The 144,179-nt window shown below is 37.0% G+C and overlaps 1 protein-coding gene across 2 annotated transcripts; it reads right to left on the minus strand.

Annotated features, from left to right (window-relative positions):
* Nucleotides 1–639: 639 nt before the first annotated feature.
* Nucleotides 640–116,738, minus strand: CDH7 (cadherin 7). Of its 2 annotated transcripts, XM_045886307.3 has the most exons (11): nt 116,529–116,738; nt 73,730–74,024; nt 70,147–70,266; nt 63,115–63,282; nt 60,497–60,684; nt 44,895–45,148; nt 33,225–33,361; nt 32,274–32,395; nt 31,497–31,614; nt 27,805–28,056; nt 640–1,341 (listed from the first exon to the last, which is right to left on the minus strand). In XM_045886307.3, the coding sequence occupies exons 1-11, from the start codon at nt 116,736–116,738 to the stop codon at nt 848–850; spliced, it is 2,358 nt and encodes a 785-aa protein (XP_045742263.1). In that variant the 3' UTR covers nt 640–847. The 2 variants fall into 2 exon arrangements, with proteins under 2 accessions (XP_045742263.1, XP_045742264.1); XM_045886308.3 differs by lacking the exon at nt 70,147–70,266 and having other exon boundaries at nt 116,529–116,597.
* Between the last annotated feature and the right edge of the window lie 27,441 nt (nt 116,739–144,179).

Raw genomic sequence — 144,179 nt, forward strand, 5'->3', positions numbered from 1 at the left:
TGTAGCTCAGACTGGAGAAAAATCAGCATGTTCTGACGAGCTTAATGCTATGAGGCAGTCAGATGGACCTGAATTCAGTGGAGATTGGAGCTCCAAGATAAATAGACCAGGTGTCAAATAAAAAAAGCAAAGATAGTCTCCTGTATAAATCAGAAGAGATAATAAAAATCAATGAATAGACAGCAACTTTTTTCATACCTACACAAGCATCTCAAAAGGACTGCAAACTTTAAGAATGATTTACGTTTTTTCTTATTTGGAACACTTCATAATTTATTTGCTAAACAACGGTTTATGTCGCCTTAAACCAAATTTTATTGGCTTGTATTGGAGGATTGGGGAGGATTTTCTAAGAATTTATATATTGCTAAATGAAATATATTTGCTACCCAACAGCAATGAAATTCTGCTGGATTCTATAATCTGGCAAGCTAACCGCATCACTGTAAATTAAATTTGTCCCAAGTTTTGATATGCAAGAAGTTCCAGGACTTTTCAATGACTCATCGTGTTCTGTTCTTCTCACTACAGTGCACACTTGGTTCACGGACAACACAGGGCACTACTTACTCATTGAGGTTAGGTGCTTTGCAGGTATCTGAGAGTTGCTATCTATTCACAAACCACTGAGCATTTCATTTTATCAAAAAGCCTTCAAATGCTCAGAGTCTGTGGTTAGATAAGTCTAATGAAGATATGCTTCACCAAGGTGAAAACCTAAACAGTTAAAAATGGAGAGATATTTACAACCATTTTCTCTAGTTAAGTTGAGTTCTCGTTTTCTGTATGGAGTGGGGTTTTTTGCTTTGACTTTTTCTTCAGTACGTTTCAAATTAAGGTTCCGGGGCTATGAGTACAAACTCTCCTGGCCAGTTCCATACATATCTGCAAGTCGTTTAAAGCGAGGCCCCCAGTCACTTAGGTAGTCATAATTCTGATCAGAGTTTGAGCTGATGGAATCTAAGGAGCTGAGTGATTCAGCCACTGAGCCATTTCCTTCAAATGCATATGTCTGCAAGGAATCATAGGGGGGGGCACAGGGATCCACATCAGCTTCTTTCAGTCTTTCCCAAATAAATTCCCGAAAAATGACATTATCTGGGATGCTTTTAAAAGTTGGTCGACTCAAGAACTGAATTTCTGGAGTCACATCCCTCCGAGTCTTGGTATCTCTGATGACGTTGAGATTTCTTAGTGCGGCCATGTCGAAAGCTTCTGTGTCTTCCTCTCCCCCACCTTCGTCATCATATCTCACGATATTTTCTCTGATATCTCTCTCCTCATCAAAAATGAGAGGTTCTTTTTTCCTTCTTCTCATGGTGATGATCAGGAGGATCAACACTAAAACAATGAGACAGGAAAGGGAAAGTTTCAGTAAATCACCAACTGCCCCTCATCATGGTGAAATTAGGCCAATGATCTTGACTTCTTTAAAGGGAAATGAATTGGCCACCCACTTGCATGGGAATTCACAGCAGTAGATGTGCTAAAATTGCTAAAATGCCTTTGAAATAGGACACTTTTATACATCAAGAAACCCTTTTCCACACCTGTTCAGAACTGATGTCTCCCTCTTTAAGGCAACCTCCAAAGTATTTGCTAGAGCATATTGAAGGGCCAGTTCAGGATAAATATAATAATTTCAAAGCTATGCAACACAAAGGTTTTTTTTTTAACTCCTTAATTGCTGGAAAGGCAAAGTGACATTTATAAATGTTTTAGGTCTAATTTAACAACTGCAATTTTAGAAGGAAATGGATTTTAGCATTTGGTCAGGTTCTTTGAAGAAATGCCTTGTACTTGTCTAAGAAACTCTGCTGTTAAAGAAAACCCAGTATGTCAGGCCATATATAAAGATTAAAAGCTTTTCTATAGTAAATTGAATCTCACTTTCAGGATGAAATACTGAACGTGGTCTTTACACATTCTATCTGGAGAGAGAGGTGGTGAGATTTTCAGCTTAGCCAAAGAGAGATTTATCAAAAATAATAAAGCACATGGTAGCACTAGAAAGCTAAAGGACACCAGATTCACTGGCTATTATTTGGGTTTAAACCACCTGAATACACTCTTTGTATTTTTAATAAGTATACATTACTAAGAAAGATTCTGCTTCACTCAGGCTATGGATGACTGTGATGCTAGCTGAATTGGGAACACATCAGATTTCATGGGTGCTTGAATTAAGTTTAAAAAAAAGTATTCTTGAATTTTGGAGTTCAAAATATATAAAGAATTATCTTTACTTACCTTTTTATTACATAAGCCAACTTTTTTTTCTTGAAGATCTAACAGGCCCAAAGGGACCATTACTCTCAGCCTGTTTTTTAAAAGACACTTGAAATATTTATATTTAAAATATAAGGTTTTAGTTTGGCATTAAACATACATTTGAAAATGAAGTATAAAGCCAAGAAGGACATCACTGTAATTCAGAAAAATTAAAAGCAATGACTAGATGAGACATCCTCTACCTCAAACTAAAAAAAAAAAATCTAAGCACTTGATTAAATAATGCCTTTTCTATTGTAATGTTCTGGCATGGGCCTTGAAAACAAATATATAGCTTTGCTGTCAAAATGGCCTTGGATAAAAGTCCAACCTTTTCACATATTAGCTGTGTGATTTTGTGCAAGTAACTCAAACTAACAGAGCCTAGCCACATATGATAATTATAGACAAATGTTATGAGGGTAAATTAGAGAGATTGGGGAATAATGTAAGTAGAATTAGTAGAGTGGCAGGCACTTGTTTGTGTGCCAGAGAGAAATTATCATTGTTATCCTCTGGCTAACCAAGAATGTGAACTCAAAATTTCTCCTCAGACCCAAGCAAAACAATGAAATTAGGTAACAAAGTAGAAGGTGTAGCAAATATATGGCAAGGCATGTGCACTAAAGATTAAATGAGAGAAAAGGCAGTAAGGTGAAAAATGGAGATCTGCAAATAGGACTTATCATTTGGCCCTCAGGATAATTCTCTGGGGGTATGTGTCGTCTTGTTTGATGATGTTTTAAGCATGTGAAACAACCTGCCTATGGTCAATGAAATAAAATGCAATAGGTGGGAATGAAGAGTCCTCTACTTCCATCTGCCCCAGAGCCTTTGCACTTTCTAGAACACTATGAGCCTAGTGCTCCATAGAAGGTAACTGAGATACAAGCTAAGAGCTCAAGTGACAATTTGCTAGTTCAGAGAAAGACACACCAGTAAATTATAAGATATATGGATGAATAACATTTTAGATTAATGTATAAATAGAGCTTCTGAAACTTTTTATACGGTTCCCCCCAAAATAAAAGTAATTGCAACAGAAAGATAAAATACTATTTCCTGAGAAGTCAGGTAGAGAGAATGGAAAGGTGAGTATCAGAATCATGATGGTGGGGGCAGGAATATGAGAAATCTCTCACCCACATTGGAAGCAGAATTGAGGGGGAACAAATATCCAAACGAGTGCAAGAGGATACAAGAAATGAATGGGCATAAAAGTGAATGAGGCTATGAAGAGAGTAAGATATTATGTAATAATTAGATGGGTTTTTTTTTTTTTTTTTTGACACACAGAGACAGCGAGAGAGAGAACACAAGCGGGGGGAGTAGGAGAGGGAGAAGCAGGCTTCCCGCTGAGCAGGGAGCCCGATGTGGGGCTCGATCCCAGGACCCTGAGATCATGACCTGAGCCAAAGGCAGATGCTTAACCAACTGAGCCACCCAGGTGCCCCTAATTGGATGCTCTTTTAATTTAAATCTGTATTTAGGCAAAATATTTCAAAATTCCCAATTCTCTTTCCTTCATATAATCACAATGAATCTTGTCATATATATATATATATATATAAAATATATAATGATTTTTATAGGTTATATTTGTTTTATATGCTATTTTATTTTAACATATAAAACAAGTATTTCTTACATTCTATTGTAAACATATTTTCATGCTACTGATAAACTTACTTTTTAACACTCAAGTACAGTGCTCAGTAAAACTGAAACATGAAAGAACCCATAGGTGTGTCAGCCCTCAGGTTCAGTACCTATTAAGGATATTAATATCTTATAGAGTTTATTTCTCAATCTTGCCTGAAGCTGAGAAAAATGAAGTGTTTTTAACATTTCAATGACTTAGAATATTAATTTCTAACTACATGAGCACATATAAAAAATAAAATTTAACCTTTACATAGAACAAGTATTAAGTGCTCTACAGGGTCTATGGAGATAATCCCTGTATTAAAAAGAATATTTTCTGCTTAAGTAAGCACAAGATTATATAGTTTAAGAGGTTTTTCTCGTATGTCTTTTCTGTCATATGGACGATACTTCTGAGTGCAGACAGAAAAGATTTAGTCTAGACACATGGCACTTATAATGTGTTGGTTGTTCATGAATTTAGATACAGTTAACAAATGTGTGTTAACCATTTATTACAGGCATTCGGTATGATGATGTAATGTTGCACACAGAAGCAGGCACACTTCTCATGGAACTTATAATGAAATGGGCAGACTATTAAATAATGAGAACTAAATGTAAAGGTAGAACTGTGATAATTATTCCCAATCTTTTAAAGGTCTACAGTAGAACAAACAGATCCACACAAGGCAGATTCACTCATCCCTGAAGGCTGATGCTAGGATGGGGGTGGAGAAGTGATATGGAAGATTATACTTGGCACAAGCAAGCGGTTAGCAAGGGTTGGAGCTGACAAGGCTGGGGAGTAAAGAAAGCGGTGGGAGATAACCAATGTGGTTTAAGGACTGCATGATATATGATCATTCTGATTGGACTCAGGATGGGAAGAGAAGATGTTAAGAAAGCAATTAGAATACTACAGCAGCAAAAGCATACTGGGTTAACTTAAATTTCTATTTTAGAATTCAGTTCTTTAACCCAGTATCCCAGTTATGTAAGCAATAGGGCTGGTTATTGGCAAAATCATGAGAGAGGATCCCTGCAGCCAAGCAGCTCAAACGTGGTAGCTATATATTTACAAAGATAAATATAGTATAAATCATAATGCTTTCACTGAGAAAGTACAGACATACACAGGTACAAAGAAGCATGCAGACCAGAAGAGCATCATTCCCCCAAATTAAAAGAAAGAAAAGGGAAGATGAAGAAAAATAGTGTAAAACACGTAGCATACTATAAAGTAGTGGTCCCCTATATTCTCATCACTGTAGTCTGTGACAGATACATATCCATTTTTACTTAATCATCTTGAAAGTATTTCAGTCCCACCTAACACACTTCCTGGAGGTTAACCACAGTATTGGCCCATACAATGAAGAAGCCCCCTCTCCAATAAACTCCCATCATCAAGTGTCTTATTTTCTTAAAGACAGCAGACACTAAAAGTCATCCAGGTTTGCTCTAGAAGCTTCAACATCTCCTTGTCATCCTGGATCCCTTGCACTGGATTTTCTAAACTTGCAAATGTCTGAATTCTCAATATTCAGTTTTGGTCCCCAGAACATTTGTACAGACGTGGTACAAACTGGTACCACTGCTAGATAAGCCTACTTATATTAAAGAAAAACTATTTCCCTTATTTCAGTCAATTCATTTAAAACCACTCAGTCATGTGAACTACCATCAAGCCAGTTCTTTTCCATCCTAAAACTCTATAAAATGTTCTTGCTTTAAATCAATTTGCAAGACTATTTACAAATTCATCACCTGTTAAATATCATTTTGTTAAGTTTAACCTATTGTTTTGAGACTCACCAAAAGTTAAAACCTAAATTTCTTTTAATTCAACATTTTTTTTTTTTTACTGGGCATTGATTTTCTACAACTGTAATCCCTATAAGGTCAGTGATTTTATTCTCCACAGGTATATCTTGAGCACAAAAAGCAATACTTGATAATAAATATGCAGTCAAAAAATATTTGTTAAATAAACTATGGGTTGGAGATATGCAGATAACTCTTGCCATTGTGAAGGTCAATATTTTATATAAGGAAAAAGTATTACATAATGCAACAGATTATATAGCAATATAACACATGCTAGGTAAATATGTATGGGAAGGTATGTTTTGACCAGGATGCTCAGAGACAGTCTCACAAAAGAGATGACATAGAGGTAAGACTTGAAGGATAAGCTATTGTCACCTAGAAACACTATTTTCTCTATGGTCTCTATGAATAATCAGAATTTCTTATTAGTCAATAAAATGGTTTCTAAATCTTCACTATCCAACATGGTAGCTACTAACCACATGTGGCTATTGAGCATCTGAAATGTGGATATCCCTATTTGAAACATGAATCGAGATGTGCTTTTAGGGTAAAATAGACATGTGATGTTCAAGACAATTGTTAAACTATATTGATTACATGTTAAAATTATAAGTTTGTTAGTATTGCAATAAATGTTATTAGCATTTACTTGTTTCTTTTTAGTTTTGCTAATGAGACTACCTGAAATTTTAAAATTACATATGTAGTTCACACTTGTGAATCCTAATACATTTCTTTGGGCAAAATACTAGAAAAATCTTAATTGTGTATGATCTTAAGGTATACTACTCTAAAATTTTATTGCCAAATGACATATTGAACAGTGAAACAACTTACACTACAATTATTACTGTGTCTATTAGGTGTAACTGAAAATCTGTTAGTACAATCTGTATCCAAGTTCAGCAATTATAAATGATTATCCACATCCATGTGCAAGTAGAACTTAGCCCTTCAATAAATTTGTTTTTTAAAATCTTCACTGTCTTTTGATCCTGTTGATTTGCATAAATATTACTAAAAACCTGTTACATTTTCTGCATTTGGCTGGTTTCTCTTCAGATGGCACTAATTTTCACAAATTTTCTTTAATTTTGAACTTTGGTGGCTTCAGATCAGAAACAACCATGACAGAGAAACATCTCAACACCTTTCAGTGTCACTTCCAAATTCCCACCACTTTCTCCATGCCTGGAGCTACACCAGAGTTCCATACTCTCATCAAAAAACAGGTCACTAAGTGAGAATTTTCCAATCATTGATTTATCTTCAACTACACTCAATTTTACTGACGTTTCTTTTATAAAAGTAGCCTATTTCCACATTCTTATATCCTGATTGCCCTGAAGCCAGAGTTTTTCTGGATTATTCCCCCTGAGACTAAGGTTACCAATGGTCTTGTTGACATCTACCCAATCCAATGGGCACTAGTCAGCCCTTAGTTTACATGGCATGTCTATCATATTTGACACACAACTTCAATCAGAAAACATGGGTGAGTTTTCTTGAATTAATAGAATATTATAGTAATTCTTACAATTAAAAAAAGTTTCACTCTCTCCTTTCAAGTATGGTTTGGTGGCTGCTCTTCTCTAGGTAATACCTTGGGTAAATCTTCCTCAAATTCTGTACTTGGCTTCTTCCTTTTTCACCCAACACTCTTTCTACATGAGCTCAATGAAATCCAATAATTCAACTATTTTCTATATATGGCAATTGGTAAGGGCTCTGACATATAAATCTATCTATCTCTTTGAATAAATCAGAGCATATTCATAAATGACTAGTCATAATCTTTATTGATAATAAAAACATATGGACTGCTCAGAATATAGTAAATACTTAATATATGGCAATTATAATTTTTAATTGCTACTATCACTTATTTTGCTATAACAACTTTCTGCTCAAATATCTCTTTCCAGATTTCAACCCATTAACTTCAATCTGTTTCATATCTTGTGTTCTTTTGTCAAAAGAATACCCAAACCAGAAACTTCCGGGTCATCATGGACTCGAACTTCACTTCCTCCTCGTATTTACCTCTTGCTCATCTCACTACCTTAATAAACCAATTATATAGTGTAACCCCTGGAGTATACCTCAAATCCCTTGCTTAAACCCACATTTACACTGACTCCCTGCCTCTATTTATGTGGGCTTAGGATATTTTACTTTGCCCTGCCTCAGTTTCCTCCTCTCCAAAATGGAAATAATAGAACTTAACTCATAAAAACTATCTTATGGTAGCTTTATAAGGATTGAGTTTATAAAGTTTAAAAATATATAGTAAGCACAATAATAGGTTATATATGATTAGCTTCTAAAATAAAATGTTAAGCAATATAGTTCCTATTCCTCTGGATCTTGCTAAAATTTGACTTATATAATAGGTACACAAAAAGAAAATATTTTACTTGATATGTGTGATTTTTGATAACTCCCTATTTAGTTATTTGATATCTATGCTATTCTATTTATTGGATGGTAAAATAATAGAATTATTCTGGAGAAGCTTAAAATATGTGGCAAAGACAGGAAAATGAACAGAATGTGATAAACACTATTTACAAATCCATCCCAAAATATTTTTTTCCTCCTGCATTCCCTATATTAGGCCGCAAGAATACACTGGTTTAAAAAGAAAGATTAAGATCAGTACTCTCAAGGTGTTCTTAAATTTGAGCAAAGCGAATAAATATTTTTACAAATTGTGATAACTGACACAAAAGAAATAACGTTTCATGATAAAGAATTGTAGGTGTTGATGCAGCATGCCCTGGCATCCCTGGCCCATGCCTACTCCAGCTTCAACTCTCTGGCCAAGGTGTCCCAAGCATGGCATGCCCAGGGACCCCCCTCCCCGGGTCACACCCGGTCTAGATCTAGCTCCAGGCATCCCACTAAGGCAGCCCCAGCACAGTGTGCCCCAGGATCCCTAGTTTCCCAGACAAGCAAAACCTAAAGGAGTTCATCATAACTAAACCAGACTTCCAAGAAAAGTTAAAATGTCTTCTTTAAGTGGAAAAGGTCATAACTAAAAATAAAATACATGAAAGAAAAAAATCTCAATAATAAAGGCAAATATATAATAAAGGCAATGGATCAGCCACTTAAAAATCTCATATGAAAATTAAACCAAAAGATGTAAAATATGACATCAGCAACATAAAATGTGTGTGGGGGTGGGGGAGTACAAATGTAGTGCTTTTAGAATGCACTGGAAATTAAGTGACTATCACCTTAAAACAGACTGCTGTATTTATAATGTTGGTATATGTGAACCTCACAGTAACCAAAACCAAACCTACAAAAGAACCCCAAAATCCCAAAACCTACAAAAAAATAAAGAAAACCATCAAACCACAAGAGATCAAGAGAAGAAAGAAACAGAGAAGAACTACAAAAACAATCAGAAAACAATAAAATAGCAATAAGCATATACCTATCAGTACATTTTTTTTTTTTTTTTGAGAAAGAGCGAGCGAGCATGAGGGGTTAGGGTCAGAGGGAGAAGCAGACTTCCCGCAGAGCAGGGAGCCTGATGTGGGACTCGATTTCAGGACTCCAGGATCATGACCTGAGCTGAAGGCAGTTGCTTAACCAACTGAGCCACCCAGGCGCCCCCTATCAGTACATTTTAAATGTAACTAGACTAAATGATCCAATCAAAAGGCATAGGGTGGCTGAATGGATAAAAACAAGATCTATTTATATGCTGCTTATAAAAGACTTACTTTAGATCTAAAAACACATGCAGATTGAAAGTGAAGGAATAGAGAAAGATATTTCATGCAAATGGAAATAAAGCTGGAGGAGCACTTAAAACAAAGACTGTGACTCCAAGAAGACAATATAACATTTGTAAATATCTATGCGCCCAACATACGAGCATGTAAATATGTAAAGCAAATTTTAGCAGACATAAAGGCAAAAATTGACAGTAATACAAAATAGTAAGGGGACTTTAACACCCTACCTGCATCAATGAATAGATCATCCAGACTGAAAATCAATAAGAAAAAATGGGCCTTAAACAACATATTAGACCAAATGGGCTTAACAGATATATAGAGAACATTTCATCTAAAAACTTCAGACTACACTTTTTTTTTTGAAGTGCACATTGAACATTCTCCAGGATAGATCACATGTTAAACTGCAAAACAAGTTACAATAAATTCTAGAAGATTAAAATTATATCCAGCATCTTTTCTGACCACAATAGTGTGAAGCTAGAAATCAATCACAAGAAGATAACTAGAAAAAAACAAAACATGTGGAGACCTAAAACACATGCTACTAAACAATGTGTCAATAAAGAAATCAAAGTTGGAAATAAATGCCTTGAGACAAATGAAAATAAAAATGAAAACACAGCTTTTCAAAATCTATAGGATACAGCAAAAGCAGTTCTAAGAGGAAAGTTTAGAGTGATACGGGCCTACCTCAAGTAAAATCCCAAATAAACCATCTAACTTTATACCTAAGAGTAGAAAATGAACAAATTCCAAATTTGGAAGAAGAAGGAAATAATCTGAGTGGAAATACATTAAATAGAGACTTTAAAAATAGAAAAGATCAATGCAGGGCGCCTGGGTGGCTCAGTTGGTTAAGCGACTGCCTTCGGCTCAGGTCATGATCCTGGAGTCCCGGGATGGAGTCCCACATTGGGCTCCCTGCTCAGCGGGGGGGGGCTGCTTCTCCCTCTGACCCTCTTCCCTCTCTTGCTATCTGTCTCTCATTCTCTCTCTCTCAAATAAATAAATAAAATCTTAAAAAAAAAAAGATCAATGCACAACTAAGAGCTTTTTTTTTTTTGAAAATATATTAAAAAAAAAAAACCAATAAGCCTCTAGGCAGAGTTTTCAAGAGAAAAACAGGACCCATATATAAAATCAGAAATAGAAGTTAAACTGATACCACAGAACTATAAAGGATCATAGCAGACTACTATAATTATATACCAACAAATAGGATAACCTAGAAGAAAATGATAAATTCCCAGAAACACAACCTTTCAAGATTGAATTATGAAGAAACAGAAAATCTGAATAGGCCAATTACAAATAATGATACTGAAGTAGTAATTAAAAAGACTCTCCAAAAAATGAAGAGGAAGGACTGCTTCCAAACTCCTTTTACAAGGCCAGCATTACCCTGATACCAAAACCAAAGACACTGAAAAAAAAAAAAATTACTGGCCAATATCCTTGATGAAAATAGATGCAAAAATCCTCAACAAACTATTAGAAAACCAAATTCAGCATTACATTAAAAGAACTATACACCATGGGGCACCTGGGTGGCTTAGTCGGTTAAGCGTCTAACTCTTGATTTTGGCTTAGGTCATGATCTTGGTGTCCTGGGATCAAGTCCTGCAATGGACTCCCTGCTCAGTGGGAGATCTGCTTATCTCCCTCTCCCTCTGCCCCTCCCCTGCTCACTCTCACTCTGACATAAATCTTAAAAAATATATAAAAGAATTATACCCCATGATTATGTGGAATTTATGCCAAGGATGTTTCAACATCTGCAAATCAATCAACCTTATATACTACATTAACAAAAATGAAGGCTAAAAATCATATGATCATCTCAACAGATGCAGAAAAAGCATCTGACATAATTCAACATCTGACATTTATCAACATGATAAAAATTCAACAATGTGAGTATAGAAGAACCACACCTCAACATAAGAAAGGTCATATATGACAAACCCTCAGCTAACATCATACTCAAGGGTAAAAACTAAAAGCTTTTCCTCTATGATCAGGAAAAAGGCAAGAATGCCCACTCTTGTCACTTTTATTCAACATGGTACAGGAAGCCCTAGTTACAGCAATTAGGCAAGGAAAAAAAGGCATCTAAATTGGAAAAGAATTAAACTGTCACTATTTGCAAATGACATGATACTGTATACAGAAAACCCGAGTCCACCAAAACTACCAGAACTAATAAATGAATTCAGTAAAAGTCACAAAAATTAATATACAGAAATAGGTTGCATTTCTCTACACTATAACAAGCTATCAAGAAAGAGAAATTAAGAAAATCACATTTACAACTTCATCAAAAAAATTACTTAAGGGGGTGCCTGGGTGCCTCAGTTAGTTAAGTGTCTGCCTTTAGCTTGGGTCATGATCCAGGGTCCTGGGATCGAGCCCCACATCGGGCTCCCAGCTCAGCAGGGAGTCTGCTTCTTCCTCTCCCTCTACCCCTCCCTCTAGCTCGTTCTTGTTCTCTCTCTCTCAAAATAAATGGATAAAATCTTTGAAAAAAAATTACCTAGGAGTAAATTTAACCAAGGAAGTGAAAAACTTGTATTCTGAAAACTATGACACTGATGAAAGAAATTGAGGATGACTCAAATAAATGGACAGATAAACCATGCTCACGGATTGGAAGAAAATTATTTTAAAATGTCCATACTATCCAAAGCGAACTACAGATTCAATGTAATCTCTTCAAATTACCAATGTCATTTTCCAAAGAATCACAACAAAGAATCCTGAAATGTATCTGGAACCTCAAAAGACCCCAAATAGCCAAACCAATCCTGAGAGAGATCAAAGTTAGAGGTGTTATGATCCCTGATTTCAACCTACACTGCAGAGCTATAGTAATTGAAACAGTATGGTACCAGCACAAAAACAGACACATAAATCAATGGAATAGAAGAGAGAGGCCAGAAATAAATGCACACAATTATGGTCAATTAAACTATGACAAAGGAGGCATGCATATACAACAGGGAAAAGACTGTCTTTTCAGAAAATGGTGTTGGGAAAACCTGACCACTTTCTTACGCCATAAACAAAAATAAATTCAAAATGGATTAAAAGACTTGAATGTAAGACCTGAAACCACAAATCTCCTAGAAGGAAACATAGTAAGCTCTTTGACGTTGGTCTTAGCAGCATGTTTTTGGACCCACCTCCTTAGGCAAGGGCAACAAAAGCTAAAAAAACTTTTGTTGATGTATTGGGAATACATCAAAGTTTTTGCACAGTGAAGGACAACATCGATAAATGAAAGGGTAACCTATTGAATGGGAGAAGATATTTGCAAATCATATATTCGATAAGGGGTTAATATCCAAAATATACAAAGAACTTACACACCTTAATATCAAAAACAACCAAGTAAACAACCCAATTAAAAATGGGTACAGAGCTTGAATAGTAATTTTTCTAAAGAAGACCTACAGATAGCCAACAGGAACACCAAAAGATGTTTAACATCACTAATCACCAGGGAAATGCCATTCAAAACCGTAAGATTACCTCACACCTGTCAGATTGACAACTGTCAAAAAGACAAAAAATAAGAAGTGTTGGCATAGATGTAGAGAAAACAAAACACTTGCACACTGTTGGTGGGAATGTAAATTGGTGTAGCCACTATGGAAAACAGTATGGAGTTCCCTCAAAGGTTAAAACTACCATAAGATCGAGTAATTACACTTCTGGGTATTTAGCCGAAGAAAACAAAAGCACCAACTCAAAGAGATATGTTTTGAAGAATTTCCATACTGTGTTCGCTCTCTCTCTCTCTCTCTCGCTCTCCATATATATACATGACTGTATTATGCTAAGTGAAATATCTGAGAGAAAGACAAATACTGAATGATTTCATTTATATGTGGAATCTAAAAAACAAATTGAAACAGAATCATAGGAAACAAACTGTGGGTTACCAGAGTAGGGAGTGACTGGGAGGTGGGCAAAATAGGTGAAGGAGACTAAGTTGTCCAATCCTCCAGTTATAAAATAAGACATGGGAATGTAATGTATAAGGAATAGATTCAATAATTTTGTAACAATTTTGTATGGTGACATATGGTACCTAGATTTATCATGGAAATCATTTCATATAAAAATATCAAATCACTATAATGTACACCTGAAATTAATAGGATGTTGTATGTCAAATATACTTCAATTAAAAAGACAAAGAATCATGGTTGTGAACAGTGCTTAATTTAATCAGTAGGTAAGACTCCCCCCTGAGAAGGTAACACTGAAGCTGGTCATAAAGGATAGTGTGAGCCCAACAGGTGAAGGGATTCAGGAAAAATCTTTCAGTAACAGGGTGGCATGTTTGAAACTAATGGAGAGGCAGCTGTGTGGTTCTTCCTACAGGGTGAGTGTAGGATTGGACAGCCTGATACCTTCACAAGGTGAGCAGGTGTCAGAACATGTCTTGCTTTGTGGGCCATGAGAACCATTTGGATTTTATGTAAGTACATTTGCTGCTTCTGAAATGTCTCAAGCAAAGAAATAATTTATGCTTTAAAAACTGAAATGATAGGAAAAATACAGGGGTACTAGTGCAGTCTGGTGATCAAAGACAGATGTCATTGGAAGTGACATCTAAGCTGAGATCTAAAGGATGAGAGAATTCAACTTGTCATTTTTGTCTGGATCTATGTGCTGAAGAGTAAGAGATATATGCAGATCCTCAGTCACAGAAGGCCAGAATTTGAACTTGTACTTATGAACCTACTCTATTACTTATGGTCACAAAGAATAAATGAAGATTTATATTTGATAAAATCCAAACATGTGAATGAGGTAAACCAGATATCAACTATAGTATTTTTAACTAAAATTTAAGCTGACTTTTAACAACAAATGCAGTATCCCTGAAATATCTACTGCAGTATTTTCTTTATCTTTGGATAGATTAGGAAAATCACATATTCAGATTTATTTTTTCTTGACCCCTTATAGATCTCCAAGGCCATTAACCCAAAAACATAATTTAAGTATTTTAAGTGTGTGCCATATCCACCTTATAGAGAAAAAATTAAGAGACAGGATGGATTTCAGACAAAATGCCCTAAAATCATATAATCTTAGGAAAGTCTGGGTCCAATGGAGATAGTACTTATGGGTAAGGACAAGAATAAAATCAGACCTTCTTTTCCACTAATGAATACATTCAAATCATTCATGGTCTTGTTCAGCATGCAGGTATGGCATGCCCTCTACATGTCATATCAGCATTTTATGGCTACATACATAATGATAAAATTATACTCAGCCCCTGACTCTAAAAACAGGAGACTACTGGAGCGGACAGACAGACAAACTAATGAAACAGGTGAGTCAGTCATGAAGGATGCTATGGTATACACAAGGTGCTATGGGGCACGCAGGAACAACACCCAACCTGGACTCTGAAGCAAAACAGGGGGAAAGGTGTTCGAGGCAGAAGGAGAAGTCATGTGAGAGCAGGTAAGACAAAGCTGGATGAGTCTGAGAAAGAGTAGCTCCACAATTTGGCTGAAGGTTGAAATGGTAGAGAGCAGTTAGGTCATAGTCTGTGATTTTCATCTGTAGACCATTGGAGCCATGGAAATCTTATTTTAAGCTGGTGTGTGTCACAGTCACGCTTGGTTTGCAAAAGCTTGGTCTGCCTGTGATGCTGGTGGATTGGATCTGGTAGAGATAGGAAATTGCCTAATTCAGAAAGGCGGTGACAGACCTGGGGCAAAATCAGGTGCAACATGAAGGGAGAGCATGGCATAGATTCAAGAATCAACAAAGTAAAATTTCATATTTTGGGGGGACTGATTGGCTGTGGGAGATGGAAGAAAAGAGTAAAGTCTGATTGATTCCCTTCCAGAAACATGGAAATAGGGACTAAGTTAGGAGGAGAGGTAGGGATGTAGGAAAACTGTTCAGGATTTAATAATTCTATTTGAATTTCTAATGCCAGCAATCTGTTAGAATGATGAATATGCCCATCCCAGAGTTCTGCAAATCATCTGCACAAGAGAGATGCTGCTAGGGGCGCCTGGGTGGCTCAGTTGGTTAAGCACCTGCCTTTGGCTCAGGTCATGATCCTGGAGTTCCGGGATCGAGTCCCACATCAGGCTCCCTGCTTAGCAGGGATCTGCTTCTCCCTCTCCCGCTCCCCCCTCTTGTGCTCTCTCTCTCTCAAATAAATAAATAAAATCTTAAAAAAAAAAAAAAGAGAGAGATGCTGCTTTCTATGTCTCATCTCGAGACAAGGAAACATTTCATTACAACCAAAACTCAGCTTCCCCTTGCCCCGCAAAAAGTATCACAGAGTTCCTCACCATTAAATGTGCCAGTTAGAATTATTTGAGTATCAAGACAGACATAAAACTGACCTAAGTACAATGAATATTGTGTGTACAAAGACAACTGGTATACTATATATTTTGGTTGTAATGAAGTGTAATCTCAATTTTATCATATACAATTCTTGATGTATTCTCTCAAGGTTGGAAGTAATTGGAGGATACTGTAAATTAGACAGTCAGAGTTAACCAAAGAAGTGATGAAGCTGCTCTGTAAAGCAGATCAAAGATTCTGCTGGTTCTAATTTGGCAGTACCTGGGCTGCGATACCCACAGATTGACAGGCATTCCCCAGAGACGCAGAAGCCTCTCCTATTGGAAAACACTTAGGGAAAAATACCTTAAAAAGGACATCCAGAAGGCAGTCCCACCTGTGTTTGGGTCCTGGCTGTGACACCTTATAACTTTGTGCATGTCTCCTCTAATTTACAGTTTTCTCATATAAAAAGTGGACATAATACTATTTACTAATACCTGCCTAGGAAATGTGTGGTGAGAATTAAATTAGACCATGCTCATAAAGCACTTAGCTAATGTCTAGCACTTAGTATGAGCTTATTAAATGTAATTAATTTTTCCTATGCTTACACTTGTTTGAAAGACAAACACATGTGCCACCATAAACTGGCCACTTCTGTCCTTTATTATCACTAGGACTATCATTATAGATTATGATGGGGATCAATCTTTTGCATAGTGCTATCATACTGTTCTCCACTATCTAATATATATATATTTTACTTAGGTAATACTATCACTTACAAAACTAGGAACATATTTTCCTGTTGAACAAAATCATGAGTGGTCACAGTGAGAGGAGCAAATATGATACAGCACTCTGTAGACCAGGAAAGAAAAGTGAAAAGATGCATGACAGCTGGATGTCAAGCTGGCAATCCTGGACACACTGAAAGAACTTGAATTCTATGTAGTAAATAGTGGTTTCCACAACTGATTTATTAAACCTGGAGCTGGGCCAGTCTAACTAATCCCAGTTGTGGTTAAAGATCAAGGAGCTAGAGGGAATATTATAAGACTTCAATTACTTGGATCTAAAGGTCCAAATATGGAAAAACAAAACTTAATATAGTAAATGCAGTGACAATTTTAGTGTGCAGGAAAACGCAGCAGTCTAACGAAGAAACTAACTGTGCAGACTAACCAAGAAAATAGCTATAATATTCTCAGGATAAATGTGCAATATTTAATATTGAAACATATTTTAAAACAACTGAAATTCTTTCTGCTCATTTCTCAAAATCCACTGAAGTAATAATTTAGTGTCAGTCATTCATAATTTTTTAAAGACTTTATTTATTTGAGAGAGTGAGAGCAAACAACTGGGGGGAAGGACAAAAGGAGAGGGAGAAACAGACTCCCTGCTGAGCGGGGAGCCGGCTACAATGGGACTTGGTCCAGGACCCAGATATCATGACCTGAGCTGAAGGCAGGTACTTACCCAACTGAGCCACTCAGGTGCCCCAAATTTGTTTTTTTCTGAAATGCGTTCAGCTTGGTTGAAAAATAACCATATAGGTCTAGTCTGAGGAACTCAGCTAGATAACTATCAAACCATTCTGAACACCTACGAACGAACTCAACAGGAGAGCAAAGAAAAGAATAGCAGCAACTCTCTGAACAGAAAAGCGACCACTTTCTGGAAGGTAGGACGTGCGGAGAAGTGAATCCGAGTCGATATTCTGGAGGATAGATGGTGGGGGAGGGAGCCTCCATCAGCCACTACCGGCAAGTGACAGAGCAGCGGAGCACAAAATCGGAACTTTTAGAAATCGCTTCTGCTGAGGGATGTCACTCCAGTGGCTAAGCAGGGGGTGGAACCCTCGCGGGACAGTGTGGTCTCAGGACCCTCGGGGTCACAGAAAGACCGGGGGTGCCTGAGGGCGGCAGAGCTCCCAGGTATCGGAGCGGGGAAGCTGGCTGCAGAGACAGAGCGGAGGAGCGGGCTCTCAGCTCGGGGTGGCCATTGACCGTGATCCGCGGCCCAGTCGGGCCCCTGCTCCTCCAGCAGGGACCCAACAAGCGGCAGATCCGGGGAGACTCACCTTCCTCCCCCGGGAGGAGCCGCGCGGGAGTGCACCGCGGGGATCTGCTGGGTTTGGAGACTCCACCCGGGGTCGGGGGCCAGAGATAGAAACGCTCGGTCACAGGCCGGGTGCGCACAGAGTACGGCCGGAGACTGAGGAGACAGGAGTGATTTACTGCGTTTCTGTGGGGGCGCACTGAGGGGAGGGCCCAAGTTCTCGGCTCCTCGGGGGCGGAGATGGGGAGGCCGCCATTTTCACTCTCATCCTCCAAAGCCGAAGGGAAAGCTCGCAGGGAACAAAAGCTCCCGAGAGCAAACCCGAGCAGATTACTTAGCGCGGCCCCCAGCAAGGGCGGTACAATTCTGCCTCAGTGAAGACTTTTGAGAATCACGGCAGCAGGCCCCTCCCCCAGAAGATCAGCAAGAACAGCCAGCCAAGACCAAGTTTACCGATCAATGAGAACGGCAGAACGCTAGCACTAGGGGAATACTGCACATAGAATCCATGGCTTTTTTACCATGATTCTTTAGTCTTTCAAAGTTAATTTTTTTAATTTTCTTTTTTTTCTTTTTCTGTTTTTTTGAATTTTTACTTTTTCCTTTTTCAACCAACATCTTATCAATCCCTTTTTTTAAAATCTTTTTTATTTTTAAATTTTAGAGTCATATTCTATCCCTTCATTGTAGTTAATCTTATTTTTTGTATATATATAAGTTGTTCTCTCTTTAAAATTTTGGTATATGTTTCTTCTAGCAGACCAAAATATACCCTAAGTCTCTAGTGTATGGCTTTGTTCTAGTCTCCTGCCTGCTCACATTTTCTCCCTTTTTTTAAAATTTCTCTTCTTTATTTTTTCAACCAACTTCTTATCAATTCCTTTTATAAAATCTTATATAATTTTTGTCTTTAAGTCATTTTCCATCCCTTCATCATATTTACCCTTATTTTGTACATATATGTTTTTCTTTCTTTAAAATTTTGGGAGGCAATTTCTTCTAACAGACCAAAATATGCCCAAAATCAGTGTGGCACTGATCTATTCACCAGCCTGATCATATTTGAACATATTCTTTTTTTTCCCTTTTTTTTTTTTCTTTCTTTCCCTTTCTTTTCCCCTGGTTTCAGGTCTCTTCTGATTTGTTTAGTGTATATTTTTCTGGGGTCATTGTTACCTTGTTAGCATTTTGTTCTCTCATTCATCTATTCTCTTCTGGACAAAATGACAAGATGGAAAAAATCACCTCAAAAAAAAGAACAAGAGGCAGTACTGACTGCCAGGGACCTACTCAATACGGACATTAGTAACATGTCAGAACGAGAGAGTTCAGAGTGACGATTATAAAGATACTAGCTGGGCTTGAAAAAAGCATGGAAGATACTACAGAAACACTTTGAGAAAAAAAAAGAACTAAAATCTAACCAAGTCAAAATCAAAAAGGCTATTAATGAGGTGCAATAAAAAATGGAGGCTCTAACTGCTAGGATAAATGAGGCAGAAGAGAGAAGTAGTGATATAGAAGACCAAATGATGGAGAATAAAGAAGCTGAGAAAAAGAGAGAGAAAGAACCACTGCATCACAAGGGCAGAATTCGAGAGCTAAGTGATACCATAAGATGAAACAATATTAGAATAATTGAGATCCCAGAAGAAGAAAGAGAGAGGCAGAAGGTATATTGGAGCAAATTATAGCAGAGAACTTGCCTAATTTGGGGAAGGAAACAGGCATTAAAATCCAGGAGGCACAGAGAACCTCTCTCAAAATCAATAAAAATAAGTCAACACCCCGATATCTAATAGTAAAACTTAAAAGTCTCAGAGACAAAGAGAAAATCCTGAAAGCAGCTCAGGACAAGAGGTCTGTAACCCACAATGTTAGAAACATTAGATTGGCAGCAGCCCTATCCACAGAGACCTGGCAGGCCAGAAAGGACTGGTATGATATATTCAGAGTACTGAACGAGAAAAATATGCAGCCAAGAATACTATATCCAGCTAGACTGTCATTGAAAATAGAAGGCGAAATAAAAAGCTTCCAGGACAAACAAAAACTAAAGAAATTTGCAAACATGAAACCAGCCCTACAAGAAATATTGAAAGGGGTCCTCTAAGCAAAGAGAGAGCCTAAAAGTAACATAGACCAGAAAGGAACAGAGACAATATACAGTAACAGTCACCTTACAGGCAATACAGTGGCACTAAATTCATATCTTTCAATAGTTATCCTGAATGTAAATGGGCTAAATGCCCCAATCAAAAGACACAAGGTATCAGATTGGATAAAAAAACAAGACCCATCAATATGCTGTCTGCAAGAGACTCATTTTAGACCCAAAGACACCTCCAGATTGTCAGTGAGGGGATGGAAAACCATTTACCATGCTAATGGACACCAAAAGAAAGCTGGGGTAGCAATCCTTATATCAGACAAATTAGATTTTAAACCAAAGACTATACTAAGAGATGAGGAAGGGCACTATATCATACTTAAAGGGTCTATCCAACAAGAAGATCTAACAGTTGTAAATATCTATGCCCCTAACATGGGAGCAGCCAATTATATAAGCCAGTTAATAACAAAATCAAAGAAATACATTGACAAAAATACAATAATAGTAGGGGACTTTTTAATACCCCGTTCATTGAAATGGACAGATCATCTAAGCAAAAGATCAACAAGGAAATAAAGACTTTATTTTTTTTTATTATGTTAGGTTAATCACCATACATTACATCATTAGTTTTTGATGTAGTGTGGAAAAAAAGACTTTAAATGACACACTATACCAAATGGACTTCACAGATATATTCAGAACATTCCATCCCAAAGCAACAGAATACACATTCTTCTCTAGTGCCCATGGAACATTCTCCAGAATAGATCACATCCTAGGTCACAAATCAGGTCTCAACTGGTACCAAATGATTGGGATCATTCCCTGCATATTTTTGGACCGATATGCTTTGAAACTAGAACTCAATCCTAAGAGGAAAGTCGGAAAGAACTCAAATACATGGAGGCTAAAGAGCATCCTACTAAAGAATGAATGGGTCAACCAGGAAATTAAAGAAGAATTAAAAAAATTCATGGAAACAAATGAAAATGAAAACACAACTGTTCAAAATCTTTGGGATGCAAAAAACACAGTCCTAAGAGGAAAGTATATAGCAATACAAGCCTTTCTCAAGAAACGAGAATGGTCTCAAATACACAACCTAAACCTATACCTAAAGGAGCTGGAGAAAGAACAACAAATAAAGCCTAAACCCAGCAGGAGAAGAGAAATAGTAAAGATCAGAGGAGAAATCAATGAAATAGAAACCAAAAGAACAGTAGAACAGATCAATGAAACTAGGAGATAGTTCTTTGAAAGAATTAATAAGATTGATATACCCCTGGCCAGACTTATCAAAAAGAAAAGAGAAATGGCCCAAATAAATAAAATCATGAATGAAAGAGGAGAGATCACAACCAATACCAAAGAAATACAAACAATTATAAGAACATATTATGAGCAACTATATGCCAGCAAATTAGATAATCTGGAAGAAATGCATGCATTCCTAGAGATGTATAAACTACCAAAAGTGAACCAGGAAAAAAGAGAAAAACTGAACAGACCTATAACCACTAAGGAAATTGAAGCAGTCATCAAAAATCTCCCAACAAACAAGAGCCCAGGGCCAGATGGTTTCCAAGGGGAATTCTACCAAACATTTAAAGAAGAATTAATTCCTATTCTTCTGAAACTGTTCCAAAAAATAGAAATGGAAGGAAATCTTCCAAACTCATTTTATGAGGCCATCATTACCTTGATCCCAAAACCAGACAAAGACCCCATCAAAAAGAATTACAGACCAATATCCCTGATGAACATGGATGCAAAAAATATCACCAAAATACTAGCCAATAGGATCCAACAGTACATTAGATGGATTATTCACCATGACCCAGTGGGATTTATTCCTGGGCTGCAAGGTTGGTTCAACATGTGCAAATCGATCATAAAAGAAAGAACGAGAATTATATCATCCTGTCAATAGATGCAGAAAAAGCATTTGACAAAGTACAGCATCCTTTCTTGATTAAAACTCTTCAGAGTGTAGGGATAGAGGGTACATACCTCAATATCATAAAAGCCATCTATGCAAAGCCCACAGCGAATATCATTCTCAATGGGGAAAAACTGAGAGCTTTCCCCCTGAGGTCAGGAACACAGCAGGGATATCCACTATCACCACTGCTATTCAGCATAGTACTAGAAGTCTTAGCCACAGCAATCAGACAACAAAAGAAATGAAAGGCATCCTAATAGGCAAAGAAGTCAAACTCTCACTCTTTGCAGATGATATGATACTTTATGTGGAAAACCCAAAAGACTCCACCCCAAAACTGCAAGAACTCATACAGGAATTCAGTAAAGTGGCAGGATATAAAATCAATCCACAGAAATCAGTGGCATTTCTAAACACCAACAAGACAGAAGAAAGAGAAATGAAGGAGTTGATCCCATTTACAATTGCACTCAAAACCATAAGATACCTAGGAATAAATCTAACCAAAGAGGCAAAGAATCTGTACTCAGAAAACTATAAAATACTCATGAAAGAAATTGAGGAAGACACAAAGAAATGGAAAAACGTTCCATGCTCATGGATTGGAAGAACAAATATTGTGAAGATGTCAATGCTACCTAGAGCAATCTACACATTCAATGCAATCCCTATCAAAATACCACCCACTTTTTTCAAAGAAAGGGAACAAATAATCCTAAAATTTGTATGGAACCAGAAAAGAGTCCGAATAGCCAGAGGAATATTGAAAAAGAAAAGCAAAGCTGGTGGCATCACAATTCCGGACTTCAAGCTCTATTACGAAGCTGTCATCATCAAGACAGTATGTACTGGCACAAAAACAGACACATAGATCAATGGAACAGAATAGAGAGCCCAGAAATGGACCCTCAACTCTGTGGTCAACTCATCTTCAACAACGCAGGAAAGAATGTCCAATGGAGAAAAAACAGTCTCTTCAACAAATGGTGTTGGGAAAATTGGACAGCCACATGCAGAAGAATGAAACTGGACCATTTCCTTACACCACACACAAAAATAGACTCAAAATGGTTGAAAGACCTAAATGTGAGACAGGAATCCATCAAAATCCTAGAGAACACAGGCAGCGGCCTCTTTGACCGCAGCTGAAGCAACTTCTTCCTAGAAACATCGCCAAAGGCAAGGGAAGCAAGGGCAAAAATGAACTATTGGGACTTCATCAAGATAAAAAGCTTTTGCACAGCAAGGGAAACAGTCAACAAATCCAAAAGACAACTGACAGAATGGGAGAAGATATTTGCAAATGACATAGCAGATAAAGGGCTAGTATCCAAAATCTATAAAGAACTTATGAAACTCAACACCCAAAGAACAAATGATCCAATCAAGAAATAAGAAGAAGACATGAACAGACATTTTTCCAAAGAAGACATCCAAATGGCCAACAGACACATGAAAAAGTACTCAACATCGCTCAGCATCAGGGAAATCCAAATCAAAACCTCAATGAGATACCACCTCACACCAGTCAGAATGGCTAAAATTAACAAGTCAGGAAAACGACAGATGTTGGCGAGGATGCGGAGAAAGGGGAACCCTCCTACACTGCTGGTGGGAATGCAAGCTGGTGCAACCACTCTGGAAAACAGTATGGAGGTTCCTCAAAAAGTTGAAAATAGTGCTTCTGTATGACCCAGCAATTGCACTATTCAATATTTAGCCCAAAGATACAAATGTAGTGATTTGACGGGGTATGTGTACCCCAGTGTTTATAGCAGCAATGTCCACAATAGCCAAACTATGGAAAGAGCCAAGATGTCCATTAACAGATGAATGGATAAAGAAGATGCCGTATATATATACAATGGAATATTATGCAGCCATCAAAAAAAGAAACAACGAAATCTTGCCATTTTCAATGACATGGATGGAACTAGAGGGTATTATAGCTACGTGAAATAAGTCAATCAGAGAAAGACATGTATCATATGATCTCACTGATATGAGGAATTCTTAATCTCAGGAAACAAACTGAAGTTTGCTGGGGTGGTGGGTGATGGGAGGGATGGGGTGGCTGGGTGATAGACATTGGGGAGGGTATGTGCTATGGTGAGTGCTGTGAGTTGTGTAAGACTGATGAATCACAGACCTGTACCCCTGAAACAATTAATACATTATATGTTTAAAAAAAAAAAGAAGAAGAAGATAGTAGGAAGGGAAAAATGAAGGGGGGAGAAATCGGAGGGGAAGACAAACCATGAGAGACTGTGGACTCTGAGAAACAAACTGAGGGTTCTAGAGGGGAGGGGGTGAGGGGATGGGTTAGCCTGGTGATTGGTATTAAAGAGGGCATGTATTAAAAAAATATATGCCCACAATTATGAACTTAACCATGATAAAAATGCATAAGAAAATTGGTGTTGGGGTAGGGCTCAGTCATGTGGCTCAGTCTGTTAAGCCTCTGACTCTTGATTTTGGCTCAGGTCATGATCTCAGAGTCGTGAGGTGGAGCCCCATGTTGGGCTCCATGCTGAGCATGAGCATCTCCCTCTGCCCTTCCCCTTGCTTGCATGCTCTCTCTCTCTCAATAAATAAATAAAATCTTAAAAATTGGTGTGGCAAAAATATTTAGTCAAACATTAGAATACTAAAGTATTTTGCCATATACTGATGAAATGGTTCTACTTGCAAAATAATCACTTCTGATTGATAACTTTATCATGAACTTTGAATATGACCATAATCATTCCCATTCGAGGTATATTCAATGTAAGTAAAGGAAACTTCAGGCTCTAATTTTTGGGTCTCTTTCATTTAGAAAATTCAGGTACAAATAAATTAGAAAGGGTGAGAACAAAGTTAGGATGGGAGAAAACTCAGAAAATAGTTCACCCGTAAAGGTAGGAGGACACAAACATGAAGTCGACACGACCAACTTCAGACAACATGACTTTTCAACTCTGAGAAAGAAAGGACTATGTGTGAACAATTTTGAAAAAAAAATATTTTCAAGGTGTGTTTTTTTTTTTTGTAGTTTAATCCAAAAGCAGTGATTCATGATAAAGAGACCTAGAATCTTATGGCGTAACTTGTTATATGAACTCCCGAAATCCTTGAACCCAGTTTTACTTCCCTTTTCCCCTCTGCAAAGTGCAGAGGTTTGGGCTAGAATTGATTTCTATGATGCCTTCCAGCATGAATATTCTGGAAACTTCAGGGAATCCCTTTCTCTCATCTTACAAATAGCTTTAATTTGAAACATCACTGGAAAACAAACTTGCCATACAGGGAAGCACCTTTTCTTAGGGATTAAAAGCCCAGGTGCTTCTCTAGTTTCATCCTTATAGATTGAACTAGATTCTCAAGTAGTTCTTCCCTATTTCCATCCCTTTGCTTTTTTTTTTTTAAAACCATTTTTTAAGATTTTTTATTTATTCATTTGAGAGAGAGAGAGACAGAAAGAGAGAGCATGAGCAGGGGGGGGATTCAAAAAGAGGGAGAAGCAGATTCCCTGAGCAGGGAGCCGACATGGGGACTCGATCCCAGAACCCTGAGATCATAACCTGAGCTGAAGGCAGATGCTTAACCAACTGAGACACCCAGGCACCCCTACCCTGATTTTTTCTAGCAATATTTATTTAGAAGCCTAAAAATGTTGAGTTACAAATCCTGTTATCTAGTGTCTAGGAATAACCCACCTCACCTCTTGAGGTGTAAAGGTCACTCGTGCACTAGAAGTCGTGACCCATGCCAGGCTGTGTATCCCATCCACAGCACCCCCACCCAAATACGCGGTCATGTTGGCTTTGTCACATGTTGTGTGAAAACCCAGAGTCTGTAATTGAGGAGACAGAACCAAAAGAATATGCAACGTCCTGATCATCTGTTTCTAAAGACTCAGGAAATAAGGCATAAAAAGACTCAGTATTTTAACACACTGATGACTGAGCCAAGTCCTCACTGAGAAATGAAAGCCACTAGTCCTCAAATGAATTTCAGTACAATAGGCTCTGTTTGGACTTGTTCTGGTAGACTTGGAGAAACTTTAAAAGATGAGTAAAATATAAGACATAAACACCTTATCCTAAGAAGCGGAAGAGGTATTCCTAGTCTGGTATCTGTTAAAGGGAAAGGCTCAAATATAACTAAATTTTGACGAAATCCACAAAAACCTATAATCTTACCCTGAGACAAATGTATACACACACGTACTCTTATATGTCATATGCAAGAATAAAATCTATAAAACTCTATTTCACTTATTTTCAGTGACAGCTAGGTAATGATTCTTAATTAGAACCATCAAGCCACTTAGCCTGCAAGGAATCCTTAGGTCAATGGTAAGAGTATGTTCTAAGCATGAAGAAGGCTTCATTAGATAGACAGCCTTAAAAAAAAGTCAAAGGTAATTAATTGTTGGGTGTGATTAAATTGTGAGGAATACAATTTTATCTTACTTGTTTGAAGTATGACATAATCTAAATTGTCTGTGATAAACTGGCCATTAAGGTTAAGTTCAAAAAGAGTCATCCATACACCATCTGCCTTTGCAATGGTTCCATCTTTTTCAAAATTTACTCTAGTCCTTTGTATTCTATTCTAATCAGGCTTTAACTGAGAATTACTTACCATTTCTAATGAATTTGAGACTTTCCATCACCTGTGTGAAGCTATTTGAAAAAAAGTTTTTTTCCTTTCTAGATTTATTTGGTTAGCTGAGGTTATTGAAGTCAGTAATTTCTATTTGTATGAGATCATTTACAGTGTATTAGTAACTAGGTCTTAGCTTGGTTAATAGGTTGAGAATTCAGTTCATCAATAACACTTAAAAGTTATCGCATGTGCACTATATGGTAGGTACATGATTATCTCATTTAATTTTTACAACAACCTTACAGTCTAATTCTATTATTTTTCCCTTCTAGATTAAGTAGCCCAGCTTTATAATGTTCCCCTGGTGAAAAGCTAGTGTATGTTGGGAACAGTAATAAAAGTTAGGTTTACTGAACTTCATAAATCTTGTTTTTAAACATTACACAATGATGACTCACATTGCCAAATTCAGCTTTTACAAAAATCTATTATAAATGGGTTCACAAATTATATTAGACCCCAAGAAAACACACAGTACGGTCTCAGATGTATTATTAAACGCCTGTTGTCCTTGACGTAGGAAGTTCTACTCTGATAGACAATATAGCTAAGGAATAAACCCATTACCCAATGCCCATGTTGGATGTCTCCCAATTTTTAAAAGGGTACTGCATAATCTCTTATAAAACTAATTCTAAGTTATAAATCTTATTTAACCATGCAATAAAGTAATCATGGAGAGTATAATTAAATATGCTAATTCTTGGGAAATTATAACTTCTGCATTGCTGAAATTGCAATCTTTTCAAATTTGTGAATAATTTAAAAATCTACCTTAAATCTTTTCTGAAAAGAGGTGGGATATAAAACCATAATTTCTGAAGTAATCACATTATCAAAACAACATAGAAAATATTCTGGTCTAAAATATCTCCTCTGTAGGGTATTCTAAAACAAACAGCTGGGACACGGTAAATTTGAAAAAAAAAAAATCAAGTTTAAACAGTCATTTATCTTCAATGTTGTTTTAAAAATGAAATTGATATTTTTTCCGAGTTGTATTTTAAATATACCATTGGAAAGTGTGGCCAACGAACAAGGGTTGCTCATTGAACAAAACACCATCCAATAGAATTCTTGCATATGTTCTCAAAAAGGTACTAAAGGCAAAAGAAAAGAGAAAGGTCATGATATATGGTTGGTGCGATTGCTCTTACAGAGCAAGCACTGGAAACAGTACCTACCCAGTAATGTCAAGACACAGGCGAGTATCGCGATCAGGGCTCCTGTGCTGAGACCCGCGGGTAGGACGTAGGCTTCTGCATTGCAAGTCTGGGCAATCCCATCGGCATCACAGTCGCAGACGCGGATGGTGAGAGTGTTGGTGCTGCTGAGGGAAGGCGATCCACTGTCCACGATGAAGATCGGCAAATAGTAAACAGATTGTTCTTGTCTCCGGAAGCCATTTCTCCTGGTGAGAATGGAAGCTGTGTTGTCTAGGATAGAGAAAACAAATGTGTAACACAAAACTTCTGATGGACTCAGTCCTGCCAAACTTACCTGATTTAAGGGGGTGGGGGGCTGGGCGAAATAGGTGAAGGGGATTAAGAGGTACAAACTTCTAGAGGAAACACACACACACACACACACAAATTTATGTGATTTAAGTCATTCTGTTAAGTGTCTTTTGTCAGAGAGCTCTATTACCCAGTATTGGTTGATTTTAATACCTTTTAATGTATTTACGTCATGCTACACGGTTATGACCAAAGGAAACAGTTATCCAGTAAAACTGAATATGAAAATTTTTGTTCATCCCTTAACTGCAACTTTGTAAAAATTACATAGAATACACCCTTTTCTCCTAAATTTCAAACCATACACTTACAAAGAGGATGATTCAAATTAACAGGATAAATATTTTTGCAGCATCATCAGATAACACAAATAAAAATCCCAATCCATCCTCTCCTTGACAAGTTCCAAACCCAATACAGAAACAAGTAAAATAAGACAATCCAGCTTTATTTGAATTAAGTATACATAGATATTCAGGAAAGGAATTATTGTGTAGTTTTTAAAAATCCATATTGGTATATATCATCACCCAAACCCCATGTATATAAACACTTTGTTAGTGATAAAATAGGTCATTTGTGTTTAATTTATATTCAATATTCTATTTTATCTAACATTTAATTATGAAGCTTTTACCAGTGATCAATAAGTCTGTATCACATAACTGTAATTTCTATATCAGAAATAATTTTTTTATCTACTAACAATTTACCCAGCTACTGTCTTAACTAGAAAATTTATGTGATCCTTTAAATTTATAGCAATTAAAACATAAAGAAGGAAAATAGGATCATAGTTTCATCTAGTGTACTTTAATATGTATCTCCTTTCCAAGCTATCAAAAAGATATTTATCCAATGTTTATCAGAAAAGAATTAACAATGCTCTAATGAAAGAGCAAGCTGAAATCTATTCTATCCAAAGAGCACAAAACAAGAAGCTCATAGGAGCCTGGAGAAAACATATAACCTCCAATCATAGATGTGGCAAGTATAAAACTGTGATTTTTAGGTTCTGTCTGGTAAGTTTTTATGTAAACAAATCTTTTAAGATGTGAATTTCAGGTGTTCATTAAAAATCTATACATGGAGGGGTGCCTGGGTGGCTCAGTTGGTTAAGTGACTGCCTTCGGCTCAGGTCATGATCCTGGAGTCCCAGGATCGAGTCCCGCATCAGGCTCCCTGCTCGGCGGGGGGTCTGCTTCTCCCTCTGACCCTCTTCCCTCTCGGGCTCTCTGTCTCTCATTCTCTCTCTCTCAAATAAATAAAAATCTTTAAAAAAAAAATCTATACATGGAGTTATAGAAGGATATTATTTTCAGTATGTTTCCATACACTTAATAGTAACACACACACGTGTCTGTTTCTTTACCTCCCAATCATTAAGATATAGGTATCGATGATTTGATACACAAAGTTTTTTCAGAGCTGCTGAATTGTAATCTAACATGACTGGCATCAAATAGCATGCGTGTGTGTGTGTGTGTGCATGCACACACACACACAATGGATTGTGAAGCACATGCATAAATGCCCAATATGTGAAAGAAAGCCCTATTCTCAGGAAGGAGATCATAAAATTCATCATGTTCTCTGTGCAGTTCCTATGATGGAAGCTAATATAAGAACGGATCTTCTCCAAGGTACATGCTAGGGAGCTCTGGTCTTGAATTAGGGAAATCTTTCAATTGTGCAGCAGTGGGGATGTCCTATAAATCCATACATTTTAGTGCATGTACTGTTCAACAATTGTGGCGGTAGTGGATGATGACACATGGGGGAAATATTCAGACTCTTCTTGGCAAGGTCATAAAATCCTCTCTCTACACTTGTGCTGGATGAATCCAAGTGCTGAGAATTGTCCCAAATATGATTAAGTCAGAGAGTCTAGGATTACCCACATAGAGAATGCTCTTCCTTTTATATTACTAAAGGGACAAGATAGTGTTCTCATTTAAGCAGAGAGTGGGATCAGGAAAACTATTATTTTCAGATTGAATTTTTGAGGTCAAAGTTGGATTTTCTACACTAAAGAAGATGGTGGCTTCAGGCAAAAAGTACTTATCATGTCTACCTTCTGAGTAAGTCTTTTTAGATGAGCCAGTGTTTGACTAGCAAATCTATTTCTACATGTTTTTTCCCCCTGAAACCTGATTCACACATTCAACCCAAAGGAATTACATTTTCTGTATTGGTGGAGCATACTCCTCTCTCTCTCTCTCTATATCAGTTGAAAATGCCCTTCTGTTAAAATAAATACCTTGGATGAAAACACCTGTGAATATATAAATTCAAAATTAGAGGACAGATAGCAGGTTCTCTTACTTTTAAAGTTCTTATAATTGTCCATGTGTTGTCTATAATGATATATATATATGTTGTTTATATTATAATTGTTTATATATGCCTATGTCAGTCTATATATATTTATAAAATGTAAATATATGTGTGTTTCTGTCTATATATAGATTTTTAAAACAAAAATGTGTGTGTGTATTTTTTTAAGCAAAACCAGAATATACTTACAGGTACTTATAAAAATATTCTATAATGAAACTTAGGGAACTGATAAGAGTGTTTACCTTTGAAGCAGAGAAATGAGATTTAGGATGACAGGAAATTCTTTTGGTTTTTTTTTTATACTTCCTTGCATCAGGAATATATCTGTTAATTATTTGCATGGATTACTTCTATTTTTTTGTTAAATAAAATAACTGATGCTACTATTGAAAATATATTTTTTTAAAGATTTTATTTATTTATTTGACAGAGAGAGACACAGCGAAAGAGGGAACACAAGCAGGGGGAGTGGGAGAGGGAGAAGCAGACTTCCCGCAGAGCAGAGAGCCCGATGCAGGGCTCGATGTGGGGCTCGATGCGAGGCTCAATCCCAGGACCATGACCTGAGCCAAAGGCAGACGATTAATGACTGAGCCACTCAGGCGCCCCAGCTACTACTGAAAATATTAAGTCAAAGTTGATTTAGGTTGATATAAAACTGGGAATACCGATTATTTTCCTAATGTCTCAAGTTATACCTATGTAGTATATAGCCTTGTTAACACATTTAGCTGGCTCTCAAAGGTCTAAAAGAAAAGTCAGAAAGAGATGTATCTGGCTTCTCCCCTATTTGGATTTAGGCCTGAAATGATTTAAGTAGCAGCTGCTTCTTCATGACAGCAAATCCACAGATAAAAATTACTTGAGGTGCTCATTGCCCTTTAATTAATGTCCTTGCTAGTGTGTGTGTGTGTGTGTATGTGTGTGTGTGTCTCCATAATCAGCATTCCTGAGCAAGAAAAAGTATTTGCCTAGAGAGTTTGTACCTGCTGCCTCCACTGGTGACAATAATTCCTTACCTTTGTTATCTTTCAGTGAAAAGTTGTGGTTATTTGCTGCATCGGTTGTTAAGCTGAAATAAAATTGGTGTCCATTGGATGGCTCATCTTTATCAACAGCACTGATCTTCTGGATAACCTAGGGATGGAGAATTAAAAAACATGAAAGCACGTTGCTGTGCTCTTCTGTGTTCTGTGCTACAGGACAGAGCAATTTTATACCTTATAATAAATACCATCCTCCTGGGGGGAAGGACCAGATGTACTAATATGAACCCAATCTAAAAAGGGCTCTGAAAACTCAATCATGTCCCTTTGAAATTTCATGTTTGCATTTACTTCTGTGAACCTGAGAAAGAAGCTGTACCAACTGATGACATTAGCCCAGTACACATCCCAAAACCCCGAACGATAAGGATGAGTAGAACAAACCACACCAAGATTAAACTACACTTAATTCTTAGAAGTTTAAGGTACGTAAGCCCTGCTGTGTAAAACGGGGAACAGCCCAATCAAGCTTCATATGCTAGATTTCTCCTTAAAAGAGTCAAAGCCCTCAACCATTTACCATGGCTTTTACAATGTTCACTCTTCTTCTTGAGAAATTTCATCATCCTAATTAAACCAGAATTTTAAAGTTCCTTCAATATTAGTTTATGCTACACATCAAAGTGTTAGTTTTGCTGAGACGTGCTGATTATGTTTTATCTTAAAGCTGGCAGAATTTCAAAGGCAACTGCGGCTGGCTATTTTTAAAGAAATCACAAGCTAGGAGCCTGGTGTGCTGAGAGCTCTTACCTGCCCTGGCTGGGCATTTTCACACACAGTGGTCTCATAGTCCATAGCAAATTCGGGGGCGTTGTCATTGACGTCGAGTATAGTAATGGCCACATAGCCTCTTCCGACTTGAGATGGATTCTCTAATAAAGAGGAAAATGTCTTACCATTTACTCTGAGAGTAAAGCTATTTTCTATTGCCATTTTACTCAAGCAACTCCTATTAAAAACAATTAGAATTATTCAAAATGGTTTGCCTCTTAAATCATGATTCTAATAAGAAAATGACCAAACCATGAATGAAATCTAGAAACATAACACTATGTTTCTTCAAAGGGAGCAACAGAAAATTTGATCTAAACATCATATATATGTATAGTACATGTGTGTATTTATTTGAGTCCCTGATGAGAAAATCATTGAAAGAAAGAACCAATAAACCATGAATTTCAATATTCTTTGAAGCTAGAGTACAGATTTGTATGACTATACACATATATTATATAAATATTATCTATGCACATATACTATATATGTAGATAATATGCATAACATATAATTATGCATTGTTCTTTCAATATTTTTATTATAAGGGGCTAAAATCAGTTCAATATCAATATGCTTATCTGTGTGTATTGGTTAGAGATCAAGTTACTACTTTTTGTAGGCTCTTGGACCGACTTTATATCAGCATAGATGCAGCTTATGAAATAAGACTATAATACAACAGGAAGCCATTGGAAGGTAACTCGGGCCCATTATTTTATAGTAATCTCTTTTCATTAACTTTGTGAGTATTGGCAAATAAATGATATAAGTATATTTCACATCTTGAAATTAGGGATTTTCAAGATTTTGCTCAATTAAAATAAGCATGTAATGTAACTCAAGCAGAAATTAGCACCTCATGACAACCCATTCTCTACTCTCAATGACCTCCATCCTAATTTAATGTTAAACCTTACAACTTACGGCTCTCCATTGCAAGAACTGTGATATTATGAACAGCATTTGTCTCTCGATCCAAAGATTTGGCAGTTGTAATAACTCCACTGTTGGCATCAATATTGAAGTATCTCTCCAAGTCTGTGTTTCTGTCAATTGAATACCTAATTGAACATTAAAAAAGAAAGAAAAAAAATACTTCAATATTTGTTTGATTACAGTTTGCTAAATTTATTTCATTAATTCCATAGCCAACCACCAAATCCTGCTGACTCCACAATCTGTCATATTAGTAACATAAATACATGCTTAGTTTAAAACTTCACCAATGTTATACTCAGCTCATAACTGCTTGTCAGTAATCTTTTTGCTTTTCTGTGAGTAAAAAATAATTACCCTAGTATAGATATCTTCACAGTGGATTGTTTAACTAATAAACTTCAAATTTATTTTATTATTATTTTGGCTCTCGAAAATCATTTACAAAGGATTTAGTAGCCCTTGTCACGGTTATAGGTCCCTCTAAAAAGAAACAGACAAAGACGTCTTGCCCATTCACATACACTTAGTAACATCTTTTGTCTTGACAACACCAGCCTAATCTTATTCCTCCAACTTTTTTTAATTAATTTATTTTTGATGTAGTGTTCCATGATTGTTTGTGCATTAACACCCAGTGCTCCATTCAGCACGTGCCCTCTTTAATACCCATCACCAGGCTAACCCATCCCCCCACCCCCCTCCCCTCTAGAACCCTCAGTTTGTTTCTCGGTTCATAGTCTCTCATGGTTCGTCTCCCCCTCCAATTCCCCCCCTTCATTTTTCCCTTCCTACTTTTTTTTTTTTTAACATATAATGTATTATTTGTTTCAGAGGTACAGGTCTGTGATTCATCAGTCTTACACAATTCACAGCACTCACCATAGCACATACCCTCCCCAATGTCTATCACCCAGCCACCCCATCCCTCCCATCACCCACCACCCCAGCAAACTTCAGTTTGTTTCCCAAGATTAAGAATTCCTCATATCACTGAGATCATATGATACATATCTTTCTCTGATTGACTTATTTCGCTTAGCATACTTAATCCCCCAACTTTTAAAATATTTTCCACTCAGGATCTTGACCAGGATTCCATAGATATGTTTCAAGGTAGAACCCTTAAAATTACACGAGTATTTTGGTGTGTAGAAGCATTTTCTCAAAATATTCGCTATCCAAATGTCAGTGAAAAATGTTATTATATATATAATAATATATATATTTATATATTCATATATATAAATATACATAATTCCATTATGCTGTTATTTGTTCCATACACAAAATTCACCCACCTCCAATTAATGACTATCTTCAAACACCACAGCCCCACCCCCAGTGGTTCTAGTTGAGTGAAGGAATCTCATTTAAAAGCAAACAATTAAACAAAAGAACAGATAAGCAAACACATACCAATTTAAGAACGTATTTTATGTTTCCATAGTTTTCCAACTACTATTATTAAATAGATCATCTACTTCTAGTCTGCTGTATTATAAAATGCTAGACACATAGCAAACATAGCAAGGAAAGAGGAGGCATTAGAAAATATTAGAAAATTAACCACACACCAACAAATACTGTCTTTGTCCAGCAATAGGTATTTAGGTGTTAAGAATATTAGGAACTTATTTTCTGATGGTTTCTATTTTCTTGATGGCATATGAAAGAAACAAGGTTATCAGCTGAGGGAGCAAAGAGGGGAAGGTAGTTTGAGAAGGAGAGAGAAGTCATTTATTATAAGGGACAGAAATATATATAAATATAAATACACACATGCACACAGAATAAGGAATGTATAATGGAATGGCTACGCATTGTGAATTGGCACTTTGAGATTTATGTTCATCAGTTTAATGTGAGACCAGTCATCCTGCCTATCTGTCTTGCTCTGTTGTCACCCATGTGTTTGAAGGGGCACAAAGAGCATAGGGCTGGATTTAACTAGTCATGGACAATGGAATGAGAGAGGGGAGTAGAGATGATAGGAACATGTACACAGGAGTGATAATAATGAAGACCCATGGTATAGAAGTTCATAAGAAAGCATTAAGGAAATAAGGGAAGATAGATTGATATTGAGAAGATTCTGATAGCATCAGGTTGCAGAATTGCTAGAGTGGGAGGTGGTGGACAAGGAATGAGATCCTTGAAGTAGATTTTCAGTAGTAACATATATATGAGGGCTGACAAGTCAAGAGTATGTTTTTAAAAATCTATGACTAAATCAAGGCAGAAGAACAGATCACTGGAGTCAAGAAGACCAAGAAAATAAAAGGCCAACGTGTTTAATGAGTCATCGGTATAATTTAATCAGTTACCAATCATCATGCCAGGAGTTATTACGGGAAGGAATAAAATGAAACAGGGACTAAAATCTTCAATGAATTAATGTGATTACTGTATATTTGGTGGTTGATAGCAACATGGAAGATTCTAAGTCTAATGATGCATTCCACAGAAGAGTTGAGGGCTTTGAAGGAAAAAGAAAATTAAATTGTTTAAAATGATAATGGCAGTATAAACAAAATGTACTCACACTTCCAAGATCTGTGGTACATGGGACATGAGGAAAACAAATCTTACTTGAGTTTCTCCATACCCTCTTCATTACCATCCTTCTATTATTGCTTAAGTGTTTTTATTCATATAAAAATCAAATTGTTCCACTTATTCTGCACATCCCATCTGCTCTGACCTTCTCAAAAACGTTTTTCCTTGGAATAAGATATTTTCTCTCTGTACTTTATTTGAATTGAAAGCAAGTATGTTTTCTACTTTGCTAGTCTCCTATGTAGATGTGGTATTGGTGTCTTGACATTGAAGTTTTAGCAAATGAGATGAAAGTTGTTGAGTCAAGCATCACTGAAAAACTCTTTAAATGATAGGACAGAGCTGTTAACTCAGCTGGCATTTGATTTCTGCCCCTTCCCCTCCATCACACCTGGGACATGAACACAATGGGAAGTGGTCCAAAAGCCAAGTTGTAAATAGGAGGTGATGAGTGCTTGATATGAGAAGCCAAGGTCCTTGATGACATTATACTGCCAAATTGTCAGTCCTTGGGTGTATAGCTCCAGACTTCTCATTAGTAAGTCATTAGTGTAAAGCTTTGTTGCTATTAGCCAAGCACAATTTCTAACTAGGGCAAGCAGGTAATATTTTATGGTATTTCAGTATTGGATACTAAAGTCTCACAGTTGGTTGTTGATGGAGCCAAGACTCAGAATCATGTCATCTGAGCCATCTTTCCATTATATACCACCACCAGACTTATATATTGAATTACCTGCTTAATTTCACCACATGGATATACAACATGAATTGAAATGTAGCATGTCCCAGCTGATATTGTAACTCCTACCACCTTATTTATTACCTATGAATAAGCTTTTAGTCCCTGCCACTTATAACTCTACAATTCAGCTTCTTTTCACTTTTTCCCAATACTCTTCTATCTAAACTGTAGGTCAAACTGATGTTTTAACTGATAATTAAAAAGATGATGTGTTATCTCCATTTCTTATTCTTATGTGTATCCTCATGTTGGTCCTCCTGTACTCCATTTTTCCTCCTTTCCAATTATTTTAGTTCGGTGTTCCTTGAATAGTCCTCTAGCATTAAGGCAGCAAGCCTCTCCAATTACATTAAGAAAAAAAAGTTGTTTTCTTTCTTTCTTTTTTTTTTTTTTTTAATACTCAGGGAGTCTCCAAGTCCCTCGATATGGAGCAGGCACAGAGGGTTGTCTTGCCTTCTCTAACTCATCCCCATCTTTCCCATCTTTGAATGCCCTTAGAGCCCTCACACCTGAGACTTAATTGCCATCCTGGAGAACTGCACTCCTGCCTAAAAGCAGAGACCCTCAGGCCTCAGAGCTTTGAGGCTTTGCTTGTGGAGAAGAGCAAATGGTTTAGAATGTGGTTGGTTTATTTGTGAGGAAAAGGAAGGCTCATGGGACAGGGTCCTGCCATACATCATTTTGAAGAAAATGGGTAATGGTTGAAAGCCCAAGAATAGTATCAGAAAGCAGAAAGATTTAAACCTAAAAGCTAAGATTTTTAAATTTTTATCAACCCAACAGTTTTCTTCACCCTCAATCCATGCATCTCCCCCCTGCCCCCACAGTATCAAGTTTCTCTTATATCACACTAGTAATAATTTTGGAAATTATCATAAAAATAATGTAGAATGATGTGATGTGACTATGGGACCCCGGGATTCAAAGTCAGGAGACCCTGGGATATTAGCACCAAGCTTGATCTGACTACTTGTGGGAACTACCAGTCATTTAATCCCTCAGCTCAAATTTACTAACCAGTAAAGTGAGTTGAAATAGAGATCTCTAAAATTTTGTATGTGTCTGATCTTAGCAATTGTCCTACATTATCACAGAGAGTCACTGCATATTTTTCTAACTGTAATTTCCCTAGGATCAAACCAAAAATTAGTGCACTTAGTACAGGGAAATCAAGGGTGTACCTATAGTATATTGCCAAGAAAAAAAAAAATTCTTAGTCAAGGCAAAATCTCTGAAGTTTAGTTCACTAAAGCCATTCTGTTTTTAAAAATATAACAAACACATATAATCCATAATTGGCCTTTCTTGGTTTGTATAAAGAATACAGGCTGTCACTAAAATTCTTTAATGTTTAATGCAGTGAACAGTTGGAGGACACATATTTGGATCTCCCTGTTCCTTAGATCTTACAACTTTTTAAAAAAAATTTATTTTATTTTAATTTAAACTAAAAACAAAAACTAAAGCAAAAACAATTTACAAATTATGCCTTTTTAAGAAACTCTGCAGTATGTAGGATCTGTGGACTTTGTGCTCACAACCACAAACCACGTAGTAGGAATGAAAGGACAAAATTTATAGCCACGACCCTGCCACTAACCTACTATATTTATTTGAGCTTTCCATTGACCATTTATACTCTTCTGTTTCTTTAGCTGCAAAATGAGAAGGTTTTGTGAGATGATTTCTCATTTCCAGATTTAACATTAGATGTTTTAAAATAAGTTTTTGTATACAGTATCTTCTATAGCTAGATAACAAGAAGGCTGGGACCACATCTTAAACATCTGTATATGCTTAGTGTTCTGTACATCTGCTATAAAATGAATTCCTTAATAAGCACCTGTTATTATCATTGCTGCTGTTTCATAAGCTATGGAGATCAATCAAAATGCTCTTCCCAAGGAGCATTCTTATTGCCCAGCTATTGATATGCATGTCAATGCTCTAAAATAGGACATGTGAGTGAGTGGGCTAGATTAACACAAATGTATCACTGCTACTCCCCACATGGCCAAAGATAATGTGATAAATATACATGGACAAACCTGAACAACAGAAATAGCTGAATGATTTGAGTTGAAACCTTAATCTCTTAAGATATTTGTGTGTGTGTGTGTGTGTGTGTGTGTGTGTGTGTGTGTATTGCTGCAAGGAGTAGAAAGGTTCTGATACAGACCTTGCTAAAATCCTGGAACCACATGTTCTAACTGTGTGACCGAGGTGGCGGGGGGGCAGATTTATTACAATAAAGAGATGATAATACTTGCCTTATGGGACTTTAACCAGAAATTTCTTTAAAATAAACCACTGAGTTTAGTACTTAGTGATGCCACTGTTTGCATGCTCACCCCCTTCTGATAATGACAACTCAATATTCCTTTGGCGATTTAAACCTTCCCAATCTCATGCAATCTTGACAGTACTCACAATCAAGATGCCCAGAACTTCCTGGGTAAGAGACAGTACACACGTCCTAAGACAGGCCAAAAAACTTTCCAAGAAACTGTGAACCTTAAACAGAGGGCCATGAGAAAAGAAAAGGGTTGGCATGGGTTCATCCCACTGCCGCATCCTCAAAAGACTATTTGCTCATTCTTGCTGCTCATATTTGTAGAAAAATCTTACTCCTCTCTTTTCTGAGGACCGGCTATTCAATTTTTCCTTTAACTCTGTGAGCTATCCCCAATTATTTCAATAAATTCCTTTTCCTTTTTTCTCAGTTACCAACGCCAATTTCTGTTATTGCAACTAAAGAATGGTAACAGTACAGTTCAAGATAAATATAGCTCTTTAATCTTTCCACCTCATGTATAGTTCCCAAAGACTCACACCAAAAACATTATGGATTTTGTATTCTTCTATTCATCACACTTTTCAATAAGCATTTTAAATGTGGAAAATACTATAAGGGACAAATCAAGAGAAATGTAATCTTTAATAAATTCATTTTACCCGGAGTCTTCAAAAAAGCTAACTCAGAAGACCTTTGCTCCAAGCCGAGTTCTAATTCCAGAGCAATATCATAAAAGATGGAAAAATGGATCAAATAGATTAGGAATTTCCTACTTAACACATTTTGAAAATTATCTCTAGATCTTAATTACATTACTATAACAAAAAACACATTTTTAAAAATTTTCACCATACCCGAACAGATATATTTTCATTTTTAGTGCTCATATTAAATTGGGCAGCATTTTGAAATGGATTATAGCTCATGTTTTCCTGATAGAATTGATTTCTGTTACTGTTCACATGAACCACTATTTTTCTGTATGTTACTGGATAATTTCTTAGAAAATCAGATAGTAACAAATAATTTAGATTAAAGTAATATGTATGAATATATGCATGCATATAAGCTCCTTAAAAAACTACACACTGAATTATTCAAACATCCCAAATGCGTTCATACTAGTCACACTACATAATGTAATATCTGATACTATTTTGTTACCTTTGATCTGAGAACATATAATACCAGGAATGCCAAAAGAGCCTGCAGGTAAGTATTATCGTGGTATCCTTAAGCATAAATACAAACGTAGTTCTGTATTTAAATTGTTAGAAATGCTGAAAATAATCCCCATTAATTTTTATGAAACCCTCTTCACATCTGATCTTATTTGTAATAATATCATGTTTCAATCCATTGGCTATTTTTAGTATAGGGACTTTGGGCTTGTGCTGCCTATGGAAGTAAATCTGCTGATTTCATAAAACAGCAGTAGACTCTTAGTATATAACTAAATAAAACATAAACAGACTTTGCATAATGTTTTCTTGTTTTGTTCAAATCCTGCCATCCCTCAAAGCCCTGCTTATGCTATCACTTCTTCAAATGAAGCCTCCTGTCCGGTGAGCTCAGAGTGATTACCATTTATCTCACAATTGGCCATGTTACAGTTCTGACACTGTCTTCCCTCATTGTGTTTAACTTTTATGGGATCTTCTGTCTTCAACCAGATTCTAAGTTCCTTGAGGTCAGAGAAAATGTTTTATTCATCTCTGTTTTTCCTGTCAATATTCTCCCTAGCACTGTGCACAAAGCAGGCTCTTAATAAATGTGTGTTGATGCACTGCTCCATCTCCCAGTGCTGACATGAGGAATGAAGTGTTCTCCAGACTCTAGGCTGCTCTTATAACATCCACCACCTCACTGATGAAGGTGAAGTTCCTACCATTCAGAAAGATGATCAAAATCATCAGCAGAATATGACCTGTCCTTCCAAGTTCAACAGGTAAACCCTGATATTTGGTATTCAGGACCAAAATTTACATGAACTAGTAAACAACTACAAAAACATAAAAACCAGAAGTATGCTAGACCATAATTATCTACTTTTGCTTTTGAAAAAGCCTCTTCTTCTTGTCTTGTCTCCCCCCCCCCCCCCCCCCCCCGGCTAAGTAATCTCAACTATCATCTAATTTCCACTTTTGGCTTTTGGTTCTATTTGGGAAGAGGAAAACAATGTATACATGACACGGTGGGGGAGGTAACAAACCTGGATGCTAGACAAGCTATAACGAAGATACAACAGTTCACAATAATGTTATATTCTTGCTAAGCAATGGGCTCTGAGTTCATTTAATCTTTCCACCTAGTGCTACTATACTTCTAGATGGCCAAAATGCTTTATGGTGATGTAGGTGTCTCAGTCCTCTTTAAAGAAAGGGCAGATGCACAGAGAAGAGTTACTCATAGCTTTGGCTGGTGTCAAAAGTAGGTAAAAATAAAAAGTGCTGAGCAAGGCAGGGATCATGTAAGAGGAGGCTCTCAATTTTGCCTTGCTGGAGGACAGTAAATGTATTTCTTTCTAGAATTCTAGTCTCTCACGGGCGCCTGGGTGGCTCAGTTGGTTGAGCGACTGCCTTCGGCTCAGGTCATGATCCTGGAGTCCCGGGATCGAGTCCCGCATCGGGCTCCCTGCTCAGCAAGGGGTCTGCTTCTCCCTCTGACCCTCCTCCCTCTCATGCTCTCTGTCTCTCATTCTCTCTGTCTCAAATAAATAAATAAAATCTTTAATTAGAAAAAAAAAAGAATTCTAGTCTCTCACTCCACATATTGGTAAATATTCCAAATATAAATAGCATATGCTAGATTTTAGTATTATACTACAAAAAATGTCAATAAATTTAAATACTAATTATCCAACTTCCCATCCTGGTTTACAATTCAAGTACTATTGGCCTAATTTTAAGCAATTACAATGAAACAAATACTACTTTCCCATTCCTCTAAGAACCACAATGTGAGCACAAAGCTCACAATCCTAAGACTCTTCAGGTTCTATCTCAATCTGGAAATTCACTTATCCTAGGATCTCAGCAGACCATGCCCACTGCCCATCCATGGCATGTGTTGAAGGAGGGCTTACATTTTGATAGGAACTTGAGTGCCCAATGCAAACACATATTTACGTCCATTAAACTGCATATATTGTCTCTATATTGGAACATATGTGAATACAAAACAAATTTCAATACAGATCACCAATACAATTGCTTGTAAAGTATGTCTCCTTTTGCTGACTTACTGATCTTGAAACAAAAATGGGATGCAAACACAAAAAACTGTAATAATAGCAATGTACAATGATAATACTTCCTAATACTAAAGTCATGATTCTCAGTTTAAAATCATTAGTTACTTTCCCTTTATTACTTAATGTTCAAAAAACTTGGGATAAAGCAGGGATAGGGTTTGCTTTTCCTTCTTACTGGGCATAGGGAACCTTAGGTGGCTAAGTGGCATTCCGTAGGTCACTCGGTAAATAGCAGCACTGAGAAGAGAACCAGTATTCTAGAAAATGCACAGGAGTACACACTCATCAAACTACAAGATGAGGAACTTGGCCTCTTAAAGGATATCACAAATAAACAGGAGAGGAGAAATATATCAAAGACAAATCCAGAAAAAAAATCAGCCATGAATGACAGAGCGACCTTATAAAAAATAGTATAAAAATGTTTCAAGAATACAAGTAGTAAATATTAAGTCAATAAATTAATTTTACAAAAGTAAAAGAAATACACACACACACACACAAAACCATTTTAGTCCACTTGGAACAAAGGCTGTACCTCTTTAATTGTGAGATTAAGGTGTTCAAAAACTGACATAAGCTAGTATTAACCTGGCCTTTCAGGTCACCTTCATCAGCCTTAAGAAAATGAAAATGAGGTAAAAATAAATTCCTGGCCAGCCTCTTTCATTGATGAAAGCCACAGAGATCTTTACCTCTAAAATCAGCAGAGTTCACTTTCTGACCTTTCTATATCTGTGCTTCAGTGAGGAGACCTGGAGGTCACTTCATCTCTAACTCAAGTCACTTACCACTTGGTCCTACTCTCCCTTCTTCCCCAAATTATTATATAATGCTGCATTTTTTCAAATAAAATATTATAACAAGTGAAATATCGATGTGGAGAGGCTTTAGCAGGATGATACACAAGGAAACGAGTAAAGGAAAAAGAAGAAACAAGATTTCTTAACTTCTCTCATTCAAGTACTGAATTATGTTATGTATTAGTGTCTCTTTTTTTATATCTCCAACTTCATGAAAGCATTTTCTTTCTCCCCATGAAATTAAATGATTTAAGCAGAAGTGAGACTATTCCAAGTTGCTGATCTATGCCTACAATCATGCTGTGTCTGATCATAAGAGGAGGAGACTTATATGTTTCAGTAAGAGAGGTGATGCTATAACAAACCCCCAATTCAAGTGTTCACAAGTCAACAAGACTTGGTGGATGGAGCTATGCTTAAGTCAGGAAACTGTTTTGGCAATGAAGGCTGGGCTATTATAGGGAGAAGGGGAAGGTTTGTTCTATCTGGTACATTTGTGACTTTCAAACGTTCTATTACACAGATTATATTCTTAGGAATAGTTTATGATCATTGTGTTCAAAATAATATAGTCATCCATAGAGCCTGAATTTATTGTATAGATGGAAATGATGAGTATGGCTTCATTTTTTTTTTAAATATTTTATTTATTTGACAGAGAGAGACACAGTGAGAGAGAGAACACAAGCAGGGGGAGCGGGAGAGGGAGAAGCAGGCTCTCTGCGGAGCAGGGAGCCTGATGTGGGACTTGACCCCAGGACCCTGGGACCATGACCTAAGCCGAAGGCAGACGCTTAACAACTGAGCCACCCAGGCGTCTAAGTATGACTTCATTTTTGAACTAACAATTATTTTATGCAAATTCTACATTAGACTATGATATTAATAACAGACAAAAGAGAAGGAAAGGAGAGCAGTTATATATGCCTAAATAAGCTTATTATTTTAGGGAGGTAAAAGATTATGCTTTTCTTAACTAAGAGTCATTGTCTAAATTACAGATATTTTTCATTACACTTTGTCGTCAATGTCCAAACTTAGCTCAGGAGTTAGCTCAAAAGCACTTAGCATTGCCAGATAGCAGTTAAATCTAAAAAACTGTGGTTAGCTTATAAGCTAAATATATCTGAATATAAAACCTTAACTGATTTTTGTACTTTATTAGACTTTGTAAAAAAAAAAAAAGTCCAAAATGTCACATTAAAAAGTTTTACTTATGAATGCAAATTAAGACATGTAATACAAAGTAATTTCAAGTATATTCTCTGTAAAATATTCACCTAAAAAGATGTATCATATGCACACACATACTAACACACACATACACAAAAACATACATGTAGATCTCAGGTTGTAAATTAGAAGTAAAAAGTGTGAAACTGAATGTTGTGGTATTCTGAAGTGCTTATCTATCATCACTCTGTTAGTCGTAAAGAGATCAGTTGCTTAGAACCATGTGTCTAGTCTCGATACAGGACTATTGATAAAACATTTGAAAAATAGTCCTTATACATTATTATTTAATTTTTTACAAGTGGAAATAATAAACTAAAAATATGCTACCCAAATAGACCAATATGTAAAAAAAAATGATTTGCTTAAAAGTTAATCCCTAATTTTAATTGTTTATAAAATTAGTTTTCTAATATATGTCCATATCCTACATCTAGGACATACATCGCTTCATCTTTGAACACAGTTTGCTTTGAAAGAGTTTAGGATAATTGATTCAATAGGAACATCAGCTATGGCTTGTGGATGATAATGAATGCCTAGGAATATTGCTACATAATAATGGCCTTGAATAATCAGGTGAAACTTTTTTAAATTAGTAAAATGTCGAGTTGTTCTGATCTTGTTTCACTTCCACTGCTATGGCTCAATATATATACAAAACTGGTCTTCATTTGCTGTGAATCAAAAGCATCATAATATAGAAACATGCGTTGTGAATAAAGCACATTGTTATAAACTGCAGGAAAGAAGAGCAATGAGCTTTTACCTCACAGGGCTGTTGGAAGAATCTGGGTCATGAGCTGCTACAGTGCCAATGATATTCCCAACTTGGGTAGCTTCCGACACCTCCATGGGGTACAAAGGTGAGGAAAACACGGGGGGCTCGTCCACATCTTCCACAATTATCTTCACTGTTGTCGTGTCACTGAATGGCCCCAAGCTTAGAAAGCGAGGGTCGGCATCTTTGTTTGCAGCTTCTATCCGGAGTGTGTAACTTGTTTTGGCTTCAAAATCCAGGTCCTGTAAAGAAAGTCATTAGGGAAATTAAATTACCAATTAAATAGTCAGCTAAGCAGAGCCTTTTCATTTATGAATGCTAATAAGCATAGAAAGGACTCAGCCACGAAAATGCACCATCAGCATTCACAAATAATCAATAATAATGCCCATCAAAATCCTTGCTGCTTTTCTGGCTCATAGACAATGGTAAGTGCTTTGGAGCTAACTTAATCCACTCTGCTGCCGTGCATTGCATGGGCAAAAGCAAGTCTTTAGAATATTATTTGAAAGACAACCGATAAGGCTGAAAACTCTTTCCAACAGGGACATCAATATAATATCCTTCAACCATGTAATTTAACTGCACTATCCAGGGGTGCACATTAAAAAGAAAGAAAAATATAACTTTCCAGTGGATTTCTCATTTAAAAGGCCATCTTTATTGATTTCAGGGACTCCATTACAATCCTGAGCTTTTAGGTGCCCCAAAGGCAGCCACACTGCATAGGTGGGATGTTGAGTTTGTGCTGCCTGAAAACACAGCCAATTCTCGATGAAGCACAATTTCTTTCTCCACAATTCCTCAACCAGTATATGCTGTGTCTCTGTTTGTATCTGATGGTTGAGAGTTATATTCTAAAATCTCAGTTCTGCAACTTTCCAAGAGGATTAACATGTCAACACTTTCCTCAAAAATAGTGACCCAAGTTAAACCATTTGGTAGTTTTAAAAAGTTGTAAGGGCAATTAAATGTTGTCCTAGGAAAGCACCATCTGTGGAAAAAAAAAAATTATATATACAATATGCTGAAGTTGTTTGTGACGATAAAATGCTTCTCTTTTTCAAGGAGAGAGGAGAGAAAGAGAAATGCTTTCTCTATTTTCAAATACAGAGTCACAGATTTTTAGGACTTTTTTTTTTTTTAAAGATTTTTATTTATTAGAGAGAGACACAGCAAGAGAGGGAACACAAGCAGGGGGAGAGGGAGAAGCAGGCTTCCCATGGAGCAGAGAGCCCGATGCGGGGCTCGCTCCCAGGACCCTGGAACCACGACCTGAGCCGAAGGCAGATGCTTAACGACTGAGCCACCCAGGCACCCCAGATTTTTATGACTTTTGATCTCAATCTCAGCACTGAAAAACTGTCCCAAAATATTCCTTACATTCAAGGAGATAAAACAAAAATAATTTTTTTAAAAAGTAAAGAAATGGACCGAAATGCCACCAAATATAAAGCATGGTTTACTTAATTGTAATTTTTACCTAACGGTTATGTAACAGAAAAAGTATTAGGGAAAAGGGGACTAAAATAAAACAATGTAGTCGTGTAAATAGAAAATAGGATATATATAGAGAGACACACTGTATGTATATGTATGTCTATATGACAAACAGTATATATATGTACTGTTTATATAAAACATAACATGTGCACACAGAAATCCATGTACATACAAAATATACAAATATAGATGTGTGTGTATTTGCAGATATATGTTACATAAAAGTCCCCATGGCTCATCTCCGATTAATACTGAGGGAAAAATATATAAATCAATACTCAAAAATAGGTTTATATTATCTAGATCAGGGAGCACTTACTAAATGTTTACTAGCTTCACATCTGTCTCATCCAATAGATTGTAAGCTCCAGACTGTCTTGTTAATTACTAGCATTCCCAGGGCCTGTTATGAATTCAGTACATAGAAGGGGCTCAATAAATTCTTGTTGAATTAGAAAAAACTAGACCACAGATATCCAGGATACAGAGCCTTAAAATTGAACTATGCTTTTGCCCCAGGGAATCCTGATAGCCAAAAGGAGGGGTGGGAGAAGGAATAGTCAGGTATATTGGTTTTCTTTACCACAAAACACTTCTTAGAATTGCTACAGGAAAATGCAGTTTTAATTTTCTGAGCTTTCATATGAAAATGCAGGGGCATGTGGTACACAGTGCCCTAAACACCACCTTATTAACAAATTCAGTGATATTCTGATGATGCTACCTTTTTTGTCTATTACCTAAAAATATTTCCAGTGCAATGGTTCTCAACCAAATGTGAGGATCAGAACTACCCAGGGGAGTTTTCTGACACATGTGTGGCCCCTTCAAAGAAGATTTTGATTCAGCAGATCCAGGAAGAAGCCCAACCATATGCATTTTTAAAAGGGGGGTTCCTGGGGGGCTCAGTCAGTTAAGCATCTGCCTTCAGCTCAGGTCATGATCTCAGGGTCCTGGAATCGAGTCCTGCGTTGGGCTCCCCACTCCCCGCTCCACGGGAAGCATGTTTCTCCCTCTCTCTCCCCTGCTCATGCTCTCTCTCTCTCTCATTCTCTCTCTCTCAAATAAATAAATAAAGTCTTTAAAAAAAGAAGGCTCATTGGGTAATTGTGATGCAAAGCCTCTTGTAAGAAGGCTGACCTCTGCATTAACACTGTGTTGTACCCATACATGTAATCTAGTATTTAATTTGGGTATTGCTAAGGATAAAAAAAATTCCTTACCTAAATGCATTTACTTATTCCAAACATACTCACAAATAGCTTGGATATTAACCTGTGTACTTTGTTCTTATATTACTTATAAAACTGACAAATAATGAGAGAAATCTTATTTTTATATCGTATGTGTCTCTGTATGACAGAAGGTGTCTTAAAAATCCTATTTACCATCTCCTTTTAAATCAATTCAAAACCACAACCACTTTTAAGATATTCATTCAGCTCTATCAAAAGGGATAACAAGTATTTCTGTATTCAAGTAAAAGTTTGGCATATGAAAGAAAAATGTAAAATCTACTGCACAAATGAATGCGATTATTTTATAGCAACTTTTTTTTAATGTGTCTAAAAGGCAACAACATGAGGTATAGACATCTGGATGCCACTGAGTCATAATGAAACACAGTATCATGCATGATGATTGGTTGCCTAAGAGCTATTATGACAATAGAGCAATAAAAGAATTTGTATGAAAGGCTATGAATCAAGATTACAGACAAAAGAAATTGCTACACAAAATGATTTCCAGAGCAAATCAGAATCAACCAGACATCTACTTTTCAAAGAGGGGTGTGGTGTGATAGATAGGGTTGTTAAACACATTGAAGAGAAAGCTTTTGCAATAAAATTTTAATTCCTATTTCTCTTTCTTATTGACTTCTATCTAAGCAATACGTTCCATAACCATTAGATTTAATGAACAGGGTTTTACTTGGGGGGAAAAAAAAAGTTTAACAACTGAGGAAACACAGAGTAAAAGGAAGAAGATAAAGGTAATGTCTAAATAGATTCTATCCAATATTGGAACTACATATCACTGGGGACTATATATAAGTGGAAATTAAACCAAAACATTCTTCACACTGTGGCCCACGATAGCAAGCAATAAAGGGTGAATAAGAACCCGGATTCAAATGGGAGTCACGCAGACCCAAGCCAGTGACCCCACAGAGCCTTTCTGGGACCTGTAGAAGCTGTGCTTTCATCTGTCAAGTGACATGTATATCAGAGACACTGAGAGAAGAAGCTTGTTTGGTATATTATTTCCTAGACTATAAAATAGATCTGTTTACAGTTTTGCCATCAGAGATGATGAACTGCAGGATTAAAAAAAAAAAAAAAAACTACAGAGAACACACTGATGGTTAGCAGAGGGGAGGTGGGTGGGGAGGGGTGAAATAGGTGAAGGGGATGAGCCCTGAGTAATGCACAGAATTGTTGAATCACTCTGCTGTGCACCTGAAACTAATATAACACTATGTAAACTATACTGGAATTAGAATAACACAATTAAAAAAATAAGCAGTGTATCTAAGGCAGGGGTGAACAACCTTTTCCTGTAAGGAAATAATACTAAATAATTAGGCTTTGCAGGTTGTACATTCTCTGCCACCTATAAATGAATTCGTGTGGCCGCGTGCCAATAATGCTTCATTTACAGACAATGAAACATAAATTCTATAGAACTTTCACATATCACACCTTCGTCTTCCTTCCATTTTTCTCAATCATTTAAAAACATAAAACCATCCGTAGTCCTTGAGCTGTACAAAAACAGGCAGTTATTTGTGAACACCGATCTAAGGAGCCCAAGATAATAAGCCTCTTTTTCCAGACGAGATGCTCACCCTTCTTCCTCCCATCCCTTTTACCACAATTGAAATGAACTATTCACTATAAGCAGCATACTTTGTGTCTTCCAGTTCATATCACCTGCTGGTCCTCCTTTCACACAATTTTGTCTTCCATTTGTCTTATTGAAATCTCATGGAGACCCACTATCACCTTCTTTATTAACGTTCCCATAATCCCCTTACCTAATGAATAGTAAAACTTCTTTATATGGAAAGCTAACCATAAACGGGAAGTTTTATACACATCTTTAACGTGCATTTAAAAAAGATGCAGGGCTGGTATTATTAATTGATGTGAAATCCAAACAGCAGAGAGTTCCAGTGAAAGTCCGAAGTTACATGTGTAGAGGGGAAAGACACACTATGTGAAGTTAAGGCCATGTCCACCCACCACCCATTTCCTTCCTGCTACAGAAAGCAGGCTCCAAGAGTAACTAGGGTTTCTTATTATATAGCATTATCACATTTAGGCACCTGCCCACCTGACCAACCTTATAGGTTTGCTGTAGAGTATTCCTAAATTTAAAACACTTAGAACATCAACTGACACTGAGTAACTGCTGTATAAATATTCACTTTGTTACTATTATATTATTCTTAGTGCCATTACTTCTTGCTAGATTATAAGCAAATCAAATGAGAGTTAAAATCATGTCTTCCTCCTCTATGTTTCGCCTGTGACACTTAGCCTACGTCTTCAGTAAAGTCAGTTTATAATATGATGGCTTGAATTAAAAAAAGCAAAAAACAAAACAAAACCCATCATTAATAGTGGGGTCTGAATAGTTCCCCTGCCATTTTTAGCCTTTTGAAAAGTAAAACCTAAGTTAAAACATAATCTTGAGTCCATTTAATAAAACCATTGCACTGTATTTTTCTTTCTCCATATAGCTTGGCTTCTGGTCTACAGCCAAATGTGCTCTCATTTCAATGGCCTCCTTTTAGATCTTGCACTTTTGGGCAATGCTGGTGTTGATGTTTAGGAATTGATCCAAGTTAAAGTCTTCTTTTGGGGGGCGCCTGGGTGGCTCAGTCGGTTAAGCGACTGCCTTCGGCTCAGGTCATGATCCTGGAGTCCCGGGATCGAGTCCCGCATCGGGCTCCCTACTCGGCAGGGAGTCTGCCTCTGACCCTCCTCCCTCTCATGCTCTCTGTCTCTCATTCTCTCTGTCTCAAATAAATAAATAAAATCTTTAAAAAAAAAAAAAAGTCTTCTTTTGGAAATGGTTCATTCTGCTCTTCTAAACGTGGCATGGTACCAACAGGGCTGATGAGAGAGAGAGAGAGAGAGAGTGTGCGCACATGCACACATGTGCCTGTCTATATATTTAGTGTCTATGTTAAATGTTGATTTTGTACAAAAGCACTAAGACTGTTTGTCATTTTTAAAAACACTTCTTTTTCTAGAGATTCCAGCTGTCTTTTGGATCAAAGCATATTCTGTTGCTTTCAATATCTTCCCTCCTTGTTGATCAAACCAATATAAATCTTTTTCCCCTAAGTAAATGGGCCTAAATGAGGCCATACCTATGGAAAAATAACCCTCAATCACAATTTTCCCTTCACAATTATTTTATTCTAAATAAATCTACTGTCCAGATCCTTAAAAGTGACCTATAACCTTGAAAAAGGTCTCTCCGCAAGAATAATTTTGTACAAATACGATGATAAGAGTTCTAAACTGACTCCCAGAAGTACTTTTCAAAAGCAAAAAATACCTTTATTATGGACAACTACTCTGCTGCCTTTGTTTTCTCCCTTCCCTGGGTTGTGCCGGAGAGTCTTAATGTTTTCCCCCCTTGCCTGAATTTAGACAGGATTCTTCCTGCTCTTGGCCCCTGACCTCCCCTTTCTTAGAGCAGTTAGTTTAGAAAACAGGTATTGTAAGTCCATTCTTTGCCCCTTTGAGATGGAAATTTTTTTAAAAGTTTCTTGACATTTTTACAGCCCAGGAATGTCTTCCTCAAGAAAAAGAGGGCACGTACTGCATGGAGCACTGGGTGTTATATGCAAACAATGAATCATGGAACACTACATCAAAAACTAATGATGTATGGTGATTAACATAATAAAATTAAAAAAACAAAAAACAGAAAACAGGGAGTCATTTCTTTGAAATGTCATCATCAAGGAAGATAGAGCCTCTAGTTGCTAGCTGCTGGGAGGGTAGGAGCCAACCTTCAGCCTGAGCCTTGCTCCAAGTTGTAAAACTACCTCCTGTCATGAAGATACAAGAAAATTTACTTTTCCTTTAGGTAAAGCCGATCAGCACATACAGATACCCTATTATCCCCCCTACCCATCCACACTCTAGCTCTTAACTCGCCAGCCCTCTGTCTCACCTGACTTGAGTTTAGACTGAATTCTGGCCTCCTTCTCCTATTGCAATATCCTTGAAGCCTGTCTTATCCTGTTTAAATCTGTCCAGTGCAATTTTTGTTGACAGTTACAAGTGATTTTACCATCTTCTGAAGCTTTTGTCTTGAAAACTTTTGTGAATCATGAAACCTATATCCAGATTTGGGCAATAAGCTATTTTTATAGAGAATAAAGAAGGGAAAGATATGTTCCAAACTGTAACATATATAAGATTCTATATTTGGATGCACCATGTTGACGCATAAAAAAAAATCTAGGGACAAACAAATCATCTAAAAAAGCAAAGTAAGTATAAGCAAATTTGGAACAAGCAAAAAAGGATTACTGGGTACCTCCATGTCCAGTTTATATTTCTATGAGAGTCATTATTTTAACTTTTCAAAAAATTATACTTTAATGCAACTCTTTATCAGGGACTTGATAACAAATACTCATATTTTGCAAACAGACTATTATCACTACACAAAAAGTATCTGGTGTTCTACAGGTAAATTAGGACCTTAACGAAGATATGAATAAATGCAGAAATGTTTAAGTCTGAAACATTATGTCAACATATTAAGAATAAAGTCAGGATACAAGTATCAGGAATAATTATTTCCATTATCTAGCCACACAAGTGTCCTCTGGCTTCCATGAGTACTTAAATTAACATCTCTTAACCTAGATACTAGAAAAAAGCAATGAAGCAGATATAACACATCTCCATTTTCTAACTTAAAAAAATCGAAGACCATCAACTAAATGCATATATGTTTCAGATTTTTAGTTGAACTTACCTAAAAGAGGTAGAACCATAAACTGCTAAATGTATTCCCTATTAAAAATGCACATTTATATAGTCCTTCCCATGTGCATTCTACAAGTTTTACAATATTAATTTATTAACTGCTCACACTCATTGGTTCTCACAAGACAATACTGTAAGATAAGATAGCTCTTAACCGATCTTTCTGACAAATCTGGAAATTGAGCCAAGCACAGACTGAGTTCCTTGCTCATAACCACACAGGGTGGCCCCAGTGTCTTTGTTCCCAAAGAGTAAGAACAAAAGATCAGAATGAATTGGAAGTATGAATCTGACAATCTAAAACAAAAAGAGTAGTAGTGAATCTCAAGATGATGACAAAGGAAGAAGGTGGGATAAACCATATAAAGCTGATGTAGGAAATAAGCAGTCCATACTGCAGTGGTGAGAGAGAAATTGAGGGCTGTTATCACCAAAGTGTCCACTGCCATCACATATTATTTCAACTTGAGCACAGAATGACTAAATCAGGAATTACCCAGATTCTTATCCATACCTAGTTAATTAATATCTGGCTTTCTCTTTTATGTTCTGTTGTCAGGATCAGCTATTCCACTCACAGAAATGTTCGACTATGACTTCTGTGTTAATTTCCTACTCTTGCAGTAGCAAAACACCACAAATGTAGTGGCTTAAAAAAACATCAATTTATTGTTTTACCATTTTGGAGTTCAGAGGTCTAAATCATGGTGTTGACAGGACTGTGTTCCTTCTTAAGGCTTCAGGGAAGAATCATTCCAGCTTCTAGGAGCCACATGTATTTTTGGCTCACAGCCCCTTCTTCCATCTTCCTCTGGTTCTGTTACCGCATCTCTTCTCTTCTGACTGAATCTTCCTGCATCCCTCATATAAGGACCTTGTGATTACACTGAGCCCAGTGAGATAATCCATGATAATCTCCCCATCTCAAGCTCCTTAACTTAATCACATCTGCAAAATTCCTTTTGTCATGTAAGGTAAACTACTCAACAGATTCCAGAGATTAGGACATGGCTATCTTTAGGATGGGGGAAGGAGGGCACACTCTTCTGTGTACCACAACCTCCTACTGTGAATTCAGTAGGCTTTCTTATTATTATTTCATAAGCAGAAAATAGAAAACAAGCCTTGCAAATGACTATATTCCTGCCCAGCATCTAAAACGTGGTTCACACAACAGCTCAGGCAGAGGTCCCTATTTCCCAGCATGTACCATGACTAGACCCAGTGACTTCGTGTGGAAGGGTCTCACACATTTTCTGGCAGGCTGAATCCAGATTATGACCCAAAGGCAGTTTAGCTTATATTTTTCTTGGGAGCCTTTATCAAACAGCAGCAAACATTGATCTATTTTGATCTGCACAATTATTTTGTGAGTAATGCTGAAACAGGAGAGAAGACTATAGCCTAAGTCAGCTGACCTGAGATTCTGTTCTTACTTTTGCCATTTCGTATACGTGTAAACTGAAGACTTTTTAGTTTCTTCGGAGCACAGCTGGGACTCAAAATCTTTTTTTCTACTTTCCCAGCATCCACAGTATTGTACAGCTCCTCTCTTTTCATGTGTTTTTTTCACTCACTTCTCAAATCTGGCCTGGCCTCTCTCGCTTTGATGAATGTAATGTGGCAGCAGAGATTGATATCCTTCAAGAGATCCTGTAGCTTCTGTTCTTGCCATTCTTGGAACAAACCCAAGCTAGCAACTGGATGCTCTGAGACACATTTCTAGCCCCCCTTGGCTCAGCAGATGGACAGCCACCTCCCTAGAGGCACAGCCACCAAGATGACCATGTGTGAGCCTACCTAAGGCCAGCAGAAAAATCAGCCGGCTGAACCCCCACCAAACTGCTCACCCACAAAGTCATGATGTAAAGAAATAATGTTGTTTAAAGTGGTTGATTGCGGGGGTGATTTGTTAAGTAGCAATGAATAGTTGACACAGCTGTGGAGAGAAATAGAATAAAAGTCGGTGGCTTCGGGTTTTGATATGTGATGACAGCATATCCAGTGAAAATGAACCAAAATAGCCTTGAAATGCCCAGATGAAATAGTGAGAGAGAGGTCATATCTAGACATGTGAATTTCTTTGAATTCCAGGTCCTTGACTCTTCTAATCATTTCCTTATTGGTTTATATCCTGTCTTCATTATCTAAAATAGATTCCAGGAACCATCAGTTCCCCCCTCTACTGATAATATATGCAATTCCTTTTCTTTCATTTATCCGAATATATTTAAATTTTAAGTTTGCTTTGTTGATCAGTTATTTATAAACTCTCTTAAAATACCTCAGTCCTAAAAGGATAAAACAATTTCCCTTCTCTGAATCTTTCTCTGCCCTGCTAACTTAGATTTTTAGTTTCACCAAGTAATGTCTAAAGCATTCTTCCCCTCACTTTTTTATGTTTTTTAAGTAATCTCTGTGCCCAATGTGGGGCTTGAACTCATGACCATGAGATCAAGAATTGCATGCCCACTGACTGAGCCAGTCAGGCACCCCTTTCCCTTACTTTATATACATGCTTTAGTGATATTCTCGAGTGTCCCTTTAATTTTAATTATCATGCATATGATTATGCTTCCCAGGACCAAGTTTGTACTCGAGACCTCTGCCTGGAGCTGCTAATCCTTATTCATGACCTCCTAGATGTTATTACCCAGATATCACAGGCACCTCACATGTATTCCAAACCATATTAATCATCAGCACACTCCCATTCTAAAGGAATGACACAATTATTCATCCAGTTACTCATACTAGAAAGATTCAGTTTTGTCCTTAAATTCTCTCTCCAACTTTCTTATACAATCACTAAATCTTATCTCTTTCTTAAATATGTCTTTCTTGGAAGCCTACCCATTGAAACTAATTTAGGAAACAACACACAATGGAAAAAAAGACAGAAAGAAAAAACTGTACATTATCTGTGACTTGTACTAAGCAAAAAAAAAAAAGTGATGGACTCACTGGAAAATGTCTTTGACATACACATATTCTGAGAACACTGCTCTGATAACTGTCAACATCAAAGCAAACAGAAAATACTCATAAGCGAACACGGCCTTTGCCTCTTTGATCAAGACTGTCCTGTGTTGACATTTACATTACTATCAACTTCCTTCAAAGAGTGTCAATTTCTTATTTCCTTTTTAAGCCCCTAAATGTATCTCTAATCTTGGATTCAAACACTGCTAAATTTATACCTTAATAAGCAGATAGCCTATATATATGCATACATGAGCATAATGATTAAAATGATATAAGGATATACTTAAATATACACAGGAACAATGGGTTGAATAAATTGGAAAATATAGTCTGAAATTCAGAAGTTAAATAAATTTGAGTTACTGTATTAATCTTACCACAGACAGCCTTTAAAATTAAAATAATCCAAAATGTATGCCTTTTCCCAGTCCAATGAGAGAAATATCTTTGTTCTATTTTGAGAAATGTGCCTCTACAGCACCAGGATTAATTGAATTAAATCTTTTGAAAGAAAAATGTAATAATAAGAAAAATAAATTGGAAATGTTTTCGGTTTGACACACCTCCCCCACACATCAGCAGCATTTTGTGAAATGCTGAAATACATACTTGACTCTGGGAATTAGCTCCTCATTATTGCAAGTAGTAGACAAAGGACACATTTCAATAACAAAATAGTAAACCCCAGAGCTTAAAAATCCTCATGGCAGAGTTGAAGGCTGAAGGGAAACTGTATATTCTAACTCTTTCTCCCTCACAGTGAAAGGATGTGGGCCACCTTAGAAATACGTCTACAGTGATGCTCTATTATTTGATGGCTTTGGCTTCATTCAGAATTTTTAAAGGTATGAATATAAGGAGATTATGAAGATAGCATAGAATCGGCCAGGAAAAGCTAAAATACACTGACAGTGACAATGTGAGCCTCCAAACACCATCCATATGCCAGAGATGCATGTGTACTTATCCTTCACAGGAAATGCATCTTGAAAATGCTCATTTTTTACTGTACTGTAACTCTAGAGTAATGTATTTTATAAAAGCAGAATCCCATATTTAATCCCTACCGAGGTCTTATATTGAAAACTGAAGTACATTAGAGGAAAGATTCTCATATCTCAAAGGAAAAATAGGAAACTAAAGTTCCCGCATTGTAAATTATGATGCAAAAATGTAAGCAGAAAAAATTCTAGGTAGAAAGAAAGACAGTTTCACTCACATGGGATAATACTCAGGTTTACACTTTGTGAATTTGGGAGCCCTGTGTAATTGGTTGTAGAAGTTATTAAATCATTCATAAATGGCCAAAGCAGGAGCTTTAACTGTGAAACACTGTATTGTCGTCTTAATTTGAAATAGTATTTAAACTATATAATCATGTGTATAATTCTGTGATAATACCTATAAAAACCTTTAGCCTTGGGGATTCTGCCTATTTGGTCATATTTATAAACATTTTCTATATAAGACATTGGAACAAAAATAACATAAGTGAAGGTTAGCTTTCACAATTCTGTACTTATTTTTCTTTTTCTAACATATTTTAAAAAGACTGGTTTCTTGTTCTCTCTCTGCTCTGAAGTTCACTCTATGTAAAGTATAACATATGTAAATGTTTCAAAATATAATAACAGTTTGCTCAAACTGGAATAAATCTCATTATAACCATGACAGTGCATTGTTTATGACAAAGAAATGAACTGAAGTTTTATTATACTATAGAGAGAAAATAAGTTCACATGATTATCAAGCATGGTCCACAGGTACAAAATACCCTACTTCCAAGAGAAATGGCGATATAAACAAACAGTGAAACTCTGTTATCCACATGTGAAATAATATTTAGAGACATTCACAATCATCAGAATACATTATGTCAACATCCTAGAAGTGCCTGGTTGTAAATGTTTTCCTATAGTTAGGAGAGACTAGAAAACCCATCAAAAAATGGGTCATTTTTGGGGACTGCCCACAGCATTCTACTGTATATCTAAATGAAAATTTTCAAATATTCTAAGAACAATGGAAGAACACTTCATTTGTTTTCCTTCAGAATTTCTTGGTTCTAGTAAGAATGTCCTTGTGACTCAGATCAGAATTCCATTTTGGATTTCATAGATGATTCCACTATTCTATACAGAAAGAATACCGAATTTATGGGACCCATATATGTTTTTGCTGACCCCACTCACTGTAAGGAGCCTCTGGAAGTATTTTACCTGGAATGAAATACAGAACCTCATTTCACTGAAATTGTGACAAATAAAACTGAAAATCAAAATGCTGTCCTTGAGGACCATATGCAATTGTTAGTTCTGACAGAGGGAATCAGAAAATCTTAAGGATAGACTTTCTTCATTCTGAAAAACAACAACAACAACAATAAAACACTCTAACGAGACTATTTTTTTTTTAAATGTTAAGCAAAAACACTCTTCTGAAGTAGAACTCAGGATCCTGTTGGCTTCATGATGGAAAAACACTTGGATGTGGGGTTAAAGACTGCCCTTATGAGGCTAGTGGACTACACTGCTTTAAGATGGAGGGTTTTCATGAGAGACTGTGGACTCTGAGAAACAAACTGAGGGTTCTAGAGGGGAGGGGGGTTTAATACCCAGTGATGGGTATTAAAGAGGGCACGTACTGAATGGAGACACTGGGTGTTATATGCAAACAATGAATCATGGAACACTACATCAAAAACTAATGATGTAATGTATGGTGATTAACGTAATAAAAAAAAGAAAAAAAAAGATGGAGGGTTTTAGGGGTAGTGGGCCAAGTATGGATATTCTATTTTTCATGAGTAGAAGCCACTTGCCTTGGATTGAAGATGAAAGTTTGTAACAACAGTTCTTATGAACTACAGCGAATCTACTCATTTTTAACTTACTTTTGTAGCTATCATTATTGAAAACTCTTGTTAATTCTAACAATACTTCAGTAAATTCTTTTGGAATTTCTAAGCATATAACCTCATTAATGATTATTTTACTGCTTCATTTCAATTTGTTGTATCCTTCTCTCTTATTCCCTTAGTATAAGGTAGATTGCTTTCAATCTAGTTGGACTAATAAAGTATTTTTGAATTTTGAACAGCAATTTAAAGAAAGGATGGATTTGAGAAGCTAGAAATAGGTTGTAAACTTAGGAGCTATTAAAATAGTTTTGGAGTGAGCAATGATAACCAACCTTAGGATAATGCTAAAGAGAACAGAAAAAAACATATAGCCGAGAGCTATTATGGATCAAGGAGGAACAAGAAGCTAGAAATGACTTCAAAGCTTTAAACTTAAAAAAAAAAAAAAAAAAAAGTGTGTGATTTGACTGTGACCAGAATTAACAATTCCCTAAAACTTTAAAAAATAATATTAAGAAATTGAAGAGGGCATCTGGGTGGCTCAGTTGGTTAAGCGACTGCCTTCGGCTCAGGTCATGATCCTGGAGTCCCGGGATCAAGTCCCGCATCGGGCTCCCTGCTCGGCAGGGAGTCTGCTTCTCCCTCTGACCCTCCCCCCTCTCATGCTCTATCTCATTCTCTCTCTCAAATAAATAAATAAAATCTTTAAAAAAAAAAAAAGAAATTGAAGATAAATGTTATTACTGAACTAAATATATCAAATATATATATTTGTGTATGTTTCTTCAATGCTTTATGCTCTCTATGTGAAATGTATGTGTTCAATAAAAATAATTTCAATATATATTTAAATTCTAGAATATGAACAGATTGATTTCAGATGAATCTTAGAAATCTTTGAGCAGCATTGTACCTTATTGCATTCCTTTTATTTTAGACAACAAAACAAAACATTTTGCCAACAGTTGGCCTATCCTAGTTATTAAAACTTTTTTACACAGATTGTCACCAGCTAAGCTAAAATAGCAGCTGTCCACTGGAAATAATTGCAGAAATGTTTTGCCCATTGGCCTGAAATCAAACATATGTTTTCCTGTTAACAACTAAAATATAACTTTCTTTATTGACATGTGTTAATTATAGAGGAGTGTTAATTACAGAGTTATACACCTGGATTGTCAGACTGGCATAAGATACCATTATTTAGAGGGTGGGGATTATCACATATTTTAATTTTTAGCATTTCAAATAGTTGAGAAAGTAAGACTATATTCTACAATAATTTTTTTTTAACTTAACATTTGTCTAAGATCATGTCTATACAAAGCAGAAGGAATAAATAGCTCATTTCCCCCCATATCTAATCAGTGTTGGGAGCTAATTTAAATATACCATGACAGAGTCTTTAGTTCGGATTATAGGGATTTTCTACCTCCTTTGCACTTATATTTAGGGGATTATGATAAGCTTCACAACTTTCCATGCTCTGTATGAATTCTTCAAACACTTCAATTAGTATAAACTGTAAAAAGGAATAATTGATAATGTAGCAAGTCTTCAACATTTTGGTTTCTATTTCTAACTTCGCACTGCTTTCACATATATGGACTGTCTGTCTAGTTTGCTGATAAAGACTTTTAGTTGATTTTAGGGGTTTCATGCCTGGAATAGTCAACAAAGAAACATACTCCTCTCTCCACATAGGTCATTTATTATTTTTTTTAAAGATTTTATTTATTTATTTGACAGAGAGAGTCACAGCGAGAGAGGGAACACAAGCAGGGGGAGTGGCAGAGGGAGAAGCAGGCTCCCCGCCAAGCAGGGAGCCTGATGCGGGGCTCGATCCCAGGACCCAAGGATCATGACCTGAGCCAAAGGCAGACGCTTAACGACTGAGCCACCCAGGCGCCCCTCCACATAGGTCATTTAAAACAGTACATTTGCCAATGTGCCTACTGTCAGTCATAACACAGCAGATAAGGGCTGTGGGATTGCTCATAAGAGACCCGTTGGGGCATGTTTACAAATGTCCTTGAGGATTCTTTATGATTCTGACACCTAAAAATAAACGCAGAGCTTTTCTTCCTAAAGTTAAAATATTAACAATTCCACATGGTCATTTACTTTGTCTAATACGTTCTTCCATCAAAGCAAACATGGATTGTCAGCATGGGCAGTGGTGTTACCTTCACAGAAAATAAAAATAAAGGAAATGTTACCTTCTGTATACTGATGATTCCTTCCTGTGTGTCTTTGTCAACAGAAATCTTGAAAATTCCCAATCCGTCACCATCCACAATTCTGTATTCCATTTCAGCATTAGCTCCTATATCTGCATCAGCTGCTTTGATCCTGGCCACCACGGAGGCCACTGGCAATGACTCTGGGACGTTATACTGGTAAGACCCTGTGAAATTCACATCAAGAAGTGAACAAACTACATGGAAGCTAACCAATAAATACTTAACTATCTGGCTGCTTTGCATCATCTTTGCTTAGTTTGTTTTTATATTTTACTAAAAAAGATGTTAAGGCAATATGAGATGAAGGACAAGTTTCATATAGACTCAAGAAATTTCTTGGTGATAATCTAAAATAATTAATACGTGACAGCAGAAACAGCCTGAGGAAGGCATGATAAGAGTGTCCATTCCTGTATTTCTAGTGGTGAGAAATAAGCAATTTTTAATAATAAAATTTAAAATAATTATACATAAGATCAATATGTAACCATTGAATCTAAATAATTAAAATATAATAATATAAATATTAAAAAATAAAAACAGTATAGCTTAGGTTTCAAGTGGGCAAATACAAGCCTAAATAATTCCGATTACTTATTGTTAGGATGTACATAACAGTGTCTTTTACTCAGAAAGTTTCAGACAACTGGACAAGGACATTGATGAAAGACCACATTAGCCTTGTTTCAGCTCATAAATTTATCAGGAATGAGAGTTATCTCTGTGGGTTGTATGATTTGGGACACAAAGGCACAAGAGCAGACGTGACATTATTTGAACAGAAGGAAAGAAAAGTAAAATAGAAAGAGAAGCTTTTTAACTTTCTTTTGTAAAAATTCCTCTTCACCATCCTGCAAGTCAAGAAAAAAACCAAAAAAACCCAAACAAACAAAACACAGTTTGGAAAGCAGATGACCATGAATCATCCCTTCGAAACTAGAAAACTTCTCAGAACCATTTTTCTCTAATCATCTGTTTTTTCCTGTTTCCTCTACCTATTCCATTCCCTTCAGGTTGTTAAATGTGGTGTACTTTCACTTTCTTATGAAGAGAAAAAGATTCTCTTCGAAGGAACTGAAGGGACCCCATTTTTCAGCTCAGAATTACTATTGTTAGCAATTTTCTACATTTTGTGAACAGTCACTGATTAAAAAAAATAATAATGACAAGATATGCTGATGACTTTTGAGTGACCCCTTTTACAGATCCAGAAGCATCCTTAGTAAAATCCAGAAATTTTAAGGATAGAATATTAACTACATATGGTAGAGAGAATCCCAGTAAAAATGAAAACCCTAATGACATACCCTTGGCTTCCCTCACTTTAATAAGTAGGAGAGTATCTAATATTCGCTAGAAAACCTGTACTGTATCTTATCAAATCATGACAACTGAAATAATGAAAATTCTAAGTATCAATTCTTACCACTCTAGGCTAAAAAAAATAGTTAATTTTATTATGAGCCCAATATAATTACATTATTGTTTTGCTTATTCGACAACCTTCCTCTCCTCTCCCATTATAAGCTATCAAGGGCACGGTAAGGATGAGTTCATTTTTTATGAATGCTAAACTTAGAGTAAACTTTATTTTGTTAGGAAGTATTAAAATGTCTGTTGTATAACAATATCATATAATAATACTACATATTAAAATATGTAAAATAAAAATGAAACATCCAAAGACAGAGTATTTGCAGGAAAACACAGTGACTTTCATGTTTGCAGAGAAAGCTTCTTTGACATTGTTCGCTTCTAAGATCTGTTTTTGTAAGGGAGCTTCATTACTCATGTCTATCAAACAAACATTTTAGAGACATCACAGTCTATACAATTTCCTTATTTTCCTGAGAGTTGTAAAGAAATACCACATACACTTACAAAAGAAAAAAGAAAAACTAAAAGACAGTGAGATGAAATGCTTTTCTATAATCAAGACATTTTTACCTAGAATTCACCCCCCCCCCTTTTCTTGGCTAAGTCAAAAGCCACTTTGGTCATAGAAACTAAATTGAGGGCATGTGGTTTTCTGGTTCTTTGAATTGACTTCTTTAGAAACACCGAATGTTTGCACAAGAAAGAGATGATAGAACTGCTAAAGCAATGTTTAATGTGCATGAAGTGGTAAAAAAAAAAAAGTGTGGAGTAAAAAATGAAAAAGTTTAGTGCTCTTCTATTTTTATCTTTAAAAATGAATCAATACTTTCGGTGTATAGAATGCATGAAATGTATCTGAAGGTTACAATTGGCAACAACCTTGTAATGTACAGAATGTGTACAAAGAATATCTTAGAATGAAAAGATGAATATATAAATAAACTTAATAACTGGTATTAAAAATGTGAACCAAAGAAAAACTGTATTATATTGAAGACAGAAGTAATAAAGATATGATTGCCTCTTTTCATTTTCAATACCCTTATTATTCCACATTTCTGAATTAAGACCATGCCCCTGATAAAACAAAATTGTGGGAGAATGTAGTAAGATAATCACTTGCTAGAGAAGTATTTGGAAAAATTCCTTTTAAAAGACATTTTTATAGACTGGCAAGGAAAGTTAGGGCACTTGCAGCATTTAACAAAATAGCTTACTTCGAGGAAAGCGAGGTGGGTTATCGTTGACATCAGTTAGGGTCACGGTGACTGATGTAGTTCCCGAGAGTCCTCCATTTTGACCAACCATATCCTTTGCCTGAATAACAAGCAAATACTGGTCTTTAGCCTCTCTATCCATGTTTGGAAGGGCGGTCTTGATGACTCCTGTAAAATTTCAAATCCCAGTAAAACGCATCATGAATCATTGCATTTATACTAGTGAAGAACACTGATATAGGTAGCAAGTATTCCTGAGTTGTTGCCTTTTGTTGTTTTATTTTAAATAATCTTACTGCCTATTAAAGACCAAAGGGACATAATAGTTATATACAATATTACAAAACACAGAGAGTGCTGTAACATGGAAAAGCAGAGCTTCTCGATATTGGATAGAGAGGATTGTCTTTCAGTTTTATGAAAATATAGTTTGGAAATACCAACTTATAAATAAATAACATGAATGTGAACGCCTCATCTAAAGTAATGGGCAGTAAACTCTGCAGGTACATGACAATGAAACTCTCCTTTTCTTCTCTTTCACCCTCTCTAACCACGTAATTCCCAGGTGATGTGAAATCAGTATAACCTTTCAGTTATGGTTCCTATTACCTCTCTTTGAGCAAAATGGCTGAAATAGTCTAAAAATTAAAAAATGAGAATGACTTATGTTGAGTAAGAAAAACACCATTTCAAACTATGGCTATGGTTGTGGATTGTGGTTATGATGCAGGATGATCTTATGCTTTATCGAATGATCTGAGATAAAGTACTAAAGATGAGAATGACTACGTCAATATAAATCAGCAACACTGAAAACATTCATGTGTTTTGTTGTTGTTTCTAATCAATTGCATTGAATATTGATCACCCTTAAGGCTTCAGATATATGAGAAATTGATTTCAGAGTTTCATTTTGCTTGATGGGGAAGCTTGACAGAATAATCACTGGTATAGTAAATTAATTATTTTATAACTATTTAATTACTGCCTAAGTATATTAGGCAATAATATTTAATTATGGGATGAAATTTAGTTTAATGTTAAATGAGATATATACCTAACATACTTAGTATATGTACATAGAGGTGATATCAAATAAAAATGTATTTAATATTGATCTATACAGGCCTTGAAACTAGCAATATGAGGTCATCTTTACTAATTAAATATAAAGAGTTCAGAATCCTACTTAATTATTTCTTGCAATTTCATCTTTTCCAACAAAGACTATGTCTTACCTATCCACCTAGGACCATAGCTTGAAAGATGTCTAATCTATTTTATTAAACAGATTCTAATTTTTATGGGGAAGTCAGGATTTAAATCCTCACTGACTCAGACCTGCAGAAGAAAAACTATGGTATTAAGGACTTTTCAGAAGCAAAACAGCAAAACTGGGTTGCCTGATAGAGGATGGTTCTTCAGGAATAAAATAATTGCAAATAACTGTTTAATTTGGGATGAAGGTTCTTTCTTTCCTCATGTTTGGCATAAAAATGTTATATCCTTCCAATTTATAATTTTTTAAAAGCTGACAATTTAAATTGTTTAAAGGCTGATTATTCGATGTACACATGCAATAATGGTGTGCTATGTGTTATATATAAAATGTGTTATATTTTATTTATAGTATAGGTTATATTTCAAAACCAAACACAAGTTTAGGGGAAAGCATACGAGGCCTTCACTATAATTCATAATATTCTACAGTTTGGTAACTGTTCTAGGGGTGGGAAACAGATGAGAAAAGCTTTTCAATAGCATAGGAAAAAATTAAGCAATTTGCTATTGGTTCACAAGATTCCAAGTTAAACAACACTCATCCTGTCTTAAGTAACTATATTTTTGTTTAGTCTGAGTACTAGCTATCAAACACAAACACACCTACACACTTTACACACATCAACAACACGTTAGTATTTTAAGTGTTTAAATTATGCTTCTTTGAGTTAGGACAGTTTTGTTTTGTTTTTATTTTTGTTTTTATTTTTTTTTTAAGATTTTATTTATTTATTTGAGAGAGCGAGAATGAGAGAGAGCACATGAGAGGGGGGAGGGTCAGAGGGAGAAGCAGACTCCCCGCCGAGCAGGGAGCCCGATGCGGGACTTGATCCAGGGACTCCAGGATCATGACCTGAGCCGAAGGCAGTCGCTTATCCAACTGAGCCACCCAGGCGCCCCTTGTTTTGTTTTTAAACATTGACCACTTTTTCCTATCGGGCAGTGTTGCCACAAGCACAGCAAATACAGGGTCAGTTTAAGTAACTCCTTCCCTGAATTCTTTTTTATTTTTTTTTATTATGTTATGTTAATCACCATACATTACATCATTAGTTTTTGATGTAGTGTTCCATGATTCATTGTTTGCGTATAACACCCAGTGCTCCATGCAGAACGTGCCCTCCTTAATACCCTTCCCTGAATTCTTTTGGCCATCTACACACTGCTTATAGTTAATATGTGAAATATCAAGGAAACAAAAATCATTAGAAAGGGTCACATACTAATCTGGTTTGGTGGATCAGTGTCTAACACATATTCTTCTTAGTGTCATAATGATTCCATGTGTATTTCATGTTTGTTCTTCAATACTTCTGTTAACTCTATAATATAATGAGTGCTGATCTCAGTAATAATGCTACTGGGCATAGTCTTTATCTAAGAGTTCTGGGACTCACATCTGTCTTTTTCCTTTCTTTTGTTTCAGATGTTAATCATTCTTTATTTGTAACTCATTTTTTTTAATAAATTGAGGATTGGCTCTCTTGAATATTTGATCATTAAGTGTATCATTAGATGACAAAACATTAATGAATTATGTTCAGAATCATTTCCTATTCATTCGATTTATTTATTTTTTACCTTCTGTGCCTCTCTTATTTTTCCTCCCAATATCAATAGGTACAAGTGAGCTTACATCCTTGCACCTTTATAATGATGGAGAGAGGCCTTAATATTTTAACTAATCAGCAAGGAAAACACGGCAGCCTTATCCTCTCATGGTTTTGCTTGGTGACATTATTTTTTTAGGAAACAACGTTATTAAGAAAGAAGTCTGGTAGTCAAAGTTATTCACTTACTTTTCACACTTCTAATTGTTTCTTTACAAGTGATCCTATAAATAGCACTTTTCCGAAGTAAAAATCATCACAAAGTTTTCAATGTAACCAGGTGGCAAAGGTAATTTCCAAATACCTCAAATATTAAACATATTTTTGACAAGAAGGAATAATTGGGAGAGAAATGAATTTAAATAGGACATTCAAAAATAATAGATTTCCAGTCCCATGACTTTTGTGAGCTCTTTAAGTAAAACTGTCTACATTTGGAAAAGAGTTCTCATGCATTGGATTTGATTTGCACTTTGCTATATATTATGGAGAAACACATGTACAGCGAATTGCTAATGCTACATCTCTGAAGTAGTAAAGGCCAGTTTTGTCTAGCCAGATCCCTACAGTTCTGTTAAATTTTCATGGAAGACAACATTATTTAATTTCAATATCAGCCATTTTAAGCCACTTATGATGAGAAGAATATTTCCTGTAGCTCTTTAGGAAAGAGACTGGCTCAGATTTTAAGCTTCCTGAATAATAATTTTTCTATAGATGTATCATCTGACCCAATAACCCAGAACTTTCCATTTATTTATAATCCGTGGTCACAAAAAGTACTGTGCATATGAAACAAATTCATTATCACTATTGCTCAACAACTCTCTGATTTTTAGTCCGGGAATAAATTTTTAGATGATTCTTTAATTTCCTAACAGCCACTGATGATTTTTTTTAAAGCATATTCTTTTACCATGAAACTTCTTAAGAATGTATATATGTATTAAATGTAACAGATAAGAGCTGGTTCTGAAATCCACCCCAGTTTAAGGAACCAAACAATCACCGAGGCCTGGTATCTACACACTCAGATCTTGGACTGGTCCACATGACCCAGGTAACACAGGGCTACGGGGCTTCATGCCATGTGGATCTGAGACACATTAGATGTACATGGTGAATCCTTCCTATTAGTTTAACTTCTTTCTAAATTTTGCATCTAAGCTGTGTTTATATTTGGTTTGTCTCCCTGTAAGTGAAGCATATAATAGAACCATAAGAAGTCAGAGAAGAACCAATGATAGCAAATATGGAAGCTTCTAGAACACTAAAGTTTCAGAGTTGGCATCAAATGAAGAGTCCCTGAAGAAGGGACTCTTGTAATGTCTGAGAGGACATCCTCAGCAAGCCCGACAGGAGTGAGGGTCCTCCACACCATGAGCCATTCCACAGAATGGAATGCATTTGAAGGGCATATTGGGGGCGGGGGGCTTTGTTATGACAGTATTATTTACATAAAATTATGACGTAACAAGTGGGTATGTAATATATGATGCAGGTACTGTATAGTCACACTTCTTATGTTCAAGAAGGAACTCCTAAATGACAAGCGGTGTTTTATCATTCAATCCATTTTTCAGGGCCAGCTTCATGGCCATGTGACCTGTGAAGGGTCACAGGTCCCATGCTTGGTTTCTTGTTCTGTTGATAAATTCTTAAAATCCTGTTAATTTTAGAAGACAGGGCCTGCATTTCCATTTTGAGCTGCAAATTATGTAGCCAGTCCTGCCATATATCAAATAGACTGAAACACGGGGTCTATCCGCTTGCAGGTTACAGAGTAGATGGACACCTTAGAATAACCAACCACCAGCCTCCCAGCAGTTTGTGGTCATTGTGGAGATAGGTGGTGGGATTCTCCACAGTCCTTTTAATGTTGCCTTATCATGCTTCTAGTGCCATTCTGTTTGCTTATTAGAGCAAACTGTTAGCATTGGCTTTTGCAGCTACTCACATTCTTGTCTTATGGATGAAGAAATAAAGGTGGAAAATACAGTTACCCTCTGGTCACTTCTGCGGTGGGTAGTGATATGTGTGTAATATGTGACTGGAGGTTGTAGCTGTGCTAGGTTCATGATGTATGATTAATAAATGGTAATGGGGATTATTAATATTAGGGGAAAAATCAGAAGTTAAACTTATGGAAATGCATGTAACAGCGATTCCCTGTGCCTGTTTTTACAAAATCTTGACTTAGCATATTTTCAGTATTTTTCCTACCAAAAATTTTACTTTCTTTTTAAAAACTCTTAGATTCAAAGATTAAGAAATTCATGTGATTCCTCACATAGATAAAAATCAGACTTACACCAACTATGAAGACTAAGTCAAACTTGATTCACAGATATCCACGCCCTTAAGGATTGAAAACTTCTCATTTTTATGAAAAAAAAAAAAGGTATTTTTTTGCAAACAATACACTATCCATATTATAAATTAACAGAAGACAAAAATTCCCAGGATATCTCTGCACTAATGACTCTAGAAAGAGAAGTCCCAATGATCACTATAATTACGTATGAAAAACTCTAAACCAAACAAAATTAAACCTCTTCATCTCCTACAATACACAATCCTTGAGATTCTGAAATTAGAATTAATTTGAAATACTAATAATGTGATCCCATGACATAGACTATTGTCCACTTGCTCAATCAGAGACCCTCCCTCCACAGGACTTAAGAAAAAAACGATCATCTTACCACAAAGCTAAAATCTCAAGCCAATCATTAGTACCAGCAAAATATTTAACCCTAGGGATTAGTGCGTGCTATTTCTGGACAGGTTATATAATGCAGGAGTGTATAATTTGTGAGCAAATTGTCAGAAACTTGTCAATGTCTTTGTAGGCTGTAAAGAGTAAATTTATAAGGGAATGGGTGGGTGTTTGAATTTAGGCTTCTCAGATCTCTCATTAAATCAACCACAAGCACACGTTCTACATTCATAGGATTCATATCATAAATCAAATACTTTTGTTTACTTCTCCTTCAATACTTGCTTAATCAGAACTTTGTATTCTCTGTTAGACTTTCCAGGTGGCTTCCAGACTCTACCACTATATTGGTATAAAATATGCAAAGCAATCTCTGTAAAAACTCTAACGGTGAAGTAGGATTGAATTTATTTTTCCGTTCATGCACATTACAACTATCATTTTCAAAACACACTTAAAATATTTATCCTCCACAGTGATTTGAAAATGAATTAATATTACCATTTATATGGAAAACAGCCTAAGTACCATTAAAATAATCATTTAGGGTCACAGGTACTATCCAATAGTCATAAACTTGGCTGTTTGAAGAACAGTTTTCTTCATGATAAAGATAAAATTGTTACAATATGGAGAAATTTTGGATTTCATGGTGAAGAAGACCAGTGGCACAAACCACCCATCTCCACACTCACCCCTCCTCCCTCCACCCAGAGCCAGAAAAGCAGACTAGATAAAATGTTATTTTATGACCATGACAACGGTGCCCCAAATTAGGGTCTTACTTAATGTAAACTATTTCAGCTTAAAAGCAAAACAGAACATCTAGCCAACCAATCACATATTCTACCCAGGCAGTCCGAAAACTCATAAAAAATATGTTTTTTTTCCTTCTAAAATTAAAAAAAAATCACTTAATTTAGTTTTTGATTTAGCAGATCATCATCCTAATTGTTACGTTTAAACTAATTCTCCTGAGTAAACCAGACTCTGAAAGGATAAGCTGAACCTACTACCTATCCTACGGCAGGGCAGGGAGGTTTTTGCTCGAGATTTAAACTTAACTGTGTGTGATTCCTACATGAATTAGTTAAAGAAAGCAAGATAAAAAGAAAACAATGTAAATTGTTTTCTTATATAGTCAGGGCATAGCAGCTGAAATACTTTTTTTTTTTTTTAACACGTAATACTTTAATTTTGGTAGAAATTCTACTAACTGTAATAAAATAGTCTTGGGAGATGCTAATGCCTGTATAAATTATATGCTGTTTACTACCCCAGTCCACATATTGAGAGAAGCACAATGGCAATGTAGTGTCTGTTTCCAGTGCCAACTATATCAAATAAAAATAACAATATTAACTTTGTGCCAAGATATAAATGATGACATTACAAGAAGAGTCACATTTCAACGTTTACCTGTCTTTGGTTCCACTGAGAAGTATGGCTGTCCTTGCAGAATACTGTAGACCACTCGGGCGCTGTTACCATACGTAGGATCATCAGCATCCGTTGCTGTTACTTGTACCACTGAGGTCCCTACGTGCCAATCCAAAAACCAATGCATTTAAAACTTCCAAATGCCACAAAACAGAATGATTCACAAAATGCTGAACATGCTACATTTGTTTTTAATTCTCTTTTTTCAGGTTTCAAGGCATGTGAAAAATTGACGCATTTTTCGTAAAAGACAAACCCAAAATGAAGATAAATGCTAATTAAGCCCTCAGAAAGATTTAAGGGATACAAAAATATGTTAGCAAAAAAAAAATAATAATAAGATTGATGATGCACATTAGGAGGATACTCAGAATTGGAAGGGACTCAAATTTTAGGCATCTCATCCATCAGGGTCAGGTAACAAGTGTTTATCAAGAGCAATCTCTGTAAGTCTCAATTACTGTCCAGAAGGCAGTGTGACAAGTAACAGCGTCTTGACCCAAGTCACTGAGGGGATCTCACTATTATAGCTGAGCAGAGCCAGACAGAAAATGAAATGTCATTAACTGAATAAAGAATATCTGATGGATCCACTTAACTGAATATTAGGGGCATGTTTTCAGGAATAGTTTTAGTTTTCATTTGAGTCTATGAATTGATTTAAAAATAAAAGCATTCAGTGAAAATTTACACCACCACCCCCAAAGGAGAAACAAGTATGGCAACTTTAAAAATTGCATTATTAGTTGTTTTTCTATATTTCATGTGATAGAATGTCCTATGGCTTCTGCATTTATTATGTATTCACTTATTCCACATGGAAAGCGTGTACTGTGATGTGTTCTTTTTATTTCCATTTGAAGCAGAATCTTAAAAATGTTAGCCACATTTACTTAGTTTACATATTTAAGCACATACTATTTTATCATTTATGTCCTATTGATGGGAATGGAACAAGTCTCTTTCTTTTTGTATTCTTCTAAGGTTTTAATTTGTTTCTAATAATTTATTGAAAATATTTTTAATCAAATATCTCATCAATATATTTCTAAAGAGATTTCCCTAAGCCCTTTAAATAAGTCATTAATGTCCATCTTGTTACAAATCTATTGTCTTTTCAACACAATGATTTTCCTTACCAATCCCATTTTCTTTAAAAGTGGGTGCATGTTATGAAGCTATGTATAGAGCACTGTTTTTTAAATTCTGATTTTTTTTTTTTAATTTGACAGAGTTAGTTGATTGTGCCCTGCAGATGCCTGGTAGGACCAAACAGCAAATAATGCATATTAAAAATATTTTTAAAAATTAAATTTTGATTACTTTTAAATATTAAAATTAATGGCATTGATATTCTCTATTTTCTCCACAATGCACCATCTTTACAGAAATATTTACTCTGGTGACATGCTGAAGTATTGATTTCCTACTTCATTTGAAAAGGAAAGTGCCTTAAAATAATCAAAACTACTTTAGAAAATTTGGTTGTATACAATTTTTTCTAAAGTGTCCACTAAGAAATTTACTTCATATATACATATACATACACACACACACAACACATATATTTTTAAAAAACTTTAAATTGTCCCTGCTTATCTATGCTCTTCTGGAAATGAATGAACTATCCTAAGGGTTTATTAGTGTGTTTTCAATCTTGAGGTTAGCATCCAATGAAAAACACAGCCCTGAATATTAAACACTGAATGCTTTTGTTGTATATGCCGTACTACTTAGTGGCCCTTATAACTATTTGGGTAGAATTAAACCCTTTGATAAACTCCAACTCACTATAGATCCACATAACATATTTAATGTAGTCATCCATTGATAGTAGTTCAAATTTCGATATTATTCCAGAATTAATTCTCAATTAATGTGAATTAAATCCTGAAGGCACTTGAAAATCATTTCTAAAAAGCTCTGAACCTGTTGGAATCAATCAAATAACTAATATAACTTGCATGTGTGCATAATAATCATGCTGTTTGATATCAGAGCAGTACAATCGAAACCAAAACTACAGTGTGCATTATTTAGCCTCTAAAAGAACAAAGTTCACATTAATCCAATTTGCATGGTTACATTGTGTGTAGCAAAAGAAAACCATAGCAAACCAATGCAGAATGCCCAACATGCCCACATGAAAATGATGGAGTTGAGCTGAATCGCTCAAACACACCTCAAAGCTTCCTGTTTTTCTAAACATTACTACTTTGGGGAGAACCTTCTCTTTTCTCTAAAACCTGCAAATCTTGCGGCTGCTGTCTCCCTAGTTGTTGTTCTTGTTGTTAAGCAACAGCAAGCAGCACTGAAGATGAGGGCAGTATTGAGAAAGTGTGAATAAGCCTGTTTGGTCAAAGAAATGCTCACTTAGAAGCTAACTACAGTGTGGTTCTGAATTTATCTGGACCACAAGCATCGAATCTTCTGGTTCATTTTCTGCTTCTTTTTTCTTCAGCGGCTAGAGCAAGGGTGCCCTAATTAATTTTCACTCTCCCGTCTGCTAGAAATTTAGGGTCACCAAACTGTGGTTCCCCAAAAGGGCACACATAATACACATCTTTGCAATTCCACTTCCTAACACAGTCGATCTGTGGGCTGAATGCTGGAATGAATGAAGTGACCTTTATTTAATATAAAACAAATCATGTTGGGTAAAATGTTCACCTGTTAAAATACAAATTCAATTATTACTTTAAATAACTGTCTTACTTCAGGACTAAAAGTGACAGGAAATAAATATATAAATCAACTGGTCTATTTAAGCCCCATATTTCTTTTATTGTTTTGTAAGATCATCTAAAATTGCATGCTGGCTGAAAATTCTTCCAAAGGTATGTGAATCAATTGTTTAAAACTGAGTTTTTATCATTTGATAGAAATAAAGTATATACTGGAAGTACTTTACTTTCTATTTTTCCAGTAATGGGGCAATGTGAAAAGCCCTCTGAATAAAACAGTCTTCATGATTCTTTTATATACGTCAAGCTGAGTATCACTTTGCCATTATCAATCCAATATAAATTTTCATGCATCTAAGTTTCTGGAGATATTACAAAAAGATTAGTGGTGGCATATGGAGGGACATTTGTGGGTTCAAGCCTACTCTACAAGCAAACAGACCCACTGATCCAAACATTAGATGGGCTGCCTGATACCTTGGCCCCAGAAAGATTCTTAGAAGAGTGAGTCATTAATACTAATCAGGAGAAAGAAAAGATTACCACAGGCCAATGTCTGCAAGGATTTTCTTTTTTAACTTCTTAGGGATAGTTTTAATCTTTTTTTTTTTAATTAAAAGACATGAGTAATGTACTAAAGACACTGAGATCCCTGTGGAAAAGGAAAATTTTCCTAATTTTCCACAGAAATAAAATAACTATTTGAATAATTAGATTTGGACACTGGATCTTAAGGCATCTCAAACTTCCCCCTCATCCTCACTAGAAATTGCCTTACCAAAACTAATGTGATTTTTTTTCACTACTTATGATGATCTCCTTTTAAATACAGACCTCCTGAAATCAAACCCTACCAAAGCAGCATGTTCTTTACTTACCCACAGGAGACATTTCGGGGACTCCCGCCGTGTATGGGCCATCCAAGAATTTGGGTTCGTTGTCATTGATATCCTGAATCTTGATGACAAACTCGGACTCAGGCTCCACAGGCTTGTTGGTGAGCCTGTCCAGGGCCTGGGCTCGGAGCGTGTAGTAGGCCTGCTCCTCCCGATCCAGCCTCTTGGTAGCATGAATATCCCCAGTGTTCTCATCAATAATGAAAATGGAACTTGCCCCTTCGCCTGACAAGATGTATTTGATGGAACCATCTCCTTTATCAACATCAGAGTGAAGCTGGTGAAAAATTCATGTGAGATGAGATTAACTTACAAGAGAGTCAGCGATATGGAGATATGTAAAAATAATTCTTATGTCAGGCAGCAATATATGAAATCTTATTGTTCTTGGAAAGATAAGCTGATGCTTATTGTGCACAGCAGAAAGGCTATTAGAATGTGTCAGCTTGCACTCGTGAGCAAGACAATTTCATTTCTTCCTGTAAACAGTCTCATTTCCAAAGGTATTTCCTATCATTCCCAAAGTTAGAAACTTGTGGTGGTGTTAATTTTTATTTGGTCTGTCCTTGCCAGTTTTAGCCATCTTCTTTGAACAGAGCATTCAGTAATCATGTATAATCGGTTGATTTGATCTTATTCCAAGCAAAGGGACTTGCTATAGAACATTTGCAAATTTAGATCTAATGAAGTATTTAATATGCTTAGAACTCCCGCATTCTTTAAGGACACCCTTCCCTCCCACGCCCTTTCATGATTAACAAGTATGGATGGATGTCCAGTCACTAAATCCGCCTCCAGATCTTGTTCTGTATTTTAAAATTTGAAGCCGAGAAAAATTACACTGCTCTCTGAAGTAGGAATTTTAAATCAGTATGTGCCTGAGACTTCAACTCAAACCTTTCTTGAAATACCAAGAACTGCATTAGATTTGCATGATTAACCCCAGCAATCGGCAGCAGGGCCAGCACCTACTGATTTGCATTTTGTATCTGGAACTGTCCCTGCTGTATGTCAGAACATTATGTTGAACAGAGGAACCTAAGGAAACTCAGACATAATTACACATTTTCCTGAACTTCATAACCTGAAAAACACAGGACTCAATCTGCCGTCTCCACAATCTTTCATCCCCGATAACCACCATCATCTGGACTTCGAGTAAGACGAATGCAAAAACCCAATTTACCAAATAATAAAGGCTCTTCACTGTCCTACAGAACTAGGTTTGCATTCTTTAAAAGACGAGGTGCTACAAACAGAAAATATGGGCAACAACTTGGGGAGGGGTGACTGTAGAACGTTTTCTTCCTTCTGTGGTAGGTGTGGAGGGTACCGCTCTTTACACCGAGGTTTCTGTAAGCGGTTCTTCCCCCACACTGTAACAGCTGTGTGTATACTCTGCTCTAGAATACTTAAGGACCTGATTTCTCCTCTAGTTTCTATAGGGCTCAGTAATACAAAAAATTAACTACCGGCATGAGTTATAATTTAGATTTGTTCAGTGTGGAATTATCTAGTGGATCACTGTACCGCATGTTGACCCACCCATCTGGAAAGGTTGCATTCTTGAAATAAGGTGAATTGCCTAATTTTCTTAAGTCACTGTCAGGGTGACTGCTGCATCTATATCTCCCTCGAAGAAGAAAGCAAGCTGAAAATCACTATAGTTTGGATTACTTGAGTGATTCCTCTATGTCAGGCACTATTCTTGATATTCTCTATATAGTAACTCATTTCATGCTCACATTGAATGAATTCATTATCCCTACTAACAGATCAGGAAACTAAGGTAAAGAAAGGCTGAGTGCCTCGCCTGAGGTCACATGCCCAGTGCTTTGTGGCTGCATCAGGATAATGAAAAACAGGGGCTGCTGGAAAGCTCGATCTCCACTGCCTGCAATAAGACCCTGCCTCTGGAGGGAGACATCTGTGCTCCGGTGAGGTGGGGACATTAAAAGCTGCAGCAGAGGACAATTCAGAGAAAGAAGAGTGCATGCAGCTCCACCCTTGATCACCCCCAAGTCTTAAAGAAGCTCGGTGCTTTGAGTGGTTTCCAACACCTTTTATGACTTGACAGAAGGGTCCTTTCTTGGCATTACAGAACAGCAAAACACCCTACCACCTTCAACAACACAGAGCAAAAAACTTCACTCCTGAGACAAGTGCAGATTATGGACGAAAACAAGCTGTTTCATGCCGCTGACACCTCAAGTACCCCCACCCCTCCACACACTTCTCATGGCTACACTCCTCACCCCTCCTCACCCCATCCATGCCTCTCAGCGTTAGAAGAGTCTACACGCTACCACTGGACCTTGGTGTGAAATATTAGAGGGCAATCCAATGACCACAGAAATACTTAAGTGACATACAGGTTGTGTCTTTAATCAAAGGCTTGCTAGGTCTCTAAGTCTCATTAGGGACTACCATTTTTAGAACCAGCCCTTACGATTCATTTAACTAATTCCTGTCAACTAATTGCTGTTTCCATCCCATGGTGGTGATACAATGCTCCTGTAGTATCCAGGTAAGGGAGAGAGGACATATTCCTTTTCAATACACGACACACATTCAATCCTGAGCTGATCTTCAGTGGTATTGTTAACTGATCTCCATCACTGACAGCATAAGAGCTCAAAGGAAGAAAAGGTTCATATTGCTTGTTTCTCCAATCATTTGAAGATCCTCTGTCTCTGGAGCCCTAAACTTCATCATCCTTCCCATCACTGACACTTTTCTACCAGCTAGGACCATCACTACGCTTGTAATCACTGCCAGAATTCACAAGCAGAAAATTGCTTTGAGTGTCCTTGCAAGGTTAGTGTAAGCATCTGTATTTAAAAGTGGATGACCACCTTTGAGATGCTAAGATGGATACCTAATTATCAAATGCATTCAGACATTTAATCTGAGACTACGTGTACTAATACTCTAATCTTAATAGGCAGAGTGAAACCCATGCTGTTAACGAAAAACTATTATACTTCTCTGCTTAGAAAAAAATGCTCAGCAAAGAAAAACTTGCAAGTGCAGAACTACTTAATAGCGACCTTCAGAAAAACACGTCTGTGTAGGTACACACACACACACACACACACAGGTACACACCATCTTTGTGAATGACTATGAGAGAGCAGAGAAGCACTATTCTCCACAGTGAGAACTTCTGTGCAGTAAAAATAAACAAACATTCTATGGTCCCACCATATGGCAAATGAATAAACAATAAATGAAATACACAATTGAAAACAAATATTTGTACTCTTATTTTGGGCAGAGTAGAACTTATGATGCTATGTCTATTTCATTCACAAATACCCTTGTAAATGTGGTCTTGTGATTCACCTAAACCATAACAGCAACAAAACCTTGATTCATTAATCACCATACAAAACTCACCTTTACTGCATGGATTCCTAAATCCTCTTCAAAGTATTTGTTGTGACTCCAAAGTAAATGTTTACATTATTATTATTATTATTATTATTATTATTATTATTATTATTATTATTATTTTGTAAATAAACCCAAACAGTGAGGAGCACACACATACCTCTTAGCTGGGTCTAGCTGAAGACAAAAGAATCAGTAGAGAAGGAGATTCAATCCTTATGTGTTTCCCTCCATGTCACTATGACAGCACTGTCTATGGTAACAGTGTAAGGAAATGTCACACTGTTAGAATCTTCATCAGCTACACAGGCCAAAAATGTAAAGCACCCTTTACATGCCCCTAAAATGTAGTATGTTTATTTTTTTTAAGATTTTATTTATTTGACAGAGAGCACAAGCAAGGGGGAGGCCACAGAGGGAGAGGGAGAAGCAGGCTCCCCACTGAGCAGGGAGCCCAACATGGGGCTTGACATGGGGCTCGATCCCGGGACCCTGAGATAATGACCCGAGCCAAAAGCAGACACCAGGCACCCCTGTAGTTTGCCATTGATAGAGCCATTGACGATGGCTCTATCATCCCCTGCTTGACAGAATACCTACTCATTACCTCTAATAGAGCAACTCTTTCTTTTCAGTCTTTCAGCAAGAACCTGAATTTGGAATCTTAAAATCTTTCACTAGAGCTATTATAAAACTCTCCAGTTATTCTCCATTTTCTGTCAGAAATTATCCCCCTAAAATGCACATTGAATTTTATCATACCTCATCAATTACTTTTAATTGCTCCCCATGGTCTAGGGATTTACCCCAAATTCTAAGCATGGGGCTCCATGTAGCCCTACGCTAGCTCTTTAGTCTCTCTTTTCCATCACGTCTCAGAAGGCACTCCATGCTCCAGGCACATTGGATGGGGACCACACTGCCTGAACACAGCACGCTGCACCATCCTTTTCAACACAAGTCCTTCATCATCTTGCCTACCAACTGACATCCAGCTCAGCTTAATGCAAGCTCCCTTGTACTGAAGTCTTAACAATCTTCCTATCCCCCCCCCCATGGCATGCTGTTTGCATTTCTCTGTTAAGATGCATTTAATTCTGCTTTATATTGAAAATCTGGCTTAGTTGTTTTCATCCATCCCTTTAACTTCTAAACTCTTTATGAGCCGGGTTCTTTTTATATCACCATATTCCACATGCTCAATAAATAGTTCACTGTCTTAAATTTGGTAAATTTTAATCCACTTTGTAAAATAGTAGTGCTTGTTTTCCTTCAATTTCTATCCTTTTAAGTTTTAATAGCATCCAGCAAAAAGACAACAAACTAAATAAAAAACATCCCTTATCTCTGGATTGTTCTCCGTAATCCTCTGGCCTGCCTAGACAGAGCTCAGATACCTCATTTTGAATGTCCATGGTAACATTTGGCTCATTATTCTAAACTTGCACATTTACACATCTGGGTTCCCCAGGAGACAGAACCCTATAGGGGCAGACATGCTTTCTTATTCCTGTTTCCTAAGTTTTATGTAGTAGTACGTACACACACACACACACACACACACGTGCTGGTAGAGGGTTTTATAGACCTTTGGAAGAAGGTCTATGATGGAAGAATTTCAATGTCCTTGATTAACTTTTTAAATCTACTATTTAGTTTTTAGTTTAAGATTATAAAGACCAAAACTAAAAACAGATCAATGCACTGCAGTTCTGACAATTTTCTCACATCTACTTAATCAACTAGGGCCTGATACGAACTACCTGGTCTAGTACTGTCAATCTATCTGCTTAAAGAAGAGTCTGAATATGGTGAATAAATCTGTTTAGCAAAGACCTAAGCTAAGAAAAAAATCAAGTCAATATGTTGATCAACTTTTCTTCCCTCTGTCAACATCTGAAATTCTGCTTGTTATTTGATCGTACTGATGACCTTGTCTTTTAGTCACCTCCTCTGCAAAATGGGAGTAAAAAATACCTGTACTGGGATTTCATTGAACAATTGTGACAACTACTTGAGGTGATATAGAACACAATTCATTAAGGTAAAGCACTATAATATCAGGATTGTACTTTGTAATGTAACATACTGAATTTTCATGTGACAAAAAAATGGAGTAAATCTAGACATAAGATGAAGCTATTTGGAAAGAGATAAGGTATATCATGAAAGCATTGACACTAAAAAATAAAACTAAAGTCAACAAAGGTCTCTGTGATCCTCACTGATCTACAGATGGTGAAGATGGAAATAGAGTTTATATTCAACTTTCCTTGTAATGAACATTTGAATAAGAAAAATGCAAAAATCATTATTACAAAAATAAAAAAGTTCATACTACTAGTACTACATCTGTGTACAAAAATGGAATAATGATGGCTGAGCAGCATGTTAATCAATCTGAGAATGATTTATATTGAATATTAGCAAAGGATTTCTAAGGTGACTTTCCTACCATTGGCTTATTATTACAGATTCCCGATTTTTTAAAGTTTAAAAATACACTACAGATGGCTCGAACTCATGTGATTTACTAAATTTCCCAAGGTTAAAACTGTAAGTATAGAGGGCAGATTTAAACAGTAACTGGTAGAAATATAACCACTTGTATATACACATTCCATGCAAGTTTTCTTTTCTCATTATGCTTTTTAATAGATATTTTCCACATGCCACTGGATACCATGTAATTACCAAGTTGTTGAAGAAATATTATAGATGAAAACAAGTGTATGAGTCATTTCTTTCTGGTTGAAGTATTTCTAATTTATAATTATCATTGTGGTCCAGGGTAATGGAACACAATTTACTTGTGAGGCATCTCTGATGAAGATGCATGGTTTACAAAGTAAAGGTATTAATTATGACACATAGAGTGATACAGGAAAGGGATGCCATCCAGGACGTGCTTAGGTAAGGTTAAAACTGTCAAAATAAGGTCTCATTTCTTTATTTTTTTTTAGGCAACAATAGGTAAAAAGGAGGAACTATTCAGATTCAGATTTTGATTTTTTTTTTCCCCTCAGAAAAAGTTCCCACTAATTCAGTGGCAATGAACATGCATTCTAGGGTCTTAGTTCACTTACTTAGTAGTTGAGAGATACAATTGCTAGGTCACCAGGGCAAAGGAGCCAGAAGTATGGCTCCTGAATCTCCACTCTGCCCTTTATTGTGATGCCTTGATCACCCTTAAATCACAGTTCATTCACCTGCTATACATCAGCATCCATAAAGGTGTATACAGTTGTCCTTGCATGTTGAAGTGAGGATAAAATAAAGTAATGCATTTGGAAGCATTTTGTAAAGTGTAACTTTCTATCCATATTTATAAGTTCACCTATAGGGGCACAATAAATTATCTGCATCCCTTGTGGGGGAGAATCTTGCTTTTATTTGCAATGTTTCTACATTTATGCCTATGGCGTGGTTACTCAGAACTTCACACTAAGAGCTGCATCTTTGTCATCAGGGACCCAGTGATAACATCTCAGAAAAGCATTCTCTGTTCTACACAGCTACACGTGCCTCCCTAAAGAAATCTCCACAGTGCTCATCTCATCCTCTCTCTGATTGCTGTCTCCAGGCCACATCCAGAACTTTCAAACAATTTAGGAAATCTGCCTTGAGTCAAATTGTAACTGATCAAAACTTCTCCTGATCCAAACTCCTCCTCGTCCAACTCCTCCTCATCCAATGTAATTGTGAGCACATCATGTTCTCTACTTCAGGGCTCCCCCGTAGTACCTTGCTCACTTAGTTCTGAACTCCAAGTAGTCAACCACAAGCAGATAAAAAGCAAAGCCCTGGAAATATCAAGCTTTGGGGGGGCTAATTTTCAATCTTGCTTTTTTTAAATGGGGGCCGGTTGAGCAGAAAATGTTACAGGAAGCTAACGCAGTACTCAACATGGGGTCCAAGGACTGGGTGCCATCTGTCCAAATCGAGGTAAGTACAGAAAATTGAGAGGAAAAGCTTTAGCAATTTTCATAGTCATTTTATAGAGTAATTTAACGTCTGTCGAGCCCAACAATAATGGAAAAAATGAGAACTGAATTTTCTAGGTAATTCATTTTTAATATAGTTACAAAATTATTAGGAGGTTATAAAAAAGTATGTTCTATGTTCTTTAAAAACCAGTAAGTTTGCAAATAAACAAGAAAAACTTGGCTCTTCACTGCAGATGAGTTGAGAAGCACTGGGCAGTGGATAAAACCTATGTGAAAGCTCTTTTGAATGCTTCTAGGCAATAATCAGTCCAACACTCTTTTCCTGTCCTCACATTAGGCAAAACATGAGGTTACTAACTACCAGGGAGGCACAGGACAATTGAAGAGGCTATCTTTAAGACATGCACAGATATTCTGTACAAGGCATTTTCAAGAAGGCATTCAGGTCCATGTTGCAGAGGGTAATAGCAGAGCAGGTTTGCCAAGTACTTCCTGAAGTCATTTGCATTGTATTGCCTTGTGCATTCAAAAATACAAACAATAATGGTTAATAGAAATATAATTCTGGAGTCTACGTTTGGGGGAGAAAACATCGATGCTTGTATAATTTAAAGAGAATCACTGTGTATGATCTTATCAATTCTGCTACAAGGATTCCTTAAGTCCAGTGTGACTTGTTAGAGGCCAATGCATGGACAAAGATACCAGATATGGAGAAGCACAGAATTTCAGAGATTACATGGAAGTAGGAGGGTGAACAGAGAAAAGGAGCTAGTCCAAGAGGAGAACAGACAGTAACTGGTCATTCTTACGCTTACTAATAAGATCTTAGTAAGGGGGGCTGCTGGTTAAACTTTAAAATCACAGTAAGTATACACATTATTTGTAATTTGTGATAACTATTTGGTAAACTTGTTTTCAAATACTGTCACTGAGTATTTAATGTTTGTCTAGCTAATCCTTTCTGGCATCTTTATAAAAATCACAAGTATCTCTTTAGTTGTTATTAAAAGTACCAGGTGAGAAATAGCACTTTAGGGGCACCTGAGTGGCTCAGTCAGTTAAGCATGTGCCTTCGGGATCGAATCCTGTGTCAGGCTCCCTGCTCAGTGGGGAGCCTGCTTCTCCCTCTCTCTCTGCCTGCTGCTCTGCCTACTTGTGCTCTCTGTCAAATAAATAAATAAATTCTTAAAAAAAGAGAGAGAGAAATAGCACTTCAGCTATTAAGCCCGAACTAAAGGGATACAATTGACATCACCCTTGTGCGCAAGCTGGACTGTCCTGGAAAAACAGATCAGATCAGGTCTGTTCCTGTCTCCATCTAGAAACTCAACATGTGGGGCGCCTGGGTGGGCTCAGTCATTAAGCGTCTGCCTTCGGCTCAGGTCATGATCCCAGGGTCCTGGGATCAAGCCCCGCATCGGGCTCCCTGCTCAGAGGGAAGCCTGCTTCTCCCTCTCCCACTCACCCTGCTTGTGTTCCCTTTCTTGCTGTGTCTCTCTGTCAAATAAATAAATAAAATCTAAAAAAAAAAAAAAAAAGAAACTCAACATATATTAATCATCTATTAAAAGAGAGTACGGAGTATATTTCCTCTGGGCCAGGTGGATGAGTGTGTATGAATGAAGACAAGAGAGGCAGGGTGGCGAGGGGTAACTTAAAGCCTGGAGCCAAACAGTGCCCATTTTCATGAGCTCACGGAGAGAAAGCCTGTCAACGCAGCAGGCTGTCAGTGGACCAGGTTGAACAAACAACTAATTCTGATGACCATAAAAAAAGCACCCATGGAATGCCAAGAAATCATCTGACAGGAAAATCAAACCGATTTCAGAGGTTCAGGGAAGTGCTTTTAAAAGAAATGATATTTAAGTTGAGACAAGAACCTATTACTAAGAAACCATCTGACAATGAAGGGCAGAACTTGATTTCCAGGAAGGCACTTGATTCCTTTTAGGAATCTTCAGGCTGAGTAATACACAGGATCCACTAATTTATAATAGAGAATACTTTTTGCATGTAATGTAAAAAAGAAGCTTTATAGTGTAAATATATCAAAATCTATATTCTGTAAACATCTGTTTAATTAAAAATTTTTAAAAGACTACAGAACAATTCACTGATCTTAACCTACTGTTTGGCTACTGAAGTTATTATTTATTGAAGTTCAGAATGTAGATTTCCTGCATCAACATTACCTGAGACGTTGGTTAAAAATGCCGATTTCTGGGCTCAGTCTGAAGTACAAAGAATCAGAATCTCTTTGTGTTGGAACCAGGAATATGAATTTTCAGCCAGCATCCCAAATGGAAAATTCTGGTCTAACAAATATAACCAGTCACATACAAACCTCTTCAGACCAATAATGTCATGGCTTTAAATTGTTCCTCACTGTCAATTAATTTGTATCTATAATTTATTTTATATAAGATTACTGAATAAAATTTTCTGTGTTAATTTGTTTATATATTTTACTCAAAAGGGAACTGCCCCTTTTCTACCCAAAGTTATAAGGGAAAAGTAAACAGTATAAATTTCTGTATCCATCATATACCCTGTGATATTTATTATATTATCAAGATGCAGAAATGATCTTGGGCTCTGGGAATCCCTCTGGGTTCAGAAAGACAAACTAAGATTAACAGAATGTCCTGCTTATATTTTACATGTTTACCTTGGTTGGAATCAGACATTCTGGTGGTATACTGTATTTTTTCTTAAAGATATACTTCATGTCTGCTCAAAAAAATTAATAGTTTCGACTACTGTATGTTTATTATTAAAACGTTGGATATATTAGAGCAAACACAAAAACTGATAGTAGAAAGAAAATATGTATGATCTCAATTAAACCTCAGAGGTTATTCCTCTAGGCATCTGTAAGTGTGGCACTTTCACCCACCCCACTTTCACCCTAAGGGCTGAAACACTTCCTCAACTTCTGGAGGTTCTGGAATCCTCTGGCTCTCAGCCCATTTCCACTTGCTTTATGAAATGCTGTGTACTAGAGAGAAAGGCCTCATCTAATGCTATGGAGCTTCCTTGGTTAGGTAGAGTATACAAAACCAGGAAACAAAGGGGCAGAGTGGGCATGTCCATGTTATCCCTCCCTTCACTTGCCCCACTTGTGGACTGTGTGCCTCCCATTCCTAGAGCAGGGTGATTGCACCAGGTTCATGCTCTCTCCTTGTCTCTGAACTCCCAGCACCAAGGGACCACCCTCCCTGTAGGTGTAATTGGCCTTGCTCACCAGCAGGAGGAGGGCTTCTCCCACATAATGGGGAAGAATAGGTTTCGCATCTGGGTCACCCAAGAGACTTGGATGTCTCTTGATACACCCTTGCTCCATTTTGATGGTAAACGGGCAAGTGCAAGACCTCAGCCTGAGACAGGTTAGGTGGTTAGAGGAAACAGGGTGAGTATCAGTTATAATCTGAAAATCAGGCTCAACAATAGGGGCTGCAATTCCTCCTCCTAACTTCCCTGTAAATTCCTCCAAGAAAAGAGGGTAACATGTTTCCATAGGAGCTGCTCTCCAAATGGATTACATGAAGTGAAGGGATATTAGTGGGGCGGGCTCTAGGGGATGTCAAGGCAGCCTCTCAGGTCAACTCCTTTCTCCAACCAGTGAAACACTGGAAGTGTTGGTGGCTGACATTTCTAAGTCTTTCCCCCAAATTTTCACCTTTGAGACATTTACAAATTTGGCAAGTTGCAAAACTACCAACAAGAGCCACTTTGCCAAAGGTAATACTTCTTTCCTGGGGGCACCTCACATCCAATCTAGCTGATGGGGGGCTTTAAATCTCCTTCTTCTCCCCTAATTCAGGGAAACTGTGAAGAACCTTTCCAGCTCCACAGCTCCCCAAAGCTTAGCCATGTTCTAGGTTGCAACTGATCACATGTTCAACACTTGCATCTGCCTGATCCTACTTCCCTCCCTGCCTCCCAAGCATTAATTCCAAGAATGCACTGCAATTAATACCCTCCAGGCAAATCCCTGTCTCAGAGTCTGTTTCTGTGGACCTGACCTACAGCATGCACACAGGTAAGGAGCTCAGTAACTAATGAGTGGCAGAGCTTGGCTCTCTGCGGACATCTGTCCTCACGTATACCACGCGGTCTCCTACAGAGACCTAGGAGAGGGAGAAGCTCATTTACATAATTTGGTGAGAGGTGTGTACTTGTAGATCAGCAGCAGCAGCAGAAGAAGAAGCTGCAGAGTGGCAACATTCATAAAAGACATAACCCTGGGCAGAGTGCTGCTTGTTTCTTTCGTCGACACCTGATATACTCATTTTTTTCCATGCTCCTAACCTCTTTGATTTCTAGAAACTTCATCCTGTGAGTGATCCAGTCACCAGAGAGAGGAAGATTCACTGTGGTGTTTTCATTTGAGAAGAGGAAGAAGCAAAATGCTCTTAACTCAGTGAGCCCAGAGCTAAGTCTGCATGTATTTCTCCTCATAGGACACCCTTGTTCTCCGCACTCAAGGTGAGTGTCTTATGTTCACTCAAGTGGTATGATGCCCAGACCTACTACAGAATTGTTCAATCAGAATATGAGTCCATGGGCCCAGGCTTTTTTTTTTTTTTTTTTCCCCTTCTTAAAAAAAAAAAGCTCTCCAGGTCATACTATTATACACCCCGTATAAGAATCACTGGCCTAAAAGAAAGAGAGAAGAATCTAATGGAAATGTTCTTGCATTTTACTGATAATATTGCTCTGAAGGACAGAGAAAAAATTAGGTTTATTAACTAGCTAAAAAAAGAGAAAATAAGCATATCTGTGGAGCTTAGCCAATAATTTGCTTTATTAAAGGGTGCAGATTTTAAAATCATACCTCAAAAAAATTCCCTGGCAGGGGGTGCCTGGGTGGCTCAGGTGGTTAAGCCACTGCCTTCGGCTCAGGTCATGATCCTGGAGTCCCGGGATCGAGTCCCGCATCAGACTCCCTGCTCAGCGGGGAGTCTGCTTCTCCCTCTGACCCTCCCCCTTCTCATGCTCTCTCTCTCTCTCTCATTCTCTCTCTCAAATAAATAAATAAAATCTTTAAAAAAAAAATTCCCTGGCAGAATTTCAATAAACACAAAGCTTCCTAAATGAAAAAATAAACCTGTTTCACATGACAGGACTCTCTATGGGATATGTAATTGCCTCATCTAAAATATAGCAGGTTTAAGAAATAAAAAGACCATATTCTGGTTCAGGTGACCTAAGAAGAGCTAAGTCATATTTTCTTCTCTAAAGCAAGATATCATTTAGAAATAAATGAGAAAAACAAAGTTCCTTCTGAGCCTTCTTAGCTAGTGCCCAATGCAACCACAGTGACTGCAAAATCCTGACTTCCTACCACTGACGATCTTGATTGCAGTGTTTAAATGCCCTAAGGATAAAAGTTTCCATAAACAAATGCAATAAAATTAGTAAACCTGGAAGAAGAAAAAAGAGAAAAAGGGAACAAGAGAGTGAAGTAGAAGGGGTGGGCAGCTATAAGGCAAAGTCGATAACTAGTTGACACAAGAGCGAGACATTCTCAAATTGCTCTCAACTCGAAGAGCCTAGAAAGGCACCATTAGTTTTCCCAGGAGGACTGCTCATGGCGGTCTAGCTTTGTATACAGCTTGTTCTGGTATTACCAGCAGGACTCCCGTAGTATCACTGAGAGAGAGAGAGAGAGAGAGAGAGAGAGAGAGAGGTGGCCACATTCCCCCTGCTAAGGTGCAAGCAAAGGAAGATGAGTAACTACTTTGCTTAAGAATGATTTTTGCAGTTCTGTTTAGCTTTTAAACTGATGACGTTCTAATTTTGAAAATGTTATCTGAGTACTTTCTGAACAGCACATTTATTTCATAGTACGACTCTGTCCCTTCTTCTCAAAAGAGTATTAAATATCAGAGCTCTACTCGGCTATCCATTAATTCGCAGAACTGGGATTTAAAATGAATAAAATAAGCTCTTTGGCAGCACAATCACAATTGCTAAAGTGAATCAGGATCATACTGAAACCAATTCACATCTGTATTAAGCACCCCAGCACAGGGACAGGACAAGAACCAGGGAAACTGGGGTCAGTGCCGTGGACACTGTTCCCATGTTGGATAATCCTAAAGATCTGGTACATTCTTGGGATTTTAGTTCATCTACAAAATGGATTGAACTAGGAGGTCTTAAAAGTTTCCCTTTTATCCCTAAGACTCTCCACTAAGTAAACATGGGTGAACCACAGCCATCCATCCAGATTCCTAATATATCCTGTCTTACTCCAGGAACTGCATACGACATTGAGAGCTAAGTTTTAGGTGTATGATAATGCCTTAGCTTAAACTAATTTATAAAATCACATATAAGAATTGTGTAGCTATGCCACCTTGGGAAAGTTGGGAGTATTTTAGAACATGTTCAGACTATTGTATCCTCAGAAAAATCCCAAAGATTTATAAGATTCTTCTCTATAATTTCAAAATGTCTGTTATATAGTGGCTCATGGGGAAAAAAACACATTACGACATTTATTTCTGGGCACTTGGGAGGACCTGTTTTACATATGTATAATCGCTTGAAATTTGGTTAAAATAATTCAACAGAATTAGTTTTTAATTTAAAACTCTATGTTAAGAATATACACAAGGTATCTTTAAAGGGTATGTCAAAATAACATGCTACCTAAACACAACTGTTTGGACAAGTGCACTTATTTAAAAGGAAACACTCATGGTATTTACTTATAATTTGTCTGATATGCACAAATTCAATTAGTATCACTTACAAATATACACACGAAGGATCCCATTTGCTCTTTCTTTCCCTGAGATTTACAATGTTACACATTTTCTCTGTACTTCATCCTGTCACATTACAGACACATGGTTCAGATGTATTATTATATTTCAGTTTGAAAGAGAACTAGGCTGTATGTGACAATAATGATTTCCTGGTAGAAGCCTGCTACTGATGGATACTAATACAGAGAAACCTTCCTGGAGGGCATCCTTGTGGGTGGTTATTTCCCCCCTTGCCTTCTATGCTGCTTCTATTAACTAAAACTTCTTTCACTCTAGACCCTGAAAAAGGAAGAAGAAAAAGAATGCTGACTGAATCTCCTTCCTTTTAACTACTTGTGATTTAAATAAATAAAGACTCCTGTAACGGGACAGGCATGTGTTGTCACATCAAGTATAAAACAGTAATCACTATGACTAGCTGAGTCTGGACTGCAATACTATGTGAAATGGGACCAATTTAACCGTGAAGTTATGACAAAATTTTCCTGCAGGCTTCATCCAGTCTAACTCAAAAATCTCATCCTTCCTGTTAAAGAACATAGATCCTCTATTCCTTTCTGTAACCTTATATTTCTTTGCTTTATATTTGCAATCCTGACTTTTATCCACCTTGCTTCACATATTGTTTTATAGCTCTCTTATTCAAATAACTAACAGTGAGAATTAATATTTATTGAGTGTAATTATGTGCCAGACACTGTGGTAAAGGGGCCTTTAATTCTCTTGACAACCATCTATGGTAAGCATTACCAGCCTAATTCTATACATGAGGAAACTATGCTTTAACAGGATTAAATGCTTTGCCCAAGCTCACACAATAATGTCCCAGACTTGATCTAGGTCATACCAACAACAAAGTCTGTATTCTACCCATTCTTACCTAGACTGCTTTGCGCTCACCCCTCTCCTCTTGTGAGAGATGAATGACCTGGAAGATCCTGGATTCTTGCACTCCCCCGTGTGAAAAATCCAGCCATTAGTGAGTCAAAACATGACTTTATAGCAACTGAATTTTCCAATTTCTGTTTCTGATCTCTCCTTGTCCTTCACCCCCTCCCCCAGTTGTCAATTTCCAATATTTCACCTCAATAGTCCACCAATTTTGTCATTTTGTCACTACTCTGTCCATCACTGCTCTGAATTGGATTTCGTTATTTCTTATATATATTAACAGCATAGAAATTTGACTTTATGAAAAACTTGAGGACTTTTAACTGTTCTCCCCTCCTTAAATATCTCTAACACATAGTATTACATGGCTGTCATATATATGCATCTTACTACCCACACTCACTTTATTGCTCTCCAGCTCAGGGTTATGGATGGCCCTCTACAACTCTGCATACTAAAGATCAGCTTAGCATTCAATGTCTCCAGTGACATGAGCTCGATGACTGTAATACGCACGATAATCATATATTCCAACACACAAAAAAGAAATATTACAACTTTAAGATGTAAATTAATTGTACCTGGCATCCGTTTCTGAGGGCAAAATGTGAAAACAAAATGTATCTTATAACAGGTAGAATGTGCTGCCTACTGGTTTTTATCTCTTACTTCCCACTTCTAACTCTCCCCTATTCTTCTTCTATACCCCCCTTCTGAAATGCAACAGGCTTTGCAAAGCAAGAATACATTGCCTAAGGCTTTCTACAATCAAACCCATCAGATTCCATGCCAAAATTATCCGTATTTTACATTTATCTAACACAAAAATCAAGGAAAGCCAAGTAAAAGTGAAAAGAGCACATGAAGCACTGAATATTATATGTTGCTCAAAGAAACGTAATGACAACAGCTTCAATAAATGACAGCATTTTGTTCAGTACTGCCACAGCATGCGTTTTCTCTAGAACATCTTTTAAGATAATCTTATTTTTATTTTCTTTACAAAATCAAGTCTCCATTGCAATCACGCTGAGTGACAGTATACTTCCATGACAAGTACAGTGTGATCTGATGTGGTAAGCAATTCACAGTTCCACCATTAATGAAAAAACTGATCTAATTTCTGGGGTACCAATCTATAGAATGGACTGTGATAATACTATTATAGGGGCTTTTAATCCAGTGAAAATGTTTGTTTTGTAATGACATGGAAATAAGTGTATTCACTGCAATTTTTCACACATCTATTTATGTAGAAGAAAGGTCTTAAAAAATTTGTGGGAAAGAGACTGAGCCATCCACCTCTTCCTCACAAGCACTCCCATTGTAAAGAATAATTACTAATTCCTTTACTACAAATAAAAGCGAAGGAGAAATCATAGCAGGATGATCCATGGAGGAAGGGAGAAGAATAGCCATTCAAGCCTTTTGATAGGATCTCAGAGATGGCACAGCCAAGGACGAAGGTCAGATGAGGGGGGATCTGTTAAGAGGAATGCTATATGGCACTCTCCATGGCCTCACTTAACTTTAAAAATGATTTTTCTTGGGCGTCTGGGTGGCTCAGTTGGTTAAGCGACTGCCTTCGGCTCAGGTCATGATCCTGGAGTCCCTGGATCGAGTCCCGCATCGGGCTCCCTGCTCGGCAGGGAGTCTGCTTCTCCCTCTCCCGCTCCCTCCTCTTGTGCTCTCTCTCTCTCTCTCTCTCGCTCAAATCAATCAATCAATCAATCAATCAATCTTTAAAAAAATAAAAATGATTTTTCTTTAACTTTTGTAGGATTTTTTTTTTTTTTTGGATGGCCATTAGTAAAGAGCTGAGATTTGAGGCAGGCCAGGCCAAACAAAATCAGGTTGCATGGATGAGATGTGTCCTGGAAACTGAGTGGCAATGGACACAATGAAGAGAGAGCCCTTCTCCTGTTTACTGCTCTAGAGGGCCCAAAGCTACATCATGATGCAACTCCGCTTCCACATGAAAAGAAAAAAAAAAGCTAAAAAATATGTTATTCTAAAATACGATATTATTCATATGCTATTTACCTTAGGAAGAAGATATACATATTCTCCAATCTGTACTTTTTTTTAATATAAGGTAAGAAAATTGAAACGTCAAATGGCTAACACACAGCCCTAGAGTGGAATATTGCGTGCTGCTTCACCTACAAGCTTCTGCCAAGGGCATGACAATGGAGCTCTTTCAAGGTTTGGGCATTTGATTCTTCACTTGTACTCAACAGACACTGACCTCCATTTGAGCCTTAGACGGCACGTCGATTCAGTCCTTGGGAGTACAAAACCCAGAAAACCCTCTTTTGTCTTTTTGTCTCTCTTCCAAATTTTCTATGGGGTCTTCCATACACTTCACCACCCTTCAGAAAACACTGGCCACAGCAGCCATGCTGGGGCTCCATAGAGCACGGCTAGAATTTCTAAGAGCCATTTTTTAGTGCACAGAATATCAGCCTTAGGGGCACTTCAGAAAACTATGTAACATACCACCATAAAATAAATAGTTAATGTCATTTTCAAACTTCAATATCCAAGTGCCATATAAACAAATTAGCATGCTAACCGGTTAGTCAAATGTGATTTGATTAAAAGCCAGAGATATCAATTTAAAATAAAGGCCAAAGAGGAACAGATGAAGAAAAGGAAGATTAGAGAATTCATTCAACTATTGGGGCAGAAGGAATCCAGACTAGTCAACTTGTATTTGTTTTCCCAATAATTCTGTCATATACTAAACAAATTACAAAACTAGTGAGAGGATTTACTGGATAGACTCCCAGAGCGAACATTAAATTATTATTATATATTATATCATTTAACATGGCCCCTAAGAATTCAAGTGGAACGTCTGGCGTCAGTCTAAATAGATAGTGACCAACAGTGAAAAGGAGAACATAGTCTGTGATCAGAATGCCTGGGGCCAAGGCTTGACTCCATCGCTTATTAGCTATGTATGTAGCTTTCAGCTTTAATTTTCTCATATAAGGAAGTTAACTAGTGATAATGTTTTCCCCCAACCTCAAAGAGTTTTTGTAGGACTCAAGTGAGATAATGTGTTAAAAAATATGGCTTATAAACTACAAAATAGTAAATAAATAGCAGTTTTTGTTATGTTAATGCTATTTAAGAACTCCACGTAGAAACGACAGCGTCTCAGGACCAAAATATTTTTCCAATTTCTGTGTGTGTGTTTATATATATATATATATATGACACATATATAATGTCATATGTATGTCATATATGTCATGTGTATATATATGGATGTATATGAGTACAAAAAGCTGATTAGATGTGTAATACTGAAATATCCACATGCAAATATCCATATGTGTATATATATACATATTACCTCATACATAAACTCATAGATACTTTATGTTTTAAATGGAGATAAGGACTAAAGATCTGGGTAGACTAAAATGTTTTATTCCTAGTTTTCAGATTAGATCCTTCTTGAAGCATTTTGCAAATTTATAGGGATCGTTGCCTCAAAAGCAAGAACCTTAATGAAATTTTAAACTTTTTCATAGTTCTGAATGCACTTTTGTAAATTGATTTATCGGTTCAAGGTGTCTAAATAATGTACAATATTACACACAGTGACTCACTGTAGTATGTACTTCATAATTTAGTGGATATGTTTTGTTTTTGTTTTTTTTAAGATTTTATTTATTTATTTGACAGAGAGAGACACAGCGAGAGAGGGAACACAAGCAGGGGGAGTGGGAGAGGGAGAAGCAGGCTTCCCGCTGAGCAGGGAGCCCAATGCGGGGCTTGATCCCAGGACCCTGGGATCATGACCTGAGGCGAAGGCAGGCGCTTAACCGACTGAGCCACCCAGGGGCCCCAGTGGATATGTTTAGAACTAATCAATCACCTTTCATAAATAGTCCATACCGGTGGCTTTTCTACAAATCATACTAAGATCATTTAATGCAGTATTTAGAAAAAAGAAAAGTATTTCTGACTACTTGGATGAACAGGGAAAGACAATGAAAATATCAGCCTATTGTAGAATACTTGCCTTTACCCTTCACTCCCAAAGGGCCCTTTTATGACCAAGCTTAAAAGTCCGTTCTTCTTCACTAAGTCATCAATCCTACGTGCTTCACCATCAACCAGGTTCAAGAAGTTTTTTTTTTCTCGCCTACCTTCTACATTTAGGGATTTGAAGGTTTCATTAATGAACATCTCCATGTGGCTATCCCTCAGGCAACTTCAAATTCAACAATGTCAAACTGCAACTTAATCCGGTACAGCCTGTTTTGAGCCAGAAACACGGATTTACCATCCACTGCATAACACTTACTATGTGCAAGGTACCTTTGCTGATTGCTGTAGGTACAACTGTGATAAGACACGCAACCTCTCTTCTCCCCTTCTGTATCCCTCCAGACGTTCTCAGCTCCACAATTATAATCAACATCATACCTATTCCACTTTCCAAATAACTGTTATTCACTTTATCCTCATTCTACCATATTTCAGTCCTCACCATCTCTTGCCAGGAATATTTAATCATTACTAAATTGAAGGCTTCAGTCTTCTGCCTCCTATCTTGCCTCCTTCAATTTAAAAGCCTTTAACACTGGCAGAGTTGGACTCTCTGAAATTCCAATTGGCTCAAAACCAACCTTCAAATGTACCAAAAGACAAACAAGTAAGAACAAAAAGAAAACAAACAAATAAATTCCTTAGCAAGTACGTTAACATTTCATGGTGTGGCTCTTGATTCATGAATGCCACACTTCTTTTGTCCTCTCTGGCATCTGAATCGCTTATAGACCCATAAAGAAATTATATTATCTCACAAAGTCATGCCTTGCACAAACTACTCCTTTGGAACAGGAACATCTTTTTCCCTTATCCCATTTATTTAGGGACCACTTTCTCATCCTTCAAGGCTCAGCTGAAATATTATCTTCTCTTTAAAGATTTTGCCTGATCTCCCCAGGCTGGTTTTTGTGTTCTTGCCCTTAATCTTTCATTGCACATTTATAAAATCCACTATCAGACAACACTGAGGTTATGTGTAAGTTTGCTCAACTTATTGTGACCTGCAGAAAGGACAAGAATCTTTCTTTGTATATTTATATCCCCAGTATATAGCTACATGATTGTACAGCCCATGTACAAATGTTTGATCAAAGAGCAAATTAATGCATACCCTGAACAATCTTATGACGACATGATTTCTTACAGGACCATTATAGACCATGGATTTCTTTCTTTTCTTCTTCTTCTTCTTTTTTTTTTTTTTTTGTATTTTCTTATCCATAAGTTTGGTTCTCAACAGGCAAACTCTCTTAGCTATAGGCAAAATCTAAACTTGGATAAGGTGAAACTGTCCTGAGTAGATTCTTATTGAAGACTGACTCTCACCACCTAACCATCTTAGACTCACTAGGACTTGCATCTTAGTGAAAGCAGGTCCTACTCTGCTTCTCTTTCTTCCCATTTCAGGACACACAAAAATAGCTTTCACTATGCTAGTCTCCAGATTAAACACGTGTCTGGCAAGCAGCATGATGTGAAAAGTCTAGCTGGTCAGTGAGGTGGTGACTTCAGGAGGCTGTGAGCCCCCAGAAACCCGAGCTTTTGTATTAGTTGAGCAGACGGCATATGGCCCCTATGCATTCTGAGCTAGAGCATTTATACATACACCTGCTCATACCACACCAGTTGGCTCACAGCTACACAGAGAGACTTTACATATAATGTGGCAGATAGGGGTTTCCTCTGTCATTCTTCCTTCCCTCCCTCTTTCTTTTTCTCTCCCCTCCTGCGCCACCTTTAATTTCAGATACTATATGTGTTATATAGGATGAATAGATTCCATAAAGCACCCAAAAGCCAACTATTAAGTGATGATGATTCCAAGTACTTTCCTGTTTTTATGTTTTTTGGTCTTTAAACCTCTTTAATGGTTTGAGCCAATAATGTAGACTTTGGCACATGGTAGAAATAGCTGTAAGTAATAAAAACTTCCACTCTGTTCAAGGATTTTTGAGGGGTAGAAACTGTGTGCATTAGTACTTAATAAATGTTTATTGAAATAACCACCTATTATTCTGGGTGCCTGTTTGAGCTGAGCCTCTGCACCTAACCAGCCCCTGCCCAGATACTTCAACTTTAATGCACTGTCCACTTAATGAATCTGGATCAATTCCTGATTATGTAAGCTTATTTTCAGTGTGTTCAAAAGGACAGAGTTCAGCAAAATATTGAAAAAAAATCCTTACAGCTAATATCTGCCTTTCTTCTTGATTTCAGTATTTTTGTCCTGCCAAGATGTATCCTGCTAAAAAGCAAATGTGATTTACTCTTCTCCATTCTTCACACTAACTGCTTACTTCTTTTGCCTTGAATTTCACCAACTTATTTAGGAAATACATTACCTACATATCTCCTGAGTGCACAGTCCTATTAGTCTCAGTCTACTTAGAAACTGTAGTTTCTTAGCTATATTCATCTGTGTAATGTATTTTAAAAATACTTACATCAGACCATCTGCTCAGTGCTGAGAATGTAAAAAATGAAAGACACAGATCCTCCCTCAAAGAGTTCATGCAAGAGAAGAGCCAGTCCAATAAACAGGTAATTATAGTTCTGCCTTATTACACTGTTGTTCCTGCCTTTATATATCTGAACAGCATATCAGTCTTTCACGGCACAGATTCCAAAACTAAAGCACCTCTAATTTTGTTCTTCTGTCTATATCCTGATCACCTAGCCCAAATCTCCTGAAATTTAGACTATGAATTTCTTAAAATGTGTTGCTGATATTTGAAAACTACTCTCCATCTTCATGCTTTTAAGCATACTCCTGTATATCTTGTAGAAGGAATGGCAAAGACTCTGTAAATTCTTATTAAAGTACATTGAACTGACACCAAAACCACCTCTACCATCAGCCCCAGCAGCTGTCACCATGGTAAAAGCCCCGGTAGCCACAGAAATGCAGAACAGTTGATAATGCTACTCCAAATCCAAGTTTGAGTAATCCTTCTTAAACCCATAGGCACCTAAATATACGTGGCACAATTTAATTGATTCAAAACATCAATTAAACAAAACGTTTTGCCAGAAAAGTTCTTTCTTTCTACATATACATGCATATGTATAAATATCAAATCTCTACTAAAATTAAGTTTTGATAAAAATTTTCTAAGTATTTTATGCATGACTCTTGACCTGCATTATCAAAGAAATGTTGCTTATGATAATGACCCTTAAATTGTTTTAGCAAAAACAAAGTATGACAGGCTTGTGTCAGAAATAATAGGTTTTCATTGAGGGGCAGGAAACCAAGGAAATTATCTGACCCAGAGATGTACTGACCCTTAAAGTTATCCTTTTACAACATTGTTTTGAACAAGAAACCAGTCCCTTCACAGACATATATTAATATAATCAATTAAACATTTTCAGTAACGATTTATGGTTTGCTGTGAAAAGGTGGATTTATTCTGAAGCTAATGCACCTTAAGATTTAGGGCTCTGTACCTGTACAAGCCATTCCCAAGATGCAGACACTGTGGGGAAGTTGGACCGGCAATGTAATCATAATTTTGTAAAATATCCAAAAACAATTTTTTATATAATATATATTTTTCCTTATGAAGCTTTAGAACCCACAAAACTCGTATCTTTCTCCTGGTTATCACTTTTTTTTCCAATGTTAAGTATGCTCCTGAAATGTCATAGGTCATATCAAAATGTTTAGCTTGAAAATTATTTCCTCATCAATCTCCATTATACAATCAGGTACATTCACTGTAGAAACACAAGCCTGAATATGTGTTAAATGCTACAATGAAAATTTCATCATTACCTATTAATGTTATAACCATATTAAGGGGCAGCTTTAACTCAGATTAACGACCACCATTTACTTTATGCTAGGTCACATCTCTGGACCTAGGGAACCAAAGATTTTGCATGCCAGTGGAGGAGAAACATGTAGTTGCAATGAACACTACAATTATTTATAGCACATTTTAAAGTGAATGTTCAGTATCTTACTATAATATGGTATTTAAAATTTTTGTTGCTCTCTTTATGATTACAAATTTTATTTTGCATATTTAAAAGTTAATTCTGTTGTAATCTTTGTTCTTTGTTCCTTGTGTAGGAAATAAATCTCCTATTTTTAAAATTTTTTAGAAAGAGAGCATGCGAGCTGGCTGGGGCGGGGCAGAGGGAGAGGGAGAGAGAGAATCTTAAGCTGGCTCCATGCCCAGGGCAGAGCCCAAAGCAGGGCTCCATCTCACGAGTCTGAGATCATGACCTGAGATGATATCAAGAGTCAGACGCTTAAACTACTGAGCCACCCATGCACCCCAGAAATAAATCTCCTTCTAAATCATAATACTTCACCATCATAATTTTCATGTTTTCTTAGATAGTATCAACATCAGAATAAAATTAGTAAGTACTCCATCCATGATGTATACATGAACTCTAAAATTAATGCCACTAGGAAAATGATATAAACTAAGTTCCCTAAACACCATTAGATAATTTCTCATTAAATTTTGTCATTTGTTCCCCACCCCAAGGGTTTTATATTTACTCCTATATATAATATCTACTACATTGGCTACAGTTGTCTTAAAATGTTGGCTAAGAATTTACTGTTGAATTTTCTACAAATAAGTATTTTGAGTTAGAGAATGTGGTTATTAAATGACCAGATTTTGCCTCAACACTGAGACAATGAATTTCATGCTATCATTTTAACCAAACATATTTTAACTAAATTGAACTAAAGACAGTATATAATCTTCTCTACCAGACTGGCAGCAAACTTTAAGGAGATGATCCTGTTTTCATGATATTTCTATAGAGAACTATATACATGTCCCTTTGGTCCAATACAAATATGTGTATTTTTAAATGACATATATATGACACATATGCTTATTTTGAATGTATTCAGGGTTCTCTAATAATTAGTTTCATAAAAATTAGACTACATACAACATATTAGATTCAGTCAAATCATAGTTTAAATGGGTTGCTTTGCAATTGGATTGTTGTAATAAATTAACCAAATTCTAGTTAACCAAAGATCAATCCAAAAGCCATTAATCAAACTGCAGTTGCTGCAAATATCATAAAAGAACACAAGTTCAATTTCCTTATTATCTATTCCTCTACCTACCTATATACTGAATACCTTGTTCTAGAAGAGACTTATGGCGGCTCATAAAGGTACTAGATATAATGAGATAGCATAAACAAACAGCAAGGGCAACATTAGAATACCAAATGTGCCCCCAAAATGATTAAGTAATAAGGAATCAAAAGATGCTACCAAAACTTGGTAATAAATTAAGTTCTAAGCATCCTGGCATGTTAAGGATAATCTCTCTACAGCAGACATAGAGATGGGTTTCCTAGGACTTATTTTCTCATAGAATATTCGAACTGTAGTTCATTGTTGTTATACCAAAGAAACCTAACAGGAATTATAGAGCCAGACAGATAATCTGATTCCCCTCTCTTCTCTTCTCTGCTATCACATGCTGCTCACTCCAGGCAGCCATAGTAGTCATTTTTATTTCCTCAAACATATCAGCCACTCTCAGCTAAGAGTCTCTACTCTTGCTGTTTTCTGTTTGGAATTTACTTTCCCTGGGTGTCCACTGGGTTCATTCTGCATCTCCCCTTGGACTTTGTAAAAATACCATTTTCAGTAAAGCTGACCACCCTTCTAAAAAATTATAACCTCTCTATTGATAGTCTTTATTCCCATTCCTTTATATATTTTTCTCTACATGATGTATCAGTTTCTGCAATACTCTTTATTTTTATTTATTTAATTTTGCCTGTGTCCCCTACCAGGTGTGAGCTCCATTATACACTTGGTGTCTTTCTCCATCTGCAATTTCAGCTGATACCACTGTTGCCTAACTTATTCTGCTCCGGATTTCCAACAAAAAGACCAAACTGATAAAATATGACATCAGACATTTGTGAGCACTCTTTGCAATGTCTAAGTCAGTGATCCTCAAGCTGTTTTCTTCAGCCCACCAACATTCTCCTGAGTGGCCATAAAGAGATGGGTCATAATTTCCATAGAAATTTCTGTACCATTAAATTATCCATAGAAACCTTTTGCACCACTAAGGGTTAGTACTATTACCTAAATAAATTTGGTATTTATAAACAAAAGTTAGGATGCAATTATTATTTATGGATTCTAACTCAGCATTCTATAAGAAACATGGTTGCCATGAAACAGCACAATGTTTTTGCCAACCTCTTTTGTCACATATGTGCATAGAATTAACTGAAAATCATACCATTTTCAGAAAGGATGCTATATTGTCAGTGATGTTTTGAGCTTTTCAGAATATTCAACTATTGCTACTCATTTCATAATTATTTTACTGTTAATTTATCTTCATCATTATCAATTTACTTTTCCTCTGGTTTATTTACTTGTGGGGATTAGTTGCCTAATAACTTAATATTAAACTGTTCATGCATTGTGCTCAAAATAGGACTCATGCATACCCTCTTTGCTAGAATAGATATAGTGGATCTTCAATATCCCAGATCCATATTTGTGAACTCACCTACTCACTAAAATGCATTTGTTCTTGGTCATTCATGGACATGTGCAGAGCAACAAAAAATTTGAGTCTCCTTGTTCATCCATACCCAACACTCTGCCTTCCTGTTTCAGCTCTCATATTGTATAATGCACTTTTACAAATCTATGTAATGCCATATGTTCATATTTTTATGCTTTTTATTAGTGCTTTTGCTGTTTAAAATACACCCCCTACCTTGTGTACTGCTGAAGTGCTATCTAGTGTTAACAAGAAGGCTAAGGTGCCTTAGGGAAAAAAAATATGTGTGTTAGTTAAGCTTTGTTAAAGCATGAGTTACAGTGCTATTGGTCATGTGTTCAATCCTAATGGATCATCGATCATCCATCCATCCATCCATCCATCTATCTATTTATCTATCTAGATGTCTTTAAACAAAAACACATAAAACAAAGTTGTGTGTTGATCACAGGATGAAAATGTGACCAGAGGCTCACAAGAACCTAACCCTATATTTCCCCCAGGAGCAACGGCTCAGTATTTTCTAATTCAGCATTCATGGCAATTTTATAGAACATAATTACCATAAATAATAAGAATTAACTGAACATGCATAACCACTCACTCAACAGAAAATTTTGTTCCACTTTAAAACTTGTTATCCTTAAATTCTATTTCTACCTACAGATAAAAATCAACGGAATAGAAAAAAGGTCCTTTGCCCTATTTAAGAAACTAGCTCCTCCTCTTAAGTGTCAGATATTAAAATGTGATAGAGGAAGTATAAGGAAAAGAGGAATAGAGGAAAGCGAGAAAAGGAAGTGGAAAAGGTAAAAGTAAAAAGAGCTTGAATTGCATATTCTATTTTGTATTTCCTTCCTTCTGAAAACATCGCCTTTTAAAACATCTGAAAGGTTGACTTGTAAACACAAAATTATTTTTTCTCCTGTGAAATAGCTCTAAACCAAGAAATCACATTCAAATAGTACATAAAATGCTTAGAGTAAAAATAGTTATATGTACATTTGCATATATTTACATAAAATTTATACATATGGTCAGATTATATTAGTCTATTTCAGAGAAAAATTTAAATGTTATTAACCTGATTTCTTACTTAAATCAACGTTTCTCAATTATTTTTTATCATCTACTAACTGTTGCCATAAAATTCAGCACATCTGAAATATATAAGAAAACGAATGGTTGAGCAGGGCCAATTTAAGTGAAGGGTACTAAGTACCACCATCAAATCTGAGGATTCAATGTCAATTCTCTGATAAAATATCAATGGTGTAGCCATGAGACAAAAGGAAAACTTGGCAGATGTTCCTTCCAGAACACTGAAAGAGGCTATCAATTCTTCCCATTCTATCACATCTTAAGCAGTTCTCTGCTTGTACTTTACAGCTCCACTGACTTCCGAAAAGTATTGGTGAGGACCATATGTGACTCAAATGGATACTATACTAGTGCAACTGAATCAGTATAGAGAAAGAGAGGAAAGTCCTCTTCTTTGCCTCTCAGCCAAAAGGCTGTGCCTAACAGGAAGCAAGTAAGGCAGTTAAGGGCACACAATTTAAGGACAAACTCACTCTCGGTTTTAGGCAAGTACTAACCCTGCCCTTTGTTTCCCTGAGAGCCAGAGCACTGAGGGCACAACATTTAAAGAGGTGCTCACTCTCATTCACACAAGTTCTATGGGTAGAATAAAAAGACAAAGGACAGTACATATTCCTGGGAACCAAATTAAACCAGTTTTCTTGCTGCAGGTCTATATTAATGTGCTATTGAATCAGCCCAGTACCACTGCTTGATAAAAATGATAAACACTTAGCTATAGCATTTTATTGTAGATCAGCATAAAGTAAATATAAAGGAAAAGTCAATGACTCCCTGAAAAATACCGATGAAAATCACTGAATGGCTGATGACACATTTCAATGAGATATAATCAAAAGTAAAACAAATGTGAGTAAAGAATTGTTTCTCTAGGCAGACATTGTTACAAATCCAACAAAAGGGACACTTGAATAATCTTGCGTACGTTTATTTTTACATTATTGTGTCATGTTTTATGTACTTACTTTAACTTTATAAAATTCATTTTTATTTAATTATAAATTTTATATACAAAAACTATGTACTTACTTTTAAGGTGAATACTTGTTATACTCTGGTGGTGGGTGGGAGCAGGGTGTGATTTATTAGAATTATCACATCATATATGGCAGGGGATAAAGAAAAAAGAAATTACCCTAAGGTAACATATTCTCTCCATTCAACTAGATGCTTGTATTTGCATGGATAAAACATGAATTTATCCATCTGAATGGATAAATTTGCTCCAGCCTGAGAAATGTTCCTTTTCACCTATAAGCTAGCCTCACTGCAAACATCGTACAATAAGCAACCTATGAGCTTTTGGGCGAGTTTAGCATCCATTTTATCTAGAAACCTTGAGGTTTTTCATGGTCAGATTGTATAGAACTTTTCCTAAACCTCACATGGCTTTCATTTAGGATGTAGTGAGCAGACATGATTATTTTTGTACATGAAAAAAATACTTAGCTACAGAAACATTTCCTCAGCTTTACATTGTTGAACTCTATTTAAGGAAGCCCTTCTCCCTTTGTATCACATATTCTTTGGATGATTTATTTCAACATCTTGTCTTTCATTTTTTTTTAATTTATAAAAAAGGGAGGAAAATAACCTCTGTCCTTCTTTTTCCCTCTGGGTTTTCTTTAATTATATTCTAGAACACCTGCCTGCCTGAACAGACTCCTCTGCAATGGCAATTCCTAAAAGCTGGCTGTATTTCCCAATATGAATGCTCTCTATCCTACCTCCTGTACATTGGTGAAACTATCAGAATTGTAAAATCTTTGGTTTCTCTTTATTTATCTAATGACATGAAGGGGAAAAAAAATACCTGTTTAGACAAATATTCAAATTATATCAAGATGTTCTCTCAAAGTGTCAGAATTTTACTACTCCAAAAATGTTCTGCAAGCAGCACTAATTCTCAATCCTTAGGCTGGAGGTATTTAAAAAGAGTCCCATTTTTGGAACTAAAATGAATTAGTCAAATTCAGTTTCTGAATTCAGAACTCAATGAGAATAGGTAAACCCAAATAATAGGTTTGAGCCAAACTTCAGACCAAATAAAGATGAAGTTCAGACCTAAGTTATCATCTTAAAAACAAAAAATAGCAGAGATTAACAAGCAATCTCATTTATCTAGTTCTATCAAGCATCACTATTATTCAGTAGAATCCTAATGATACTGGAATCTCCTGGCTCCTTGGAAACACTCAAAGAGAGCTTTCTGGATTTGGAAAGTATATGAGAATAAAGCAATCCTGTGTGTGTGTGTGCTCTGCCCTTTCTGCAAATGTGTGGTTTGAAAAGTCGTCTTATGTAATTTTAAATCTGATTTGATCCTGAATATATAATATTTAAAACAACAGTCAAATCCTGAAAGCATTTTTATGGTACATATCAAAGTATTATTTATCAATGAGGTACAAATTCTGTTCCTACCCTAATATTTTACAAATATAACTAGTAATTACTCTTCCCATCAGAAATAACTTCAAAGTTTAATAATTTATATATTTCAAAGCACTTTAACAGATGTCACCCATTGGAGGTTCTATTTACTGTCCCCTTGTGATAGGTAAAAGAATAAGGAGAGGTAATTTAAAGGACTTGTCTGTGGTCACAAAGTATGACAATGTGATGAATCCTGCTTAGGTTTATCTGTTTTCTCCTTAGACTACAGATTGTTTTAAAAAATATATTCTTTAAAAAGAAAACACCTGACTCAGGTTAATTATAGAAAGTAGAGATTGAAAGCAGAGTAAAAATATGTATCATTATTATTATTTTTTAAGATTTTATTTATTTATTCATGAGAGAGAGAGAGAGAGAGAGAGAGAGGCAGAGGGAGAAGCAGGCTCCCAAGGAGCAGAGAGCCCGATGCGGGACTCGATCCCAGGACCCTGGGATCATGACCTGAGCCGAAGGCAGACGCTTAACCATCTGAGCCACCCAGGCGCCCTGTATCATGATTATGAACAATAACAGATAACCCTTAATGTTTTCCATGTACCAACATGAAGCACTTTACAGTTTTAACAACGATTACATAAGGCCTATTATGAACCCATTTTAATGGAGATTAAGCTGACAGAACCATTAATTTCTAACTAAATGGTGAGGCTGAGATTCACACTCAGATCTTCCTGACTTATGAGCCTGAGGTAGGATTTAACAACTAGGCTAAACTTCCTCTCTATGCACTTGCATAATCTACCAATTCATTACCACTCATACTAGGTAATATATCCTCTCATCCTGGTTTCCTTTTATCCTCTACATGTTTATCAGAAAACTGAAATATTCCTTCTATCTTTAACACTGAACACTCCAGACAGCTCCAAAGTAAACTATCTCCTTCCCCCAACCTTTTTTCTCTTTATTTATTCCTTCTGCTGGGTTATGGCAGATTTTAGAGCAGGGTCAGGCCATCTTAGTAATTAGAGAGGTGGCAAAATCCATGACCATGGGTCATCAGGATGGGAGAACCATCATTCAGATCAGGCCTGTCTCTCGGGCCTCACGTCTTACCAGTGGACTGTATCCTGGAAGTGGTCTGAGAATTGGTGTAGCTTTAGACACTCGCACTGACAGCCCTGAGGGAATGGTGTTCACTTAGATGCATTGGACTCAGTAACATGTGGAAAATGCCCCATAGTTGTGGGACGTATTAACAACGTGATAAGCTGTCTCTCTGCCTGGAATGTATGAAAAAGATCGTTTTAACTTATAAAACGACAGAAGAATGCAGAGACACCTGAAGGGAAGGGTATAAGAAAGCCAATATGGATAACCTGTGCAGAAGTTTTGAAGAGTGTGCTCTGGAAGAGGAGTTACCAGGCTCCTCATTTAACATTTTTCTGAGGAAAACAGTATTCAGAGAGATCAATTTTGGCTTTCTTAGTTAATATTCAATTTTATTATAGCTTCCTTTTGTGTATTCGCTACTTTATGATCATATGTTTAGTTTCGAACCCCAATTTTTTGCATTTTCTTCAAGAGATGATCATTCTAATAACAATACTAACAATTATAAGTAATGTAGTTATAGCTGTGTTAACAGCAGAATTCATACTGAGGGAAATTAAAATCTCCATTTTTCTTGTTTTGAAATGACTGGATCAGTTATAAATTAGTGAAGTTTAATCCTGATTGTCATATGTTGAGACACTGAGAAACAAGCAAAGTATGAGGAAAATTCTGGAAATCATGTCATAAATGAAATGCTTGAGATAAAGTTAATCTTTTCAAGTATTTAAAATTGGGGGGTGCAAAATACCTGCCTTCAAATATTTTATTTTTTTAAGATTTATTTATTTGAGAGAGAAAGAGAGAATGGGTGTGAGTCAGGGGAGGGACAGAGGGAGAGAGAGAATCTCGAGCAGACTCCTCACTGAGCGTGGAGCAGGATGTGGGGCTCGATTCCAGGACCTTGAGATCATAACCTGAGCCGAAACCTAGAGTCAGATGCTTAACTGACTGAGCCACCAGGTGCCCCTGCCTTCAAATACTTTAAGAGCCAAATATAACTCAAGTTCCTAAAAATTTAAGAGTGTCCTAAAGCTCTTCTCACCACACCTCCAGTGCATCCCATTTCTGTGAGTTTCCTGTGCATTTAACAGCTGTCAATCCAGTACATCCAAGCACCACATTTGTAGTGAATAAGATCTCTTTCCTCGGGAAGCTCACTCACTTTCGGAAATACACTCTCTCATTTTCATACTTTATTGTATGCTTTTGTATTAATTCTATCCTTCTTTTTATGGTTGCAACAGCCTTGTGAGGTTAATATTGTTGTTCCTATTTTATAAGTGAATGAATGAGAAAAAATAAGTTATTTGCTTAAATTTCACACCATTCTCAAGTGGTGGAGTCACTATTCAAACCCAGCTCACATGACTGAAAAGTGTGTTTTTACCACCATTCCTGCCCCAACTAAAATAGACCTACGGCTACCTGATCACCCATCATATTACTGCATAAGAATTTCTGAATTCAGAAAGAGATTATAGTGAATGAGATTTAAAGCCCCAGGCAGCTCTAATATTAAAAATAAGTTTTTAAAAAAGAATAGATTATTTTTCTTTTTGATGAAAATATTTGATATTTATATAATATTTAGATTTCATTATTAAGGAAATGTGATTTGCAAAAAAATCTTTGTGATAATGCATATTTCATAACCAAAATTGCACAAAATTTGTTTTTGCTAAATTCCAAGAGAGGTCATTGCTTGAAAAAAAATAATAAAAAGAGCTATCCTCTGAAGTAGCTTCAACTCCTTCCTCCTTAAAGCTTCAATTTCTCCCACATATCCTTCAGCTCAGGGTAGAAAGTTAAAAATGGAGTACTGTGAAAAATTAGACTTTGTCAGTGTGCCCAGAGTTTACAGAGAATCAAACTTAAACATAAGTCAGAAACCACTGACAGCGTGGAGAGAGTAGCACTAAAAAATATATGTATTACAAGAGATTAATAATTGGAATATTAGTTCCCTATGTTTTTCATCATAAATTCCACTGTGAAATCTTAATTGGATCTGAAACAGAATGCACCACCTCCTTCTGACCCTAACCCTGAATCCTCTTCATTCATTTGTATATATCTTCCACAATCAATTGGACTCATGTTTCCAACAAATGACCTAATCAATGGGAAAAAGAGTCTTGTTTCAGATCATTACACTCCACAACTGCTCTCCCAAATTCACTGAACATAGCTGTTATACCACAGGTAAAAATCTATTTGCAAATGTTATAATGATCAACCAAAAAGACAACTTATCCTTTGCAATAAAGCTTGTATTTTTAATTTCAATGTCAAGCTTTATAATACCATCCCATCATTTGATACTAATCTTTGTAGAAAGCCCATTTCCAAGGTTGCGTATCTGCCGTACAATTCAAGTTACTTATTTTAGATGTGGCTTTGTATCTCTTTATATACTCCACGTGTGACTAGCATGACAAATCAGCTCTCTCCATGTGCGACAGCCATGTGATATTCCTCACCTAATTCCTTAGCAATCATTTTTAACTGATGGTAGCTTCACTTTTCTTATATATAATTACATTGAGTCCCAATGACTATAACTCACCAGTATCTGCTTCTCCTGAATAAGCAAAATTAGTTAGCCGCCTAAATCCAGCTCTGTTATGATTCAGTTGAGAAAATTATATAAACTCTGTCAAGGATAGAGTGGGTGTGAGATACAGAACTGAGTTTCTCAAATATGTTATGAAAAAGAAAATGCTGACTTTTATTTCTTCGTCATTTCAAACCAAGTGCAGAATGTGTAATCTTTTACTCTCCACACACATTCTGCTCCAATGTGGACCCTTAAATGACTCACAAATCAGAAAAATCTAATTTAAGTAGGGTTTGACTAATTTCACTAGTGATCATCACAAATCTTTCAAACTCACATCTGTTGAGCATTATGTATGTGTTGTCCAAATCTTGATTGTGTGTTTTCAGTTAAATACCTTAAAACATGTCAGCATTTTAACTAAGAAGATAAGTAAATATTCTAAGGGAAGCATTCTTATCAGATAATTGCACACTGTTTACACACAAAACTTGCTGGAATGATGTTAATCATTTTGGTTCTTGTAATTACCATTCCGGTAACAGAGCCCCATCTTGAGAAATTAGTCTTCTGCCTTTATCTTACAGAAGACAAGGATTCTAACTTGACTAGGAACGTAGATGGCCTTACCGTACTATCTTGTTCCCCCTTACCCCCACCCCAACACACATATACACATCTTTTGGGCTCTATCTCTCTCATTCGCTCTTTTGCTTGTGTAGTGACAGCTCTAAGGATAATTCCCAGGCTTTTGGTCTGAGAAGACCTAAGGCTGGCTGAGTCCAACATGAGTATTTTCCTGACCATTTCCTTTTCTCTAGATGCCATATACTGGGATGTGTTCAGACCTTCCCTTATACTGAAATAGTAAGCCATGAGATGCAGAAGTAAACTCCACTAACTTTGGAGCCTATCTTGCTCCAGGTCTACCTAACAAATACTCCATGGGCCCACACTAGCTCAATGGAATATTGCCCTGCAAGGTAAGGCCAGTTGGATACAAAACTCCTTTATCTCTTTTATAACCCCCTCTGGGATGGGCTACTGGTCATCCCACTTGTCTGAAAAGGTAATTTTATCAGTTAAAACTCCTTAAGTATATTGTATATTTCATATACCAAAGATGAGAATTTTTAAAGGATGACAGTTTTAAGAAAATGGAATGAAAGTCCTAAATACTTTCTTCCCAGACTCTCAATAGTTTGTTCTTTTTGTACACCTTATTCTGAAAATTTCAGTTCTACAGTTCATTTTTAATATTTCTGTGTCCTGGCTAAATACCATTTAATCTCTGCATTACTACCATTGCTTATTATTCTAACCATATTCAGTTTCAAGACTTGTTAAATTTTAGTAAGTGGTATAAAATGATTTGACAGCCCCGTATGTGTATTTGTTCTTTTTTGAATACACACCATTTTAAAGGTAAAGGTTTCAAAAACTATGTTAAAAGAGCTTGGCAGTAACACAACATGATCTGATACTTTGCAAGAAAACAAAATATATTCATAGACCTAAAACACCTTATTCACATTTTTTCCAGAAATTTACTTCTCAGAATTGATACAAGCATCCAGATTTGTTTTCTAACCCTTCTGAATTATAGCTCTAATGATTGTTCCCTTACTCTACTTATATTACTTCCAAATGTATCAATAACCTCATTTCTAATAGGAGAATGGCTCCTTTCTAACTCTGAAGATTTAATCAGCATTGACCATGAAACAGAAATTTTATAGCCTCTAAAAGGGATCATTAGGAGAAATTGTCATTACTAAATCTTTTCAAACATTAAATATAATTCTATTCATTGTTTAGATTTCAACTCTCCTGTGACTATATTAAAATGTATGACATTCGATTGCACTCTCTTGAGCTACTTCTTCTACGTTAGTGAACTCTGAGTATCTATTATTTTCTAAAACAATGTTTATGTACAATTATGAGGTTTAAGTATTTGTGGCTCACCTTCCAGTGTAAAATGGTTCATTATATTTTATAAACAATGGAGGAAAAAGCTCTTGTTGTTAACTCTAGATCAGTAAACATCTTGGAATCCTGGACTGTAGAAAATATTATTGCCTGGGCTCGAAAAAAAATCAATTTCCCTGAAACATATTAAATTGATGTGCTTTTGAGAAATAAGATCAATTACTATATAAAATTATGGACATTACCTGATGGTATTATAGATTTAAACTTGACCCACGTTTCAGATGAATCCACGCCTCATCCCTAAAAATGGACAATGGACCATCAGCCAATAAGCCCCCCTCAAACGAGTTGTAGTATTTATTCCAATTCATACTGACAGCTTAGTTTTATACCTCCTTCAAGATTTCAAAACTTCACATGTACTCTCAGAAGAATCTAGCAGACACCACCTTAACCAAGCAACCAAAGTCAACATCACTACTCATGAATATATCAACGTCCATATCTCCTGACAGAATGCACTGAGAAGTGCACAGCATTCCTTCTGTGGCATCCTTGGCAAAACTACATCACTTAAAATGTCTCCATTAGGAAGAAACATGAAACTAAGCTAGGTTGTAAAATATGCTACCAAATGGTCAAGAATGACCATGAAAGACCGAAGAACTATCCCAAACTGGAAAAGACTAAGGAACAAGATAAATGCAAGATGTGGCACTGGGTAGGCTCCTATCAGAAAAAGTACTGTAACAATTAGAAAATGTTGAATACAATTTGTAGATTAGTAAATAGTATTATACCAATGTTCATTTCCTGGTTTAAATAGCAGGTGTCCTCATGTAATGATACTAACATTTGGAGAAGATGGGCTTAGGAACAGTACTCAGCAACTTTTTGGAAGTCTGAAATTATTTTAAAATAGAATGTGTTAAATGTTCACCTACTTGATCTCCATTTTACAGTGTGAGGATAAAATTTTATTACGCTTTAAGAGCACTGCTCAAAATGAGAAACTTGTAAGTATAACCTAGGGTTTGTATTTACTGATCTTTCTACTATATAAAGTTTCCCCCAATACAATTTTAAAAGACTCTGTCCTACTTTCGAAAGTGATTTTTTTTTTGCTTTGATTTGAAGATTGTATAAAAGGATTATGAAATCACAGAGGTATCCTCATACAAGCATTTGTTCATGGATCCATGAATTAGTTCCTCTGTTTTTCCCACCTCGACAGCTGTAGATTACCTGTAGAATTTACTACTTCCCAATGCCATCTGGTTACCTGCTTGGCTTATCAAACAGATTAAATTTTATGAAGGAGAAGAGGTTTTTTGTTTTGTTTTTTTATTTTTTTTTTATTTTTTAAAGATTTTATTTATTTGGGGCGCCTGGGTGGCTCAGTCGTTAAGCGCCTGCCTTCGGCCCAGGGTCCTGGGATCGAGCCCCGCATCGGGCTCCCTGCTCTGTGGGAAGCCTGCTTCTCCCTCTCCCTCTGCCCCTTCTTGTTTTCCCTCTCTCACTGTGTCTCTCTCTGTCAAATAAGTAAATAAAATCTTAAGATACAGTGAGAGAGGAACACAAGCAGGGGGAGTGGGAGAGGGAGAAGCAGGCTTCCCCCTGAGCAGGGAGCCGATGCGGGGCTGGATCCCAGGACCCTGGGAACATGACCTGAGCCGAAGGCAGGCGCTTAACGACTGAGCCACCCAGGCACCCCTGTTTTGTTTTTTTAAACTATGATTCCTATCATGGAATAGGTCCTTGATAAGTATTTGAAGAAGAAAAGAGAGAGAGAGAGAGAAAAGAAGAGAGAGAACACAAAACAGCTTTACAGCATGCCAAAGAGAATTTGGGGGATATAATGTTAAGCGTATTTATACAAACCACGCTTTCTCTCTGCTGATCATAATCACAATGACAGATAATCAATATAAATCATGCAAAATGATTAGGATAAAATTCCTTCCAATATAGTTCTTATCTATATATGCTTGAACCAGCAAAGGCTCGGTGACTGTCCTGCTATTTACCTAATTCTGTCACTTATCTTGGTGAGCTACAGAGACTGCTGCAATTTCTGCGACTCTGTATTAATGAGCCCTGCATATAAAGCTTGTCAAACAATTACAGCGCACTTAGCACAGAAAGGCCCGATATCATCATTTTAGGTTATCTCCCGTCTTTTGCACTTAAAAACAGCATGCGTACAATGTGAAAACACAATGGTATATCAGGAATGTTATTTTAATTTTTGCTTCTCCCACCACCAAACGTATGACATGTAAAATATGTACAAACAAAAACACATGTTAAAGATGACAGCATTTTTAAATGACTTTGATCAACATAATCAGAAAATTTAGAGCTAATCTAGACTATCTAGTTTGACTATAATTAGGTTGATAACTGTAAGATTCCTTTCCTCCATTTTAAGCCGTGTAGTCAGTCTCACCTGATAAAGCCTCTGGTAATTATAACCTTCATCTCTAACCTAAGATAACGTTGAAGAGAAAATGAGCAATATTAGACTGAATTAATAGTAGGCTTTTTTCATTTTAGTGGCAAATCTGACATGTTTTATTTCCCTCATAGTTTAAAGGAAATAAACAAACTCTGAATTATTGATTTTATGTGAAGAAAATGCACTTAATACTTTATAGTTACATTGGATATTATAGGAACTAAAAATAACTGCCAAAAGAATATTTCTAAAAATCTAAACTTATTTGTATCCCATAGAGCTGATACATGTGCAAATTCCTTTCGAAGCCACAAGAGTTCCACATTTCTGTCAGTAAAGAAACAAAAAGAACAAGGGTCTTCTTAATTCACTTTGGTTATAAAAATAGTATGAAAATTGGTTTTCCATATATACAGAAGGAAAACAAACTATTTGCTTTCTTCTAAGACTGGAGCCAGCCTTAAGTAATCTATATATTTGGAGGACACTTTTGCATCTTTCCCCTCCCAAATCTACAAAATAGAAATGTTACCATGATGAACATGTTCCTCCCTAAGTAACTAATATTTGTGATTATTTTCTTTTTGTGTATTTAATATAAATTTGCCCAATTACGGAATCTAATTCAGAACTCAATTTTTAAACACAATCTATCTTCAAGATGAAAATTTCTGGGGGCACCTGGGTAGCTCAGTCAGGTAAGGGTCTGCCTTCAGCTCAGATCGTGATCCCAGGGTCCTGGGATCAAGTCCCACATTGGGCTTCCTGCTCAGTGGGGAGCCCGCTTCTCCCTCTCCCTTTGCCCCTCCCCCCTTTCATGTTCTTTCTCTCTTTATCTCTCAGAAATAAATAAAATCTTTTTTAAAAAAGAAGAAAATTTCCTTTCTGGAACACTGAGCATAGCTTCAGTTATCAGGAGACAGAGAATCTCTTGGTAGGAGATACTGCTGAGGTGTAATTAAATGCACTGAAAATGCTCACCAACACTTTCCAGCAAGCTTAAATTTATTTTTTTTATTTTTTCCAGCAAGCTTAGATTTAAAGCAGAGTGGATTTCTGCATTTCTATATATCTGATTTTGAATGGGATAACAGGTATAAATTCTCCCTGAATGAGGAGGGAAAAAGGGGGAGTAGCAGAAAAGGCAAGAGTGATGTTAACAGATAGAGAAGCAGACATTTCAGTGAAAGTAACAGCCCAGAGCGCAGGGATCCGCTGGCAGCCCATTATGGTAGGAGAGATGAAAAACGCATAATACCCAGAACAGAGGCCGAGGCCCATGGGCTTCTCTAGGCATTTTTTTTTTTTTTTTTGTCAGATGAGTAGGGGACGTTAAGTGAGAAATGCCAAGGTGAGGAAAAGACTAATCTAGAAAAGTGCCTTGTGATGCAATGAGATGGCTAGAAACGGCTACTTCCTGTGTACTTCAAATAGCCAATTCAGGAGGCATTAAGTCACAGGAGGAAAAGAAAGGACTCTGTTGCCTCATTCTCCCTGTAAAAGGACAAGAAAACAGGAATGACGGTAATTAAGAAATACTCTTGGGGAATGGCGCACTGTTACTCTTTAAAACGGTACTCTGCACAGCATGGCGACTACAGTTCATGATCTTCCACTGCATATCTGAAAATTCCTAAGGGAAGAGATCTTAAAAAGTTCTCATCGCAAGAAAAGGTAAAATTGTAAAAATGTAAGTGTAAGGTGACAGATGTTGACTAGGCTTATTGCAGTGGACATTTCACAATACACAGAAATACTGAACCATTTTGTTGTATGCCTAAAACTAATACAATGTAATATATCAATTATGCCTCAATAATAACAACAACAACAAAAAGTTCTGCCACAGTAATGTCTAGTGATTGTTTCCTTAAGTCTATACATTTAGATTCAGGAGTTTATTAGCTGGTATCACAAGAATAAGGTGGGATGCTAATGATAAATGCCAAATTCTAACACAGCCCAGAATTGCATACCATAAAGGTCTCTTGGTGAGGGTTCTAGAAGACCTCCTGGTCCCCTTCAACAGACTGCTCTGCTTTGATCTTGACTTATTATGTTAGACCCAGTAAATTGGCCAAAATAATAAGGCCACAGCATCTTCTGACTTCATTATCCTCAATGTCCTAAAGACCATATTTTATTTACTGTATAGTCATTTAACTGATCTTGTTGCCCACCAGCCATAAATATGATCTCCAAATTTAACGGTCTTAAAAATTACAGGTATCATTTCTCTGACATTAGAATTCAAGATAGAATCATCTGCTTAGACTATTTGCCATAGTCTAATCATACACAAATATAAAAACATGCTGTTTTTCTAAGCAACACCCAACACAGACTATTCTCCTAAATAACTGCAATAAGTTTAAATACTACTTAGTACATAAAATAATGCCTGTTTTCACCTGAAGGATCACAAATACAACACTGGACATATAATACAACAAATCATCCAAATGCGGTCATCTTATAAAAAATATGTAGTAGATAAACAGAATGTCTAGGTTAAATGAATACATGTTCCGAATATTTTTATCTCATTTATTCTCAGAAAGAGACTTGAATTATAGGTATCATTGTTCCCATTTTAGAGATGAAGTAAATTTTAGTAATATTAGGTAATTTAACCCAAATTCTACAACTACTAGGAAGTGGTAGAGTCCACAATGAAACTGTAGTCAATTTAACACACACTGTAATATCCATTATGTGATCAAATTAAGCTATCAAGTTTATCAAGGACATTATATTTTCCAAATTAAGTAACTAGATTTTGTCAGGAAGACTAAGAGTCCAACCATCTAATTAGTATAGGTTTAAATACATGTCTGTAAAAAGTAATGATTGCATTCCTTCTTTTCTTCCCATGAACATCTGCCTCTACAGGTTTCCACATCTTCATTTATATTTTTTTTTCATTTTCTAGGTCTTGTGAAAACTTTTGTTCATAGCCATTTCCTCCCTCAATTTAAAAAAAAGGAAAATACGTTTATTCTACATAACCCAAGTGATCGAAAATGTAGAGGCCAAAGTCATTATTATAACTTTCTATTCAGAGCACCAACCTAAGAAGAATCATTTCATCCTCTCATATAGACAATCTAAACTATTCAAGTTCTCTGCCACCTCCTTCCAAGCAAATATAAATTGCTCCTTTGAAGCCTTTTGTGTCTATCAATTCCCTTTCCATCTCAAATTATTTTACTGTCCTTTTTTTGGACTTGCCTGTTTTTGTCAATCAAGGCTTTATTTTTCGTTTTGTTTTGTTTTTAACCTATTTACCATCCTGGACATTCTTTTTACTGTGAATGACAGTATTGAACTCCCAATATACAGCCTGCCAAGAGATAAGCACAAACTTGTTTCCTGTCACATAAAATCTACTAAGTGACGGTGTCCGATTAATTGAAAGAAAAGCACAGAATATCTCTTTCACTAATCAAGAAACCACACAATTTCTCTTAGAAAAATATCAATAGAATTGCCTAGTAGCTTTATATGCATTTGGAATTTAAGTCACCTAGGGGTATGCATTTTTGTAATTCTAAATGGCCTTACAGGGATTCAATATGAGCATTCTCAATTATGATGTGAAAATTTTAAAATTTAAAATAAGGGTGTTTTTAAAATTTTAAATTATGTTTGTTTCAAAATGTCAACCCCACTCGGGCAACTCCACTTAAAACAAAATTAACGGGAATATTTCAGTCGTCTTTAGAAAACTTTACATTCCCATAAAAGTGTGATTTCACCCAATAACTACTGACTCTTTATGAATTCATTGAATATTATATACCTATCTACTAAAAAAAGTTTGATGAATCTGTTAACTACGCATTAAAAATAAATGAAATTAAGGGCCTGATTCCTAGTCAATAACACTGCATAATGATTATTGCTCTCACTTTGTTGACAAGAAAATGAATGAGAGAGATTGAGAGAGAACTGCAGTAAATGCACAGTCTATGTGATGGTACTATTAAAAAAGGTACAATGGCTATAAAAAATATATGCACAAAAACCCTTGTGTACTTACATATCCTTTCTTAGGGCAGAAAAATGCTACCACTGGGCCACAAAAACATCCTAATCCACATCCCTAGAAACTCTTTAACTTGTTCAGGTCCTCTTTGTTTACAATACAGTATCAGTCAGTATTTATAAAATATAGAGGCATCAAAGGAATAAAATAATAAAGATTACTTTGACTTATGTGGGTACCCCATCGACAAAAACAGATTTTTCACTCTTCCTTAAGATGTGTTCAAATGACACAATGGCCCATGGAATAAATAACAAAGATTCTTTCTCAGTTATTCAAAGTTGAAAATTCACTCATGGATAAATTCATCAGTTTGCTGTGCTTCATTTTATCAGGAAGAGACGCAAAACACTGGCCAAGTGAAGAGCAGAAATGCAGATGTATAGATATCTGGCCGGCGCGCGCTACTTAGAAACTCTTTACCAGTACCGAGCACCAAACTGAGAAATTTGGGAAATGTTTACATAAGCAAACCTGCAGTAGAGTAGAGACTGGGAACATGTTAGGAGGATGGTAGGGCCATGCTCTCTCAAAGGGCCCTTCAGTTCAGAAAGCACTTGAATGGAAATCCCCTTACCCAAATATTCACACAGAAAGAAGCTGTGAAAAAACATCCCAATTTGGCTACCACTTGGCCCCCAAACACATACCACAAACTGTCCATTTTTGTCTGATACCAATTAGAAACTGACTTCTGTTCCCATTCATTTTTAACCGAAAGGAAAATCTAAAAAAAGAAAACAAAACAACAGATCCATCTAAACAAGACCACCACTAAGAAAAGTGGGCAGAATTGCTCATAATTGAGGGACAATAGGCTCAATAATTTCACTTTGCAGTCTTTAAATTACAAGTATCAGAAAAGCAGTCTTACACAATTCACAGCGCTCACCATGAGAGACTCTGGACTCTGAGAAACAAACTGAGGGTTCTAGAGGGGAGGGGGGTGGGGGGATGGGTTAGCCTGGCGGTGGGTATTAAAGAGGGCACGTATTGCATGGAGCACTGGGTGTTATACGCAAACAATGAATCATGGAACACTACATCAAAAACTAATGATGTAATGTATGGTGATTAACATAATAATTAAAAAAAGAAAAGAAAAGTTAATGAAAAAAATAAATTACAAGTATCAGAAAAGCATATATAAGCATAAAGTTAGTATGTGCATTATTTATATAGTACTCCCCGCCCCCAAAAAAGAAGCTAAAAAACCAACTGCCTGTAAGCACCCACTACTCTTCATTTATTCGTGAATATTCTTGTTCTAATTTTGGAAATAAAAGTTTTACTAGTGTGCCACAATCATGGTTAACTAGGCATCTGTAGACTCCTCCTCTGTTTCTAGAAATAAACATCACTCCCTAAATTATGGCTTCAACGTATGGGTAACAATCTGGACTATAATTTCAAAGTGGCTAATGCCAAAAACTTCATGAACTATTTCACAGGAGTAATAGTTTACGTTTTCCACCCCCAAAGCAAAAAGAGCAGTTCTCCATCCAAACACAGACATTCACAATAATCATTTGTGACTTTGAAAGGCCAAATGCCCTACCTTTCCTACATAGAGAGGGTCTGAACCCATGTATTCCTCCAGCACAAAGAACTGATTCCACACCCAGCTGCGCTTGGTCCGGGACCTCCCTGATTGGAAATAGGGCTTTGATCTGGACCCGGAGAGCTCTGCTTGACTCATCCCAGACAAACACAGGAAAAGAGCTATTAGCTGCAGAAAATGGCAGAACTCCACTTTGCCCAACTTCATCTTTTTTTTTTTTCTTTCGTTTTCCTGTGTAAGAAAAAAACCTTGACAAGAGAAAAGGCACAGTTCCAGTTGGCTTAGTAGCTCTTGCCTCCGGCAGGGTGTCAGCTGGGAGTCCAGAGATAATAATTTGTAGAGTGTTCGATTGCAAGGGGTCACCACTGCTGAATAACCTTCGCCAAAGAATGGTGTAATAGGTACCTAGCAGAACAAAAAGAAAAGCTAGTGTCAGAAACCAAAACACATCATAACTTTTAACTTTCATTTACTTACTATTGATTTTCCCAAGATACCATCATTTGCATAATCATTAAATTATTAATTATAAACTTATACATTTACAATGACTTTGCCACATGTACAAATCACATAAATACTGCTGATACAGAATTATCCTCATTCCACAACACAATCTTAAAACTTTGTGTTTCTTCTAGGCATTCTATTTGAACATATGGTTTACTTGATACAAATGGAGCGACATCAGTTAAAAAATCATTTTAATGCTAGCCTTTATTATTTTTTCTTTTATATTACAGTCAATTTCATTCATTGGTATCAGAATATGAAAGCAAAGCAGCTCAAAGCAGGGATTTAACCAAATGGGAAGGACATATGTTGGTTTAAATCTCTTCTGTGAAACTGTAAAGAAGTATGAAGTGATTCAAAACCGGTTGATTGACTCTGAGTCACAGTACACCAGCTGTTTTGATGTGTTCTGATTTGATTGTGATCAGCTGCAAAGCTCAGTAGTTTCCATTTTCCACCCTTCAAACCTATTGTCATGTCTGCTGTGCCGCATGTTAGGTCACGCTATAGCGCAAATTATCTATTGAACATCTTACAGCATGACTTGTGCATAGTAGGGCCTTCTTCCCTAAATATTTATGGAATTGAATAGATCATTAGAGAGGTGTGCAAACAACTGTATTTGTGAGCCCCATTCACAGTGAGTGTGCACCCAGAATGCTCCAGCAGCAGCATGAAAACAAAACAACTTTTATTCTAAAGTCTACGTATTTCAGATACAGAATTCTTGTTTATGCAAGAGATATAAAATCAGTTACAAAACAAACTTCCAAATATACCCCCAAAACACAGAGGAATAAGAATTTATGGCAAAAAGCTTGTTTAAATCACTATGCTGTACTTCGGTTTATAAATTCATTTGACTATAAATAAGTCAACAATAGGATAATTTGAGGTGAGGGTTCACATTTGCTTTTTGGGGGGGGAGGAAGAAAAATAGAGTTTTAAGGACATGAAGCCAAAAGATAGTTCCCTATCAAAGTAGCAAATTCACTGTCTTTATATTATTAGCTTTCTCATCTTCCTACCTGTCTCTCCTGTAACAAGAGTGTCTGTGACTCATTAGATGATTTCTGACAGTAAAGTTGCTTATGGAAAATGCCTTATCTAATAGAAGAAAAATGAAATGTATTAAATATGTTAAAATAGTCGACACAACTGTTAAGAAACAGGTTGCATTGACTTTGAGCTCTATTCAAATGAACATATTCATGTGAAAAATATCCCTATCAAGTTCTGAAATTCCAGAGGGCATTACAGAATAATCCAATGTACAGCTAATTGATGTATGCTGAGAATCACCAGAAGACTAAACTATTATTGGAGCATATTACTGCAGTCTGTGCAATGAACACCTCCTCTTAAAATCCAAATCTCTCATCTAAGCATCTAAAATGAATTTGGTCCATTTAGAAATCACTCTGGAAGGATTAGTTGTTCTAAGACTTGGAATTATAAACAAGAAGTTGGGGTCGTATCTTTATGTTCCAACGTAGGCCCCTCCATTAGTCTGAAAGTAAATTGCAGGGAGGTCTGAGCTAACCCACCTGAGAAGACAGGTTATCTGTAGTTAAAGAACGCAAGTAGGTGCTTAGACTGGGAAACAGAGACTAGTATGGACTAGTCTATAATGAGCTAGGAGTCATGGCCAGGAACTCACAGGTAGTGGCCTTTGTAGGAATGTCATGTGGAGGGCCAAGATTATGTGGTTCCCTTCATGCCAGTAGCAAATCACGTTTCCAGGGATGGAGAGGGATGAGTTGTGGTGAAGGATTGTCTAGCATGGGAGACATGTGGCCAAAGAACATTTCAGTTTCACTGCTCTACTTCGAGTGAGAATGTGCTTTCTCATAAAAACAAGGAGATAAATACTTTGGTCCCTAAGACAATTTTTTTTTAATGTGATACAGTTATATTATTTAAGCTACTTTATGGCTTAGGTGAACTTGGTAACATTGTTACATAATGAAATGCATCCAACTTCAAGAAACAAAGTAACAATGAACTTTTGGAATTCAAAATTTGGGGAGTTAATCAAAATTATACTGGGAAAAAAGTGCAGGCACCTGTATCAGATAAAGATTCAAATGCTGACTCCTGTCTTAGCTATGCATTCTTGGACATGTGACTTAAATTTTAAGATAAGTTCCAAAGATGAGGCCTTAAACCTCTAACTTGCAAAACAAAGATGGTAATAATTGTATCTATTTCATAGGATTAAATAAGCAAATCATGAAAAACTAAAAAGCCCTAAAAAATTTAAAAAAAAGCTGTTGGGGTTATTTTGATATTTTCTAGTTATGTTAAAGTTAGTTTGTGATGTTTTCATTTTAATGTTATTTATAGGAAAATGTTTTAGTCAACTCTTGGCACAGAATGAAAACATTCTTGATAGTTCTAGTCTCAATGCCATGGAACTATATGGGTCATGAACCCAAAATTCTAGATGAATATAAACAATGGCACCAAAATACTTAAAAAAAAAAGAACACAATACTTTCTTTCCCAAGGCATGTCCTCTGTGATTTTTATAAGTCAAAGACTGGCATCAGAATTGGAGAGATTTGAGTTCACTCAAAACTTTCACTAATAAGAAAAAGAAATATAATCTGGACCAGGAATAGGATCAGTGAGGTCTTTGCTCTAAAACCTCCTTTATTTGCTGTATGACCTTGGATCCTTCTGGGATTTCATTTTTCACATTTGCAAAATGAGGGAGATGAACTAAATTATAAAATCTTATATGTATTTTTTACAGATGTAACTTGTCTGCTTTTGACAATTATAGAGAATTGGTTTTGTTGGCTTTTTGGGGCTGTGAAAAAGTGCACATTGTTAATAATTAAAGGGTGGAGAGATTTAAGAAAGTCATAGGATTGTAAAAGAAGCATTTTTCACATTTATGAAATTTAGCATGAATTTTAACATGAGATGTTTAAATTACTCTTGCCTCTTGAAGACCCTTTCTTTTCCATATGAGATTGTGAAGTTATCAAACCAGCTAGAACATAGAAAATAAGTCAGACAAAGAACATACTATGGATTACTTTGAAGTCACTGAGTTAATATTTGTGAAAGAGACCAGAGAGTTCTGTACTTTCCTATTTAAATGAAGTGCTTTAAAGGCAGCTATTATTAACATAGACCTTGATGAACAGGAATGTCCACCCTGTCTTTGTATCATAGTATCTAGAACAGAAGCAGACATACAATTGACTTTTGGAACACATTTACAAAATGTTTCATTATGCTTATTTTTTTAATATGGTAAATTAACCATGTAAGTCAATATATAAATTCCTTGGTAGCTCTTCCATGTTTATGGGTCACAATCCCTTTGGAAAAAAATTCCATTATATTTCTCTGCAGTATTTGAAGTACCTGCCAGGCTCTTGAGCTAAATTTTCTCTACCTTTCTTGAAGGTCTATAAGAGTGTACAAGGATACTTTAAGTGGCTTTGTGTATATAACTGGAGGATAAAATTCTCTTTCATATGGCAGATAAATGATTCTGTAATGCCTGTTGTAGAATGCACTTAGAAAATCAGAAACTCATGTGTGAATGACTGTGATTGGAGCAGGGGGGTTTCATATGTATGCATCAACATCTTTGATAGTGACTAACTCTGCCAGGAATGAACACCTGATCCAACAGGGGGAAAATCACAGGACAGATGGCCCTTCATCAGGCTTCCCCAAATCCTTGCCTTCCTTCACAAGCAGATCTGGTTTCCAAGGTAAAGACCAGTACAACAGTTCAGCCCAGCTCATCCTGACCTATGTTGAGGTAGCATGAAAGAAATGAAGGGCCCTGACCCATTATGAAAAACCTTCAGTTATTTGTGGTCTTCAAAGAGAAGCCATCAAAATGTGAACTTGAGATATCCTACTGCAAGTAGGCTTCCTATCTTCCCGTAGATGTACACGTGTATCAAGGCACCACGATAACATTTATTACATATAAATCAATCACAATAATTGTCATTTTTTCACAATGGGTTAAGTACTGACTCGCAAATCCATGCCCCAAAGCCAAGCTGTGCACCCTTCCCTGCTAGGCTCCCCTATAGCTTATCTTCTCCCTTCCTTCTGCCTCCCAAGTTTTATAGACAGGCATTAATAAGGGAAAAGTCACATTAGAAACAAACAGAGACCCCTGCATCCAAGCAGTGTCATGTGTCATTGTATCCTCTGTGGGAAAGCTTAAGGGTGTGACCCACTGGAGGTCTGGAGAGCCGACCAGTTCACTATTGCTGGCTCAGAAAAAAAAGAGTGCAGAACAATGATGTGTTGGCAGACAGTTTAGGTAACTTCTGCAGATCTAAGTCAACTTCTAAACAGTTACAAATGTATAGCTTTATATCTAGGAGAAAAACAACAGGAATAGGTTCTCTCTGAGGAGAAAAGAAGTGAATAGGAGCCAACCAGATGTTTGAAAGACCACGGCGGCTGCTATTGGATTAATAACTTAAAATGTTCCCTCTCTGATATCTTAAAGCTAAAACTTATAGGGAATCAACCCCATTTACAACTGAACCCAAAACCATCAGATACGTAGGAATAAACCTAACCAAAGAAGTGAAAGATCTGTATTCTGAAAACCATAAAACACTGATGAAAGAAATTGAAGATGACAAGATGTCAATGGAAAAACATTCCATGCTCATGGATTAGAACAATATTGGTAAAATGTCTAAACTACCCAAAGCAATCTACATACACACTGAATGCAATCCCTATCAAAAAATAAACTTATATTTTTAAACATACATTTTTTTTTTGCCAAACTAAAGATACATGTAAGTCACAACTAATACTGTGATCAGCACAACACACCTTAATCCAGAGAATACAAAATGAATCCTCAAAAAAGAAATTTTAAGTGGTTGAAGCAAAATGGAAAGAAAAGGGGGTGGCGATGAGACTCAAACAGTATTTACTAAATCAACATCATTTATTTGACCTGAAATCACTTTACCATGCTACTTTTTTGTTCCAATTATTTTTGTTCAACTAAGCGGCAAAGAATTATTTCCAAGTAGATAGTTTATTATTCATTTAACCTTAATAGCTAATATTATTTTATCCAAATGAATTCATTATTATAAAATTTTCTTGGATTTTCTGCTCCACTTAACATCTCTGTGAAACCACTTTTAAGAATCAGATCAAGTGACTATCATACTCTTTTTTTTTTAAAGATTTTATTTATTTATTTGAGACAGAGAGAATGAGAGACAGAGAGCATGAGAGGGAGGAGGGTCAGAGGGAGAAGCAGACTCCCCGCCGAGCAGGGAGCCCAATGCAGGACTCGATCCCAGGACTCCAGGATCATGACCTGAGCCGAAGGCAGTCACTCAACCAACTGAGCCACCCAGGCGCCCGTGACTATCAAACTCTTAATACAATGTTTTGTTCATACCTAAAAACAATGGCTAAAATTCCCTTAATAACAAAAAATACTTTTTATGCATCAGCATGCCAACGACTAACCAGTGAAAGCATAAATGTTGTAGAGCCTGTCCCATCTAAATCAAAGGCAACATGCTAAACACATGACAAGTAGCATGAAATGTATCATATTCAGCCAATCACATAAATATAGAACCATAAGAGTAGTTTTAAACACATGCCTAATTACCAGTTAATTTATATATGCTAAACTGCTTCTTTAAAAGAACTAAATGCCTTCTAGAAATAACTCGAGCTATAAAATATGATTATCAATTATGTTAAAATGAAATATATTGCTATTTTAGATCTTGTGGCAAAGTTAAAGTGGAACATTTTCTTTGCAGTCCAGTATAAATAACCGATGGCTTATCTCAGTTAAAGACTATCAATCAACACAGTTTCTCTAAATGACAGGCAAGGGACAGATGTTTATGCTCTCTGTGTCTGGAGTTGTTGCATCTGATACAGGTCTGAAACTGTTTTTGAAATATACTTAATGTATACCACACTAACACATGGTTTATTGTCTACTGGCAATTTAAAGAAGATTTGAAGAAGTTGTGTCTCTCCTCTAAAAAATCAGTACAATTCACAATTATGTGGAACATGATATCCCCAAAATACATTCTGTCATTTGCATTTTCTAGAAAAACAATTGTAAGAATGACATTTGAGGAGTCAGTGTACTTGATAGAAAATAATCAATGAAGAATATGAAAAATCCATAGTGGATGACTGCCAAACATCTCTAGCATCTAACTGATACTCCCTAAGATGTTTTGCTCACTAATTTATAAAACATAATAGTACCAAAAAATCACAGTTGTAACAATAACAAAACAAAACAAAAAATCTTGCTGTTGGCCTTTTGGGAAGAAACTGTCATTTCCAAGACTGCTTTAAAATTGAACTACATTTTGACAAGCAACATATTTTTAATGGATCCTTATGGAGGGAGATCAATATACATGTTCAAAAGCAGAAATGATACCATTTCAGTGGTTAGAACGCATGATGACAATATTGCCATTGCTTTAAGAACAACCTTCCATATATTAGTTCTTTTCTACAGTCTGACAAAAGATGCCTTTTGAGAATACTCCTTGAGTGTTTAATAGCATTATTTAAATTGAAAGAAAAGACTCCTCCTGCTTCATCCAAGGCCTTCTCTAAAGACTTTCATTTGTCCTTGTTTTCCCCAGGACAGCAGCCTCCTGTCACCACTGAGGTCCTCACTGTGATTTATCTCTGTACACAAAGTTAGGGGAGTCTGCTTTGTAACAAGGATAATACTTGTCCATTGTTGCTTTTATTTTTAAAGTAGACCCACTTAATGCATTTGGGCAATGCAAAAGAGAGAAAAGATATTCTAATCTCCCATTCATGAATGAGCAGATGTCATAACTCCAAAACAGAAAGTAATCCAGGACAAGGAGTATTTCAAGAGCTGTGGCCACACTTTTTTTTTTCCCCCAACCACCACATACAAGCAGAGCTTTTAAAAGAATAATGTTTATGGGATAGAGAGAATGTCACATCGGTGCTGAAGAAGGTAATCGTTTGGTTCTCCTGAGGGTTCATGTTGGGAAAAGAAAAACAAACAAACAAACAAACAAAAAACAAAACAATGTAAAGAAGTCCCTAAACCCACTGCTCCTGATGTTTGAAGAGTGGTGGAACCACAGAACGGGAACAGACATTAGAAAAACCTAAGGTAAGGCAGTCTCTTCTTTCTTTGCTAAGAAAACCAAAATCTACAGAATTCTAGTGAAATGTCCAAAGTCACACAGCAAGTTCCTGATGGCACTGCGCGTGACTGGTTACAACAGGAAACTGAATAAGTTTGTTAAACGTTTCTCATGCTGACACTAAAGATCTTTTTTTTTTTTTTTTATCGTATTTCTCCAAAAGCCAAGACAAGTAAATTTATTCCTACTCAAATTTCTATATGATCATGAGTTTGAATTCTCCAAGTAGATCATCAGGATTCCTATCCAGAAGGGTCAGGAGTACAGAGTGAGATTGGGGGTGAAGGGATCTGTTGTTTAGGATTGTAGTTCATCTGATACACAAAAAGCACTGTGAGGAGGATCCAACTTTAAAATCACCTCTCCCTTCTAAATCTGGTGACTGATCAAAGAATACCTACTGGGCTGTGACACTATAGTAACTGTTTCCACTGAAATGTAAACAATAGCTCACTGTTTCAGAAATAGGGTACCAACTCAAAAAATATCTTCAGATATAAGAATGTATATGTATATAAAGTTATTTGGTTGTTGCTACAAATCCTATATTTTGAAAGGACTGTCTGCTCCTAACTTACTGTAATCATTCTAGATTTAATATTTCCATCTTTAGCTTCTATTAATTTCTTTTATCTGTATACCATTGAAAGTTTAATATTAGCTTCAATAATGTTAATACTGATGAAACAGCCCTCTTCTTTTTTACTTAAAAGGTCTAATTTTTTATATTTTGATTAGTGAGGCTGGGGACCCTCTGTGATATGTGACTTCTCACGTAAAGAAACTGTGATCAAATCCATTAGCTCCCTGGGCCAGATAACATTACAACCACAGACCACAGCCTCCTACCGTTAACTGGCCTAAATATTCAGGCAGGGGCCTTGGAAATGAATCACACAGCCTGTAGTGTGCATCTGGCTATTAGACATGGAATGAAAACTTCTCTGAGTGGATTGCAGAGTCAATTTTAACTAAGCACAAATAACTTCTGTCATAGGTAAAAGGAATGAAAAACAAAGAGGAGCAAGAGTTTATAATTAACTGGAAGAAGCCCGTGTAAATTAAAAGAAAACACGAATGAAAAACCACATCCTTCTGAGCTTATATAATATCATATGTAGTATTATATATAATGTATGCACTATACATAGGCATGTATAATTATAACAGTAAAATTATATTTAGTGTTTTTCCTTTGTTCTTCGACAACATATCTCAGCTATATCAATTTCAATTTTTAATTTACCTTAGCATTTACATTGAGCCAGGTATGATTCATGTGACTTCAATAAAAGGAATTATGTTTCAGTAAACATTCTGCAAAAGAAACTAAAAGAAATTCTACCAAAATGAAAATCTAGAGTATAATCTGAGATGAATATATGGACAGATGTCTGCATAGTCATTTGCACTGATAATTTTGTCAGCGAGGGATCTTGTAGAACGACAAGGGGGAAATGTTTGCAGGGGTAGCTTTCTGCAAAACCAGCAAATCCCCAGAGGAGGCACTCGAGTATTGCTGGTTACAGCTAGATCTGCTCTGCTTGTCAGAGGCTGAGAAGATGGTCACACACAGGACTCTGATCACATGTCCTTTTTCCTTGTCCTCAGCTCCCCTTTATCACCCCATTTAGAAGCAAGGGATGCCTTCATGCCAAGGAGAAAAGCCTCCATCACAATCCATTTGCAATACACTAATGTGCATTAGTTATTTTAGAAGTTTCTGAAACTCCCATTTTAAACTAAGACTTTGAAGCCTTCCAACCAAGAAAAAAGGAAAAAAAAAAAAAAGGAACATATATGTGTATGTGAGAACCGTGATATGCTACAAACCACTAACAATAAATGCAAAACCTTATGAAATCGGGGAAGGTAAAGATCACTCAAGCATAAATACTCACAACACTGAACAATTTATGGACTCAGTACTTTATAAAAGATTTCTAAAAGATTTGACAAAGAAAGTGTTTGACTCTACACCAAGATGTATTCACTTCCTCATATCAGCATACATTCTGAGAAGTTTGTAACAGCTTTGCCATCGAAACAACTAAAATGCTGAATGATCAGTAGACCAGCAAAGAAATCATGCCTGAGGTGACACAGTGGGTTGATTTTTAGATCTAAGAAGGCTGAAGAGTAGCCAAAACTCAGTATGCTCCCTACCCTTTCTTTTTCATTGGACACTAAAAACTAGAGTCAATTCAAGGGTAAACTGCAGTAATACAGATGCTTTACAATTACCCTTTTATAAAAAAGGAAAAATCTCTATGCTATTATTTAAAAAATGACTTAAGAAGAGTTGTGAGTCTGTTAGCTGATTGTTAACACAATTCTAATGACCTTATGGCAGCCCTTAATTACAATAATATCTCACGTTGTAAGCGCACAATGCCCTTTTATTAAAGCTGCAAACCGTAATAGCTTTTAGCACGATGATGGTCCACACTACTGATTATTGTTTTATTTTTCTAACCACAGACTTTACCAGATAAGACTATTAACACTGAATGCTATCGAATTGTTTCTGCCACTCCACTCCATATTAAACACTAACATACAAGCAAGACTTTCACAAAGTTGCCAGTTTTACTACTTGCCTCAATTCTTTTGCATTTTTATTCCTACTATTCCAAATAACCCTAAAAATGAAGAAAAGGATTCTTAATGCATTTTCCTTTAACATATAGTAACAAGAGCTTGGGTAAAACATAAAGTCTAACCAGTTCTTTGGGGGAAAAAAAAAGTAATTTCTGGTGAGTTACTGAAAGCTTCCAGTGTAATTACTTCTTTCCTTAGCTCCCCCCCCAACACCAACTTGTCTTTATAAAGACACACTTAAAACTATTTAGATGTTGTTGGCAGTGTATCAATGCAAACTTTCCTTTAAAAAATGGGGGTGCTACTGCCCCTAAACTCCTTAAAAACGTATGCTTTTGTGCTGTTAATTTGATTTTTAAATGTATACTTGTCACTTAGTATCAGCCACATACTCACATGCTACTTACATTTTTCTATTTTTCCCCCCCATAAAGTTCTGTTTATCTACTTCTGTATGGAAAATGACCTGAACACCCGTCTGGTTACAGGAATTATGAAGGACGAGTCCTACTTAAGGAGATTTCACTTAAATGATCTAATAAAGAGAAGATATATCTTGCAACATAAAAGGCGTCTTAAGTATATTCACGGTTCAATTTGCAGATCTCCAAAGCCTTGAGACACCCACTCCTTGATGATTTCTTCGCAGGTTCCCAAATGCCCACTGCTGGGTGAACTCACTGCCAATCTTTACTCACCTGAACTATATCTAAGAAATCCGTAAGGTTAACGACCTAAAACGTGAAGGCAATACAGCAATCGGTCCTTTCTCATTAACCCACGCTCGGAGGTTGAATACCAGCAACTAGCCGTGTAGCAGGTGCACCCACGAAGAAGCCCACCATGCATTCGGAGAAACAGGGCGCCCTTTTCCCAACGCAAACCTAAGGTACAGCCAGGCGGAGGGGAAGCAGGGCGCTGCGCAGAGGCAAGCCCTGTAGATGCACCGTAGCAGCAGAATACTAATTACAAGAAAAAGCAAAACACCCTCAGATGAGTTGCACCTCCTCCAAAGGTAAAAGGAGTCTAGTGCGGACGGTTAAAAGGACTCCTGTACACGCGGGCACACACCCCCTTCCAGGCTCGGACCGCGGCAGAACCTGGCGGCCCAGCCGGCGCGGAGTTCTGCCCCCACCCATCCCCGGTCCGCGGGCCCACTCGTGTTCCTCTTCGAGGACAGCGGTCCAGACCCTGCGTTCACCACGTCCTGCGGGGCGCGCTCCGATCCGCTCTCACCCTGAACCCGCCAGCACTCGCCGCACCTGGGGTCTGCCACACACGCTCGCTCTCGGGGCCGAGCGCCCTCGGCTCGCTCCGCACGTCTGTCCGCCGCGCCAAGCACCGTCTCACGGCCCCACAGCAGAAACTTGGGCACGCCAAGGGAAACTCCACACGGGTCCCCCCGCCCGCTCGCCGCTCCCTGGGGAGTCCGGCCTCAGAGGCGCACGCCCAGGGCGCGCTGCTGCCCGGCGGCGCCTTCCCCAGCCCCCAGCAGGCAGACGCACTCACCTGGGGCCTCGCTGCCGTCCCGGCGGCGCCCGGCGCTAGCGACCCGGCTGTTTGCAGCCGAAGGGGCGCGCGCTCAGCAGCCGGGCGCCCGCGGGCGCTTCGGGACCCAGCGCGCGCAGCTCGGCGCTCGGGGCGGACTGGCGGCGTCCGCGCGGCCCCCTCTGCGGCCGGCCGGGCACGGGCTCCCGCTCCTGCTCCAATCACAGCCCTCTCCGCGGGGCGCGGGGCGCGGGGCGCGGGGCGCCCCCGGCCCGCCGCCCGCGCCGGCTCCAAGGGGCCGGCCGGCTCTCCCGCGCGGCTCAGACGCCAGGTCCGCAGCGAGCGGGAGCGCGCGTCCGGGGAGAGGGCGAGAGGGCGAGCGCCCTGGAGAAGGAAAGAGGGCGCCGGGCCGGGGCGGGAAGGCGAGGGTGGTCGGCGGCGACGATGCCTGCGGTCAGCGCCAGGCGACACCGGCCCGGGGAGCCACTGAGACTTGGGCACCTCCTGGAGACCCAGTGAGGGCTCTTGGAAAGGAAGACGCTCCGCCGCCACGCGCACACACGCGCGCGCACACACGCGCACCCCTCCTCCAGCGCCCTCCCGACAGATCCGTACAGATGGAGTCAGTCCTTCGCAGGGAAATCAAGGAGAGCGGGGAGAGCAGGAGGGGCTGCAGCCCATCCATCTCTCCGCCAGGTATTTGCGTCTGAAAGCGCGAAGCTGGAGGAGAGTTTTGAGAATTTTTTTCAAGCGCCCTCCCCTCCCACCCCCAGCCTGTCGTAGAAGCCGTGATCAATTGAGCTCCTGAGGCATGAAGGCAAAGTCATAAAACTAATCAGAACTTACAGTTGCCTTGCGTGATAGTTTTGCCCTTTCAGTCTCCTCGGACTGCCCTAGTTCTACTTTCTTTACTTGCAGAAAATTTTCTCCCCTGCTGGGTTCTCTAATGCAAAAGTTCCGAGGTGCATGATTTACGCGCGCGGTGGGTTAGAGGACCCTGGCGAGGTGGGGAAGGGGATCTGGTCTTTGAGAACGCGCTACAGCCAGGACAGTTGAGCACGCTTTCTTTTCCTCCGCTCAGGTGCTTGATTTAACCTGATGGCGAGGTGTTCTGTCGTGAGGGCTAGGGAGGTGAATTCCAAGTACGTTCGTTTTCATTTTTTCTTATTCTGTCAGTGGAACTTGCCCTACTTCTCTTCTCCATCCTTCACAGCGATCCCCTGTACACCAGTTATATGGGTATGAGGCGTGTCAGCACCTCTGCTTCCCGGTTCTTTCAGATACACTTGCTTTCTCGCATCCAGTCCGCCTGCCCATCTAGCTTGCATTTTCCCTCTCACGTAGTTAGTATTTAAAACTGAGTCGTATGCTCGTTACTGTAACAGCAAATATTTTTGGAACTCCTGTTAAGTTCCAGATACCTAGCAACGCTGTTTACTTAACGTTGCTTCATTTGTAAAGTTCTGTCTTCAACCCCAAACCTCCCCAAGTCCAGGCCTGCTTGGAGGTCCACTTGCACTCAACTGTCAGTCATCACCCAAACTCAGGATGTTCAGAACAGACCTATCTCTTCCTGGATATCACCTTGGATTTCCCGAGTATTCTCTCCTCTGCCAGGGACACTATCATTCTCCAGGTACACAGACATTAAACCTTGGCTTCATCTTTGAAGACTTTTACATATTTTTCTGTATTAAAGTCCTTAATTGGGGTGCCTGGGTGGCTCAACTGGTTAAGCCTCTGCATTTGGCCTGGGTCATTATCTCAGGGTCCTGGGATGGAGTCCCAAGTCAGGCCCCACATGGGCTCCCTGCTCAGCGGGGAGTCTGCTTCTCCTTCTCCATCTGTGTGCCCCCCCTCGCCCACGCGCAGACTCTCTCTCAAATAAATAAAATCTCTAAAAAATAAAATCCTTAATTATTCTGGCTAATATCATACAATCTAGAACTTTACATTTTTCTGATGACCTTACATGCATTCGCCTTGCTTTGTCTAATGAACGCATTGCTGGGATGAGACCAATTCTTATCATTGTTCTGGACTAAAAGCTTCAGGAAGACAAAGACTGATATTGAGTGTGATCGAGACATGGCACATATTGGGGCCATAGTAAGTATCTGTTAAATGAAGAAGGGAATGCTTGTATCTCATCCAGCAATTAACACAACTCTGAGGATACCATGCTATTTGTAAACTGCTCATAGATTGTCTGGCTCTTTCATCTATGAGATCCTATGAGGAAACAAGTACTGCACCATATTTGTTGAAATCAAAGGACCACGTACAAAGGGGAAAAAATTTGGAGACCATTTTTTAAGTTTATTTCCACAATTTATCCTTTTCTTATCTTGTGCTTCCCCATAAATATTGATCACAAGTTTGGCTTCCATCCTGAACCACATGTTTCCATGTGAATTGCCTTCTTTTTAAAAAATTTCCTTAAACCAAAACCTTTACAGGGATTCTGGGAGGGGTAAAATGGGTTCAGTTAACCAGACTACTAGTTTTGGTTCTCACAGTCACAAGACATTCATCCTAGAGGAAGAGCTATGTGTCTCTCTACCTGGAGGACAGGATTAAGAATGGGGTGATTCAGATGAGAACTGAGGGACACCCCTTTACCTAGGACATCAGGGAGGGCCACTCTGCAGAGATGGCACTTAAGCTGAGAGCTGATGATGAGAATGAGTTGCATTTGTGAAAATATGAAGGGAAAATAATCTGGACAGAATAAACAAGGACAAATCTCTGCTGAAGGCAAGAGTTGGGTGTGTTTGAGAAACCTGGAGTACTGTAGGAGGAGAAAGTCAAGATGGATTAAGTTGGAGTGGTGGGCCAGGGACAAATTTGCAGAGCCTTCTAGGTCCCTGAAAGGTGTTTGTTGTTTTATTCTCAGGAGGAAGCCCAACATTAGGAATGGCAAATAAAACAAGAGCTCCACAGGTTTAGGCTGTGGTCAAGTCTAGGACAAGACTTGTTTTTTGTTGTTGTTGTTGGGTTTTTTTTTAGTTTTTTAAAGATTGTACTTATTCATTTGAGAGACAGAAAGAGAGAGCACGAGTGGAGGAGAGTGGGAGAGGGAGAAGCAGGCTGAGCAAGGAGCCCAATGCAGGGCTCGATGGCAGACCCCAAGATCATGACCCGAGCAAAGGCAGACACTTAACCATCTGAGCCACCCAGGCTCCCCAAGACTTGTTTTTTTTAGATTCTTCTCCCACCCCCCTTTCTTTTCCTACAACTCTGGCTGATTCGAATACCTAGTTTCCTGAGAAACACAAAAACTGACTATACTAGATAAATCCTAAGGTGCTGCCAAATGTTTAAGATTCCGTGAAATACAAATGTAAGTCATAACAACATATGCTTACTTATGAAATTTCATAGTGTTTCCATGTAATTCTCAAATTTATGTTTTAATATTTCCATTCTTATATATAATAATCTTTTTCAAATTCCCTAGGTCAAAGGTTTTATTTCTTCAGTGTCATATAATGCCGTGCACAAATTAGATAAATATCTCCTTTTCTTCTCTATTTAACAAAAAACCCTCCTGGAGTGCCTGGGCGGCTCAGGTAGTTAAGCATTTGACTCTTGATTTTGGCTCAGGTCATGATCTCAGAGTCCTCAGATCAAGCCCTCTGTTGGAATCCACACTCAGCGGGTAGTCTGCTTCTCTCTCCCTCTCCCTCTGCCCCTTCCCCCACGCCCTCTCTCTCTCTCAAATAAATAAATAAAGCTTTTTTAAAAACCCTCCTTTCAATCTATGTTTACTCTTGATTAAATCAGTTAAATCAGCCGCATGAGAATTATACTTTGGAAAAGGAAAAATCAGAAAAGATAGGAGAACTCTATCATGCTTTCTGTCAGTGTGGATGGTATTTCCCTACATGTTTTAGCTCTCAAAGCAGATTGGGTACAAGTAAGAAAGTTCTGATGAAATTGCTAATTAGGTTATATTCATAGTCATTCCATCCTGAACCTACCCTAAAGCCAAAGATGAGTCTCAAAGATCCTGGAGCTAAGAGCAGAAGAGAGCTAACCACTGAGAACTAAGTAGTTTTAAAATTCAGGGGCTATGGTAGGCAAACAGATGTGACAGTAGGTAAGAAGCACCTATATAAGGCAAACTGTCAAAAAGTGGGGCCATTTAAATTTTTTTCAATATAACCTTGTGGATAATAAAATACATATTTTTTAAGATTTCATTTATTTTTTTGACAGAGAGAGCACAAGCAGGGGAGCAGCCGACAAAGGGAGAGGGAGAAGCAGACTCCTTACTAAGTGGGGAGCCTGACTCAGGGCTCAATCCCATGACCCAGGGATCATGACCTGAGCCAAAGGCAGACACTTAACCAATGACCCACCCAGGTGCCCCTAAAATATTTTTTCATTATATCATGCTTAGCTTTTTCCTGAGGATGTCTATGTTCTTCAATTTATTTTATTTAATTAAGCATACTTCCATCTTCTACAAAATAAAGATCTTAGTAGGAGAGATTCTAGCTGAATATACTCATTTGCTAATTGGGTAATTATTAATTGACCCCTTTCTGGATGATGGGATACAAAGATGAATTTAAGATGTAGTTCCTATCCTCAGGACCCTTCCAACTTGTGAAAATAAGGAGTTCCATATACCTTGATAAACATGGTGATGAAGTATGAATAAATGTCAAATGTGGGAGAAGATAAAAGTGGCCACATGGCAGAAAGTTTTGAACAGGGAGAGAAAATGTTTGGAATGTGCCATGAGGGCAATGGGACATCACAAGGAGTTTTATGAAGGAGAATCATTATCATAATTTCAGTAGAAGAAGGAAGACCCTGGCAGCCTTTTTAAGCCATTCTTGGACTGGAGGTGAGAAAATGTTTAATTATTCCAGAAATCCAGATTAGAAACATCTTGGCCTGAACTCTACTTGTGGCACTAATGTGTGAAAATCTCTTGGATGTAAACAGAAAATCAATTTTTGTCTATCATCTATCTATCTCTCTCTATCATTTTTAATGATTTATTGACACCAGTTACCAACAAGAGAGCATAAATGAACACTAAAAGAAGGTAGACATGTGCCTACAATTAGCATCATGGAATCCCCCGCTGCCAACCACATCCCATTGATGACTGTATCCCTCACGGAGTACTGGACTGGAAGAATTAAAAGTCTGAGCTAATACAACAATTTTGTTGCTTGGGATGTTTGCCAGGGCTCCTTTTCATTACCCAGAAAGTGAGTCTGTTCAAAAAATGAGTACTTGCAGAGTATACTACTCAGTTGAAGGGTCCTGAAGATATTCACAGCCAAGAGAGCTGATACGTCAGCACAGAATTATTTAGAAAATGCAAAGATGTTTATTGGGGTCTAGGGAAGTCATTCCTTAAAAGTTTCTCCGTGTGAAGAAGAGGGCGTCAGGCCTTACAGAAGCCTCAGTCCTTAAGAATGCAGGATGCTGGGCGCCTGGGTAGCTCAGTCGGTTAGGCGTCTGCTTTCAGGTCAGATCGTGATCCCAGGGTTCTGAGATTGAGTCCCACATCGGGCTCCCTGCTCAGCGGGGAGTCTGCTTCTCCCTCTCCTCCCTGCCCGCACTCTCTCCTGCTGTCTCTCTCAACTAAATAAATAAGATATTAAAAAAAAAAAAAAGAAAAGAAATGTAGGATGCTCGGTGATCCGTGGTCTGGGGAGAAGCAAGTGAAAATCAACCAGGAAGGTTTCTCTAAGACTCTCAGTTTGTGCTGCCCAAGATTCTGCATTGGCTCTGAGACTGCAGGCAGCTAACTCCTCATGCAAACCACTTACAAGAAACCCAAAGAAAGAAAATGGGAAGAAAATGACATACTGGGACCAGAACCCAAAACTGAAGAATTCATGTTTCCCCTGATCTAAGCAAAGGACGTGGTCCTATCATTCCAGTTTCCTCCAGATATTCAGGGCTTCTTCTCAAGGCTTGAGACACCTGAACTGTTGTGGGTCAATGGTTATTATTTGAAAGTAGGATTTTCTCCTGCTACATGTCAAATTTCTCAGCATTTTCTTTCTGAAGAACAAACTCAAACAGATAAACATCTGATTTGGATTTGGTATTAAATGCCAAAGCAAGGGAACACTTACTTATCTAAGTAGCATATGATACTACTGATGTGCAGTTGTTTCGCTGGGTTCGGAATAGTTGGAACACAAATTACTTTTTAAAAAGCAGCTCAAATCAAAATTGTCAGAAATAATATAGCTAGGCCTGTGCTGTCTCTTGAATTATAGTTGTTCCATAAAAGCCTTCTAAAACCTTTAGAGAAAAAAAGCAACAATGCAAATTTCTGCTGTTACATTGCACTATCATTCTGCGATAAGCTATAGAACCTTTTGGAAAATGTGGATTTTCTCAATAAACACATTTCAAAAATATTTATTGAGTGTGAGCTGTGAACTAGGTTTAATGTCACAAGTTGCAAAGGCCACAAAGGACAGTAAGGCCATGACCCCACAGAATATTCCAGGCACATAGCTATAAAAAAGGGAGAGATGAGGCTGAACTCAGTAAGAGAGCAGTGCTCAATGAGGTACCAGACTTAAAGGAGGAAGATAATAGTTGCTATTGGAGAGTCCTAAAAGCATAAACCTGTATGATGTTTCACTTGGGTCTAGGATATGATGAGTGTAGAGACAGTAGGATACAGCAAAAAATCAGGAGAATATTCACAGGACTTTAAATAATCTCCAAGGAGCAAAGGGATTTAATGGGGGATTTTTTTTCAGATAAAATTTGATTTTTATACATAATCCTCTGCTCACCTAGACAGAAAGAGGGCTCCCTCAGCATGCATTCAGTTGTTCGGCTTGTATTTGGGACACTGTTCCTCCACCCATGCCCACTGAGCTCCTCTGAGCCACACTAACCTGATTGTTCCCTGCATGGAGATCCAGAGAGCTGGTGTGCCCTGGGTTCTGTAGGTTTTATAGCTGGTGCCACTCAGTTATATTTAGTGCTCTCTTAACACACATAAAATGTGCATGTAGGAATGACCCTACTTCTAGCAGCTGCGTGGAGCTACGTGACTTTGAGGCTAAACTCATGTTCAGAAGGAAAATCCAGGAGGAAAAAATATGAGCGACTATATACCATAGGAGGAAAGAGGAGATGAAATGAGCCAGTTTCTTAGAAGGTGAATTTTTAAGAAGGCAAGCATGCTTAATAAAGTACTGAAGAACCACTGCCCTGGAAGATACTTACGGTTAAGAAAAGTAGTAGTCTTTTTATGAACTTGAACTACTTCATGCACAAAGGTGAAATCTGAAGCTGTCATTGTCTTTGTGAACTGCAAATGGTTCCACTTTCCACTTTTAGGTCTGAATGATTAAAAATGAATAGAACAAGCATCTCTCTTTTGTTTCATTCCCCATCTAACAAAATGGTTACTCTAAAGTCCAAATTAAGGGAGGGCCCCTTCCTGCAAAAAAGATCAAATAAAGAACAAACTTGATTGAGACTGACACGATTATCTTAGGACCAACATAATAAAAACAGACGTCATGGACAAAATAAGGCAGACTATTTCCTCATGCATTCATGTGTTTGTGGGAGAATAGTTGTGGTTGAAATGAGTACTCATTATGCCATTTTTATTAGCTAGGGCTTTTCACATTTAATAGTGACAGGAAAAGTGTCGTAGTAAGTAACCTAAAGATTTCCTTGCAAATATATCCGTGATACAAATACTTGTCTGAAAGGGTTAATGAGCCTTGGCAAGCCACTAAATTACCACTAGTCACTGAGGATAATTGGACTCAATACGTTATGCATGAAATGACCTACATAAGACCACTTTGAAGACATTTAAGCATATTCCCTTATTTTATCAATGATGAAACAAATTCAGAAAGAGATTGGTTTATACTCTTATGATACATTTCAGGTATGGGAATAAGAATCAAAACCCAGTAATAAAAGCATGCTGATTGGTCCATACTGCAATATCCAAAGCAGGATTCTTAAAGATCCTAGATATTCAGACTTAATTATTTTGCATTTCACATACCAAGAAGGATTTTTTGTTTAAATTCCATAACTTTTCTAAGGCAATAGAAAAATAGTTGGTTGTAGCCTTTCTCATTTTTAATAGGGTATTTTAAAAAAAAGATTTATTTATTTATTTGAGAGAGAGAGTGCACAAGCAGGGGGAGGGGCAGAGGGAGAGGGAGAGAGAGAATCTCAAGCAGACTCCCTGCTGAGTGTAGAGCCCTACGTGGGGCTGGATCTCATGACCCTGAGATCATGACCTAAGCCAAAATCAAGAGATGCTGGCTTAACTGACTGAGTGATCCAGGTGCCCCTTAATGTGATATTTTTTACAGCTCAGACTGTATTGACTTTATAATTATAAAAATTGAATGTATATTATAATTTTGTTGATATGGCTCTCTACCACACCTTAAAATTTTATTTAAATACTAATATAAATCATAATTCTCATATTCTTAGGAGAATGAGAATTGAATGAGTCACTTGCTCTAGGGTAAAATGCCTGTATTTTGGAGGACTAAAAAGGCAATGGAATAGTTCATGGCAAGCAAGCCATTTGCTTTTAGAATCCACATTGATTGATAATTCAGTTCCTTTATCATATGAAATATAAGTTTCCACCCAAAAGTTAACTAATCAAAAAAACTAAGTTTATTTAAAATATAGCTACAAATAAAAGTAACTCCATGACTTTTTAGAAAATTATTAAATACCTTTAACCATTCAAATATTCCCCTATAGATTAAGACAAAATATATATTTCTACATTTCTGAAAAACAGCTCCTTAACTGATCTTGAAAATTTGCCTAGATGGAGTCTCCTGTTTGAGTGAATACAAAAAAGGAGCAAGACCAATAATGTTTTAGATATTTTAATTTGTTTAACCAAGGTGTACCAACTATATCCATCCTTCACACAAGTTTGGCTCACGTAGAGGTTTTCTTTTTTGTTTGTTTGTTTGTTTGTTTGTTTTAATGTATCTTCCAGTATTTGTTATTGGAAGATTATGCATGCAAGTCTCTATTTCTAACTTCTATTTTATATACTAGAATTCTGACCAAGCTAGGCTGCAACTTCATATTATAAAGTATGATTGAACTTGAGGACTTTCTGTATCTTTTTTTCAAAATTAATATGAAGGGTTCCAAAACATACACCAGGTCAATAAAAGTATAGATATTGGAATTGACTTTTGTTTGTTTGCTTTATTTGTTTTAAGAAATGGAAGGCTTCAGGAATTGTACACCTATCAGCTGTATCTTATCTCACTTATATGAAAGGATGCCATGATTGGAGTGAACAAAATTGCTTATGAAAAATACCCTGCAAAAAAAAAAAAATCAGGTAACTGTTATTATCTAAATTCAATATCCAACATAAGATAATTGGAGTAAGATGAACACATCAAATTCAAAGGAAAAAATAGTCAGTGTGAAATATTCATTTTGGCCAAAAAAAAAAAAAATGTAAGAGCCTAACAATTGTTCTCTAAGCTTTCTGGACTTAGTATAAAAATTAATTTAAAAAAGCTCAGAAGTAACAGATGTGAAAAAATGCAAAGCATAAATTCCTTCACACTCCTGATTAATTAAGCTTAAGATTGAGGTATGGAGAATAAAAGCAAGGAGGGGGGAAATGTAACTTTTGTACAGTTCTTTAAGTCCATTAAGCACTATTTGGGAAAGGTTTTTTGTGTTTTTTTTTTTCCTGGCAGTTTCGTCAGGGAAAAAAAAAAGGAAGAAAAGTTTCTCCATACCCATTGGGACAGAAGGCACAAAAGGGCTCAGCTGTGTGGGGAAACATGTCCACACTCCCTTTAGTGGAGAGCTTCTATTTTACCACTGTCAACAGGAACTCAGTCCCCTTTTGGAACTTACTGTCCTTAGCTAAGACTCTTGTGAAAGGCAACAGATGTTACTAAGATTATACCAGCCTGTCTACTACCCTGTTTCATTTTTAAAGAAATAGAGAGAGAGAGAGTGAGAGAGAGAGAGAGAGAGAATGAGACAGAGGAAAGAGACCAACCCTTGCTTTAAATCATTGGACCATTTTGTACTTGAGCAAATCTGTTTGCACATGTTCTGCTGGCCCGGCAGGAAGGACTGAGCCTTTTACATTCAGCTTGAGGTCAATCCTAATGTGGTGTTCAGTGTCCTCACGCCTTTCACATGAAGCAGCTGCCTCTGATTGCCAGAACAAATTGAGGTGATTCAAGCCACCAGCAGGGCATAAGTGTAACTCCCATTCACTCAGAAGGGAGGGAAAAGCTCAGAACAGACCAACCAGGGCTGCCCACAATAAACCGTAGGATTAGATTTGATACACTGGATATTAAGACATGGTCATATTGAAAAGTAGGCCATAAAGACATAAGAAACTACAAGATGGTTATATGAATGACAATAAGGAAAAACAGTCCTTGGGCATTTATTAAGTTACACCTAATTATCAAATGCCTTATATTTCTGTGTCTTTGTGACACCTGAGGAATTCTCACTGTCCCTAGGTAGGTAACAAACTCTTTAGGTGCACATGACACATACAGAAGACTGAAGACATTTATAAAGAAAAAAAAATCCATTAAGCAGTAAGTGATTTTAAACAAAGTTATTGTTGGGCAAAGTTGGGTAGATTGTCTCCCAACTTAAGCATCGGAGTATATAAACAGTTTAAAAATAATAAGATGGATCTACTCCAAAAACAGAGAGTAAAGGAAAGTATTGTCAAATAGTAACAGAAATTAATTACATAAAATCAGCATAAATTGATTTAAGTGGCACTATCATTTTAAATCAGGGCTTTTGAAATGGTTAAAAAAAAAAGGAAATTTTAAGAGGACATGTTTCAAAGATTTCATATTTACTTTTAGAATAAAATGTCCGTGATCCATTCATTAGGCAAATATTATCTAAGAATAAGTGAGATTCTTTTCTTTTTTGATGGAGTTATATTCCTTAAATTAATATTGTCAATTCCACACTTTTCAGTTTCCAACATTTATTATTGTGTTAAAAATTCAGGGTTATTATTCCATGAGCCCTATTCAATCCCAGATCTCCCATCTACAGACAATGGTGAAATTTTTCTATGTTAGAACTTTTGCTTCAGAACAGTGTTCTTCCTATCCCCACTAGAACTGCAGTTACTGAGGATGGGTAATATTGCCTGTCCATATTCAAAGAACTCAGTAGAGAATCTTGCATAGCATATGCCAGTCAGTCAGTAAATGAATTATGTCTAAATATTAAACTACTTTAGGATATAATAACATCACAAAAATAAACAAATGCAACTATATGAAAGACATTGCACATTTTGCCAATGGTCATTAAGCATATAGCATATTTTTCAACCAAAGTAGTTACCTCTTAAATGAGGGACAAATTACTTTTGTAAGTGAGAAGTCACTGGCCTTTGCTTTACTAACGTGAACGCTGACCTTCAAGTAAATTTCATGGTCATTTAAATAGGGATTGACTCTATTATTTCTGAAAGGATGATCTAAATACTGAGTAGTATTTACTATTGAGCTCTTTCTTCCATGTGGCTTCCATATTTTGTTTCTCTGTGTAGCTCTTTTCATGATTGGCAATTTCTATATTCTTCACCTTGCTCCTTTCCTAATAGATCTTAAAATTATCTTATGCCAGGAAATTATGTCCCTAAAGTCTAGAATTCACATGGACATTGGAATTTAGCCACAAGTTCTTTTGATGTGTGTTAGATGCAATTAGAAGTATTTCTTCAAGATATATACACTGCGAATAATGAAGATGGGGCATGATATCTCTGTTTGGGAAGTTAATTACCCTGCTGATATTCGTGCTAAGAGCTCCCTACCAAATATAAATTCAGTGTATTGATCTGTTAGAGTTGAGTCCAGAGGGTATCTGGTAATACAATGAAATTTACGTGAAATTAGCAGCAAGAAAGTTAGTTCATGAGTATAAATTGTCATGGAAAATAAACAAAGACATTTGGCATAGGAGAAATGGAGACAATGATACACTTTGGGAAAAATTACTTTATCAATGCACCTCTCAAATCACTGGGGGCGATATAGAATATAAATAGAACAGTTTTTCAAAAAAAGCAGGTGACCTGTAGCTAGTGAAACAAGAAGGAACAATGTATTAAACATTCATAAGTAAGGTTTATTTTTTTTTCTTAGAATAACATTCAAGGATTAACAACATTTTTAACCTGTGTGACTCTAGGCAACCGGATGTGAGTGAGAGAAAATGATCCTATAGATAATTAGAGATTCATATGAGGAAGAGTGGCATCTGCAGTTACAGTACACTAGCTAGGATAGAATTACACAAACTATCAATCTTCATGCTTGAGGGCAGAAGCTGTTCACCAGATGGGTCAGGAAGATATTCCCCCCCATGGTATAATATTGTGAAATTAAGTATATTATGGGAGGTTTATTCCTCTTCATGAAACATCTGGTATTGGCCACCAGATGAGATGCACCCTCTGTCTGCTCAGGATGGTAACTCATATTTTTTCTCACACAAGGATTGCATTATGCCAGTTGAAGTCATATGATCTTCACTTTCATGTCACAACCAACTCTTCAACTCCTAAAGAATTTTGAGTTTCCGCTGAACATCCAAAGGAACAAACGGGGGGTTATTTTGGAAATAGTTCCCAATTATTACTGAATTTTTATTTGTCTTTGTTGAATAAATAATAATAATACAAGGAAAGGATGAAAAATATCCACCATGCCTACGTGGCTAACACTGGCAATTCCTCATCAATACTAATCTTTCTCTTACAGTAAGCATTTGAATGGAGTACGTTTTTCAGCCTGCCTTGAACTACACAAGGTCAGGAGCCCAAGTTCTCCTGAATGGAAGGTGAGTAAGACTGATTTGTGCAACGTCCATTTCTCTTGCATATGAGGAAACCCCTACCTCTACTCCTCTGTTCTTCCCTTTTACATTGCCTGAAAGGACTATGTCCAGAGTGGCTTTGGAAGCTCTGTGATAAATACGGCCGAGCCATTGTCAGCCTATGTCACTGGCTGGTTTTGTTGCTCAGAACCCGCTTGTCTTCCCTAAACATTACCTGAAAGAAAAATAACCTTCTATCTTTTTGATCCATGGCTTTCCGGTTCTCTCCATCATCAGTTTGCCTACCTTAATGCTTTAACAATTTTCATTTTCACATGTTCTGTTTTTCTGTCATAGGAATTCAGAATCTCTAACTGTAAGTATAGTACAAGTGCAATTACTTGCTAATATTTTAATATTTAAAATATTTAATATTTTAAAAATGTATTAAATACATGTAACATTAAATTTAAATATATCCTACTCAATTTGTTTCTAGTACTTCCCTTTTAAAGTCCTTCCCCTTCTACTGGTAGACTGAGGTGCTCCTAATTTCATCACAAACTGTCTAGGATTGGGCACATACTGAAAGTCAATAAGCTTGGAAGACCATTTATTTCACAGAAATTGTAGTATCTATATTAGAAGCCAAGAAGACGTGTATGCAGCTTATTTCTTGGCTGTGATCTCTATGATTTACATTGTTGAAGTTACTTACACTGGAGCTTCTCTCTTTGGAATCAATCTTCATAATGTATTTTATACAATCATTGATATTGTAACAGAAAGCAACCTTAAACATGGAGCTGATTTTAAGCAATAAAAATTTGCTGTTGAGTTTTAAATTGTTTTTCTATATTTATTCACTCACATGTTTATGTTTTAATTTTAATTAATTCCATTTTAAGAAATTTAAAATGTACTATTTAATTCCACATGATTTATAGCAGCTGTCTCCAACTGTAAAGTGTGCTCAGAGGAATCTTTTTCAGCAAATGAAGTCTGTACCCTGACATCTCACTTTACATACCATGGGGACTTCAGCATGACTGTTCTCAGTGATAAACCTGAACTAAAGACAATCAGGAGAGACAGGGAAACCCAGTGTAAAAATTACACAGTTGGAAGTAGGAACTCTGATTATGTATGTGCATATATATGTATATGCATATATATATGCATATGTATATATATACATATATGCATATGTATATATATACATATATAATACTACATATTATATATAATAGATAAGACAAAATATATAAATATACATTTACATCTCTATAGTTAAATTAATAAAATAAATAAAATTCTGTATATAACATAGTAGTATTATGTTAAATGTATTATATTATTTTCTAAAACATATATTTTTCTCTCTACTAGAGCCTTGTGTAAGCCCCTGTGATACTCAAAAAAATATAATATTTCTGCTTTCCTCAGAAGCGTATGGGCCTCCAATAGGGGTCTTCACTGCATAGGTACACAAGTCTGTAAGAATTTTAGAAGGGGTAAGGTGATTTTTTAAAAAAAGGACTGTCATGAAAAATCAAATGAATTCAAGAAAATTGAAATAGTACAAAAATTATAAGTAAAAAGTAAATGTTTCTCCTTCCTTTTGATTTCAATGCCCTCTCTCCAGAGAAAACTTTTAAATCTTCGACAGTTTTGTATAGACCTAAACTTCATTTTTTCTCCCTAGGGAATAGATTTCCTCAGCTAAGACACAGCAGATACAGAATGATCTATGCACAACTGAGGTCACCAGGGCTGGAGGTCATCCTTAAGGGTAAAGTTTGCTTATGCTATGGAATGCCAAGTGCAGAAACCCCAAGGGAGCTGTCCCAGAAAGTTCTGGGAGGGTTCTATGTTTGGATGACAGAGAAAAAAACTGTATCTTTTGGTACTGGTTCATTATAGGTTCACAACAGAATCGTAATGAAAATATCAAGTTCACGCTCAAGATTGGTCTAGCAACCTGAGTTGAGTAGGGTGGCCATGTACCATGGTTTTCTTGGGAGAGTCCTCTTGAAAACTTTTATTTTTTTAATTCTGTTCTCAAATTTGCTGGGTGCTCCTTTGCATTCTCAAATGGGATCTGCTACTAAATTCTAAATTACATGTTCACTCTGGCGATAGGACTGTTCTGGTCCACCATGCTACCATGTAGTTTCTCTAATTCTGAACTTCACTCTGCCAACAGTGACAATCATTAAAACTGAATTCGGAAAAGTTGTGCTCAATGAGATGTTGGGAGCCCTAAAGGAAGACATTTATATCTATCTCCAAAGAAGTTTCACGGGGAGGCAGGCTTAAGTGCATTATGGTTCAAGGACTGGCTCTAAGTCTAGGTGGGTTACAAAGCTGATTTATCAAGATACTAGGAGCAGGAGTAATCTCAGATTATCTAAGCTCAAAAGGAATGATGTACACCAGTTTATCAATTTATAATGAGCCATCTAATTGGAGAGGCAACCAGGCACTCCACCTGCAAGCATGCCACATGGGAAGCTACATTATTATCAGGCTGCTACTTGGTGAGCATGAAGTCTGACTGAGGATTGTTAGTTATGTGATTTAAAAATATAAAGATGTCTGGCTAAAATAGACTTATGCACATCTAACCCAATAGCTTATTATTTATTACTCTGCTTCCATTTCTGACTAACCTCTTTTTCATATTAAGACTTTACTTCTCTAGATACAGTGACCAGTTTTGTTTTGTTTTCCCAAGCTCTGTCTTATCTAGGTGTTCTTGTCTTCTCTTTAAAATGCTTCACTGATGTCTAATTCAAGCCATCAAGTACTCAGGAGGGGAGTCTCCCCAGTTCTGAAGTCCTTCTTTCCCTACTACCTCTACCCAGAGCGGTGCCAGAACGCTGAGCGGGAACATTTCCCAGTGATTGTGCAATGAAGAGATGGTAGGTCATTTGTCATATAAAAGCCCAATAATTATAGAATTTAGAATTAGGCTGCCATA

The sequence above is a fragment of the Mirounga angustirostris genome, unplaced genomic scaffold (genome assembly GCF_029215605.1).
Source record: "Mirounga angustirostris isolate CCGP_5_RB_7025 unplaced genomic scaffold, mMirAng1.0.hap1 SCAF_14, whole genome shotgun sequence".
NCBI lineage: Eukaryota > Metazoa > Chordata > Mammalia > Carnivora > Phocidae > Mirounga > Mirounga angustirostris.

What these genes read in the sequence shown, in the direction of transcription:
- CDH7 (XM_045886307.3), bottom strand. Translation starts at nt 116,738, where the DNA reads ATGAAGTTGGGCAAAGTGGAGTTCTGCCATTTTCTGCAGCTAATAGCT. An exon ending in CCCCGAAATGTCTCCTGTGG is followed by an intron (nt 70,267 to 73,729) that starts GTAAGTAAAGAA and finishes ATTGGCACGTAG; the next exon opens with GGACCTCAGTGGTACAAGTA. An exon ending in TTCACTGAAAGATAACAAAG is followed by an intron (nt 28,057 to 31,496) that starts GTAAGGAATTAT and finishes TCTCTATCCTAG; the next exon opens with ACAACACAGCTTCCATTCTC.